The sequence below is a fragment of the Anguilla rostrata genome, chromosome 19 (genome assembly GCF_018555375.3).
Source record: "Anguilla rostrata isolate EN2019 chromosome 19, ASM1855537v3, whole genome shotgun sequence".
In the NCBI taxonomy this organism is placed as follows: domain Eukaryota; kingdom Metazoa; phylum Chordata; class Actinopteri; order Anguilliformes; family Anguillidae; genus Anguilla; species Anguilla rostrata.
In genome coordinates, this window is record NC_057951.1 from 11769631 (window position 1) to 11913809 (window position 144179).

At 45.0% G+C, this 144179-nt stretch overlaps 3 protein-coding genes and 2 long non-coding RNA genes across 7 annotated transcripts in view; 3 read left to right on the forward strand and 2 right to left on the reverse strand.

Annotated features, from left to right (window-relative positions):
• LOC135245635 (peroxisome proliferator-activated receptor alpha-like) overlaps positions 1–6038 on the reverse strand; it is a 28841-nt gene extending 22803 nt beyond the window's left edge. The window contains exon 1 of one of the 2 annotated variants that reach the window (XM_064318810.1): positions 5808–6038. The gene's annotated coding sequence lies outside the window, so the exon portion shown is untranslated. Of the gene's footprint in view, positions 816–5807 lie in introns of those variants that run through there. The other variant, XM_064318809.1, reaches the window with a different exon arrangement.
• An 18646-nt stretch (positions 6039–24684) lies between these two features.
• Positions 24685–32821, forward strand: LOC135245639 (uncharacterized). The gene is made up of 2 exons (XR_010327318.1): positions 24685–25588; positions 32597–32821. It is a non-coding gene; the product is annotated as an uncharacterized LOC135245639 (long non-coding RNA).
• A 14894-nt stretch (positions 32822–47715) lies between these two features.
• Positions 47716–55974, forward strand: LOC135245638 (uncharacterized). The gene is made up of 2 exons (XR_010327317.1): positions 47716–47859; positions 55025–55974. It is a non-coding gene; the product is annotated as an uncharacterized LOC135245638 (long non-coding RNA).
• Positions 55975–65689: 9715 nt separating this feature from the next.
• LOC135245636 (protein Wnt-7b) lies at positions 65690–96428 on the forward strand. Of its 2 annotated transcripts, none has more exons than XM_064318814.1 (4): positions 65690–66273; positions 75765–75991; positions 88135–88406; positions 94172–96428. In XM_064318814.1, exons 1-4 carry the CDS (start codon positions 66203–66205, stop codon positions 94649–94651), a joined length of 1050 nt encoding a protein of 349 aa, XP_064174884.1. In that variant the 5' UTR covers positions 65690–66202; the 3' UTR covers positions 94652–96428. The 2 variants fall into 2 exon arrangements, with proteins under 2 accessions (XP_064174884.1, XP_064174883.1); XM_064318813.1 differs by lacking the exon at positions 65690–66273 and adding an exon at positions 66310–68705.
• An 18050-nt stretch (positions 96429–114478) lies between these two features.
• The window catches only part of atxn10 (ataxin 10), a 35977-nt gene continuing 6276 nt past the window's right edge, over positions 114479–144179 (reverse strand). The window contains exons 4-13 of the mRNA XM_064319544.1: positions 142797–142893; positions 141710–141719; positions 140367–140521; positions 137203–137283; positions 136419–136581; positions 135575–135683; positions 134804–134979; positions 129732–129795; positions 117862–118121; positions 114479–114782 (exon numbers count right to left, since the gene is read on the reverse strand). Coding sequence (XP_064175614.1) covers positions 117937–118121; positions 129732–129795; positions 134804–134979; positions 135575–135683; positions 136419–136581; positions 137203–137283; positions 140367–140521; positions 141710–141719; positions 142797–142893 — 1040 coding nt within the window. The 3' untranslated portion in view covers positions 114479–114782; positions 117862–117936. The remainder of the gene's footprint in view (positions 114783–117861; positions 118122–129731; positions 129796–134803; positions 134980–135574; positions 135684–136418; positions 136582–137202; positions 137284–140366; positions 140522–141709; positions 141720–142796; positions 142894–144179) is intronic.

Genomic DNA, 144179 nt, shown 5'->3' on the forward strand with positions numbered 1-144179 from the left:
AAGAAGAAGCATGTTATGAGGATGGATTCCGATGCCGCCACACAGTTTATGCCACAAACTCTTCCGTTTAACAAGTCTGAATTAGACAAAAAAAAAAAAAGGCATTTTTGGGAACACTACGCCCAAATTTGAGTTAAGTGCATTGACAAGAAATTAACCACATTGGTGGGTATGATATTTTTCTGTTATATACAGGCGCATCTATGTATTTATAATAAATATGAAAAATCAGTAATTTCTTTATACATATGTTGGTGGAGGTACCAGATTCATTCGATGAAATAATGTGTGTGCAGTAGCAGATGAACATCTGCTTTTGATAAAACCAGTCTGATCTGGATGGGTTCATTAGATGTCTGGTCAGAGCTTGTGTTAATACTTGCTCTGTGACGAATCTGTGAGGAAATAGAGAATCAATAAGAGCAAATCCCTGCTTTGCTAATCATTTTGCAACAGTCATCATTCTAAACTGCCATTTTGCAACTTGCATAAACGTGTTTAAAAACAGATCTATCATTATTGTTCCGTTTCTGCAACCTACTCACATGTAGCTGTTGCATATCTGAAAAGATTTACAACATTGCAAGATGCCTGGGATTACAAAACAAAGAGAGGAAAAAAGTAATGTATTGGGTTTCATACGAGATAGGCTGATGCATACTGTTTTGTACTGGGCTCAAAACGTCCACACCAGGGCCCGAGTGGTCAGCCATTGCATCAGTACAGTACCGCTTCCTTTAATTCCCACAGGTCCCCCCCCGCAGGGTGCACCCAGGGCTCAAGTGCTTTAGCTTTGGTCCTGAGCCTGGTATGGGACCCCCCCCAGGGCCCGGGCCAGCATATCACTCAATGCACCCCGTGATGGGGGCAAGGAAACCCCCCCCCCCCAGCTCCCAGCCTTCCCTGGACCCCCCTCCAAACTCAGTCGCAATAGCAGCACTGCGCAGTTTCGTAGGTCACAGAAAATAAAACGGCAAAGATGTAAAAAGTTGAGTTGCACAATGTTCCCAGGAGGGGGGAAAAAAAAGACTCCCTCTAATGAAGCCTCATCCAGGAATCATTTCACAATCTGCTGGACACTCAATATTTTACTTCAACTCCTCTAAAAATAAGCACTTAAACTCTGCTCATAATGAAGTAAGTGATGTGATTATACCAGAGGGGCTGCATGACTTTCCTACACATGCAATGCTGCTAACCATACAATTTTCAACAAGTGAATTAGACAACTAGGAATAAATAAGCAAATAAATAAAAACAACAAAAAAAAACAAGTCAGTCATCACTGTTCTACTCTAGAATTATGATGACTCACCTACGGGGATAATCCAGTCTGATCTCCGATTACAGCTTGAGCATAGCGGAGCGGAGCAGACCGAACGCACAGCTCAACACTACGACTCGCGCATTTAGCCGATGCTTCCATCCAGATCGACAGGCAAACTTACAATGAGACACAAGACCTGCAAAACGCACGTCCCTGTAAAATTCCAAATGAGGCTTTGCCCAGTCAGCTCGGTCAGAAACTACCCAGATAACTAAAAAAAAAAAAAAATGTTCTTATGCTACTTGAATGTTTTGTCACTGTTATAGCATTGGAACTACATTGCAGCAGCATTGTGAGAATGCTGTGTGTCAGCTGGGTAGGTCAGACCTTCCGAAACTGAACACTGGCTGGGTCCAAGCAGACCAAACGGTCTGAGTGACAGGTGAGCTCGTTTGACAAATGGAACACTGCATGCTGTTCAATAGAGGCTCCATACGGAACTTATATACACCACACAAAAATGAAATGAAAAAACCATAGCCTTCAGTTATTAAAGCTGTATACTAAAAATGTAGGTGTTTACAACTACAGTATAAAAATCTGCATCTTTACTCAGCTGCCATGTATGTAGCCTAATACATTCACTTGAGCATTAAACTAAATTTCTGCTATTCTTACAAAAGCATTCAAACGGATATCCAAAACTATTTAAATACATTTTGGTATTAATTGGTAAAACATCCTCTAGCTCCACCTGCTGATGAAAAGCAGGTGGACACGTTTCTCACACGAGATGTTAGGGTCTGATTCAATCTACTGGATAACGCAATCAGTGTCTTAAGCCACAAGCAATGCCCAAAGGAATTCCATTCACACTTAAGCATCCTAAGACTTTCCCTTGAAGCCACATTTAAACCCACTCTGACATAACCCCTGCAACTCATACTGGCTTAATTTGAACAATGAGTCTCTTATGTGGTTATGAAGTCCATAATACCCTAAGTCTGGTCTGAGTCAACCACCTCTGAGTCAACAATTTTGTAACTTCCTCAAAGAAGTCCAGGATGTTTCCTGAAAAAAAAAAAAAAAAAACAGGCACACGCACACAGAAGCTATATCACATAAGATACTGTTTTTCTCCCTGATGACATTCAAAAGTTTAATTAAAATCAAATTTAACAGACTGAAGTGTATCATAAGGGAATTGCAGGGTTCAGTCTGCCATTTCTACAGTTTTGAGATATTGAGCTTTAAAGTTCTTGGCAGTTCTTCGGTTTTAGCACTTAGAACTTCCTAGAAATGGAATTAAACCCAATTAGAAACTTTTCATTTCAATTTTTTGTAAAATCACATGCATGTAAAAGAATGATAAATACAAAATCCGTATTTTTCTTATTTTATTTACAAAAATGTCACTTAGAACCCTGTAATTCACTCCCATCGCAAGATAGCGAACCCTAAATTACAGTATTTTTAAACCGCAATTCCTCACAGAAGAAACCCCAGACACAGATTCTTCCCTCCGTATACACATGTAGTCTTTCAATATATGGTTGATGAAGACTTTAACACTGTCTGAAAGGACTCAATTCTTTAATTAAAAATATGAATTTTAATCATATTAAATCTAACCTATGCCATTTTATCTAACACCATTCATACATTTTTATCATTTCAGTTCATTGGACAATTTTCTCGGTGTACTTTAATAAAATCCACTAGGTGGCGATCAAACCTCCTTTATGAATTCAAATAATCTTGCTTATTGTACCGGAAAAAGTTTCTCAATCACAGCTAAAATCAGACTTTAAAAGTGAGTTTTGTGAGGTCCAAACGGTAATACTGTTTTAAGTGGAGATGCCGGTTTATCGTAAAGCAGTTAACACTCCTGTGTTCACTGTGTTCAGAGACGAAGAGGCCAAATCAGGGTGTCACTGTGCTGTGTGTGACGCAGTGAGTCTGCAGTGTGTTTCGTGTAAGTGCGTGCGAGGGCGTGCGTTTCGCGCCGGTATAGTTTTACAGCTAGCCTCTCTCGTCTCCGGGACACGCTCTGGCAAAACAAAACAAAACAAAGACAACGAAAAAAGAACATATTTTAATAAGTAAACAAAGCCCTCATTGTCTTGTGACCCCTCCCCCTCAGACAGAGGGTGAAGTCTGTGTCTCGCGGACGGCTTGGATCTCTCCGCACACTGGCGAATTGTTTCATCTCCATTAATATTCAGCTCGCCCGCTCCCCTCTCCAAAGCCAAGACCTGCCGGCTCAATATGCTGACTGGCAGGGACTCGTCAGGGCCAGCAGCCACGCTGTTCGGCCCCAGTTCAGACGTAGCCTTCCAGAAGGAACCACGGATTCTGTTCCTTAAGACTCCACATAATCTATTCTACGCTGTTTCGCAAGCCTTGTCCAACTCCGTATATAAACTCCAGTCATATTAAAGAGGCACTTTTGGGGGGGTTCATCGCAGGGTACTTCATTTGGTACCCAGTGGGAAAGGAAAGGCCGCCGATCCCATCAACATTAAGATTCAGAGAGCGGACGGGGGGACGGGGGGACGGGGGGACGGGGGGTATCCCTGAACGAGGAGCAGAGGTGTGACTTGGAGCCGAAGGCCGGGCCTGTGACGCTGGCGTGAGGAGAATGCGGCTGGCAGGGCCGCTGGCTTCAGTCAGGTACAGGCACGGCACGGCCATTCACACAGGGAGAGGGGCGGTCACGCTCAGAGGGAACGTTCCCCCCCCAAACCCGCCCCCCCCCACGTTGGCTGGGCATATGAAGAGACCAGGAGGGAAATCCACATCCGTGAAACTGACCTGAATCGGGGAGCGTCCAGTGCTCCCTATTTAAACTGGACTCCCTTTGTCTGACAGAGTGTGGCGCAGAGACGATGCCCGGGTAAACGCGCGCACACACACACACACACACACACACAAAAGCACAAAGACACACACGCCCACAGACACACACACACACACACACGCGCACACGCACACATCCACACAGACAGACATCCACACACAGGCACCCAAACACACACACACAGACACAGGCACACAGACACACACACACACACCCCAGACTCCATTGAGCTGTAAGAGCCTCCTCCAGCCAGTCTCCAGACTCCATGCACTGCCCCATGTGCCACTCTGTGTGCCAGCCAACGGTCATAAATATTGCAGCAGTGGAAAAGGAGCCTGTGAAAGCTGCCCTGGCCGCTGGCTCTCCCCAGCAGCCGTGTAGCAGGGAAGTGAACATTGCTTAATGGCCGTTTGAAGTGATGCGCATGTTTTATTTACGCTACACTTTATCTGCACCAGGCCGGCTGTGATGCCTTGCACCTTAGCTCCACAGACGCCAATAAAAAACATTATAAAAGAACATATAAAACACACACACACACACGCAAACGCACGCACACACAAACGCACACACACAGACAGACACACACACACGCACTCAAATCTACACAGACACCAAAGACACAGAGCTATACACACAAGCACACAAAAACAAGTAAAACAAACAGAACAGCAAACACAAACAGCGGAAATCCGGTTTTGTACTGCTTCGTATTCCTATTAGAGAGATAAGTTAAAACACACCAGTGAAGACAAATGGAAATAAGCAGACAACACCAATGAAACACATTTATATTTTTATTGATCTAAAATTTCCACTGCTAATAATACTAAAACATTCACAGAGGTACTTCCAAAAGCGCACCAAAGCAAGACAACGCACGCAGCGGACGGAACGCAAGACGGGCGAACAGACCGGCGCTTAGCTCCTCCCATAACCCCTGGGAAGAGGCAGGAAGAACGCGCGCGTGACGGCCACGGCGAACGAAGCCCCCGATGAGAAGCTCTTCTTTTTGTGTGTGAAAATGCGGCCCCCTCCCCCTTCAGGAACGCGAGTGCGATCCCGGGGATCTCCTGCTGTACTGCTGCCCTTCAGGGAAGGCAGTAGATTGTATAGTTATCTCCTGATGGGGCAAAATCACTACCCTGAAACCACACAACCTACTACCTCAGCCTGTGTGAACATCAACAGAGGGAGGAGGAGGAGGAGGAGGAGGAGGAGGGGGGGGCTTAACGGGACTCTTCAGAGGACGATACGACTCCGAAACCCACCGGCCCCCATTTTGTCCCAACGTGACCGATATGACCGAAGAAAACAGAGAGAAGAGACGCAGAATTAGAGCTTGGATTTCACATTTGCCGCCAGCGTGGGCAGGCAGCGCTAAGCTACGAGCCGTTAGCGCTGAGCAGCGGAGGCCTCTCCAGGTCTTCCCCGGCGAAGACGTTACAGCCACTTCAGGAAAGACAGTAAGTTGTATAGTTATCTGACAGGAAGGGCGTGACCCTAAAACTATACAACCTACTACCTCACCCCAAAGGACAGTCTTTTTCCATTCCGCTGCTCCACTGCCGGTCGTCAGCCGCGGGTTCTGGTGCTGGCGGGAGGGGGAGGAAAAAAAAGAATCGCACACAAACAAACACACGAGACACAGACAGCCTGAGAGAGACTTATCCAGCTCACGCAGCCTCCGCCATCTCCTGGGGGACGGGACCCTCACACGACCTTCATGGAAGGTCGCGAACCAGTCCACCGCCAGCCACTGCCGCTGCCAAGGTGCGGGGCCCAGAGGAAAGGCCAGGGTCCGATTCCACCTCCTTACCGCTCTTACACCTCTACACCGTGACTGCACACAGGTAAGGGCCAGCAGCCCTCTGGCTGTCACCTCACAGGTGAGCTCCATCTGAAAGAAGGACAGGGAGCAACAAACATGAGCATAAGGGGGAACTGCCAGACAAACAGACACCACAGCACATATTACTGAATGCTCAGACAGGTGTCAGGTGATTTTTTTTTTCCCCCAAGGGCGCTAAAAATCGAACAGATTGTCGTGGGCTATCCCTGCAGAGGCTGGGCGGAGATGCCAGGCCCCTTTTTTGCAGGACCCAGTTCTGACTGGGAGAGAGCTGCAGTTCGGGGCACCGTGGTCACCCCCTGCACCCCCCCTGGCAGCGAGGAGAGCTGGGAGAGGGACCCCCTCCGTTCAGCTGGCACGACTCTGCGCTGAAACATCCATCACAGCTGGTTAGCGCTGCGGATGGCGGGCGGCGAGGGGGGGGGGGCCCATTGTCACCGCCCGACTCCCCCGATTCCCTCCATACATTATTCACGGGGTCCCCCCCCCCTCCCCGTTTACAGCATGGCTGGCCAGACAACATGGGGATCAGATGCCACCCCTTGGGTCTCTCTGCCCTGCTTGCCCAAGTTCACACAGAGCACCTCAGCACACACCCATTACTAGTGCAATCCCAGTCACCTTCAGCAGAGAACAGCCAGTGAAAACCCTATTTTCCTCTCTAGGAAGGCCATTAGAAAACCTTTCAATAATAGCTCTTTTTAAAATGCACAGAATAGAGAATAACCTTGAACTAAGACGCCAACAGCAGTTTCTGTGGCTAATGCAGCTCCCGTCAGAAAAAACCTCAGACAAGAAAATCAGCACTTAAGAGCAGAAAAGACATCAATCCACTCTGATATTTACTTTGCCAACAGAACTATTAATTGGAAGAAACAAGTATAATTAACTGCTTTGTGCCAAGAGCAGTAGGGTGTGTGTAAAATGCTATGGACGCGTTCGTCACACAGATGAGTGAGAAAGAAATTACATACAAAGAAATTCTCTCACACACACACACACGAGCCAGCTCACGCTGTGGTTTTGAGTGAGGGGCTGTGGTCAGGACTGACTGACTCCTTTGTGGGGGGGCTGGACTGTGGTTTACCTCAGGCTGGGGGGGGGGGGGGGGGGCTCCCACAAAGGTGACTAATACAATGCTGTCTTCAAAAGAAAGCACGGCTCTCCCAAGACATCCAATGCAGCCAACTGTGATTCCAACACACACGAACGTGCGACATTAAGATACACTGCACGTAAACATATGTCAGCACTACTTGCATCCCAAACGTACATTTTTGAACCTGTATGCAGAATATCTTCCAGATTTTTCACATCTTATTCAAGCAATGCAGCCTTGGCTGTGGCACTTAGCACTCCGCACAAATATTTACAAAGTATTTAGCATCAGTGAGCAGTAACTACCATCAGCAGTGCATTACATTGCTGCATGCTGGTGTTGCTCCCACTTGTCCCTCTGTGGTCAGCAGGACGTGCAGCAGTGAGATGGACTCGGTCACTGGGGGTTTGAGTGACAGCACAATAATCTACAGTAGCTGTCCCGTAACTCAGGGCCACGTTCTGCATACAGACGGACGGTTCCTCTAATCTCAGGCCAGCGTGACGCTCATTTCATGAGCTCCCCTGTTCCTACACCTGCCACTCTATACAGGAGGTATGACTTCCCACAAGTGCACGAGACAGAGAGAATGAGAGAGCGAGAGACTGAGAGAAAGAGAGAGAGAGACAAAGTGAGAAAAAGAGAGAGAGAGTCAATCCCCAGAGCTGATGCATTAGGTAACACCCTAAATTAACACAAAATGAGCCCTGTTAAACAGCAGATAAACACATAGGCTAAAGTTGCGTAATTGGTGCTAGCTTTTGGAAATTACCCCCCCCCCACCCCTCCTGCTGTTACTCCACCCACATGTCCTGAGTCACCTCTTGCTCACCTCAAATACAGTGGAGAGAAGCTGTGTGTGATTTGAGTCATTTGTTCATTTCCTCTGATCCTGAGGGGGTTCCAATCCAAACATCCGCACATCTCCAGGGGGGTGCGGTGGGGTGGGGGCAGAGAAGGAAATAAATCAACAGTGTTAAAGTCAATGGCATCTCTCTTGCAATTACAATAAGACACAGACAGTTATCATCAGCAAAAAATAAAAAATGACATCAATTTAGTTTCTGCATTGGCCTATTTACCTGTGCTCCAAATGCACATACAGTAATTACAGTTACGGTAGTGACCGATCTGATCTCGGTTACAGCAGCACTGTTAATGAGGATGTGACCCAGTGCACAAAGCTGAAGGCTGGGTACCTTTGGTAACGTGGAGGCTGCTGTTGGGGGGGGGGTATGGGGTTCAGCTCTCTCCCCCCACAGGGCCCATGTGACAGGCCCCTCCACCCATCTACCCAGCCCCAATCCTGCCCTCAGCACCGGCCACACAGCCCAGCGCGCACTGGAGGAACACAGACAGACTCGCGCTTTAAAAAGGGAAACGGAGTCTGCAGCCCCAGGTTAACGGAGCACAGGCATGGACAGCTATTTATACAGGGGGCTGCAGATAAGGTCCTGCAGACTGCAGGTCAGAGGTATTCTGGGAGCAGGCAGACAGGCTAACCTCCCAGTAACCTAAGTGCATAGTGTGAGAAGCATTCCACTGTTCTCATGCGCTGCACAGCCACGCTAACATGCACAAGCACACACACACACACGCACACGCACTCACCCACAATCTCTCACATATACATGCACACACACCAACACTAACAAGCGCACAAGAACCTACATACACACACACACAAAACATACACCCACCAACATTCTCTCTCTCCCTTCTTGCTCCCCCTCTCTCTAACACACACATAGAGGTGGGCTGGTACCATGAGTGCCAGGTAGCACTGAGGTGCAGGTCAGGGGAAAAGTGCCTTTAAGACACTTGAAGTAGTGCAGTGGAGAGCCGCTGCATCTGTGAGCTCCATGATCTGAACTCTTCTCACAAAGGAGGAGGCCAAAACATTTTGATGGTTCAACTGCCATTCGCTGGCTCAATAGGCCAGTGCCTGCTCTCGCTAAAATAAACACGTCAGACTGAATTGGGTCTGAGGACAGATTTTAAAGCAACATCACGCAGGAACACAAAACAGAATCCGTCCCAGAAGTGCTGGTTAATTTTGAAATGCATTCCAGTGAACGCCTGCAAACAAGACGAGGCTTATTTTCCACCAGTGACAGCACACGACTGCAGCCTGCTTATGAGTTTGGCTAATTAAAACCTTTCAGAGATTACAAAGAAATCTAAATGCGTTTGAATCCAACACAGATCTTTCCGAAGCCCATCATCACGGCCTGAATACTGGGGAAAACTGTAGCGACTGAAAATGTTCAGGTGAGTGGAGCCTGACGGAGTTATAATGTACCTGGAGAAACCTCAAGGCCTCGCCAGCTTTTAGCTGCACTTGGAATAGGAGCACCTATAGCTCTAACACTGCTGTATGGAAGTCACTCTAGCTGCTGTTCATAAGAATGCCAATAAAAAGAAACTGTCCTAGGACCCGCCCTCTCTGTGACATCGACATGACCATTCAACCACAGATACTCTAAAAACAGAATATTAAGGAAACTGACCAAGGGCTTTGGCAGGAAACGCACCACGACTTCTCTCTGTTCCCCGATGCAGCTCTATGGTTAAATATCTTGCACGCATCCATCTTGAAATGGGCATCCCATCCATGACAAACCCTCTATGGCTGGAGTAAGGAACATCCTGACTATTGCAGGCTGCCACCAAAGATCCATCCTGACTGCATAGCTACCACAAACACATACAGCCCACAAGCCTGAGAGCGTTTGGACTTGAGCATAACCATGGGCTCAAATAAAGGACGCACTCTCCAATTTTTCTATGATCTACCCCCTGGCGGGGGTCGGAGTCAGTCAGGGGACCAGCCTAATTTAGGTAACAGAGTTGCTGTCCTGGAGGGAACTCGGGACAGAACAGGAGCCCGTGCCTGTTCCCTGTCCTGTCAGGACCTGCCCCTGTGCTCCCCCCCCCAGCCCTACTGCTCATGCAGGCATGTGCCCCGCACGCTCAAGGCCAGAGACACGCCGTGGGGCCAAACGCTGACCCCCCAGCGACCGAGCCGCTTCCACCGAGCGCGCGCGCGTGATTAAATAAAGAGCTGAGGCCTTGGGCCGCGCGCTCACCGGTCCTGACCTGCTGCAGAGCCGGATTCTGTGGGACAAACGGCCTCTCTGCAAGAGGGAGGAGTCTGTCTTCAGCAGGAGGGGAAAGCACTGCAACAGAGCTGGGAAACCTTAAAAAAAAAAACAAAAAAAAAAAACTATTCGTTATTTAAAAAGAAGCAAAAAAAAAAAATGAACACATTGTCTTCTCTGCTAAACAACAGTTAAGAAAAGGAGTGTTTTGATCCAGGCCCTTGTTATACTTCACCCAAACTGTGTGTGTGCGTGAGAGCGAGCGAAGTGCGTCTGAGTGTGTGTGCGTGTGTGTGTGTGTGTGCACTGCCGTGTGCCAGTGTGTCTGTGTGAGAGACATATTACCCTGCTGTGCTGCCATCTGTTCTGTATAATCACAAGCGGAGGCAGGCCTGAGGGACGGCCATGCCGCGCTCTGAAGAAGGCCGTTACATTAGTCTCCGGGCGGACGACACGGGAACCAGAGTGCAACCGGCCCGGTTATACGGCGCGGCGGACGATTCACCGAGCGGGCGCAATATGGCCGGGCGCGGAGCGGCGGGGACGGCCTGGCAGAGCGGCGGGAGGGAGGCAGACGGCGGGGTTGAAGAGGAAGAGCGCCCGGAGCAGAACGCGGCCGAGGAGAGAGCAGCTCTCGCGTCCCAGAGGCGCCGCCGCCGCGGGCCTGGCAGCCTGGCGACCCAGCGCCATATGCCTGCGAAACCCAGCGCCTGGCGAGGCCGCGCCCGCGCTTAAGGAGCGCCAAGCGGCTGGCCTACCGGGCTCTCCCGCGCCAAAACCCGCGTACGCCCCCGGGCGGGGGGGAATGGGGGGGGATGTGGCCCCTTGGGCAGCCGCGGAGCCTGCCAGGACGGTTTTTTTTTGGTGAGCCAATGGAAAAGGAGCGTTTGTGGCGTCGGACCAAGGTCAGCTCTCTGAGAAAGAGGATGTGGAAATGTTCCAGGGGGCCGCAGACCTGCTTGTTTGTATGCAGTCAGTCGGCAACAATTAAGCCTGTAAATAAGAAAGGGCAGATTCAGTATTCCAATCACCATCCATTACCCCCCCCCCTCCAGTAAAGCCCCTCTTCTCCTCCTCCTGCACTTCCATCTCCTCCCCTCTCTCTCCTCCTGCTACCTGCCAGCTCTGGCAAAGGCAAACAAAATGGACGCAGGGGGAACGGAGAAGCAGGGAGCGGAAGCCATTTTGTAAAAGGCTCCCAGAGGGGGAGATAGCTGCGGCCGGCAGGAGGAACAAGGCCGGCTTTTGATTGGAGGAGCTGCCGATTCCGGAGACCGCGTTTCGCCAGCTTCTGTGCAACGTGCGTTTGCCTGTGCGGACGTGTGTGTGAGTGTGCGTGAGTGTGCTTGGGTGTGCGTAATGTCTTGTTGCTACAAGGCCCCACCATTTAACATCACCAATGAGCTAAAATGCAGGAACATTAACTGGAGGCTCTCAGAGGAAGGCTAGCAGCGCTCTTGCCGCCCTCATTACATTCACCCAAATGAACACCAGCGGGAATTAACAACTTTTAAAATGAAAAATCATGCCCGGCAACTGGAGCCAAAAGCAATTTGTCAAAGTATGACCTCACACCGAAACCTTCGCATTCATAAGAGATTGCCTGTCAAATAGAAGTACTCAGACACACTGAAATGACAGTAATAAGTATATAAGCACTAAGCCTGGCAAGGTTTCTCCCCGTCGCCGTTCCGTCTCTGATCCGCCCGCCGTGACACACAGCTTTGAGTGTCAGTACACAGACGCCCGAGGTTACCTTGCTGAGAGAGAAGCAGAACATACGCCCATGGGTTTCTACGCCACCTCGCTTATTAATAACTCCAGCTAGAAAAGTCTTAGATGGAGGGAGTAACACACTAGACCCACAGCAAGTCCCACTCCTGTGCAAGTATGTGTGTGTGTGCGTGCGCTTCTATATATTTGTGGTTTTCAGTTCACACAGTGTGTGTAACGTGCATCAGTGAAGGACTACGAGTGTATAGTTAATCGTTAAAACATGCTTTGATTGTATGGGAAATTATACTCTTGTTACATTAGGGGACCTGAAGTACTCCCCTCTTGTTATGGATTGGAGTACAAATTAACATCTTCCACTTAGCCAGGGACATGAAGGGCGTTCATTTCACAGAAGGATGCTAATAGTTGTCAAGACTGTGCCCTTGTGGCCCTGGTTCTTTTATATATGGTTTTCGACATTGGCATTTTAATCACAGTACTGCAATCTAAGCACACAAGAGTTTGTACAGGCTAGGAGCAACTCTTAGAGAACAGCAAAGCGAACAACCAAATTCAAAAAGTCTGCGCAGTACGGGTTCTTGGACAAAGAATACATATAAACATTTGCAACAATAAAACAGCAGCCTATTGTTATTGTTCTATGGTGGAAAAAAATGCTTCCTTGAATATAGACTGATGCCAGAATTAGTCAATCAGCACATGACGTTGCACAAGGCGTGGTACTCCTCTAATGGCAGCTAGTGTACTGCACGGAAAGCCGTCTCTTCAAAAGTTTAGCCCTTTGAAGAGTAGTTTTTTTTAACCCAAAACTGTGTCAGTGTTCTAGAACTCCATTGCGTTCAGTTAAGAACGTTCTAATCGCATGTGTGTCATCTTACACCTTAAAGGGTTAAGGGGAGGAGACACAGGTGAACATACAACAGTGAGTGCACCCTGTCAAGGCTCTTGCTTCAAAGCAAAACATTGCAAAGGTCTGCTTTATGATTTGCAGCACACACACCTCCCCCGCACAGTTAAGAACAACAAAAAGTCCTGTGCAAGAAAGGCTGACACTAGTCAGAACTGGTCAGAGAGAAATGGAACTGGATATTGAGTGGACAACTGAGCCAGTAGGTGGCGCTCTTCCTTTGGAAAGACACATTGCTCACCCCTCTGGCGTTTGGATTGGTGACAAAGGCTCTGCTGTGAAGAGGGTACAAATCACAGAGTCCCAGTGTCTCACTCCACACTGTGTTCACTTCACATGAATCCTTGGAGGTGTAAGATCACGTGTGATTAGAACGTAACAATCACTACATCGCAGGTAAATCAAAGCAACAGAGTTCCAGAATATTGACTTAGAATTTGGTAAAGACATTCCAAAAAACCTATTCTTCACAGGGTTAAAGGTGTGCCATTTGTTTCCCATCTATTCTCTTTTCTTCGCATTCATACTCAAAGCCCAACAATGACCGACAGACTTGCATGGACTCATCTGTCCTCAACTCTCACCTGAACTTCATGTAAAGATTAGTGTTCACACAACAGTCAAAGTAATTTGACCAGTGATGGCCAGTCATGGATGAACCGCTTAATCAAATCTACAGTAAAAACGTTTTCTCACCCAGAGACAAACCCAGTGGAACTGGTCTGAGATGCTTCGAACTTCTGTCGGTTAAGTATTTAAGTTCTTAATTTTTTAAAATAATTCGGCAAGGAAGACACCAGGCCTAAACCACAATATCTACAAAGGTCTTCTTGGCATTCCAAGTCAGATGCACATCTGAGGGAATTCCCATTACAGACAACAACAAATGAAGCCCCACTGAAAATGTCACAGAACAGTTTCAGATTGCAGTGTTGAAGGGGAACGGTTAAATACGTGATCTTATGTCGGCCAATTTACTGCATAGCTCTGCCCACCGGAATCTTGTGCCAATTTTCAAATTTTAAATTTAACGGAAGGTCAACCGTTCAGGTTAAACAGATCTGCACGCAGCAAGATGTCCCCCAAATCACTCCCCTCCAAACCAAAACTACCTGTTAACACTGAAATGCTAAAAGCAGTACTGAAAGAAATTAACAGTGAAAGGTTTTTGGAAAATCAGGGAATATTGGTCATAAATGACCAAGAGAATCACACTTTTTTAAAAATTCATCCAGTCTAATGGAGCTTTTTAATGTTAATATAATTTCCTGAAGAGATGGGCAAATAAGGAGCATAATACACTGTCAAATGAATCACAAATATACATTTACATTCTGTTAAAATGCATGCACTGCACACCTTATTTTGTAGTCATTTATATCGTTTTATATTTGTGAAGGAGTGATACGTAGTAAATGTACAGGTACTGCAACATATATAGTTTTCCAAAACTAAAAAGGCTTTCTGGCAAAATGACACCATTGTGCCAACCAAAATGTTTTCCTTAAACTATAAAAATGTGGTAAACTTGTGAACGATAAATGTACAAACAATAAAACTTCAGTTTGAGTGAAAATAGCTTCACTGTTCAACACAGCCAATCATTTGCTCCTTGCAAACGTTTGCGTCTTTGAAAACACCAAACACGATTCTTTCCCGGCAGAGCTGAATTTAAACTCTCCATCCATTAGCCCTGCCACAGTCCAGATGGGTAAAGCGTTATCGCCTTGTGTCAATGAAACCCAAACCAAAACCAAATTACAGCCAAAGAATGCAGCGTCATGGAAACCAGTATTATGGCAAGCGCTAATAAAGCACTGGCTCGTGTTAGCTTGCTTGCTTGTTAATGCGTTTGTGCTATTTATCGAGGGCTTGCCGTCTGCCTTCCAGTAAACGAATGCATAAAACATAACTACAATGGCAAACAAACAGGCCGCAGCTCTGGAAATAATAAAATTTACAAAGCCCGATATCTACTCAATGTGTGCTTGTTAGCCTAAGGTTCTGCACACACAAATGTTTAGAGAGATATTGGACTGCCAAGGGAAAAGAAATTGGGGAAATTTGAAGGAAAAGGATTTGAAATTGAGAATAAGAACACAGCTATCATATGAATAGTGATACTATATGCTATGCACAAGCCAACCCTACTAGTTTCCTTAATAAACACAAAAGTAACAAAATTAACAGTGAAACCACTGGGAACTTTAAATAAAATCTTGTGTTGGTGTCCAGCACCATAGTCTAGTTGGGTCCGGCATCTTACAGGCCTTTTTCTAAATCAGTCGTGATATAAACACTCAGACTGTTAACAACCAAAAACCTAGGGAATTATGGGAATTATTCTCAACCACTACAACCTGTACTGATGACACCTTCACTGCAATTTACCTGCTGCATTAACGTAATCTGAGACTTCACAGCACACATGCACACGATTGCAATGCGCACACACACACACGCATACACAAACGCGCGCACAGACACACAAACGCGTTACGGCATGGATCTGAAATAACGGCATTGTCACTCAGATCCAAATGTCATCTGTACACTTCTCCCCAAATCTATTCCCAATAAAAATGCCGCTGTACCTGGATTAATGCCCAGCCTCTGCTCACATGGCCAAAACACACCTGAAAGACAAAATCAGACAGAGAGCATATCAGAGGAGGAGAGCAGCAGCAGCAGGAACAGCGGTAACACACTGCGGCCTTTCCAACTCTGAGACCGCTCCCACATTTATTTAACTCGGTACAGTACAGCATTGAGAAGCTGCTCGCAGTGCGCAGGATAGAACTGCAATGTACTGTGACAGCATGTGGTCAGCACCCTGCAGAGCGGTAATAAAGTTTTATCCCACACGTAATGGTCTGTCAATCATAAATCGCACAAAGAAACACGACACCACAAGCACGGACGCAGGTGCTCACACACACACAGACAGACGCACACACACACACACACACACACACACACACACACACACACAGACAGAAGACGCACGCGCACACACACACACACACAACAGACACTCACACACACACACACAGACAGACACTCACGCACACAGACACAGACTCACGCACACACCACACAGACTCACACACACACACAGACAGACAGACGCACGCACACACACACACACACACACACACAGAGACGCACGCACACACACACACACACACACACAGACAGACGCACGCACACACACACACAGACAGACACTCACGCACACACACACAGAGACACACACACAGACAGACACACACTCACGCACACACACACACAGACAGACACTCACACACACACACAGACACACAGGCCCTATTCTCCTCCCATTCCAATCGCTTCAACATGGATTCCAGTCCTGCTGCACTCCGCTCGTCTGCTGTGTGTGCTTTTAATGCATGCAAAATGAACTGAGCTGGATATCAGAACTGACCCCCTCAGCCCACTGCTCACCACTGCAGAGCAGCCTCATGCACGGTGCTGTTGCGATGTTAAAACTGCAAGAGACCTTCTGAAACTAACTCATTTGCCAAGCCGATATAATTTGTCAAAAATTTGAAACAAAATTTTTTTACAAGCGGTCATCTAAGTTTCCATAATGCACTAAAAGAAATAAGGGAGGGGGGCAAAAACATACTACATTTACATTTTAACCTATGTACGTTAATTTCTCTCGGACTCTGATGCATCTATATTTAACTATATTGTTCCATCTCTTCTGGAAGGAATATGCACACGCGCACACAGAATGCATGCCAGAAAATTGCATTTGGTTGTCATATCAATAGATCCTTTAAAGACTGACTTAATCAAATGATTAGATTATTTATATTGTATAAAATACATTTTACATAATACACTATACAACTCCGCAGATATTGATACATTTTGGGGGGAAAGGGTGGAAAAAAAACCCTCATCCTCAGTTCTGCTGCACCCTTAGAAACGGCTGTTTTGGCCTAAATCCTTATTTTCCATCGATAACTACAGTTAATTTACAAGCAAGGAAGGAAGGGACTTGTGACAATTAATTTACTACAATTCAGCGCACTCTTAAAACAGATGTGTTAAAAACAACACAATTTAACACACCATGTCTAGTTCAGGACAACACATTTTGTGTTACTTTCATCACAGTCTGTTTTTAGTCTCTCTTTGCAATACATAAATTGTATATTTATGAGACAAAAATATCGTAACTTTGACACTTATGTGGAAAGTAACACAAAAGTAGTAACAGAAAAAGTGCGTTGGATATTAATACATCGTTTATGAGAATGTAATGCATCCTATCAATAAGCAGAGTCATTTAAACATTTTAAAAAATACAACAGGACAGCCAAACATATGCCGCAAAAATGCAAAAGGACTCATGATGCAGATACTTTTAAAAGAGCAACAGGTAACACCATGACAAACAAACGGACAGCAAAAAGCCAATAAAGTGGGCAACATACCTAAATAAATGGACGATTCTTTAACCCTCTCAAAGTCTGCTGCGCTTGAATTGAAAAATTATATATTCGTTAAGATTAAATTAAGATGTAGCACTGCTGTCGGAACACAAATGCAAAAACGCCACAATATTTACACTGGGATTGCAAGCTGCCAAAAAGTATGGGGTCAGTTTAGATTAAATTAAAACACATGGCACCATGACTAACTTTTAACTTCGGTTCAAAGATGTATTTTCATGACTGAATAACAGATGGTATTTAGAAAGTTCAGTGGAAAAAAACAAAAAAATTTTGTTATAATATATAAATTGCAATTGTTTTTACAATTAACAAAAAGTTCACTTTGGCTAAACTTTCCAAAGCAAAATATTTTCTCAGTAACTGCTAAAAAAAAAATACAAATTGAACTGTCATTAATTTTATTAACCATTATTTTTGTGAAATGTAATTTCACAAATAAGAAGCAATTTAATGAAGCAAAAATGCAAAAATGAGCTTTCAAATAATATACAGAATCATTAAAATTTGATTTAGCAAACTCAATTACAAAATAGCCCTGGAAAACAGCACAGGTATGCAACATCACACACTGTGCTTTCCACATTAACAAACCTGCTGGACACACACACACACACACTCACACACATACATGCTACATTCAATACGAAAATGTTTTTTGCATTTATAAAAGAAAACAAAAAAACACAATATAGAAATTGTGTAAATACACGGATGTCATTTTCATCATCTCATAATTTGCTATAATTTAATATTTTACATTTAAATTCACAAAAAGATCATTAAGTTCAAGTTCAAATTTTGGTTAAATTGCACCTGAATTATTATTGAATTAAGTTAATTCATTCAGAATCAATAACTATTAATAACTAACAAATTATATTCTGTAAATTGACACTACATTATTGAACCTTCATTTTACAGGATAATAAAATAGAAGCATGGAATTTAAAATGTAATCTTTCAATATCTGAATGTGTGCTCATCGACATCAACGAATCAGACCATTCCTGCATGCACAAACCTTAACAGGAAAGTGAAGTGTTTGCGCACACATTTACATCCGAGTATCTATCAGATAAATGCTGTTGAATTTATAAACACACACACACACACACACACACACACACACACATATGTACATGAATTATTTGCTCCTTTCATTACTGGAAAATATTTAATAGACAACATTCATTAATAAGTCCATTCCAGGGTTTTATGAGTGCTAAACATTAATAGTAAACTAAGTGATGTTAATTAAGGAGAAAATAAGTATGCACTAGGAAGGGTGATGGTGGGTTATATTTGCTCAGTCCAACCCTGTGGCCTAACTCCACAGCTCGGCTGTGCCCCTTTCAGTAACGTCTCGTCTTCAGGACTCCCGGAGTAAACAAACGCCGTGGCATTTTCCCACAAGCCCAGACAGGGCTTTTGTTTCAGCCCCTCATTCAGATGGAGTCCGCAGCACAAAGCAGAGTCGCGGGGCTGGGACGGGACAGACAGGGCGGCACACACCCACTCTGGGTCTGCAGCGGGATGTTACGCACAATGCACCCCTGCACCCCCCCCGTCCTCCCTCCCCCGCACCCCCCCAGCACCACACAGCATCCCTTTGCACCATAAATTAGCTACTCCATCCGAGCTTCACAACCATTTATGAAAAACAAAATAAAATGAGAAATTCCAGGTCAGATATTTTTTAAAAACCAGGTATTTTTACTGTATTATTTTAAACGCCAATTTGCACAAATGGAAATGTCTTCTAATGCTAATGTTTTCGTCTAGCCCCTTCCTAAGAGATGGGCTGTTACACCATACACAGCACACTGAAAAACTTTGCTGTGATTTTGTGGAGAACACAGAGACCAAAATCACTGTGGTCCGAATGTGGCTAGACAGCCGTTATCCTTTCACCATGAAATACCCGGGTATTCACCTCTGAAACCCACAAACTGGGCCTGTGCTAGGATTTCATTTCATACACTATCAACAGTGCTGATAATGCTGCACAAAAACCCCGCTGGGTGCTGATCAGCAGAATTAAATCATGAAACAAAGACTAAATAAATTCAATTAAAGTTGAATCGGAATTCAGAGAAATCAATTTAAAGAAATTCTAATTTTTTTCTGCTGACCTTTATAATTTTAACATGAATTTCAATACTTCAAGTTTAGTGTTATACTACTACACAATGTTAAAATACTTAAATATCAGACTGTCGATTACTGAGGCATTCATTAGTTTGGATTTAGCCAGAAATTAAAAGGTTAAGAAATTGAAGAAAAAAAAAATCCGATCAGACAGCTGAGGTTAATGCTGAAACGCGGTCATCAGTAAACATGGGGGATTGCTCAGAAACAAAGCTGGATCTCCCTTAGTTTAATGTGTGTCTCAGTTTTTTTTTTTTTTCATTTGAGGTGGGGGGAGGGGGTGGAAGAGGCGTGGGAACGCCACTCAGGGCAGGCCCCCCCCTCCCTTGTTGACTGCAGAACACATGGCAGCGACTGTCTGTACTTGTTCATACGTGACACCCTGCGACTTTGAATGTGCTCTTGTGTGTAGTATGCTGAGGTACAGACCTGTGCGTGAGTTTGCACGGGCGTGTGTGTGTGTGTGTGTGTGTGTGTGTGTGTGTGAGTGAAGGAGAGAGTGTGTTTGAACCTTACACTGGCATTAGTACTGCATGTGTACAACACAGCCATTGGCCAGATGGGCAAATGGTTCAGGTCATCTTTGCAAACAAGAAACTGCTCTTAATGGACCACCCCATTAAAATAAGCTTTAAATAAAAAATAAATAAATAGAATAAGAAACGCTACAGTGGTAGACTGCACTTCACGGCTGCCTCCCCAATTCCACTCTGCATCACATCACCTCCGTATACGTAGGAAAGATGGCGCCTGCTTCTGTGACCGTGCCAACCCAGGGTGGAGCACACACGTGCACACAAACCAACAACCTTAACGTCCCCCCTGCTGGACGTCCGGAACTGGGAGCCTAACCTGCTCTGCTGCATGAGATTTCAAAAAAGGCCAAAGTTGTAAATCAATTTAAAAATGGCCCAGAATACACGTACATGCATACAAACTACCCTTCATATTCCTCATTAAAGATTAGAATTTCAAAAAAACAACAAAAAAAAATCGCCGCAAGTTGTTTTTTTTATTGCCAGTGCATTCCAAAAATTAATACTAACCATAGGCACAGACTTTAAAAAATAGTATAATTGGTAGGTGCAAACCTAAAGATATCATTTTTTTGCAATAAGAAAATAACGCAAACCACAAGTGCATGCCAAAAGACAAAAGTCAGACAAAAATAATACAATTTCTGGTCCTTTCAAAGCCAATTCAGTTTACGCCACCCAGTATCCAGGTATCAATATATACACAGTAGAATCACTCACAATAAATGAAAACTACCCTCTTAAAAAAACTAAGTCATTCCACCCATTATAAGAGTGTTACTTTTTCTAAAAATAAAAATACCAGTGAAACAAACCTGACTGGCAAATCTCTGCACACTAATCAGAAAAACCCATTATGTGACCGTTACCTGTAGGTTCTTATAGGTTTAGTAAAAATTTATCACAAAAACTACAAAGACATTTTATAAGGTCGTCGGTCACAGCAGCATTCAAAGGTGAAAGCGTTACGAAAGCAGAAAATAACAGAAGTACTTGCGTATAAAATGTGGTTAAAAAGACAGAAGTGTCTTCTAAGATTGTATTTACAGTTGCTTTAAGCTACAAATACGCTTATGGTAATATCTGAAAAAGGAGGAACATGTATAAGTACATTTTACATTTAAAAATACATACGTAATTTTATCCAATATAGGTTCATTAAATTAAACTTGAAAGCAGGCAAACAGTTTCAGAAAAAAAAGCGATCATATCCTGCTCTTAGTTTTCGTTGATACCACCCTAAACTTTTTTCTTTTTCTTTTTACTTCTTTCTAAAAATGTTTTTAAAAGACAGGTGGGGAAAAAAAAATGCGCCAAAATGAATTAACTCACAAAATTACATGCAGTCTGATAAAATATAACTGAAGAAATAGTAGCATTATTATAAAGCGGTTATCATAATTATTTTGTAAAAAGTGACACTTGCTTAACGGTGGAACACAGAACAATAAACATTAATTCTAGGGGAGACTGCACACACAAGCATGAAGAAGGTCAGTCGCCTGGGACAAGCTATGCAATGGGGAAAGCCAGAGCTAATACATGCCTAATACACAAGCACTATTATTATTATTATGTGCAAACTTTTAAAATTGCATGAATAGCGCTGGCAGGGGCACTGTAAATGCCATCTTCGGGCAGCTGTATAAAAGTGCATTTTAGCGGCTGAATTTGCCCCTGTGTGTTCCATTTGGCTCTCTTCCCAATGCTACGCTCAGCCACTCGAACGTCCCTCCAAAACTGTCCCTTTCAATAATCACTAACTGTGGCCAGGGAAGCCCTTTAGTTACTATTAAATAAGTAGGGCAATAGAAAACTAAATTAAAACGGGTAATGTGTTTATGACTATCAGAGGCTGAAGTAATGTGCGCATTGGCCATATTGACAAGCTTTCTTGAGTCTTTGGGTGGTATGCGCAAGGAATGTGCAATTCTGGTCGATTTACCAAACCAAACATTCATTTTTCTTTTTAACTGAAAGAGAACTTCATAGTTTCATATAAAACTGCTCTGAAATCCTGGTTTTAATAGTGACGTATTTTGCATATTTTTGTAGGTAGTATCTTTTTTTTTTTAAAAGCAAAAGAATTTATAACCAAATATTAATTTTCACATTGTTGCACTCAATGCAGTTAAGATATACACAATTACAGATGCAAGATGAAAGATACGTACAAATTACCACATAGAAGTATTGATCGCAAACACACAAAAACACACACACACGGACGAACGGTGGCGACACTTACACACATCCCCAAAAATGGAGAAGCCGCAGGTGCTGCGGCGAGCGTCCAGGAGAGCGGGCGAGAGGAGCGCTTCTTCCCCAAACTTCGCGGGATCGGCAGCTCTGGCGAAGAGGACAGACGGCCGTCAGAGGTGGCGTCGCAGAGGAAGAGGAGGAGGAGGAGGCGGAGTGTGGCGAAGGTGCCGCGCGCCCGCGCGGGGGAGAGGCGGCGCCCTACCTAGCAACCGAGCCCGGGCCCCGGAGCCGCGCGCCCCGACCGCCATCTCCCGGCGGAGCCCGGGCGGCGCCCGCCGCGGTGCCAGGCCTGCGGGCTGGCAGGAGGACGCGTGTTGAAGCTCATCTGCTAGTTAACAAGTCTTTGAGCGAAAGAATGTTAGCAAACAGACAAACGGCATGTCTGCTGCATGCTAATGCCGTCGCCCCGTCCGCCGTCAAACGCTGGCCGGGCCCCATGAATTATTCAGCAGTCTGGAAAAGGAACCCCCCCCCCCCCTACCCTCCCCTCCCCTTTCCCCAACTCAAATGCCTACACTACAGGAACAGCAAAGTAGAGAAAACCCCCCTCTCTCTCTCCCTCTCACCCACTCTGCACCGGAATCATTTTCAAAACTATACACAGACATGCAGAAAAATGCCAAGACCCGCGATGCCGCGATCGCTGAACGCCACACGTATTACACAACTCTGAGCAAACGGTTTTCTTCCTCCTCATACACAAATTAAATCAACGTTTTTTTCGTTTAATTTTATAAAAATCATTGGCTTTTTAAGTCTTTTGTTTGGAATTGGCACCTGTCCCAGAAAGAGCTCCACTACAGCTCATTGCTCAGGAGAAAGAGCCAGGGAGAAAGAGAGAGAGAGAGAGGGGGATCGGAGAGAGAGGGAGAGAAAGAGGGGGAGCGAGAGGGAGACGGGTGCAGCCCTTGCGAGCGAGCCCCGTGTCTTTCACGCGTAGATGTGCAACGTGCTCGGAGGACACAGCCATTTTTGCCTTTGGCAGCGAAAAACAAACAGAACAACAAGCATGACAACAAAAACGAGTTACCAGGCGAGATTCCCGGGAAAGCCTGTAGAGCAGCGTGGAGAGGCCAATCCGCCACGCCGCACCATCGCGGAACACGCAAAAGTCAGGAGGCGAGAGACATTTTAAAATAACCCCAATTTAAAAATCGCTTTGCGGGTTTGGGGGGGGGGGGGGTGGAGTGGGTGAGGGGGAATAAAAAAATGCCAGGCTGCAGAAAATAACGTCCGCTGAAAATACAACGGAAGAGCAACGACAATATCGGAAAAAAGGGAGCAAAAAAAAGCGCAACAAAACGCGGAGAAACGCCCCAAAAAAGCAACTTGTTGCAGGAAATTTTAGTGCTGAGTGCAGATAGTTGGAGGCAGAGGGTTAAAATCCAGTTAGTAGTAAAAAAAAAAAAGCCCTCCTCCTATGGCGGTCTGAAGGGGAGGCCCTTGCTGTAGAAATAGCAGCAGACTTTTTTTCTTTTCTCCCTGCAGAGCGCCAGCCTCTCTCTTGCAAGTACGGAGAGAGAGAGAGAGGGGAAGAGAGAGAGAGAGAGAGAGAGGGGAGGAGAGAGTGTGAGAGGGGAGGAGAGAGAGAGGGGAGGAGAGAGAGAGAGAGCTAGCGTGGTGTGCTGGGGAGAGAAGCCCAGCTGATGATGAAATGCGAAGCACGGCGGAGTGCGTGAGCGAGCTGCTTTTTTTCATCACGCGTCCAACACAGTGAGGAGAGAGAGTGAGAGAGAATGAGAGGGAGAGAGAGTGAAGAGAGAGATCAGGAGGGAGGGTGAGAGAGCGACTGCGAGAGAGAGAGAGAGAGAGGGAGGGAGGGAGGGAGGAAAGCAGTTGGGGAGGGAAGGAGGGGCAGCAGAGAGAGAGAGAGAGAGAGAGAAGAGTGACACAGAATCCGCTCCTCCCTGCGCACGCAGACGCAGAGCGAGCTCACGCCATTCTAACACTCTACACCTTGGTCGCCCACCAAAGAAAAGAGAGAAGAAAAAGCAGAAAAGAAGCCGCTTTTGGAGAGGGGCTGCCGTAGGAAGCTTCAGATATGCTAAACAGCCCAAAGCTGATTGAATAATCAACTTCGTTTTCAGGCTCTGTGCAAGGTGAGATTCAGGGAAAGAGAGAAAGAGGGGAAAAAAAGAAAGGAAAAATAAAAGCGTTCTCTTCCAGGATCTGCAGATTCCCTTGTCTCCCTAGAGATAAAAAGGCAGAACGTCTGAATAATTTTTGTAAAAACTAAAAAAAATAAAAATATCCCCAAAAATACGACTGTGGAGGCACAAAAGCCGCGAGAACAACTTGCCGATCCATTAATATGGCTTTCTCCGTGCAGCAAATCCGACAACTCCTGCACCTCAACCGTGGCTCGGACCGCCTAACTCTGCTGGCAGGGAGTCAAGCCTGATAAGCGTTTGAGTGAGAGCTTCAGCCGCGCGCTGGAGGTGAAGCAGCTGCCATGACTGCAGTCTGACTGAGAAACGCAGTGCTGTCCCGCCAACCCCGCGCAGTGGGCAAACGCCGAGAAGCTAAACCGCCAAAAACCGCGCCCCCCCCCACCGAGGCTGCCACCCGAGAATAGCCCACAGTCCGGCGCGTCTGTCTGTCTGACAGGGGTCAAATCTGAAATCCTCCAGGAAAGGCAGCTATCGGTATGCTTGGGCTGAGAAATACCCACAATGCACCACGGCTGGCTTCAAACCCCCCGCCCCCAACTCCCCCACTCCCCACCCCCCCCCCGTTCCTAACCCTCCCATATCGCACCACTTGCCCTCATTTGTGTTTCACAGATTCGAGTCAGAAGTCAGTTTGCTGCATACCAAGTGTTTCTGCAGCTTCTGTCTCTCACTCCGCTCGTACGCACACAGCTCCTGCAGTCTGCACACACGCACAGGATCGCCCGGCAGCACAAAGACCTTCTCACTTATTCAACTGATTTGTTTTGCCAGAATAACCCCTGTCACCCCCTTAAACCCCGCCCCCTGAAAAAAAAAAAAACCTTTTTCTGCTGCTATCCACTCTACAGAGACTAACATTTGGCTTTTTCCTTTTGCGGCAGATTACTGTAACGCTATTGTAAAACAACTTCCTGCCTCTCCTGGCTGTAGCTGCACTTATCCACCAAGACAGCCGCCCCCCCTCCCCCCCCCTCCCCTCCCCTCCACCGCAGCAACAGGAGTACAAAACGGAAAACTCTTTATCTGAAACTCTTATCGTGGAATATGTTAAGAAAGCCTAATCTATCCATCTGTCCCACCTAACAAGCTGAGAGAGAGGAGAGAGAGAGGGAGAGAAAGAACGAGAGAGAGACGTGGGGCACTGCATGCAATAACAAGGTGGGGATTCTTTTATATATATATTTTTTTTTTGCTACTAAAGCAGTGTGTGCGCTGTTGATGCGAGATGCTGTGCGATTAATAATGTCTGCAGGGCTGGCACACGAGTGGCACTCGCCCGCTGCCTGCGTGAGCGCTGTGCCCGCGCTGCTTATTAGGAGGGACGCCGTGCCCTCAAACCCCCCCGACCCCACCCCATTTCTGCCCAAAAATGGCTGAACCTCTGGCTGCCCCGCTCCCCTTTCCTCTCACACCCCCGCTCGCCCTCGCAGTCCAGAAAGCATCGCCCGAAAAAGACGAGAAAACTAGTTACGCCCACTGGGGTAAGAAGTGTTTGTTGCTTTTTCCCCCATTCTCGTTTTCTCTTTTTGTGACAAACGCCGTTTTGGTCAGTATTTCAGGGTACGCCTGCTTTGGCGCGAACCGGAACCCCCTTTTTTGTGCGAAGAAGTCCCCTACGTCACATCTCGCCACGTCTTTTAGCCAATCGAACAGAACTCCAACGTATGGCACATGGCACATATCGGCGTACAGCAGCGAACGCAGATTTAAGATGCAGGTCAGAATAACTGAAAAACGACAGCACACCATGTTCCACCAGGCTCCTCTCTTTTAGACAGGCTGAGGATAGGAGCTGAACTTTCTTGTTGTTACGTCTCTAATCTGTGGCTGGGACCTATTGCCCTGGCTTGCCAAAGTTGTGCGTATTGCCAAAAGTTCATCTGAGGACACGCTTTCTGTTTTGGGTCTGCTGCCAGCTTTCGACAGTACGCGCTTCTGTATTACCTCACCCTTTTTGCATTCGCATGACTCAATCAAAAACATTTCTCACATTTTAATTAACGCAGCTGCACCGGCGACTCTTAACCTTCTCGCCGCCGTTTTCAGCGATCGATCAGTTACGTGGTCAACTACCGTTTTTTTTATTTACATACATTAGAGAAGTGTTTCGAGCACGTCCCTCACGCACACACACAGCAAACACACACTCAGATCTATCGGGGGCTGAGATCCGTGAGATAAACTCACTCAGACAATGAAAAAAGGACAGACTTGAGAAACAGGTTTTAAACTCTATTCCTGGAATCAAGCGCCTCCTGATGAGAACCTGTATGTCATTCACCAAAGCAATAGAGCAACTAAATGAAAAGGGGGGGGAAAAAAATCATAGAAAGCATGTGTTCATGTCATAAACACACCCAATATGCTCTCCCCTGCAATCTTTCAGACCAAAAATGTGGCTCTAGCACAGGTATAGTGCCAGGGAGATGGGTTAATATTAAACCTGATTATAATTAAACCTGAACTCTGTAATTCAGGATTAAATACGGAAAACAGACCAATATCAAAACAATGCAGGGGAAGCCATTTTGTCTGCCCATGCAGCAGCAAGCACACCTCACTCAGTCTCAATATGAAGCATTAAAAAAGTGCATGAAAACATTAATGTGTGACTTTATCAATAAAATAAAATAAAATAATAACTTGTGCTTTTAAAATATTCACACAGAGATGGTGCTTTGATACAGAAAACAAACAAGATTTTAACCCGAAGCATTAAATCTATTTTCTCTGGCAAAAGTTTAAAATAGCCTGATGCAAATCCCCTGGTTTTCACTGCCATAGTGCTAAATAATTTGTAGCCAGATATGAAAGAAAATAAAATGCATTACTTAACTGTTAACAAATTCTCAAAACACTCAATTAGATACTCACAGCTAACAATGCATTAATATTAAAGTTTCAATATTTTATGACATAATATATCAAGACAAGAATTCAAAGTTTAAATATTACTCTTCTCCAGCATGCAATCACTATGGACCATACGAGTTTGTGTCAAAGTACAGCTCAAATTTAAGAAGTTAATTATGTGAAATTATACAGGTCACTTCATGGGGAATTTTGTACAGGGAGTGAATATTTTTATGAAAGGACATTTTATTGAAATCGTTCAATAACAGAAAAGGCTTTTGCTATCCAGCAAATAAATCAGCACCACGCAACAAACTCCCTCTCTCTACTTACCACTAAATAACTGCAGAATAAGAGGGAACTAAAATAATGTCTTACTTTAGAGCCTTAAAAAGGGGAAATATAACTGGCATCATGCTGAAGAAGGAAAGGAGTAATGTCAGCAATAAAGTCCCGTACTACTACATAACATATAAAGCTTCTGTTAATTAACATTATTAATTTGTTGCAATATCTTGCATATAAAATGGCACAATACTTTGTTCTGCATTGTGTGCAGAATGCGTAAAAGCATGTTCTGAGCATGCAAAATGTGTATACTGTACTACACATAGTATGCTTTACTATAATATTTAAATGTAAAATTCAAAACGGCTTTGTTTCATTCCATAAAGCACAGCACTAACGCCTTTGCTTGCTACAGGAAAAATGTGTCGGTCACGACTTACGGAATTATTGTTTTTCTTCTTGAGTTTGAATTTCTGAGCTCTAACCAGCGTAGGTTTTATCAGGACAGAACAGCAAGCGTGCTGGACGAGGGCCTCTGTCTCTCCGGGCAGAGAGCGGGCGCTCGCAGTTAGGAGAGAGCGAGGGAAGGAGAGAGGACATTAGAGGGGGACGGGACGGTCGCGTCGGGGGGAGGACGAGGACGTGGCCGTGGCCTTGTGCCGCAGACTCACAGCCGCTTGACGGAGATACGTGCTAGGCCCTGTCCGTCACACCGCACGCGGTCAGAGCAACAGCAACGTGCCACCACACCTCAAAACCCTCCAATCAATAATTAAGAAAATAAAAGGGGGGGGAGGTCACTTCACGGCTTGGCGTTTCCCTCTCGCTGCGCAGGAGCGAGGGCAGGGTCGTACCCGGCGAACTGAGACCCCCGGCACGTGCCTAAAGGACTCCTCCATTCCAGGCGTGACCCCAGAGGGCAAGGCCCCCACGGAGCGGGGAACAAAGGGCGTGACCCCGGGGTCACTGGGAGCGCAGGCGGCCCCCTTTGAAAGGCCGGTGGCGTCGCTTCGCTCCGAGCGGGGCGGAGAGCGCCCATACACTGACTAATAGGGATTAAGGGGTTATCTCCCGCGGGACCTCACTTAAGTGTGTCCGACATCACTTCCTTATTAGCGCCCGGGACCCCGCCACTTAACCTCGCGCCCCAGAGGCACCGGCGGCACCGCCGACCCCCTGCCCCAGCGCCTTACGGCACGCTCACGCCGCGTTCACCGCGTTCATCCCACAGAGAAAGCAAAGCTACGCGCAGCTTAACGACAGAACACCATCACGCCTTCCCACGGCATCAAGAAAAACTATTCATTCGTGACTCATGTTCACAGTATAAGCACTTGTTTGCAAATAAATTAGAAGTGGCACAGAAGGATGCTAATGAAATGTGTGCATGTGAGGAAAAAGTAAAATTACTGAAAGCCTCATGACTGCAATTTTGATTGACCACCAATAACAGAAAAGAAAATATCTAATTGCAGCAATAATACAAATTCCAAAAACTCTTCACCTCCTAATAAAACTAAGTGATATATTCAGTTCCATAAGAACAGCAGTGCATAGAATGTAACTAATTGAATTGATCACAGAAGTAATGTAGTTTCTTAAAAAGAGAAAAAAAAAAAAACTCCCCTGATTTACTGATATACTTCAATAAATAACCACATCACCTCACATAAAATGGCGGATATGAATGATTAAAATCACAAAATGGCGGATATGAATGATTAAAAATCACAAAATGGCGGCCAGAGAGAGAGAAGTTCAACGTGGCAGGCACTCATAATTTTATTTTTAAAAGCACACGTGTCAATGACAGCAAAGTGTACTTTCCCAGGAAGGCAAACCCGTGACTTTTTATTTTTTGTTTGTTTTGACAGGCTGTTGTTCTATTTTATTTGTGAGACTGATGATATAAGCTTTGAGTAAACAAAAGGATTTAAGGTTTCTGAGAGAAAAAGACCCAGCATGAATGCTTTTTCGGTCTTCCTGGGGAGACATGGGATTAACCCTTTGCCCTCTGATAAAACTTAAACAATATCTGCAAAAACCAGTCAAAATCATGACAGCATTTTCACTTTATGGTGTCAATACAAGAGCTTTCAGCACCAAAAGCTGTTTAAAAGGGATAAACTGCATTTATATGGACAAATGGGGTGTGTTAATTCAATACTAATGGTCTAAGTACTATGTTAAATTCAGTGATGAAGACAGGGTTTATAATTAAATTATCAAACAAAACACAGAACGTGTGTAAAACTGAAATGAATTAATTTAAAATACAATTAATTAAGTAAAACTGTAAATATTAAAACATATAAAGTTCTGTTTTGAAGGTATTCCAAAACATTATTCTAAAGGTATACTGCTTGTCATTTAAGCAAATAAACATATTTTGACAAGGTATTAAATCTGAAGAAATCCATGTATCAAAACAAAATTTGAATAATATCCTGACAATAAAACATAAAACGAACATGACTACTGACTATTAAGGTGACTATTAAAAATAAATCATTGTAAAATAATCACGTTGCCAAAATGTTTCTCCTTTTCTGTTTTCTTATGACAAAGATCAATGCGGAACTGGTAAAAGTATAGTAATGCATAAGTTTGTTTGTGTGTGTGTGTGTGTGCATGTGTGGTGTTTGTGTATTAATTAATTTACCTTTCATTTTCCATTATATTTTCATTTATAAAACAATTTTAATATTGAAGGAAACAAAACAATCAAAGTGAAATCCTGGAACTCACATTCTGATTGTGAATATATATTGTAGGCTATACAGTTTGCTCACAGTGTAGTTTAACATCAATATTGGATATCTTTTTATATACAAGTTTAAATTGTGTTAAAAGCATTTCTGAATTACAAATAAACAATGTTAAATTTATTAAAAAATCTAAATATATTTAATTAAATTATAATTTCTCGGTTTATGAATGAACAACATAGTAAAAAGACCAGTGTGTCCAACATGGAAACTGGCTTCCAAAATATAAAATATTTTTAACTTCTCTAACTGAATAAAGATTTCAATAAATTACCAGCAATATATTTGCATTTCTTCATTAGAGCACATATTTATCAAAACTTGATTTTTCATTTAATTGGCTAAAAAATGGGTACCCATTACATCTACTGAAATGTAACACTATTGCAGATTTGTACCAATTTATAATTTATGTGCTTGTATCATTATTGTGATCCTATGAATAAATGTTATTAAATTCTCAAATGCTCCAATTTCTTTTAAATGTGGTTTACACCCACAGAACACTTGCACACTGCAAAGCCAAATTTAGACTTTCAGAAAATACAATTCCTACATTACAGTTTCAAGGAAATTACAAATCAACAGTTAGCATTACATAGTTTTAAGAAAATAAATTGTGTGTTTTTTTGGCAAGTCATGCAGACACGTAAAAGTCGGACAAACAGATAAATCCACTGTGGTGGGAAGAAAAATCTATTTCTGATTCAGTTATATAACAGCATTATGGGATGTACTGGAGCAAACCATTTATGTACGGTGGTAGAAATACTAATGCTAATACATTACAGTCCCCATGTCATGGTTATAGGTATGAGTAAAGCATTATTTGAACAAAGGGTTTGCACCGTAAAACATCACCTTTGTGCTAGAAAGCTGCTGAATAACATGTTTTTGCTTGGCTAAGTCTGTTTTTGATGTTAAGGCAAATCCTGCACTAAAAAAAGTTTGAACATTTTCCATCTATTTTAGTTAAATCAATATCATTCCCTGGTTGAATAGTAGTTCTGACATGTCGGAATTATCCCGTACAGATGCCCACAGTGTTAAAACAAATCCACTGTTTTTCTGAAGCCTTTTTATTCCTCAGGAGAGCAATGCTACAGAGAACCATTCGGTGTCTTGTTCTTATTGTGCCTTTTCATATGCGTAAAATTGTTCTGTACCTTATTTATGCATTTTTACCTGGAATGCACATCACTGAATTTATTATTCAATTTACTAGATCATAATTTAAATAAATGTGCCACCTACATCAGAATATTTAAAAAAACTTGAGTATCAACCTTTTCAAGAAACTGAACAGACTAAAGTACTTTTTGCTGAAAATTGATTAGAATATTATTAATATTTAATAAAACCCAGTGTAGCTTAAAAGATGGTAGTCATGAGGTGGACAATAACAGAGGTGTTAAGGACATAACTGTCTGTTCAAAAAAAATGTTTTATTAAAAAGTAATAAATGAGTTTTAAAAATTTCTAAATTCAATCAATTTCATGAAAAGCGCATATTACTCAAACTTCTACTAGACAATTTTTGAAAAGTGATCAAACAATAGTATTGGGCAGAAGACTAGTAATAAAAAGGTACAATATTTATCACTGATTTCTGCGTATTAAATTGAACTTCAGCTGCAAAATCAATTCTAATACAAAACTGTACATTTCTTTATTTTCTATATTTGTGAAGTCTGCATGTTAGACTAATTATGTCAGAATAATTTTTATCGACTTGTGAACCATAGGAAAACCTTTCAGTATGTGCTCTTTTGAAAGCTGTATTAATTTTTTTTTCTTGGTAGAAAACAACGAGAATACACACAGACTGCATTAAGGATCTATCTTTTTGTGGATCTTCATTTGCTATACCTCTCAACATTACTATTTTAATGCATACAGGGGAGCTTTATAAATTTGGATCAACTCAGTCCTTTGGTATTTGGTTTATGACATTTATACAAGATTACCTGGAGAAGCTTTATAAATAATGGTAACACATTTATAGAACAAGTTTAATGAAAGCTGAAAACTTTAATAATGAAATAATATCCTCTTTTATAAGTGCAAGTATTTTCAGTAACCAAAAGTATATTTTCCCCAGACATCTATTATTCGATAAATTCCTGTGGGGATGTAAAAATCAGGTAAGTAACACACACAATGAAGCACAGTTACTCTTAATGGCATGTCTTTAATTAGGCAAAAGCCTAAATAACTAAAAACAACAGGGGAATAACTCACCTCGTTGCTTCGGCAGGGCTTCTGCTGGGAAGCGGTGAACAGGAGGCTGGCTGGAGGAGCGGACTTACCCCCGTCCAAATAACTTCGGCCCAGTGCAGGCAGTGACGAAGAGCCCAGATGCACCCGAGCCCAGGCAGACGCATCGTTCTCCTCCTGCGAACACACCAAAAGCCTTAGCAAAACACAGAGACCTGTCTGGCAAGATAACGGCTCTTACTTCTTAAAATAAAAAAAATAAAAATCTATATTTTGTGTCTCATTCATTTGGGACTACAGAGAAAATGTAATATTTGAAAAGCTTATCGAATGATTTACACTCTCCGCCTCCCAGAGAGCATGTTTTAACTGATTGCTGATAAGACAACGTGGTGGAGAGTGTGAAAATCTGATCCCAGCCATATTCGGGCTCTGATAGGTATCAAATGGAGTGAACACGAGCGAAACGTTCTTACACTTTGGAAGTGATGTCCCGTAAATCATTGTTCAAACGGCAATGATTTTTCAAGGAATCTACAAGATAAAAGCAGTACAATGCCAAAAGACCAATAAAGCTTCTTAAAAAAAAAAAAAAAAAAAAAGGCATGAGGGAAAACATTCCCGTTTTGTAAAGCATTTGAACAAAATTTGAACCGTTAAACAAAAAGAGTGAGAGAGGGAGTGAGTGAGTAAAAGTGTGGGAGGGTGAGAGACAGATTAAGGGTGAGAGTGCACAGGCAACATTATGGGAGTGTGAGAATAGCAGCCCAGGTGGTCACCTACAGTTTTGGCGTGCGCCACGTCACGGTCACAAGCTGGATAGGGACACGGACTCGCTGGTCCAGACCCAATCGCCCAGCTCCCAGCATCCGTCACGCCCACAATGATTCAGTGAGAAGCAGAACCAGCACCTCCACCTTCCCCTTCAGGCTCTCCACCACCCAACCAGCCATTAATCACGTCCCTCCTACATGGCTTACTGTAGTTTAGCGCCTCACGACACCGCCGGCGCGGACCGCTTAACGAGGCACACGCGTGGTCATGTGACACCTGAAAACCTTCTGCAGCCCGGGCTGGGTGGCCACTGTATGCGAACGCTGGCACAGCGAACGCACAGGAACACCGCCCAGCCCAGTCGGCGGGAATGTACCACACCCGGCAGGACGATTGTGAATTAAGACATGCACACCTTATTTCGGCTGCCCTGGAAAATCTTAACGATTAAACCGATTTATATTTTTGTTCTCTAAAAAGCTCGCCATTTTTATACCACCTTCCAGATCAGCTCAGAAATGAAATAAAAATGAATTAATAATTACACTCGTGTGGGTCAATCACTCTCAATGAGAGAATAATACAGAACTAACAGTCCAATCCAACCGCTAAAAGGTTTTGATATCGGGGTGGTTGGTGGTGGGGGAGGATCTTTCAGAGGAAAGCCAGACGTTATTTCACCATTTCCACAACCGGTCAAGCTCAGCCTTGGAGAGAGAAATGCGTAGTTAGGAGTCAGGAGACTGAGCAAAATCACCACTGGGAATCCTTGAGCAGAAATTCTCAGTGCAGAGTCTGAAATGAAATCCTGACAGTTACAGCGCCAACTGTGGTCATCAGCCCTGGCAAGGGGGCACGTGATTGGCCGAAGCCTCGCCCAGGGAGGGAGGGACAGTCAGCCTTCCCTCACTCAACACTAACGAACGACTCCCTGTTTTTTTGGGGGGTGCCATGAATCACCTCGATGCTGCAGCGATACGATGACCCTTCAGATTTAGAGCCTGTGTCCTAAACTGGCAGAAAAAGCCCCCAAAAAAGGGGAACTGTGATGAAGTAAAAAAGAATTCTGTGATATTTCTCTACTTTAATTAAAGTTTCCTTACTTAAAATGTTTTAGACTACTACTGTATAACTGTCCTGGCGCTTTGGACGCATCGTTAAAATTTTGATTCAGGAGAATTCTGCAGTATTATCAGTCATGATGATGAACACTGCCAAAGAGACGATCCCATCAGAATAAAAACATACACAGGCACGGACACGTTTTTCTCTTACTCAGCAAATGATCACTTTATAAAGTCACTGCAAGCTGTGTGGGTCGAAAGCAAACTTTAGACAAGCCCAAAATGTCCTGTGACTAGCAGTAGAACTCGGCATAACCGGATTACATCGAACCGCGCAGCGTATCTCCAGCGTGTCGGCCCGACCGGGGCGCAGTAACGCCCGCTGGCGCAAGCCGGATTGTGACACAGGCGTCCGTGCAAGCGGCGGAGGAGATAAACCGTCTTCTTTTCACAATCAATCCGTTGCCCCTACTCTCAGAGGTCAGGGCACAGAGAACGCACTGCCGCCACACCTCACTTCCTGTCTGTGCAGGAAATAAACCAGTAGCACCGTTCTCCACCATCCACACCCACACAGAAGACGTGCAACGCTCCTATACGTCCACATCGTCAGAGCAGAACGGGTGACTGACTGCCGACCGCATCACTGCGCAGCGAGAGACAGACGCGGGCGCTCCATCTCCACACCGTGTGGCCAGAGCAGGTACCTCCTGTCTGCTGACGTGTCGTTCCCTGCTCAGCTAAAGTGGTTATTGTTTTTCCCTAATTGGCTTGATGTCTGCGCTCCCTTCAAGGAAAAGCTGAGGACAGCAGTACACAGACCTCAATGTCTGATAGCGTGTTACCACGCCCTCCACGAAATATCTGCCAAGACACAGTGCCACCCAGCCATGGATTTAGGAATGAACAGGATAATTCCACACTCGCCTCTGCCCAGAGAGAGATCTATTCTCTGCATTCATGTCTGCGTTTCGATCGTCAGAGAAAAAAAAAGAGGGGTTTAGGCAGGGAATAGGGTGGTGGTGTGGTGTGGGGGGGGGTGGGGGTGCCGTTTTTTGTCGTGTTGGTGAAGGAGTGGATGAGCATTAATGGTTAGGAGGGGGTCCACCTGACCACTTCCCTCCTATGTGGCTCTGAGCAAGCATGGGGGGGGACCGCCAACCATACCCACGGACATCCCCCCCCCCCCCGCCCCTCCTATTGGGTGAGAAACTGGCACTGTGCCAAGCTCTGCCCAAGCAAGTCAAATATCTGTCAAGGGCAAATTTAGAGGGGAGAGAGGGGGGGGGGGAACATGGAGACATATTAGCGGAGACAAACAGAGATGGAGAGAACTGGAGAATCATGGCGCAAGAATAAAAAGCATATTCTCTGACATATACGTTAACTTTTTTTTTGTGAAAACACACAGATTGTGTTTTATCACTAAAAATATATGTGTGTGTGTGTGCGCACTCGATGTTGTAACGATGTAAATAAATCAATTAATAATAAAGTTTTGGTTTCTTCGGGAGGCCATGCTGGGGGGCGGGGCCGTCCCGGGGACCGCGGTGTGAACGGTCATGAGCGCGCCGGCCGCAACAAAAGCCCCTTTTATCTGAGCGCATGCAGATAAGCAGCCTCCTTTGTGCGCTGATTTTCACACGTCGCAGACACAGCTCCCAGGGCCGAGCGGGGCAAGGAGAGAGAGAGAGAGAGGGGCAGGGAGAGAGCACTAACTCCCGAGTGATCCTGTCCCACTGACGCAAAGCTAAACACTCCCACAGAGACACACGTCCGGCTCCTGCACTGAGTCACACTGTCAAACATCAGGCGAGCCCCTAAATCAAACACACGCACACACTCACAGGACAGGTGCACTTCCTAGAGTTTCTGCACTACTGTCCATTATTCAGCTTAAACTAAAAAATGATGACTGTTCACAAAGCATCTAGATATCAGTAACCATTGAAAACATTGCCACATTTATAAATCTCAACGAGCCAATCTCTGCAACTCTGACAAACTTGTTTCTGTTCACTGCACTGATGCACTGACATCATGCGCCACCGCCTCAAAAAACGTTACTAACATAATTAATATTCCAGACTCGGGAAATTAAAAGCCTTGCTGGAGTTATCAGACTGTCACACAGTACCCCTGTGCATCTGCGCATCCAACTATACGTAGTGGCGTACTGCGCCACACCCACACACACACCCCGACACTTTGGGCAAATGCATTCATACGCATCCAGTAAAATGCTCTCGACCCTCTTGCCCATTTGCTCAATTACTCAAGCCTAGGGTTGGGAATTAAAATGATTATGATCGTTTTGGTACGCTACCCTGGTTTGCCGCAGGGCGAGTTGCTGCTACACCCCCCCCCCCCCCCGACACTGCCTTACAGTCTATCCAAAGTGTTCAATGTAATGGACACTTGGCACAAACCACTCCATCTTATCTCCAGCTGCCACGCCAAAATACCAACAAAGGTATTCCAGCCCCTTACCACCATATATTCACTACCAGGAGACAGCAAAGAAAGAGAGCGCGAGAGAGAGAGAGAAAGAAAAAAGAAGAGTCGCGCATAATGAGGTGCCTGACAACCATAGAAGATGAAGAAGGGGGGGGGAAGAAGAGAGAGAAAAGTTCCTTGGCATTTAAGATTCTTTTTTTTTCAGCCCGCCTCAATTGACCTGTAAACCTTCGCGACTGGAAGAAATGCAAATAGCGCTGACTTGCTCACACGAAATACTAAAGGCTATTCAAATGAGCCGCTGCCAACAATGCGCCAATATACAGTCTGGGCTTGAATGGCGCAATGTCTGCGAGCCAACCCAGGCCCAGGTCCTACCAGTCTGGCACAGAGACGCATTCCACTATCGCTTACTCCTGCCTGTGGCTTTAACCCTTTGAAGTGCAGGTTGAAGCACTGAGTTGTTCGTCAGTTAAAAAAATTCAAAGTCAGCCTTCTAGAACTCCGTTGCTTTCAAACTGCCAGCGGTGACTGTTACATCAGCATTGTAGAATGTTCGGTTGAGAACAATCAAATCACATGCTTGTGATCTTGCACTTTAAAGGGTTAATTAAACTTGTCAACTTGGGGTTGCATTCTCTGTCTTGCCTCCATAGTTCACAGACAAATGGATGTAATGAATGAATGTAATGGCTAGCGTTCCGGCTACCACTTCTCCTAAATAGTCCTTTGTTTTGAAATCACAGACTTTGGGAAAAAAAACTTTGCTGATGCTTTTGATGTGGAAGCACAAAGGCATTTTTCCCCATAGACTTATCTTGCACATATTTTGTCCTCTTAACCTTTAAAAAAGGGGCTTAAATTTTACTCCTATAGAATTTTTGTTCTCAGTTATTATAGTTGCCCATTTGCAACACATGCATGCATATAACAACCATTCAAAAAGAAGTTCAATTTACCAAAACTGCAATCTCTCATACAGGATTTCCTTCTCGCATTTCCACAGCAATGCAGTCTGGGAAAATGTGGGGGAAACAAGCACTCAATTTTATCACAAAAATAATAAAATGTCTTTAAATCACAGTAAAAATAAAAATTCATAAGTTCAATCAAGCTCTTACAAAGGGACTTCTGTGAAAATGTGGATTTGTTCAATGTTTTACTCTAATGATATCATCTAGGAAACCAAATCAATGTCAGTGGACCTGTGTGTGTTAATACCTCTTTAAGATTCCTTCAAGCACATTACTCTGGGACACATGGCTCTCTTTGGTTTCTTTTCATTTTTTCCTTTCTGGAGCGTATCTTATTTCAACACTACTTTCAACGGTACCAACGGACTTTATTTTCAAAAGTCCAAACGTTTCTCAGAGCAGCTCCACAAGCGAGCAGGCACTCTGTCTGCCAGCCAATTCTACCCAGAATCCCCGTGGAAGACCTGGCTTTGTTCCTCGAGTCGACCGTGACGATGTAGACTCAACACAAGATGGAACCCTTCATCGCTCTTTCAGGCAGTGCTAGGGCCACCTATCCAGGCAGTCAGACTGCAAGGACCCCCACAGCACAGAGGCAGGGAAATATCCAGGGTTTCAGTGCACACACACACACACAGCTGCCCTTTTGAATCTAGGGGAGAAACCATCTGTAGAGGGCTATAAAAGAAAAAAAAAAAAAAACTTTTGCTCAAGATTTTGTTCCGTCTCAGAAACTGATGTGACACAGTGATATTAAATGCACGAGAAAATAAAATCTGCAACAAAAACAATTTTTCTTTACTAGACTTGCTAATGCATTTATACAGTTATGGCATGATTATGAATTTTATTATTAAAATAATACATCAATATAAAACCAGATTCCATTTTCTGTTGCTGCTTTCATGCAGCATCTTTAATTATGACAATTATGATGCATTATCGGAAGCCAAAATACGTGGTACGATTTGTAATTAGCTGTAATTAACGATTTCAAAAATCGTCTTTCACTGGAACACATACTGTAGTTAGCGGTGAAATGCATCTAAATGGAGCTCTGCATGAGGCTATCAGCCGCCTATGAGTCAAAGCAAGAGTAACAGGCTAGGGAAAGTAGCCAGGAGAGAAAGCCAGACTGCAATGGAGGCTCAAAGCAGTCATTCAAATTATAAACTGACAAGATATCACACCCCAAGGATCTCGCAAAAAGATCAAAACAACAAATACTTAACAGCACTGCGTAATGCAGTATGAAATTGTTAGATTTACTCGCTCTTGAAATTCTCTCACTGAATGACCTTTTTTGAGCAGGTGAGGTGGGTAAAGTGCTCTGTTACCCACCTCAGTAGAACAGAAAAAAATGATCTTGATGCAGTCAACGTGTGACTGAATTTAACCAACGATGTAAATAAAAAGATTACACAAGATTTACTTTGAGCACTGACTTAATTACCTGTTATTCTGACTCATTAATACCGTTATAAGAAAATGAGCCCTTCAACATATATAGCCCTGTGTTTGATTACCTAGTTATACAACGTTTGCTGCTTCGCTGCAATGCATGGATGAATCACAAATCCATTGAACATTCCCTCATTTCAATTAATCCCCCCACACCCCCAGCCTACAATGTGAAGAGAATTTGGAGTGGGAAGAAGAAATGCTAACTGTGATAGCGACGAGACACTTTTATAAATCAATGTAAGTGGGGACCAGATCACCAAAATAAGGTGCCAAACTGCTACAGGCATGTCATGCTCCAGACCATAATCCACTTTATTCACATTTTACCCCCCCCTCACCACCACCACCACCACCAAATCCTGCTGCAGGAAAACGCTCCCCAATGTGCCCAAGGGTTTCTTTTCACTCCGAACGCTGAGATTAATCCCAAATGTGTCACATGGGAAGGAGCGGCAACATCTGGAAAACACCTGCCGAGTCACATGACCCGAGACTGTCCACACAAACTCAGCAAGGGCAGGATGACATCACAGATGGTCACATGACTCAAGCCCATCCACACAGAGCGCAGCAAGGCCGGGCTGACATCACAGATGGGTCACATGACCTGAGTGTGTCCACCTGGAGCTCAGACTGAGAGCTAACCTATCAGGAAGCAGGAGCCTGTTCATGGCACCAAAACTCAAAACTGGCTCCTATCTGCAGCACAGTCAGGAGTCCCACTCAAAACGTGGACAGCAAACATTTAGCACTTTGTGATTAATTCTGCAATAAATCACACATTCCTTTCCAACTCATATTTTCAAATATTAATTCTCTCTTCTCAGTTCTAATTTAACAGGGAAGAGAAAAAAATCTATCTATTGTCCTCTGAACAACGATGGTTCAAAAAGCAACTTACTTGCAGTGGAAACTGAAGCTTGTGCAAATCAAGGAAACAGTAAGAAGAATAGTTTTCTAGAGTTCACTTTTTATACGGAAGGCAAGAGGCAGTGAACGGGGGGGATACCTGAAGTCTGGAGAAGCAGTCGGTGCGGCGCGGTTGAACAATAGCTCTCTTTGAACAGAATGACCCCGCGGTGGCAGGGCTGTACGCGAGCTGATCACCGCAGCCCAGCGAGCGGACCCATCCAGAAGCTCAATGAGTCCGGGATTCTCCCCCATCCATCAGCCCCACATTCAGCCATCAGGGAAATGCACAGGGTTCACGTACAAGGCCAGAGAGCTACACTACAGGAACAGCCCTCCACACTTTACACATAATTAAAAAGGATATTTACTGCACTGGCATGCACTGCCAGCTCTCTCAGGGTGATTTTAGTATAAAACACCATATCTGAAAACCCAAGAGGTGGACTTATGCCAGAGCTGGAATCCCATGATGCTTAGCAATCTCCAAAAGGTGAAAAGATTTTGGAATTCTAGGTCCAAAAACGAAAGAACACAGACGAGCGCTCAAGTAAACCCAAAACTCAGTGCAATTTCATGCCTCTGAAATAAAGCGAATGACCAATATCCATATGAACTGATTATTTTCTAAGACATATCCTACACTGCACACGTTCCCAGCACCCGCTGCAGTTTCAGTTACTTCAGAGTCAAGAGGACAATGTACAGACACCGATAAAAAGGAAGTGGACAGAGTGGACAAACTGCATCATGAGATCATAACAGCAGAGTAAAAATACTAAACTGTAAAAAATGGACTAAACTGTAACTAAAAACCAAACATGTGTTCAATAGCTCTGATAGTTGTCCTGTTTCCACATGTCTTCTACCTCCAACCCATTTCTTGTTTACTTTTCGCCCTCTCTGTCACTTTAATAACATGTTTTTTTTTTTTTTTAAATGCCGGGAAACATAGGACGAGGTGATCCCGAGTTCAATTTCACTTTAAATTTATTGTGTCTCGTTTGACACCAGGAAACATCTGCAATACATCCCGGACGACAATACGGAACACATTTCCTTTTAAAATAATTAACAATAACCAGGCAGATATGGACGCACCGGGACAAAGAAGGAAAACACAGGAGACTGATCTCAGTGAAATGAATGCTAAAGAGGGGCGTTACTGTGAACCTTTCATTTGAAAACGAGCAGCTCTGACTGGAAGCTCGCTCCTGAAAGAACTGAATATAAACCGCAGAAACAGCCCTCAGTGAAATGCACCTGTATGATTTATTTACTTTTGTTTCACTCTTCTTCAAGAGCACCGGTAAAAACTCCTCGAAGCGAGTTTTTGGATGTAAGCGCTGAAGCAGAGCACCTCCAGGCTGTACGCAAAGCCTGTATCCTGTGCCTGAGCACTAACGATCCGCCTCGCCTCCCCCCCCCCCCCCCCATCTGTCTGACCGTTCCCCCTTCAGTTGCTATGATACAACACAGCTGAAACCATGGTTTTGAAAAACGCACCACCCCTGGGAAAACTAATCCAAACACGCTGTGCATGACGGGCCAAATACATGCTGCACTTTGTTTAAAAATTTATTATTTTTTTTTTTTAAATCACACCTTGTTTTAAAACAATAACTAGCTTTTATTTTTTTTCTAAGAACTAGAAGATGGAGACCTTTTCAGAGAAGTTCACTCGATATTTATTCAATGTTCCCTTCAGTGAGCTTTGCTGATCTAACATCCTCCTGCAATTTAACGGCTCCCACAGAAATTATGCAAGCGTGCGTTTTAAACATTAAAATCTGCTGTCATTAACGCCGCTCTTTAAAAGCTGAGGACTCCCAGCCTCGGTAAAGAAAACTTACTGACGCAGAAATGAACTCGTACGACACAGCAGGCCGACTGCAGGATGACCAAGTGGCAGCAAAATCATACATACCCAAAAGCATCAAACGGTGGGGAGTCAACAATAAATAACACAACGAAACAAAGTAAGAAATATAAACGTTTTCAAGAGCTTAGAAGTATGGAATTCATTATGTGCTCAAACAATCAATCTGTTGGACGTCACAATTTTTTTAGCACATTTCAAACAATAGTGAGCATCATAGAATACTGAATCTCAGCTTTTAAGGGTCTAGCATCTCACAAATCAGCACAACCTGAAGTTGGATCTTTTCCTTGCGTTTTTTCCTTGAAAGAAAAGTACACTGCACAGTATGAACCACAAACGGCGCTTACTGCACTTACAGTAACCCAACTACCTGCCCAAACATCACAAGACATTAACATAGAGAGACTTTGTGCAACTTGTGTCAGGTGGTATTAGGTGTTCCCTTAGTGACTCTGGCCTAAGAGTAATTTTACAATCACTAATTACATTAACTACCTATATCTGTGCTACCAGTCAGAGTTACTCAAAATGCAGTACATGGGAGGAATTCTCACAAAGCAAACCGAGCAAACCTTTGGCCAGACTAGCCTACAGCAGGAATGTATTGAAGAGGGATAATGGGATAATACCAGCCCAGAGCTCAACCGATTTTTATAACATCACAGAATAAAACGGCATCGACAATATATATCATTAGTATCATATATAATTAAAGTAGAATTATTATAAGCATTGAAACCACACCCACAATCTATACTGTGATTATCAAAAAAAGTGCCGCCTCAGAATTCTGATGTAGCCATTTTGGAATGCAAAAATGCCATAAATATCATGCTTCACTCATAGACCTGTCAGACAAGCATTTTGGACGTCAAGTTCGACGTCAAGCTCCCATTACACAGACGCTCCAGGTTGTCTTTCAGTCATCATAAAAAAATAAACCGACTATGATGCTTTCAAAAGAGTGGGACTGAAACGAAGGAAAAGCAACTGGGCCTACTACTTTCACACAGAGGCCTAAAACATTTACGGAGCGCTCTTAAAACTACTCACGGTCACAAAAATGTGTTTATGAATGCAGAAATAAACTGCTCAGACCCCTCTGGAATTTAAAACTGGACAGGAAGGAATGGCACAAAGTCTGCAGAGATCTGTTTTATTTGCTCACGGGATGCGGGTTCACTCAAGAACTGGCTTTACTCGCTGTATCTTTAAAGGGCCTGAAGTTTTCTTGGCATAAAAGGGAAGAACTGCAAGTTCAGCCAAAGCAGACAATAAGGCTGTATGAGGGAACACGCCAAAATGCAGGGAGATTCAGAGCACAGGCCCATTTTTCCTATATGATTCACGCTGGAAAGAAAAGCATTTCCCTGTCCTCAGATGAACTTTGTGTGCTTTCCGTCAAATCCTGCAAGGAAATATTCAGTGGAAAAAAAAGCTTCCCCACAGAAGAAAGCCTTCACGGCAGATTCTTTGCTCGCAGCAAATTAGGTCATGCACACATACTGTAAAATCCCCACAGACACAGAGACAAGATATAAATACACACGCATGCATGCAAGCATGCCCTACACTTGGAATATTTTAAATAGTCTTTGGGAAAGGAAAAAAAAGAGAAAAGAAAACCACACACACACACGAAAGGGCAGGGGAAGAGAACAGCCTGAGAGTACATGAATAGCTTCCCAACTGGGTCCATGATTCATTCATTACTCTGCACTGCACAATACTGCGCAACCCAAATGGAGACGACATGCAAAAGCCTCCCTGTAGCTCAGTAGTTCCCAAACTTTTTCAGTCAGGCTCCTCTTTGGCTATAGGACCCATCCCCCCACCCCACTCCCAAGCACACACACGCACACACCTCTTCCCATCAACCCCCCCCCCCCCAATGATTAGGGTGTTCCCCCATAAATACCCAACCTGGCTCTCTCATCCTACCACCGATTCATCCTGATTTATTTGGCTAAAAAGTAGTTCTCTCACTCTCCAATTCAGCTGATGAGTTTGATTGTTCTGGTGCAAAATGGCTGTCGTGGGTGCTACACATTGCTGGTGGTTGAAGTGAGTTTCCCCTTCACCACTGTAAAGCACGGTCAGCATCTGGCAAAGTGCTATAGTACATACGTTTCATTCATTCATTCACTCCACAGGCCACTACAGTTGGTGGGGCAGGGACCACCAGAGACCATAGGCAGGTAGACTGCAGAACCTCACTAGACCACAGGAGGCCGCTGTTGGGCGATGAGACACGGTCAGCCTGCCAACCGAAACCCTCCCTCCCTGAGCAATGAGCCAATCACACGCTAGTAACACCACACTACTGGGTTACCGGCTATAGCTGGAACTGACACAAAACTGAGGGGCTCACCCACATACTGGAATTACATCTTAACATGATGTGCCTCCAAACCGCCCATGTCCACTCACAAATAGAGACGGCTGACACCACATGCTGTCAAAAAGGTACAACCATAAATATAACACTGACAGTACTAACCATGCGGCCACAATCAATGCAGAAATAAACACGGACTCAAAATCCACAGGAAAACTTCATCGAACAGTTAAATGAAGCACCATCAGACTGAGGAGCAGGTAAGTCATTGTCACTGTTCTTGATGGCCCCCGAGAACAAAAGATGTCCAATTATTCTGACCCGCTCAGGTCATCGAAATATATCTTGGATTGCATTTGTTTTTTGTTTTTTTTTAAGTCAGATTTATTCACAAACTGCGCACCACTACCCCTCATAAAGAACTTCCTCGCCCAAGACAATGTGAGAATTAAAGGTAGTTTCCAGCCAGAGGCTGACCTGGGCTTTCCTGCAACCTGTTTACAGCAGGGCAACCTCTGCTCCATTGTTTCAGGACACATGCGTTCGACACGTGTGATTTAAAAAAAACAATGCTGTCCCCACTGACCCCGGACAGGAGATCACCACGTAAGTATTCATATATCTTCCAAACAAGTGATGTTTATGCAGCCAATAGAGCCAGGTTGTGACAGAGAAATCACTAAGTTGAGCTTCCTTCCCTTTCAGGCTTGAAGCCTGCCAAACTCAACAGCACATCAGCGTCTCTCCCAGTCAGAAATATTTGGGAAAAGGTGGCAACAGCGCACACAAAATATTAAGCCGCTGGAAACGAAACGTGGCTTTAATACTCCAAATGAAAAAGGCGAACAGTGAATGCGACTGGTTTGCATGATCGGTAATTAAAGTGCACTGGCCATTCTCTTTATCTGTTTGAAATAGATGACTGACTGTGTGAGACTGTGTTCTGAAGCACAGTCCATCTCCAGCTGTGCTCTGAAACTATGGGCTGTGCACTTGCTGCTTAGTGGGTCTTTATTTAATGCTCCTGACCAGCAGTCTGAAGCTGCTGGAGGACTGGGCAGACCCCTGCACGGACTTGTTTTGGCCGAAGAGGTAGGCCACCCCTACCCCAAAAAAAAAAAAAAAAAAAAAAAAAACATTTCAACAGACTGGTAGTAAAATTAGAACAGAATTCAGGCCATTAATTCATCATAAACAAAAGTGGGATGGAGGGAAGCGTTAATATGCCGACGGACAGCCGGAGATCCACAGAATGGCACTACTGCAGATACAGCAGGCAACTGCCGCAAATCAATAACAGGATTTAAAAAAGAAAATACCTATGGATAAAAGCCTGATTCTTCAACATTCAAAGAGAGTCAATGTGAGAAAGACTGAGTCTGCACGATACTGAAAGATAATTAGCCTCCAAAAAAAAAAAAATAATAATAGTAATAATAATAATAAAGACCAAAGCACTGCCAAACCATCATGTAAATATTCAGCAGTTGGTTCAACTACAATCCTCATTGTTGTAACATTGCTGTAATTATTTTATTTAATGCAAGAAAAATACTAACTTCACATGTACTTTCAACAATTGCATGCCAGTAACCGACCCTCTCAGAACCAACCAACCTTTTTTTTTTTAGGTGATTAACAGGCCAATTAACCTTAAAACATATAAAACACAAATGTAATGCATTTCACACTATACATCTGTGCTTTTTTATTTTTTAATATATTTTTACAATTGTCTATATATATATATATAAATATTTCTGGATCCCAATATTATACATCACACACATACAATTTAAACAGCCATAATAAGCTTATATTTAAAATAATGGCATATTATTGTTTTGTATGGTGGTCAGCCATACAGTGCAGCCAACATACCTGTCCAGAAGAGTAGTAGTTCTGTAAAATTTGAATCTCATACAGTTTGACTGTCCTGCAGTGATTTTATTCTCCTTTAAGCAGGTTGGTCTGAAACACATACGCACAGGTAATAGATACACCTGTAAATAAGCAGCAGAAATTTGTGTTTTTATACATTCAGTGATAAATGCTCTGAAAAGTGGGGACTGCAGATTTTAAAATGCAAACCTTGACTTCCAGAAGCATAATGAACCTGTGGTTTACATCAGTCATGAAAAACAAGATCTTATATTATGTCTTTAATACATAATTCCTTTGCTCCCTTTCTAAATCCTGCTGCAAAGTCATGAGTATGCTATTGAAGATTAGAATACATTGTAAAATAATATTTAAAAAAAGTCAACATAATGGACTAAGTTAGTGTTATATATATAAAATAGACAGCTGACTACTGCATGAGACATTTCTTTAATATTCAAAGACATATGGGCAATAATAGCGAAATTAGAACAAAAAATTAAACCCAGTTTTATGGTATCCTCTACTGCCTGCAGATTAGAATATTTATGCAATTTTGTTTCATACACAAATGTGTAAAAACAGACTTAAATATGTACACTATAGCAGAAATTCTCATTTTTAAAGTAAACTATCCACTATTTTTTTTCCGGATTGAAAAGTGTGTGAAATCAAGTGCTCAATCTACACAGTATCATTCTTCAAGTATTTTTATTTTTAAAGAATGTGGACATTATTTTGGGGGTCATCAATTAATGTGCCACAAATTTGCCACAGTTCGGAAGGAAATGGCAGGATTGTTATTATTATTCAATAATAATATTTATTATTATATGATGCTGTTGTTGTTGCAATGTAACTATTAGAATGCTACCTTCTTGGCGCTTTAGATTTTCTTGTAGGCCTGACAACTTTTCGGGGGGCAGCCTTATTTATTTTTTAATTGGAAAGTTAAAAGTTACACTCAGTTGTAGCTTAATACTGAACTATCAATCGGTAAAAGAGCCGAAGCAGAGCACATTCCCTTACCCAAAATATAGTCTGCAAGACAGTGCTCTCGAACATGAATACGCTATAGTTTAAGGCACGCATAAGATACTAAAAATGTAGGCTATAAGCATATGATCCGAATATTTTACAGGCCTATATGCTATATAGTGGTGGATGGCATCCATTTTTAATTTTAAGCAATATTAGAAACTTACGTTGAATGCCATATCCGCTTTGCCTCAAACACCAGAAAGCATTCTCGTCTCCTTTCCTCTTCTGTTTTCAAATAAACACGGATAGTCTATTAGACGACGGATAAAAAAATGCAAGAATGTGAATTCCACGATTTCAAAATCATGCCGTTATCAACCAGTGAAAAACGTATTATTCACTCAATTTCTGCACCTCCGTTACTTTCGTTAGAGCAGAACAGCTCAGCGTCAAGGAAGCAACGAAGGAAATCTGCCATTTGTAGCCTACCGTCCGCTCTCTGTGCGGAGTGAACCGAACAACCCCAGGCGTGAACCAGAAAATGTGAAGCACGGAAAACTTATTTCACTCGTTCTGGAGGTAGGATTCATTTTGCTCAGTATTATATTAAAACAGAAATAAGATTTTAATCCATAGTCACATCAGTGAACTTTTCTGCCCGCTGCTTTACGGAATGCATATCTCTGAGTCGTCTACAGATTACTAAAGTTCATTTAAGGTGAACTGCAATTCACCACAAGACTAGGCTAAACATGAGTCAGTTTGCAGTGGGACTACTGCATGCTCCGCGTTAATTTATATTTTAAAAATCAGCTCTCATACCTTGAGCTTGCATATTAGCTCACAATTTTCGTCACAACAGCACACAAGATGTAACAAAACTCAAATAGCCGACATTTAATCTGTAACAGCCGTGCAATTTTGCAAATGGGTTCGCAATTGACGGGAGTTCCGCTTATTCTGTAACCTAATGGTAATAAAACGTCAGCACTTCAAAGCAAGTCTACCTGCTTTGCATTCGACATTGTATTTCGCCAATCAGCAATATGCTTCAGTGGCTATACTGTTTAGATATGCGTTTTAATTTCACTACAAAATAAACATGTCGCCACAACAGGCAACTGCTCCGCGACAAGCTGGGTCGACTTATTCGCTTTTATATTTATAGGAAAGTAAAGTTAGACATTCACAAACTAGTTTAACACATTTAACAAGTGTAACAACAGTTCATCCGGGTCGGGATAAGCAGCCTGAATTCGTCCGCAAGATTAGCTAAGAGGAGTACTTTCTGTCGGAAAGACACGTCGCCTAGGAAAACAACTTAATCTCTCTACCTTTTAACATTCTACAGTTATTGCAGTATGAAAACAAGCGATTTGCCACACGTGACATAAGTGCGCATATCAACATACGTCCAGCGAGGCCGTCCGGGTCCTGTATCTTCTATATCAGACTGGACATCTCGCACCTGTTGTTCACCTGCGTGTTTTCTGCCCGGCAATGCGTGCACACCGCAGCACGTGTCCACTCTGGTCATTAATTGCTGATCAGCTAAGGACCATAAAGCGCATCTGATGATATGGTCAAAAAGTTCCGTGGAGCTCCTTCCTTGCTTAGCTCGTTTTCACACGTGCGATTAATTGCTAAATTGATTCATTCCAATGACACTGCAGCCCGAGATCTGTCTACGAATTATTACCGCCTGGGTTCTTTCCTTTCGGCAAATAATTAAAAAAACTTGTTGGTTATCTGGTCAATACATTTTAATTTTAAGGACTGTCGATATGAAACTGTTTAATTCAGATGCTGTAAGTGTACACAAAATAGAATTATCACAAGCAAAAATCCATTCTAAAATTAGCCAGAACCTAAGTGCAATTAATAAGAACATATTACATCAAATATTAGTAGGCCTAGTTCATGTTCATTCAAAAGTTTATTTAATAATGATAATATAGCCTAAAGAATGGAAGCTCACAAAAAACATTTAAGGTAAGCATATTTTAAAAATCTTCAAATGTAAATGTTTGAATTAAGGCGAATGTAAATAGTTGTTTAAAAAATTGTTTACACACATACACGCACACACACAAAAAGCACTTAAGGCAAAATAATATTTCATACTTTTTCAATGCAGACATATTTCCATCAAACAATAAGTATCAGTATATTTGTCAATGTTCAACTTTTGCTGCAAAAGATTAGTGTAATATCAAATTACAATAGTTGCTGATCTGGCCACATAAGTAAAACAAAATCTACAAGACTGATTTTGTATTCTTAGGGCCTATAAAATTGTCTTACACTGTGCCTCGTGATGTAAAACGGTCAGTTTTCTAAAACAGATCAATTCAGTGCTACTTGTGAACATTGCAGTCCAGCTACATTGAGACATTTTGTGCTCAAAATGTAATAGAGAAAAGCCTGAATTAACATGTTATTATAACAGTAAAAATAAAATTCAAATCATCTTTGTTGCAGAGGACACATTTGCAAATTGTTAGGCTTCGCGAATAAGGGGAATGTAACAATGTTAAATAAACTGTATTTACCTCATACGTAACTCGGTGAGATTCCTGTTCTCTCTCTCCATGTGAAAACATTTTTAGTTGAAAATTAATTGCTTCTTTAACTAAATGCCGACAGACAACATTACAGTTTTTGAGAGAAGTAAAAAAAAAAAATCATAATTATAAAGGAGAAAATTGGTTCCAATAAAATAAAATTTGGGTTTAAAAAGTTCAGTCTCAAGGTTTTAAAAAGATCAATGTCAATGAGATCAGTTATTGCATCCTGTAAATATGAACAGGCAACAAGTCTGTTTTATTTACAACTTGATGGGTTTGTGATTTGCTAGTAGAATGTATTCACAAACAGCTCATTTATGAGCTCTCATGCTTTTTTAGTAAATGTAGGGCAGGTTTTCTGAATGTACATTTTTGATTAAACAAAGCAGCTTGTGAACTTGATGAATATTGAAAAGAATTTTAGCGGCAAGAAAAACATTTGTTGAAGATTTAACTGGGAAACTCAATTTAACTGGTCTCTCAAATTTTTGACTTTGTAATCTATCAAAACAACCTGGTCAATCAGTTTTATTTGATTTTGAAAATGTTTATTTGGATGTGCCTAATATTAAGTATGATAATGGTATGAGTTCATTATAAATCTATTACTCAGCAATGTTTAAAAATAACACAAACATGCACAGACACCCAAAAAAACAACAACAAATAGACAGAGACAGACAAGCAAAAACACACACACACACAGACAGAAAGACACAGACACACACATGCACGCACACACACACAGAAAGACACAGACACACACACAAACAGACACACACAGGAAGACAGACAGACACACACAAACACACACACACAAACACACAGAGCACTGGACCTATACCACTGGCCATGCTGCGGCAGAGAGAGTCATTGACTTCGCTGTATCTGTTATGGATTTCCCAGAAGTGTGGGCCTGCGGTCAGGACAGATATCCCCACTGACCCCGGGCCCTGCAGACTATAGGACTGATGTGTGGCCCGCCAGTGACGTCTCTTCCCCAGCGTGTGATTGGACGCCACGCCGCAGGGCGGTCATGTGGCAAGGCCAGTGAGGTCAGAATCTAGAGGGATTAGCAGGGAGGTGATTGGGTTCATGTGACCAATCATCCAGGTCTTCTTGTGCGGCAAAACAACTCAGGGGGAAAAAAAACAACAAAAACAAAACAAGTACATCGGTCTTTGAATACATGCTGCATGCAACACCGATAAGCTTTTTCTGATCCAATACAAAATGGAACTGAAGTTAATGTTGCTTAAACCCTGACTGTAGGTAAGGAAGTGGTAAAAATAATTTTAAATCAAGTTTGGCTGCCCAACAAATTAATTAGTAATGTGTAAAACTTGGTAACACTCAGTTAAGGACAAATTGCCTTAGTTTGTCACTAAACGGATCAGCCCTATAGCGGAGAAAAAATTATATATTTTCCCTATTATATACATTTCCATATTTCATTCACACACACATGGAAAATGAATAAAAACCACAGTATGTTACTTGATATCCACCTATGGCAAGTCTGTAAAACTGGCTGACTGCCAGGTCTGTACAGACCTCAGCAATCTTACTGTGCTTGTGGCAATACCAATCCAGTCTGACAGCTTTGCATAACATTGTGGAAACCACTTAAGATAATTTTTTTTTAAATGAAACACTTGTATAGGGGCTGCAGTTATACTGGTGCGTGACATTTACACGGCTGTTTTTGATTTAATCCGACTGCTGGGTCCTCTGCTGTGGACAGCGGAAGTGATTGGGCTCTCAAGTCGCCTGTCAGAGATTCATGTGGTCTCCCGCTTCCCGCCCCTCAGCCTAAGCTTTCCCCGGGAACAGCTGTGGGAGAGACGGTGTGGATTTACACTGTGCTGACTCAGCCAAAAATAAGAGCGCCCCCCCCCACCCCACCCCAGTAAGTTAGCAGCAATAATGCTAAATAATAATGTAGTACATTTCCCCTCACGATCCCAAATGTGCTGTACAATGAAGGGGAGAAGCTCACCAATTTGAACAGCGGCCATTTTTGTAGCAGAATGTTGGTCACACAAATGGGTGGAGGAGAGATTATTATAAGCTGATGACCTTTAACCCCTTCATCACCTTTTGCTCTCCGTGTTCTGACAGGGTGGGACTTAGGCAAGCAGGTGCCTCTGTACCTTTAAGAAAGGTAGTTCACCTTCACAGAAAGGTAGTTTAGCTTTGCTGATTATGGAGATGTGCAGGGTGCCATGTTAAAATGTAGTGTGTAAGCGTTATGAATCATAAGGGAAAGAGAGATGCAAAGCAAAAACTTATGCAAAATGAAACTATAAAACTACTGCTATTGAGAAATTAATCTTTTTTCCTCAGCAACATGAATTCCAATACAAAAATAAGCTGAGGGAAACTTAACTAAATAAATAAATCAGAAACTCGTGTTAATGGATGAGATGGCTTGTCAAATTGTAGCAGCTGTGACAGACACCACAGCATAATCTTCAATTAATTCAACTGATGGCAGCGGATCTGCCTCTACCTATCCATTGTCTTAGAGACAGCCATTCTGATTGGTCGAGGCGCAGATGGTTGCTGGCTGGCTGGCCCAGAGCTCAGTGCAGTTTGCCCAGGCTCACTCTATTGTTGGACTACAAATAAGTGGCTAGCTGCTTACCCGAGTGCACTGACGTGCTTGGCCTCAAAAACAGCACAACTGGGACAGAATTTTTCCTCCTTATTTATGTCGACATTTTGCCAATGGAAAGAGGGAAAAAAAAAAAAGGGTTTGAAAATGTTGTGCCATTTAAGAATACTACCCTCTCTGTAAAATGATTAATTTATCAGCCATTTGTATCGGTTTACATTTTCTGTGTAAAACCACATTTTTTAATTGCTGGACACGGTACAGCAACATTTTTGGCTCTTTTCCCTTTAAAGGTTACATCGTTCATACACCAGATTAATTTTCCAGGTCTCGGAATCATCAAGAATCCTTTAAACTTCCCCACGTTAATAATCAGTCTTTCATGAAGGTTCTCGGGTTCCAAGACCATTCTGCGCTTAGAGGAAGTTGTTTTTTTGGACTGAATATGCTGCCCTGTTTGCACAGGAACATGATATTTCATAAGACTGCTTTCCAGAACTCTGTTTGCCTTCGCCAGGGCAGGAGATGTTTGGAAGTGGGTCAGATCTGATGAGTCTCAAAAGCTCTAACGCTAATGGGTACTGTTACTGCGGAGGGAAAAAAATCCTAGTTTCTGTTGCTGCTTGAACATTCTTTGGGTTTTACCTGAAAAATATCCACGTGGAATCACAGCTCGCCCAACCACACCCCTCCCTCCCCCCTCATCCCCCCTCAACCAGTCTCAGAAAAAAAAAAAAGAAACTAATCAAACTTTGAAGCCTACACTGTTTGTTATGCTCTTTAACTTCAGATCAAATGTTATTTTTCATGGAAAAGGGCCAAAGGCAGTCAGCTTTGAAGCTGATAAACAGGACCGTTGTAAAAAAGAAAAAGAAAAAAAGGCCGAGTTTCAAAGTGCAGGAGGAGCCCGTACTGTACTTCTGCACAGAGGCCTTTTTCAGCCCTGAGCAGACGGGAGTCCTCCGGCTCGGTGCAGACCCCTGCGATGGAGGCCCAGCCAGCGTTACTGTACTGGAACGGTCTGAACGGAAGCTTGGACTGCAGCTTTCAGGCTTTTGAGTGGTGACAGTGACGTATGAAGGCCGTACACTCTGGGGGAAAAAGTTTGGAACTAGCAGGTTGCAGCCGCAAATCGTAACCGAAGCCATTTCTCCAGAGCAACACCAGTAAACTAGTCATATAAATTTAAAAAGTAAGCTATATAATACAGAGGAGTCTCCTGTAAAAATAAAATACAGTATACATGTAGCAGAGGTTCAGACGTGGCAGTTAACATCCACTACAGAATGTGACATCACCGCTGGATGAGCGAAAAGTTTGATTGGATCTCCTGGCCGGAGACTTTGCTCATAAGAGGGTGTTTAACACCCTCAGAGTGACGATTAACGACGGCTGCCGTGAACGCCCGTGCCGGGTTACGGCTACACGTTTCTACGGTTACACGCGCACAACTCCTCTCCGCGGCTACAGGCTTGTTGGTAAATTATTAATCGGGGATAGGGTGTCCTCACGCTCGGGGTCACTGGCGCTGAAGTGAGAGAGGTCACACACGGCGCGAGTGAAAGGAGCCGCACGCTACGCTACAAGGATATGGCACACACGGCTTACATGGGCGTGAAGCTGTCCTATAAAGGCAACTTAATGATTTAACAGTTTAAGTCTGTCTCTGTGTAGCAAAGAGTCACAGAGAAAGCCATCTCAAAACATCGCAACGTCAGATTGTCTGTGCAAAAGGAGACACTGGTCAATTCTCCACACGGTAAAATGTTCATTCAACTCTTAACAGTGCGGGTGTACCCTGGGGACCGTATGTACTCTAAGAGCTGATTTAAAACTGAACATTGTACTGTGAATCAAAACAATGATTAAGCAGAGCTGTGTGAGAGAGCTATCAACACATTCTGATTTACTAAGCTCTGACAATGAGTAAATCTTTACTCTTTACCCCCCCCCCCGGGACATTATAAAATTCCTTAAAATTAGCCAAAGCCAGGCGTCTGGGATCCAGAATTATGAAGCACAATTCGCTTCTGCGTATCCAGTTTGCGTTACATTAAATCTACCCTTATTAATTAGAAATCTTTCAATCCTTCAATATGCTCAAAAATAACTAATAGTCTGAGTGCGCGCCTTTTAAATGTGCACATACACACACGCAGGCACCCAAGGTTAAGGTTCCCCCTTTATCTGCCCACCCCTCCTTCCTGTCCCCCATCCATCCCTACCTCCTTCACTCCTCCTCCTCTCCTCTCCCGCACAGATAAAAGCCCCGTCCATCCACTGTCCTCCTCCATGCTCTCACTGCCCCCTGCCTGATGATGTCATCACACATCTGTCACAGCAACAGGACGCCAGACACACGGTGTGAGGAGGGGGGGGGGGTGGAGGGAGAGACAGAGAGGGAGAGGGACAGAGAGGGATCAAGAGAGATGTAGGAGGGAGAGAGAGAGAGAGAGAGAGAGAGAGAGAGAGAGAGGGAGAAGCCTCACTGCATTGTCCTGTTTCACAGATTCAGAACATATGCTAACATTAACTGCTTGTTCTGTCCTTTTTCTCCCAGAAGACGTACGGAAAGAGAAACGTCTGTGCTGTCTGCTGTATTCATCACCAGGACTTTTTGTTTTTATTTGGGAAGAAAGAATCTGGCAGAAAAACGATGGTTGACCCCCCAGGAAGTTTCTGTATAACTTATGGACAGCAACAAATGTTTTTTCAGTTCATAAATTGCCTTCATTCTGATTTTAGCTGGTACCAGGTATATTCATCTACCAGATACAATTTGATGAAAAAGAAAAAAAAAAAATTTTCATGAGGTAAATAAGTCTAAATACGCCCCCCCCCAAGCCAACATTAGATGGAACTCAGCCTTCAGTAGCAAAAAGAGTGAGACGAGATTTAGCATGAAATGAAGGTTCTGTCACAGCGATTTATGACTTTACGATATCTAAAATAGTTTTTATGGTCATGCTCACTAAACACAGTCTCAGATGGGTGAGGTTGCTTCTGTGATGAAATATTGTGAAGCCCTGTCCCAACTCCCATTCTCTCCAAAGGAAAAGCACTGCTGGAGCATTACAGTTCAGGAAGTCATTCCAAACCGTGCCAGGAGTGTGTCCAATGGGGTGGCACTGGCCACCTCTGAAATTTGACTGACCACCCCAGATGCCACCCCTATTTTTCCAACTAAAATATCGCATTATCATTGGCTAATTTTGGTGATAGTGCGACCCCCCCCCTTTACAGAGTGTGACCCCCATGAAGAAAATCCTGGTAACCCCATGAACCCTGCAAATGACTAAGTAGCTAAAATAAATAAATGTGCCCAAAGCATTTATTCATAAAGCTGCTTATAAGCCTATTCTGTACATTTCAGCGTCGTTACTACATTTTGACTTTGATGGCTGAATTGGCATCAGTTTTTGCATAGTACATGTTATGACATATTGTGACATGTTATAACATGTTGTGTATGATGAACACCCTCTTTATAAATGCTTTATGTAGTAGTTATGTCATGCATATCTATGTATACTTTGTATAGTTACACAACTACATCTCCTCAAAGTTTGGGGAAGATTACAGTACATTCTGTATTTGCATATGTTTGATCAGTGGGATTTTGGCCGGTTTGGGATGACTGGGTTTGGGACACCATGCTAAAAAAACCTTTATGAAAACTCCCCATCATTCAGAGAGGAAATGATTGGACCAGGCATATTCTGGACCCTAAGGAATGTGTGCAATCAAGAAAACTTCCCTCATTCTCCTTTTTTTCCCCAAAACCAATGCACCCCCAGCCCTGCCTATTCCAGCTCCCTTCAAAGTCCGGAACCACTAATGAAGTTATTAAGTGTCTGCATGTGTGCTGTGTGTGTGAGAGCATCTAGCAGCTCAGTGAGAGCTTCGGTTATAATTAACACACAATGCTGGAAATTACAGCAACACGCGGGGCGAGCTGTGGAAACAAAGCTGTCCAGCACCCACTGCACGACAGGAATGACAATGAACAAACGTCCCTGGGCAGAGACCAAGGGCACTTCCTGTCACATGACCAGTGGTGGGGAGCAGGGGGAGGGGGGTTTGGGTTGACAGGGAAACGGTTGAGCCCAGGGATATTTCCTGCCACAGACATGTGGGTAGCGACCAATCAAAATCAAACAGCTGCCAGTCCCAGAACCAGAATCAGTGGCAGTGGCAACAGACCTACTGTACAGTAAGGAAGAGCAAGCAGCAGAGTCCCAGGCTTCAGCACAGTACAGCCTCCTGGACCTCAGTGCAGACAGCAACCAGCAGCTCAGAACCATGCCATTACACACACACTCACACCATTAGGGGAACCCTTCAATTTCTCTGTAGCTTCAGTAGATTAGTACCTGCTCAGCAGATGCTCTTTACAGTACCCAGGAAGACACACGCAGCTCACAGTTTCCACAGTATTGCATAAATTGTTCATTTAGTGCCGGCAGCTGAGGTGAATTACCGAGCGCAAGGACACGGAAGCAGCGCTTCTCTCCGGATGAAAAGCTCTTGATTGTTCAGCTGTGGTTTTTGAAAATCGTGATACTTTTAGATACTCCTGAGGCCCCTCTAATTCTACCGGTGCTCCTTACTGCAAGGAGCACGGAATTGTGAATGTAAAACATTGAGTCTATTAATTTTCTTTCCAAAGCCATTTCTCCTCAAGTGTAAAGTCTTGCTCTAAAAGCCTCACCGTCACTTAATATGGAAAAGGATGATGTGAATAAATGCAAACACTTGCAGTTACATAATGTAATTACTTCAGCCGATAATATTATTTTATAATATAAATTTAAATTATGAAGCATATAGTATACAGCTACGTGATATTTAATTTGCAGTGACAAAAAGTGAAACAACGTACTATTGGTTGAAAGGCACGGCATGTCACTCAACATGCAAAATGTAATTCCTGTATAAACAAAACAAAAATGACAAGCATTTATAGACATCGTGGATTAAATGTTTATACACCGGTACAGTTTTTTTTCGGTTGGATCATGATTTATTGATGAGGGTGGGCTTAATAAAAAAGGACAGATTTTATCCACTGAGATTCAGTAATGGCGATACTTGCCAAAGCGGTAACAATTAAGATGGCGGAATGAGTAGAGGACACCAAGGACTACTGCTAGACCTCTCTGCGTTTGTGAGGGTAAAGGTACTGTGAAACTTCCCTCTGCTGTTCACCAAGTCATGATGTACAGAGCCCCCTTGTGGATCTTTTGGGCCAGTGCACTGACCTTGAAACGGCAGAAGTAGAAGCTTGTTATAAATATGCTAATCCTTATCTACTGAGCTCCTGGCATTTTATTTTATTTTTTTAACGCGTGTGGAAACGCATACGTGGGACACGTCCCTGTTCATCTGAACAAGATGTGACAGGGCATAAGTGCAAAGAACCAAATGCATCGCGCTGAACGGGTACATTCCTGTACGAGCCAATAGGAATACCTGTAGCTTTAAACGTGGAAACCAGGCTTCCACAAAAATGTGAAACATGAACGTAGCCGTGGGAACACTGTCTGAGAACCAAGTGGATCAGTAAATCAGCATTTCTGTGTTGTACAGTAGGAAATGCTCCAGATGAGGAGTTCATGGCAGTCTCTGTCAAAAGTGCTGCTGCCCAGGACACAGACAGTCATAGCTCTCATAGCTACAGTCTGACATGATCACTCTCGCACGACTACTCCAGCCACCGCCCTTTCAACAGTGTCACACCATCTTCGCTCCCCAGTGCTACAAGCACGGAATACTGTGTGTACACGGAGGCAGTCTTTGGAGCGGAGTTTTTAACTGAAAGAAATGGCAACAAAAGGAGACCTTCAGAGCTGTGTCTTCCCAGGAGGTGGGGGGGGGGGAATCGAGCAGAGGAGGGGAGGGAGTAAAAAGGACTCCAAATAAGAGAGTCAAGGAGGGTTAACTTATCCGAAAAATCACCCAAACACACAGTAACAGAGGGACCTGCGCAGTGCAGGCTGCAGCTGCACCCCTCGGCGGCACTGAGGAAACGATCGAGGGAAAAGCGATCGAGGAGGCAGGAGGCTAAAAGGGAAACGGTTTTCTCTAAAAGCATCAGTGCCCACTGTGTGGGCATTTGACTAATTTCGCAGAGAAAGCCGCGCAGACCGCATTTCCGTCCCCGTGAAAGCGAACGTGCCGCGGCGGGCAGCCATGGCAAGGACAACGCTCTAGAGCGCCCTCTAGTGTCGTACGTGTCTGAGCAGTGCCCAGAGTTTAGAGCTGGACAGTATCAATTACTCTGTCTCCATCTACTGGGATATCTGGTATACTACTTGTATGTACTTAAGCATATTTTGGTTTCAAACTATACATGCATAAAAGCATATATTACACTAGATTTTTCACAATTCATTGGGGAAGAGTGATAATGATGGAAATAGTATTTGTCCACATATTTTCTGGGAAAATTCTGCCACATCATCTAAGCTTGGGGTCCCTATTTAGCCCATGAGCAGAGCAAATTCCATAAAATTTTGGAAAATTTTATTTAATTTTTAGTTTTCCTCTGACAAAGAGGAAAATGCATAAAGACAATATTACACCTGCTAGAAACTGCCGGTCAACAGAGAAGAACCGAAATCCAGTTTCATCCAGCTGCCTCCCAGATTAAATTATGTATATACAGGGGGGAAAATGTCCGGAGAATCAGAAGACGCGAGCGACAGGGCTGGAAATGAACCCGCCCGTTTCCTCTTTCCCTCGCTCTGAGGCCTCGCTCTCTGCTGCCATTACTGAATAACTCAGCAGTTTCTGATTGGGAATGTGCGATGGACGCGTCTGATCCCTTCACCGTACACATCTGTAAAGCATCCGGGGGGGGGGGGGGGGGGGTGCCGGAAGCCACGCCCGGGGCCACCGCCACTCAGAACATCGCTAACCCTTAAAAATTTATTCCACCGCTTTGTCAACCAGATGAGCCTGTCGCTACTGTCCAACGTGGAGGACATCGACGCCACCGCGACACAGTCCGCTACAGCGCCCCCCCCTGGCTTCACCGAGCCGCGGCGGGGTCAGTTAATGATGACTGGGAGCCGTACGGCGTCTGGGGGTGCGTGCTACAGCGTGCCCCCTGTTTACCAGCTGTGAGCCAATCGCGGGGCACGATTGATGTTCGCTGACCTATCAGCGAACCCCTAGCAGGAGTCCACGCGCCGCGCGGCGCTTCACGGAGGGCTCGGCCTGATTGGTCCCACGGCGATAAACATTAAGCCCTCTCGTGAGGTCGCCAAGAAATTTTTTTTTTACTGAACTCGCGTCGAGCTGTAAAATGAAACCAAACCCTTTTAAATGCTGGAAAGCACCGGGCTCATAATGCTAGACTACACCATGACTGAGAATTCCATCGCGGAGGCATCTGAGGTAACGTCTTCAGCGCTTCCTTGATCATCGTTTTTGTTTTTTTTTTTCTATTTCAAAGCAAAACAGAAGAGCGTGTCCTTCGCTAACTGTGAGAACAGAGACGGAACCCGTAAGTGGCCTTTTCTCATCGTCTAACCACAGCCCATAGTGAACTCTCAGAATAAAGGACATGCCTTCAGCATGGTCTCCTCTTCTACATACAGACAGAAAGGCAGACAGTCTGGGAGTATAAGCCAAAAAGCAGCTGCTATTTTGAACCCTGTGGAGATGTTCCAAAATTACACAGCCATTCATCGATTTGCAAATATTACTATTGAACTGGTAGTGAGTACTTTAAGGGGAACAAATAGCATGAGTATCTGCAAAACTCTTTTACACATTGGTGAGCCATGAGGCGAACAATACAATGTTACGAACAGCAGGATATATGAGCATTAAAAAAGCACTACCTTCCACAAGTCAGCGTGCCAACCTCAATATTGATGAAACTGGATGAGGAAGTTCTAATCTGTTCATTTGTACAGTCAAATCTCTCATATCTTGCTTAGTGGATTTTTTAGTAGAACTTCACAAACGTATGACAGGTGGGTATTGCGGTTACCTCTAGAGTAAGTTCCTGTCCTGAGGGACCCGCGTTAGCTGGAGTATGGGGTATAGAAGAGGACGCAGCGCTGGCTCAACATATCAAAGCGAGCGGCTTTGTGCGCGAGGCCCAGGAAAGGGAATCTCTCGCTGACACCACAAAGGCCACTTGTGCTTTGAGCAGGCAGCTCCGCTGCCAAACGCCGGGACTCGGCACGAACGGGAATGCTACTAACCGCTCCGGGGAGGAACCGCTCCGATGAAACGGGTAACGATACACGCAGCTCTCATGTGATGGAGAGGGTCAGGAAACCCGCCGCTGTCACACTGTTATCCAGCACAAAACAAAGGCTCAAATCGCAGGAAGTGTGACTGTTCCACAGTGGATTCCATCATGGGCTCCAGACAAGAGCCACCATATGAACATATTGAGTGAAACAAACCCTGGAATAACAGAACTAGACTTGCATTCAGCCCACACACAACTGCACACATGTGCAGTCAGGACAAACCAGGGAACTAGGGTATGGTAAAGATAACAAAGGGAAACTTCATTCAGGGGAAACGGGAAGTCCTTGGGTTCTAGTCAGTACATATTCTGTCAGTCTACAGGGGAAATCTTAAGACTGGCATCCTGAAATGACAGCCACTACTTTGCAACAACTTCACTGACGGCAGTCATGAGGAAGCACCTGCTGAGCGTCTTACACAAACCTCAGTCCTACCCGGGAAAAGCACACACCTGTGCAGTACACCCTACACCTGCTCATGAAACTATCATTCATAAACATATGAATACAAAAAAATGAACATTATAACAACATTGACTTCCGGGACACACGCACTCTCGGTCTCTCTCTCCGTCTTTCCCTCTCCTTCCCTCTCTCCCTCCCTCTCATTTATTTTCTTTCCTTTGCTCAAGCCTCTTTTTCTTCCGCAGTACAGAAGAAAGGGATTGAAAGTGCCTCAGAGAGAAAGGGAGAGCTTGTTTGTTCTGAGCTGAGGCTAAACACAGGTACTGTGCTGGGGCGTTGAGTGGGGGGGGGGGGGGGAGGCCCAAAAAACTGAACGCCAACATGCATGGCAAACGGCTCCGAGCACGGCACTTCTGACCCGCACTGCAGTCAGCTGCAAACACAGGGCTGGTCCTTCAGCAAATGAACTCTGTTAGCTTTCACATGTACACACACCACCCCACTAACTCCAGGTGGGGGAAAAAAAGTGAATGCCACTACACCTTTGAAGTACAGAATACAAAAATGAATAGCCTATTGAGTCATATGCAGGGGGCATTTATTGTTATGAGGGTCCCCAACAATCTTCTGTTATTTTTTTTTTTGAAAATACATGCCAATCAAAAAAATGTAAGAATAACAAATCGCAATGTTTTACCAAGTGCGTGCTGTGGCTAAGTCACTCAACTTGAAGGGGGTTAATCAATTCAGCTGCAAAGCCGTTCGATTTGTCCTGTCAGTTACATGTTAAATAAAAGGTACCTCATTTGTTCAGTTTTGAAGAATTTCTCAATCTTCTTGGGTTGATTTCTATTTCTCATAAGACCCAAATTTTCTTACTTGACAAAGAAAAAGAATGCTGGCCTTTACTGATAAGTCATGTGGCTGACAGTTTATAAGAAATGCACACATTCTTAGGCACCACTCACAGCCCATAAAAGCAGGCCTAGCATGTTTTATGTTGTGGTAAGATGCGTTGTTTGTTGGGAAACTAATTCACAAAAGAATACATTTAACTGGCTCAGTCATCGTTTGCTTCTTTAAGCCAACGGTATTCCATCTGTAGTCATACAAATTAAAAATTAACTGAATCTGCGGCCCATCGCTCACATGCCACACATTCCAAAAATTCACGACTCACGCACTTCAAAATGGCCGATTCTTCCCCTCTGTTTACCATCACTCATTCAATTCTTCAATATTCCTGAGAGGATGGAAAAAATTCTGTACAATATAGTACACTGACACAAGTGTAAGACTCCAGACTGAGATCCATACTACGTGGATGTGAATTTATCATCACTTAATGGCACCCATTTTGCTTATTTCACTGCATCTCGTTTTAACATCTGCCTGGTTACAAATGAAAACAGACAATTAATACATCTCTTGAAAGTATTTTTAAATGAACACTGGTTAAATAATTGGGCCTTAGTACAAGCCGCTCTGCTGAACGTTTCCCCTGTGATACCTTGGATCCGCTGCTTTTAAATAATGTGCGGCCACAGCTGGAGCAGAACCCGTCCCACATGAGAGGCGAGGGGCCTTTTGGGAGGAGGGGGGGGGGGGACATGGCCAAAGAAACCCTCATCGTAGCGTATCTGGGATTCCCGCTTAGAATCTGGGAGTGGAGCACCGCATATTCATTAAAAAATGAGAAGAGGGAACAGAAGCATAGAAAATGAACTTGCAGGAGGTCAGGCACAGGTACCCCCTACCTGCATCGCACAGAGGAGCCACCCTGTGCCGAATCGCGCCGTGCAGATGCACAGGCACCCCCCAACCCGCCCCCCTTGACTCAATTCATCACTTGCCCGTATTGTCACGTCACTCACCATGTGACTTCCATCTTGCCCTGCTTGGCAGCATTTCATCCGGGAGGCCAGACTTAGCCAGAGAAAAGTTTAACTTTTATTTATTTTATTTTATTTTTTTTAAATACTGAGAAAGAAGCTGAGCCCTTATAGTCGGAGGGGCCATCAGGGGAACCGTACCCCAAATAAGAAGCCATCCCGGTACCTGGGGCCCTGGGTACAGATGTGGCAGGCCCAGACTCTCACTCTCGGGTTTGGCTTCCTGCATTAATCCATTTTCTCTGCACAACTGCGGGCCGCTTCCAGCTGAACCAGCTCCCATACAAACATCAAACTGCTCTGGGGCTTCTCTCATTTAGTTGTCGGTCAAAACTACTTAATAATATTTTTAAAAGACAGTAAGGCATATCATCTAGCCGGTGCCAAAACGGTCCTCTTTCCCCTTTTTCTCTTTCCTGCTTCAAAAAAAAAGAAAATGAAAAGAAACAGACACAATTGCGTAACCTTTGAAGCAGTTTGTTCACCACTAAATTGCAGCCCTGGCTTTTAAGAGGAGCAGGCCGGTCAAGAAACATCAGGTTCCGCAATGAGTTTTTTTGTTTTTAAAACACAAGAAAGGGGTCTGGCTCCAGCTGCTGTTTGGCAAAACTGTTTTCTGTTGTCGGTGACCTGGTTATCTTCTCATACAAGAGACAAGATCTTTGATTGGGGGCCCATCAAATTCAAAACTTTACTCCAGCTTTCTGTGAAATAACAACCCAAATGCCATGTTTACATCAATCATCCATTTGAGCTTACAGCTGAGAGAGGCCACAGCATGAATGGACTTCTTTTTTTAATTAGTGGCTTGGTTTAAGTTTCTTTCTCCTTTTTCCCTGAGCCAAAAGCACACAAACTACCAAAATCAAATGTTCAAAAAGGACCTCTCCACATTGCGGCAGCATCATTTTTTATTTATCAGATTCAAGACGCTCTAAATCAAAAAATTCCCCGGGTCAAAAACCGTCTCAGTGTCTTTTGATTTCCACTCAAATTCAACACCATCAGTTCCCTTCACCCACGCCTGCAGTGTGGGGGGGGGAGGGGGGGGACATAGCCTCTTTCGTTGCTATGGGAACATATGATTGATATAAACACGGCATCAAGAGGCCAGTGAGTGTGCTTGCATGAACTTGCACCACATCAGAAATAACCTGGTCAGTTATCATAAGGAGGGAGTCTATAATCCACATGCACCTGGCAGGACATACAGGAAGAATCCATTGCACAAGCTGTTGGTTTATATTTTAAAGACTTTTTCAGCAATACATCTCCTCCGAGCCACAGACAATCTCATCACCTCCTAAGGGCCTTCTTCTCAATGCATTAAATGCAAAAACAGAATGGTAAGATTTTCCACACATCGCTTAAGTAAAACAGGAGCGTGCGACAGGCTCACACCCCTCTGGGACAACAGCAGGAGCCGAATAACATTGACACGCATCGACTTCGTTCTGTGTGGAGCAGGATTCATAAAGCTAGCTGTCCTTTGAACATTTAATTGAACTAAACGAGACCATTCCCGCCCAACGTCCCCCTAGAGTCTGCCGTTATAATCTCCAGAAAACAAGCTGTTATTTTGCAAGGAAAATTCTTTTAAAGGAAGATGTTATACATGGAACTCTTTATTCCATCCCCTTGGAATTTATATCAAATTTCATTCATTCTAAAGTCCATCTGGGATTTTTGATGTGCGTGTTTTGAAGCCGAGTCTTTAAATTTATAAATGAAGAGATTTGAGCAAGAACAAAAGGTTCTGTGGTTGTCTCTGGTTTTTTGCCGGTCTATAACAATGCTAATTGTACATAATATATGGTTTGTGTTTACGATGGGAATTTGTGTGACCAGTAAATGTATTTACAATGTATAAACAATTAAATGTATGTACGCACTCCACTTCTAGGTGGCAAGGTCATCATTTTGACGTTTTTGGATTACATGCACAAGTTGCTTCTACAGATAATACAATAATTCTCAAATCCGGCCACACGAGGGAGTCACGATGCGGTTTAACATCAAAGGAGCTCGCTGAATAACTAGGGAAGAAATTTGATCCCCAGGTATATTTTTCTCGTCTGTCATGAAGCCAAGTGATATTTCTGAGTGATATTTCTTGTTTGCCCACCATAATCAAGCTTATTTTGTGACAAAGACAATTAGCGGGTAAATAACATTGTACCAATGTAATGGCGGATGATCAAAGAAATGGCCTAGGAATGTTGAAACTGAACTCGTCTGAAAGATTAACAGCACTATAATGTCAAGCCCCCTTAAGATTTTACCGCGATTGCTACTGCCCACTTGTTATAGACCAGCTGTCAGTTCTACAAAGAGCACAGGTACCTGTAATTGCGTAATACCTACCCGCGTACACGTCATAGCCTATTGCAGGGTTAATGCAACATGTAAGGTTTTTTAAAAAGTCTTGTCTTACAGGTACAGTAACATGAAACACTACATTTCCCTACGAAACACCTGACCGAAATAACGCCATATTTAAGCCAGCAAAATGCATTTAGTGAATGATTCTAAATCAATGTTTCAAAGCAAATTACGCATGAAGCGCCTATGGAAGATAAAGCCAGGTTCTCCTGTTTTCAGACAAGCGCACGTGTTTACCGCAGACTGTGAGCCCGCCCCCATCGCCCTGTACATCCACGGAGATTCAAAAAGGAGGCGTGGATATGGCTTTTTGTTACCTGTGAGGCTTGTGTCGGAATACCTGCAGCTACATGGAAAGAATTTAAGATGTCGTCAAAGAATCGGGACCGCGGCACATGTCTGAGATAATGCACGGCACGTTTTCCACCACAAATAAGCAGACAGCGCAGGGGACAGTTTTACCTGAGGAACGGAGAACAAGTAAAGACATATTACTTTGCTGTACTTTGGGGGGAAAAGAGATGAGACAAAAGAAAACCTAACTGGTGATCTCATCTTACTCCGCGCCCTCCTTTCGGTTTGAATTCTAGACTCTCGGATCATCACAGTTTGTTTTCCACCTGAGAGACCATGATGGATTTGAAAGCACTTCATATTTCCCACGGTGATGATATGCAAAAAAGAAGTGACTTATGCACCTGGAATGGTTGCGGGGATTCGTACATATGAAGCAAAGCGCGGCCAGGTTGATTTCGTGAATGGCTCGTCCTCGAAGCTTTTAAGATCATGCACAATCCCTTTGGACAGTGGATTTCCTACGTGCTTTTGTGTTTTGGCATCATCTACTTAAGACTGGGGTGAGTGTTGAGGGTTCATACGCCGGAAACCCTGTCCCAACTCTTCGAAAATGTTTGAAAGAAAAAGAAAAACCAACACAGCCACGCCGGTTATCAAATACACTGGTGGCACCTTCACTACAATCCAATCTGATTCACGCTGTACTGCTGTTTATTGACTTCATATTTACATGCCGGTTGCGCGCGCGTAAATATGAAACATACCTAAAGCATATTTAACAGAAAGGCCCACGGAGCTCCGCGGCCTGTAACCTATTCTGTGTGGTGATATCCGTCAACTAGCTTTGTCGAAATGAACTTGACACCGTTCTGCCTGCGGGCGGTTTAAGACCGCATGCGCGTCTTTTATTTAAAGGTTTTTGATAAGGTTGTGCTTAAGTACTTAACGCCAAATTGTACTTTTCAATATCGATTTACGTCGATTACATACTTCCCCTCCACTCTATTCACAACCTGGCTTGCGCCGCATTATAATTCTACCTGCTGTCTGTTCCCCGTTCCAGCTCACCTCTGCATAGCCTTACTAATAGCGGTAGGCTGAGTTGTATTTCCACATTCCTTCACCTAGACAGAGTTCTTACCTGTTTTGCTACTTCATAGTGATTCTTAAATGGCTCAAGAGATTCTCTTTCTGCACAAGTATACAATGACTCTGGAAACATATAACAACAAAATGTAATAGCCAAATTACTTCCAGAAAACGAGTCTCAAAAACGGTGCTTAAAAACGGTGCTTAATATGAATACGGGCAATGGGATTAGGATATTTATAAATACTCTAATTTCGTTGAAGTCACAAGCGATTCGAGCTCATTGCAGTTATGTCCTAACTAATAAATATCAGAAGCATTACTCCTGTTTCATGAAAAGGCCCAAAACGGACGTTGGAAAGAAAATGTTAACATGATTTTATTCTCCCTCCAATTAAATTTAGTATTTGTGTTCTATAAGCTTTGGGTACTTTCATTGACATCTTCAGAATTAATTTTAATACAAAATCATCGCGCATTTTATTTGCTGTTTTGTGGATAAAACACTTTGTTGCGATAGTTTTGTAATACATAAATATATATATTGCACAGACTTTAACCACTCATCAAGATTTTGCAAAGATCTAAGTACATGCGATGAGAATGGCCATGATAAATTGAACGGATTATTTCAAAAGCATAACAATAATGTATAACGTATGCATAATACTGGTATGTGCGCATGCATTTGCCATTCTACTGCATACCATGGCGTTCAGGTGATCTGTAATTTTCCTTCCACTTGTGTATTGGTGAACTGCAAACTGTCCGTGACCCACACGCCTGTGCAGGGAATTCGAGTCTGTGTCCACTAATATTCATATCATATCATTTCTGTTTATGCCAGCGCGGTATCATGCAGGAAGGGGATCAGACCGGTGAAGCAATGCCAAATATCTCGCGTTCTGATCAAGGCTAACCAGTCTTTTCACATTTGAACAATTCATCTGCTTTATGTTTAGAGTAAATCTTTCACGATACCCCGATTACTTCCAATAGAATGGGAGTGACGAATGACGCCACATCTGGGAATTTGAAATTGGTCATTTTGAAGTCTGGAGTATTTTGACCGTCGATTTAGGTATCCAATCGTGAAAGCTACAGCAAGGGAAGTGCGCAAACTGAGGCAAACTGTTACTCGCATGAGGTACTTCATCCTATTTTCTTCGTAGGAGCCCATGCCTTGAATTTCCATTGATTTGCTTATTGCATGCAATTTGGTGGGCAAATTATTACTCTTGTACCTGTGGTATAAGTGCATGTTTGCATACAGGGAACAAAAACGCGGGACAAAAGTACTGAATTAAAAGTTACTGCTTTTCATCACTGAAGACGAAAAAAATACTGGACCGGCTTGCATGTGTTTGTTTACTTGGGAGTTTGATCCGATGAATGAGAAGTTGTCCCAGGGGGGAGCAGATCGGTGTCGCCCCATTGTCCTGTTATGTTACAGAAGTGGGCGGATTGCGGTATCTCTCTGCCCAATGGCAGCCGCGACTCTCATGAGAGAAGAGAAAGGCACTTTTCTGCCATCCAAAATCCCTTAAACCATCATCATTCCGACTCGGGAACCGCACTCTGTAACAGCCCCTACCGCCGGGAGATGACAGACTCAATCTCCGCGCCCGCAGCACGTCCACGGCCCTGGGAGCTAGGAGCTGCGTAGCACGGACACTCAACGCCCGCAGATACATCACAGCGACCCGGGGAGATCGCGCTTTTGTTTCGTGCAAGGGGACTTAAAGCGCGACGGGAATAAGGAATTACTTTTTTTTTAAAAAAACACTCAGCCAGAAAGCAGCCGTTTGTTCAATGTCATCATGATCATCTTTTCGTCGCGCAGTGTACTGCTGTCAGTTTACTACCCACAGATTTTCCTCATCCTGACCAGTGGTAGCTACCTGTAAGTGTACCCAATTAACAACTTTCTTTGATATCATGTATGTCTGTCCGTTTCATATACATTGATGGCGATGTGTCTTTAAAAGTGATAGTGTGCTTGTTCGTTCATCTTGTACAAGTGTGAAAAAGTATAGAGTATGCAGTTTGGGAGGCTTCCTGAATGTATTAATGTATGAATGGGACGCACTGCGGATTTATTTTTGGATAGTTGTAAATACAAATAGTTGTATTTACACAAATACTTGCTGTAGGCCCATTCATAGAAATACACTTGCGAGTCAACAAGCGCGATTAGTTTGCTAAAAATAAGTAATACAGGTGTTTCTGCGCGACTGTCTCTGGGACAAGAGGACAAGAAGCGTGTTGAGCCCTTAAATATTCAAATCGAGTCATTATATATTCGGTGAGTGGAATACTAATAGTAATATTCTCTCGTTGAAATAAGTAGGAATTAACAGAGTAAAAGTGGCGAACGATAAAATACACAATTCCCTGCATTGGTTGTAAAAAAAAAAAAATTGTAAAAGAACATTTCTGATGCGTCTGTGGAACAGATCAATGTAAAAAAAAAAAAGAAAAAAAGAAACATTAATTTTTCTCGATTGACCGAGAAATTCTAGAGCACCGCAATAACAGATGGACACAATTTCCAGTGGCCACGGAGCGGCAGAGACGTTCAGGACAAACGGTTAAAATCAAAAGAATTCCTTTGCGGAAGGATGGCGCTGCATTTGCACTTTTTTACGCACGCGGGAAGCTACCTGTCAGAGTTTATGAATGAGGATTATGTTTTATGCATTACATCATACACACCATATACTTACACACTGCTTCCTAGAGATTATAATTTAAAGCCACATCTGGAAAAGTGGTAAACGAAACGCTGATCTCCGGCGTGCTGAGTTTGACTGACACAAGTCTTCATAATTACGTAGTTATAAATGAATTAAAACATCCCCAAGCTACAGGAGTAGTTTTCACTTTTTATAATTATTACTGAACCATACATTAAGTGTGTGTGCTTGGACCCCAGATTTAATGCTAAAATAGATGCGGTTTATGGTTACATTTAAGAAAGTGGGCATGACTATGTTTAGCATTGGTTTGTACATTAGAAGCGACATACCATTGTTTGTTTTTATAATTTCAGCCTGCTGTGTTCAGCTTTCAGCAAAAAAAAAAAAGATACATTTTGGAGAAGGGGTAGTTTCAAACGTGCAAGGAATATTTAAAAAAATGAGGATGTGGTTGCCCTTCCTCAAACGCGCCCTTAACTTTCCATTTATGTATCCATGAATGCTTTTGCAATTTCTACTTATAACGCACTCTGGTGAGCACGAGGAGCGGGTGATAGTTAGCCGCTAACACCAAGCTTTCACTGTTAAGGATGCAGTGAGCGCTCCAACGGGGAAAGTAGATCTAGTCATGCGTTTCAGATGACTGTTCAAAGAAGATGATGTTCTCTACTCTGCAACTTAATTATGGTATCTTTGTGGTGGTGCAGCAGTAAGAACGTTAATGCATTTAAACCAGTAGCAACACAAAATGGACAGAATATCAGGGTCTTGAAGTTTGGGTGCAATTTCAATATAACCGTAAGTGTGGTCCTAAATTTGGAATTACGCGGTCGCCGGAAAAGACATATCGTCTTAAATTAACATGTCTGAGCATTAAAAAAAAAAATTCCTCGCCCATGCCTGGGCATAGACACTGACTGTGTCCTGACTGGTCACGACAACATGCCATAGCCTTCGGAACCTGTATTTACTGTAGCTTGGACAGCTGTATTTTAACATGGACAGCTTGCATTTTTGGTGGCCACCTGGTCAACTCAATTCTGTCAACAGGACAACTTAGCTCAAATGTTTTAATAATAATAATCAGTTCCTATTATTATTAGCAGGTTGCAGACATCTGCATGCTGCAAGCCTGTCCTGATATTTCCCAATATTTAAAATGAACACCACATCAAACTCCTGGATTTTGCCAGAATTTGTGCAGACTGTTTTAATGAATTAATTTTGTTTGCTGAAAATTGTGCAGTATCAGTGTATATTTGAAGGAGTGAAGAGTCCTGAAGACTTGTTTTGCTGTGTAATTTTAAATTGCTAATCACAGAAATAAAAAATAAAAACCGTCTTGTATGAAGACATGCAGCTTTGGTTCCAACGCGCACAAAAAGCATGGTCATAAAACAGTGGGCTACGATGCAGTACTTTTTACAGGCAGATTACAGGACGTATGAAAAAGGACAAATTATATCTTCAATAGCCACTATTTAAAAGGGCACTGCAGAACAGTATATTAGCTTTGCCCTGCAGCACAGTCTAGAATCTTTTCATTATGACATCACCTCAGCTTCACCTCGGGAGATGTGCACACACTGGAGTGACACGCTCCGCTGCCACCCAGAACCATATTTAAGCCCCGCAAAGCCTCAATTCACGGCCATTGTGGATCCGCCCGAGACGAGAGGCCCCAGGCCCTCCGTCCAAAGGAGAATTCCTTGCCACCAGGGATGTCTAAGTGCCCGCTGCAGCCATAACGGCTCAAGCCGAGGACCTTTTATGCCATGATCCCCCTCCAGTAGGAAGCCCCTGATTCTCCTGTGAGAGAATGGAGGAGAGAGACGACCGTGCGGCTCCACCCAGGCCTGCCTGCAGTGGAGTTCTTAGACCCAGTTTCATCCCGTGGGAATGACAACAGACACCCCTGCTGCCAAACCCCCCCCCCCCCCCCCGCCACCAGACCCCCCCCCAAAGAATCCCACTCCCCTATCCATGCAACTGGAATCACTCTTCTGCCCGGTCAACCTTTTTCAACTTTTTCCCCCCTCCTACTTCAACACTAGAATTCCCAGCCTCATTCCACTGTCCGAGTCCCAAAATGGCCGCCAGCCCCTCCATCAACCTATCCCATCGTCACCCTGAGGCAGCCCGCAGTGGCAGGATCCGAAGAGGGCGGCAAATACGGGAAGTGATGGTACACACCGCGGGAACATTTATTTTATGCGTTTAATTAACGGGGGAACAGAGTTACGGCAGGAGGGGATTTGCGGCTGTTGACTTAAGCCTGGCAGCACACATACCATCAACCCGACTACTGTGAGATCAGCTTAGTGATGGGCGCTACGCTCGCCCTCAGACAGACGGATGCTCATTTTCCACTTCCGTGGCTCCGGCTGGACTTCATACACAAGCAAAGATCTGCGCGTTTCCACAGAAAAGTTTTACATTTTGTAAATTCTGTCACTTGCTGGGACAGAATTGTGATCAATATGCGCGCCCCAGTCATAATCATGATGAGAGTCAGGCGAGTGGAAGTTTCTGGATTTCATGGCAACTTTTGCTTTCAATTGATCAACCTCACTGTTTACTTGACCTGGCATTTGGAGCTACACTACACACTCTTGATAAGGTCACAGCCAGAACTGAGCCACAATGGATACGGAAGTATTGGTAAACAACAGCCACGAGTGTGCTAAGCAGCATAGACAATAAACCTGCAAACTTTCAGTGGCCAGCCCCATTTCCAGCAGCACAGAACACTGCCGTCTGTGGCACAGCTAAACTCCTGTTGTTTTCCCTTTTTCGAGTGCACCTGTAATATGTGCACCGGTGTGCACGTCCCTATGCCTGGTGTACTCAGTGACATATCACGCCTGTATCACGCCTGACTGCAGGTTCACCTGCCACTGACAGAGGAGAAACAAAGCTTTGCCAGCCGCTGGAGGAAAGTGAAAGGGGGATGTATGGATGAATGGAGGAAACGTCTCCGTTGGATAGAGGGATGAGAGGCGGATGAGAGCTCGCATCAGTGATCAGTCCCTGGCTACTGAGCAGGAAACTTCCCTGTAACTGGCTACCATTCCCTATCAGAAGACAAGATTTCAAGATTTCATGAGAAATTTCACAGGACTATTTATCTCTGGAACAAATCTCAGATGACTGTACTAGTCCAAAACAGATATCTGGCCAATCAGTTACTTTAAAAAAAAAAAACTCTCCCTCTACTTCTTATGAAGTTTGTATATGTACTGTTTGCTATGCAGTCACATTAGTCGTTAATGTGAGACTAAGTTCGGATGTAGGTGCTGACGCCATCTTACATCATGTGCAGACCTGGCAGTAATATTTACATACGCTCATTGTGCAGAACATTTAAACAGAGGCATTCATGGCCTTGATATCGAAAGAGACAGCAAGTGCTCAGTTAGGAAAACAAGCAGAACACAATATGTATATTAGGGACTTAAGCCCTAGAGTTTCTCCTACACACACAAAAATAAAAAAAAACCCGCTGTTGGGAAAATACAGGCTAACACACTGCGCTTAGATTGTACTTTGCAGCAGGGTACAGAGCCCCATCTAGTCAGAATAAAGTGGTGACACCCCCCTCTCTCACCCACCCATCCCCTGAGAACTATATATAGCCTTGTGTGAACCCCTCTCTGTACTCTCTGTCCTGGGCTTGTGTGGACACAGTACATACACTATATGACAAAAAGTATCTGGACACTCCTTGGTCTGGGGCCATTTTTCATGGTTTTGGCTAGGCCCCTTAGTTCCAGTGAATGCAAAACTTAATGCTACAGCATACAATCACATTCTAGACGAATCTGTGCTTCCCCAACAGTTTGGGGAAGGCCCTTTCCAGTTTCAGTATGACAATGCTCCCAGGCACACAGCGAGGTCCATATAGAAATGGTTTTTGTCAAGAACGGTGTGGAAGAACTTGTCTGGCCTGAGCAGAGCCCTGACCTCAACCCCATCCAACACCTTTGGGATCAACTGGAAGGCCAACTGCGAGCCAGGCCTAATCGCTCAGTGAGGTCACTAATGCTCTACTGGCTGAATGGAAGCAAATCCCTGCAGCAATACTCCAACAACAAGTACAAAGCCTTCCCAGAAGGGTGAAGGTTGTTATAGCAACAAAGGGTGGACTCCATTCCATATTAATGCCCATAATTTTGAATGAGATGTTGAACGTCAGCTGTCGACATAATGATAAAGATAATATATTTTGGGTTTTGACATCATTGGGAGTAATACTAATAGTATAGGAAGGGAAGCTTCATAAGAACACTGAAATGTAGCTGCGGATATAAATCTAGGCCTTTCACATAATTATTTTGGCTACATCAAAGGCTTAGAGAGGCGTGATCAATCACGTAGTATAACAACTCATAAACCACTAACGTTATAAATCAAATCCACGAAGACAGCAGTGTGGTTTGTTTGTTAAGGCATGGTAAAAGGCATATTGAGGTTCCAAACCTAAATTAGTATATTGACTCCACTCACAACTGCCATTCCAAGGATGAGTACCATCCAAAGTCAGCCATTGCTTCTTGACCAATCGAATGATGAAAAACACAGAGTCCGTATTTTAATTTGATTTTTGTCTTTGGTTGCATTTTGCAATTAGACACATTGTGTTTGATGGCTGTTAACTGGGGAAAAAGTAACAGATTTACAGTGTATTTACAGAGCTCTAGCAGTGAAGAAGTCTATACTGGTTGGTTTAAGACATCTGGCGTAAGGAGTTTGTTACTGTAGTGACCGCTTGAGCTCCTCAGTTAGCCTTTAGCATTATCAAGTCAAGTACTTATGGGGTCTTGCTATTTTAGTGCATTGTGCAAGATCCAGCAATCATCACATAGCTGATGTGTTGTGAAAAAAAATCGTATTAAACTTCACAAGCACATAATACATCCAAACACAGGTCAGGTTGCACATAGCATTAAAAGATTAGGAGCCCTTTGAATTGGTCTACGAGGAAATTCTCTGTCTCGTTTCACTATTTGTCTAGCAGTGAATATCTAGGGGACTATTTTTGGCATCAATTAATTTGGATGAGTGGTTTTACACATTTCAGGGCGTGTTCTTGCACCTTTGTAGAAACAGTTAACCCAAAAACAGCCAAGGTGCCTGCCTTTTTTTTTTTTCCCCCCCCAATGACTAGTCAACTTTTACTCCTTTTTCTCTTTAAGTAGAGTGCAGGAAACATGGTTTTAACTCCACGATCTTTGAGAATGGGAATCTGGTGGTTTAATTAATACATTTAATTTTTATTTTTATGTTTTGCTGACACGTGCCTGCCTGCATCGGACTGTGCCGTTTGCGGTCGAATCTCTCAGAGGGTCGACATCACTCCTCAAAGCTGGAAGCTGACCTGCTGTTTCATAACTGCTGGGCTTGGAAACCCCACTGGCCTTAGCGCAGTCTTGGTGTATGCCGATTGTTCTGAGAAGAAATAAAACCTTAATGTCATCCAAAAGCAAACAAGCGGAGGCGCTGGCTGGCCTTCTAGTAACAGGAGGTGAGGCACCTTCTTATCAGCGAATGGATGACAGCAAGGTTGGGGAAAAGCTCAGAAGAGCAGTCCCTTATGATGCCATCTTTAATACAGAGAAGAGGGGCTGGCACTAGAAAGTGCAAAATGGCAGCAGCAGTCTCACACAGCGGAGCTATGCAGAGGCAGCGTGTATTACACCACACGTATGCTATAAACACACAAATCTCAAATTATAAGGGATAACATTTTTCGGTGCAACTTTTTGGTTGAGCAGCGAACCGCGTCTAAATTTGAGAAGCAGAGTTACAAATTAGAAAGATTGCACGCGGGGCGGCGGGCGCGCACAGCTCCCCTTGCGCCTGGAAACAATTCCAGCGATGTTACCTAACCGTTAGCGCAAAAAAACCCAAAAAACCCGCGAGTCGTTTCAAAAACGCGTCAGCTGCCAAACCCAATGCGGAGAGAGGTATTGTCAAGTGAGCAAATAAACAAAATATCGTTTACGCTCTCGTGTGGAACCCCCCCAACCCTAACCATAACGCGCTTCTGAGGTGCTGCGTGACGGTAACAGTGTACTGCGCAGAACGGGGAACGGAAAAAATTTAAAAGATTCTGCTCGCGCAATTCGGCGAATCGCTTTGCGGCGCTCGCAGGTACGCGCTGCACCTGAGACGGACGCCATGCAGTGGAGGTGCTCGGCCTCCAGTGCAGCGCTCTTACTGATGTCTTCCCCTGTCTCTCCGGTCTCTCCCTCTCTGCACAGGGCCCTGTCCTCAGTGGTGGCCTTGGGCGCCAACATCATCTGCAACAAGATCCCCGGGCTGGCGCCGCGCCAGCGAGCCATCTGCCAGAGCCGGCCCGACGCCATCATCGTCATCGGCGAGGGCGCCCAGCTGGGCATCAACGAGTGCCAGTACCAGTTCCGCTATGGGCGCTGGAACTGCTCCGCCCTGGGCGAGCGCACCGTCTTCGGCCAGGAGCTTCGAGTAGGTCAGTGTGCGCCCCCCCACGGGTGCCGTTTGGGGTCGACGGGTGTCTTTTGGGGGTCCTGTTCTGTCTGCTTGTCTCGTCATTCTGTTCGGTTAGAGTAGGTCAGCGTGTTCCCCTGACGGGTGCCTTTTTGGGGTCCTGTTTTTTCTTCCCCCCCCGCTCATGTCATCATTCGGTTCAGTTCGGTTGCTATTGGGTTTGTGCCCCTCTCTCGTGGCTCGGGTGTGAACGAAGTTGCACGATGATGAGGACACTTTCTGCAGAGAAACGGGCAGCTGCAGGCTGCAGAGTCTGATGGTGCAGCAGCGAAAACCTCAAGAGGAAGATGGATTATACAGCAAAAAAAAAAAACACAGCCGAGCTCCCGTGCACGTTGGTTGTAGGACCGAGGCAGCGTTCGGTAATTGCCGAGTGTAGAGGTGCCCATCCTCAGTTCTTGGAAAGCCTCGTGGAATTCCCACAACTGTATGCCAAACCTCAGTTCCATGCAATTTCTTGAGTCAGTATTGGACCGGCTAAATAAATTAATCTCTGTTTGTGCTGGTTGCAGCCCTGCACGTTGGGGCAAGAGCCTTCGACTGCGCATCGCACTTTTGCAACAGAACTAAAAAAGAAGTCTTACACAATTAGAGCTTTTAATTGCATGTGGCTTTGGTCTTGGGGATCTGAGGTCCCCCGTTTGAGTCGACAGTTTTGAGTCTCAGCTGTTTTAATGCCCGTTTTGCGCCACTGCTATGCGATGGCAAAACAATAACACAAAAAAAAGTTCATTTAATTTAGGAAAAGGATGGTTGAAAAAGGATACTGCAAACGAGGGGCCAGCTAATGGTATTATTTCACAGAGAATGTTGTTGAGCAAAAATAGATGGAGACATCTGTTGTTAATCTAGTTATGTCCATGCTTGCTTGTGCCGCATGCGGGCAGTGAGCTGCAAGCAGTAATGAGTCTGAAAATTCGGCAAAGCAACACGGCAAGCTGCCTGCAAGAAGCATTGCTATTGTTTGGGTCCACATTGTGAATTTAGCCCCTACAGTATGCTTATAAAACAGAGACCGATTTTATATTGCCTGTTATTTAGAAATGTGTTACTGCTGTTAACGTGTGGTTTGACTATATGCTTAATCCTGCACCACTGGGGGAGGGGGGACAGAAGGCACTTCACTTTTTGGGACTGGCTGACTGCTCGCATTTTCCCCATTTCATTTTGCTGTGTTTTTGTAATAAATCTAATTTAATTCCCCGGTACATCCACATTATAATGCGTTTCTCTTAATGCATTTGTACTGAGGAAGGGTTGGAAGGGTTTAGTCTTGTACGTACTGTAGATAGGAAGCAGATGTGTCACTGCTGTGTAAATCACTCAAATTAATTTAAGAAGCATTCAATTGAAATGCCATTTTGGGGAAAGCAAATTTTCACCTGCACAGGTTTTGCAACCATATATTATCAGAGCAGCGCAACAGTAATAATTAAAGTTAAAAGTGCAGGGAACAGAGCAATTCAAGGTGCCGTGCAAGTGCACGGGTAGACCCCACGCTGGAACACGAGGTGGCCCTGTGCTTTGTTTGTTAAAAAAGCGTCACGGGAAGCGTCTTCCTCTGACTAATGTCCGTGTGAAGCTTGGCCTGTGGGCTGCGGTGTGAAAAGAAGCAGCTGGCAGCGCTGTGCGTTTCCGAGGAGCGCGAACGCGCTTGCCTACGCCTTGGTGTCTTGGGTCTCAACTAGGTGCTGATTTTAAGGTGAAAAAAAAAAAACCAGCAGACCCTGTAGCTCTCCTGGACCAGGGCTGGAGACCACTGCTATAGAGTAATAGGACGCTGCATGTTGATGTTAAACAGAAACATAACGCGACAAAGTCCATTTGCTTGGGTGAAGTACCAGAAACAGCCTTTTTGAGCTTGGTGACAGTGCTTTTTACTGACATGTTGCTATGCAACAAATGCTGCCATTTCACCTGGACTGACTGACAGAACGGCAACCATTTCAGACTACAAGCTTGAGACAGGCCACTGCAGAGATTTAAATATGGCAGTTTGTTGTCAGCTGGGTTGGAGGCGGACGACTTTCACATTTAAAAGCTGTGGAGAGACGGCAAGAGTGCCTTGTCTTTCCGGCCCTGTGAAAGGGATTTAAGAGGAAGCTTTAATTTAGTCCCTCTCCCTCAGAAGCCCATGATTGTCAGCTCAAACCATTACGGCAGGTGATGACAGTAGTGGAGCCTTTAGGAAGTTTCAAAATCGGTTCAGAAGTCTTAGGATTATCATGATTTTTTTTTTTTTTACATTTACTGTGAATATCATGATAGCAACTAGAGCTGTTAAACCAGCTACAGCCTGCCAGGATCTATTTTGTAATTGTTTCAGCACTTAAGGGTTTCAATTTAACTTTTTTTTTTTTTTTTTTTTGGAAAAAAGGATTAAGCCATGGCATTTTCGTTGTAATTCAGCATTGTGCAATAAAGTGTATGAAGTACTCTCCTGCAACAAATGCCCCCATTATTCTCAAAAACCTGAAATGCCAACGTATCAATCTCGCGGATAACACCTCTTCCCTACTTCTTCCCTTCCTCTTCATTCCAGCGTTTGCATACACAAACCTCTGCCTCTCGCTCAATGCTAGTTTCTGACTGGTGGAAAGACATTGAGAGTCGGTTAAGAGTTAAGAATCGCAGAACCACACGGCTAATGCTCCTCATTTCTGTATGACTGCTGTTCAGATGGAGTTGGTCAGTTTGGAAGAGCTCAGCGGAATTATGCTCGCTTTCCAAGAAGGCGCACATTAATAGCTGTGTTATTGAATATTACAGAACCCAACAAATCTGGATTCAAGGGAAATATTTTCTTTCTGAAATTACGGCAATATGATCTACGTCTTATTCATACTGTAAATTTATATATATATTTTTTTTTTTTAAGTGGGCACAACTGACTGTTTCTACTGAGGACATTCCTTGATACAAGCAGACTTGTTTGACGAGATAAGAGGGGACCCATTTTAATGGCACATTTGGGGTTTGTCCGTTATGAAAATCGTTGTGGGTCTGGGAAGGAATATTAAACTGACCATTAATAAAGCTGTAACTGCGTACTGTCAGGTGATAAGACCGGGCCGTCGTCTTTTTTTGGCAATTATGCAAGTAAATTTTACCAATGAATCATTTACAGTTTTATAAACCTTACGTATATGAAACTTCAGGATAAATAAATACAGTTTAATAACTGGAAAAGGGCAAACTAGGAAGAGGGCTGTCTTAACATTTTATCTGCGCAGTTAAAAAAAAAAAGACACGTTTATACTCACAGTGCAGACTGATAGAGAGAGAGGTGGTTTTGGCACTCTTATGTACTAGTAAGTCACTGCATGTGTAACTTTGTATTTAGCTTTTGACTGAAGTGACTGGTGGTCGTCATGTACAAGAGGTATTATAACTGAGGTTAAAGCTTGCAGAAGTTCAGCAGGTGCTGCCCTTGCACACAGCAAAGTGAGATACTGTATAGAGCAGGAGGGCCCAGCGAGACACACTCGACAGATACTGTGAAAAATCCAGTTTAAAACGGATATAACCGTTATGTTACACGCCAACAATACAGCACAGATCAGAGGAGTGACGGGTGAATATTCACTGAACAGTCAACAGCCAACTGTCTCCCCAGTACTGATATTCACTATTAACCAGAGAGTTCCCCAGCCCTGCCTTCAGCCGAGTCCCACAACGATACTTATTCCTTCACCCATCTGCAGTGCTTTTCCGCACCTACTGTACAAATCTCAAATCAGACGAGCAAGACAAGGCGGTGAAACCGATTTCATTCCACAAACGTGGGGGGGGGAGAGAGGGGGAGGGGAGGGAGCGCAGCAGGAGAACAGCCCGAGGACTCCGCACAAGTGGGAACTATAGCGTTTGCCGGCAGGCCGGCTGTGAGAAAAAGGAGGGAATGAGGGAGAAAAAAAAAACAGGAAAAAAAAAAACATGGCGGTATGGAATGTGGCGGCTCACACTCTCCCTGCCCCGGCAGTGCGCGTTAGCGGGTGATGAATGGCGGGTGCGAAGGCGATATCATCTCCCGTTAAAAAAGAGCTCGCTCCCCTCCCCTCCTGTCCCGCTCCGCCCGGGGCGGCCCAGCACTCTGGCTGCCGGGGGGGGGGCAGCGAGCGTCTAGCCAGATAAAAGATGCGTAAGTCAGCAGGTCCATTCAGAGCCGCTTGGGCGGAAAGGGCCCTGGACAGGCATGTACTTGATAGGGAGCGCGGGATGGAAATTTAGCAAAACAGCTTCCAAAAAAATAAAATAAATTTTTTTTAGAAACCGAGATATAGAGGTGGGACAGGTCACCGTGGAGCAATTCTCCAAATTGACGAGGGGGAAAAAAAACGTCTCGAATCCAATGCGCCTTTGTATTTACATTTTGGAAGGCACTGGTGTGAGTGCACTGATCCATAATGTAATTACATGCTGTACAGCCATCTGTCAATTCAGTCCTTCCCCTTCCTTTTCTGGTATCTTAAATGGCTGTGTTATGCAGAAAGTCAAGTTCTGATAATCAAAGGAAATAGTCAAAGCATATACAAAGTCAAAGTGCAAAATAACCGAAATTACTGATGTTTTCTTTGTATCATGTATACAAAAACCACTGGGAACACAAGGCTTTCTGCATTAAGTAGCAAGCAGCAACACAAATCTCACACAAAACACTGCTACATCAAACTCAGGATAGCTTGAGGATGATTATTTATCTGAAATTATGAATAAGATGATGGGATTTTGTAATAAAGCGCATTGGTATAAAAACCCGCAGCATGAACTGGTAAAATAGGCACTGATTTAGTTTTTTTTTTCTCCCACCTCCCCATAATGATTGTGGTGGAGAAGTAAGTGCATCTGAAATGTTACTCTGGCTAGTAAAGCCCATCCAGCCGGCCCAGGCCTCCATTACCCCATTGGCACTGGCTGCACCTATAACACAAGCTTAATTGTCTTTATGAAACAGGCCCATTTGTGGGAGCCTTGGATTGCTTCTGCGGTTCAGGTTGATTTTATTTTATTTATTTTTTATTTTTTGGTCCGCTCGTGTTGCAAAGGTCCATCTTGCCATTCGCGAAGCATGTAACGTCCTCCAAAGCAGGACGGCACAAAACCAGTCATTATCATTCCTGTACAGTATATTATGGTCTGACCGAGAGAAAATGCTTCGCTGGTCAGATTTACCAGCACGCGCTGCCTAGCTTGGCTTGGCGGTGTTTTTGGACGGCGAGCGGCACGGAGGAGATGCCGCAGAACGTTCGTGTTTACGGTACCTGCTCTCACTGCTACGGACAGATTCCAAAACAGATAAGAGCCGAATAAAGTTTTTTTCTCCCCACATTTATCTTCCCTCATACAGCCGGACATGCGAGACCCAAGCGCGAGTCTAACTTCTGCGAGGCCGTTTAGTAGTATGTTATTAATCCTGTGCGGAGTGCTTTTCTAACCAACAAAAGCCAGCACTTCGTTCTTTAATCTCGTCATGTTATAGTGAACCTCATTAACACGCTTTAACACGTTTTTAAAGGGCCAAATGACACAAATTTAGGGGAATGATGCAAAGTCTGGCCGATTTGTAGATCATGTTCATGTGAGCCAATATGAAACTAATTTCAATTTACGATCCTGAGTAATTCATCAGTAGATTTATTTTAATGTCGTGCTATATAAAAAAACGATGTGCTGTGGTGTAATTTATGCAATTTTATTTCCCTTGTGAACCGATCTGAACAGTGAAACACTCACTCTGTGCAGCTGCGTATCGTCACCCTTACCCCCCTAATCTTCCTCTCAATATTGTTTCCAACACAACAATAAATTAAAAACATTAATTAAAAATGAAAAAATACATAAATGTAAACCGTCAAAAAAAGGATGTGGCTCATTCGTTTGGAAAAAAGAAAAAAAGATAACCGAGATGTCTGTCTTTCTTTTCCCCCCTCTTCCCAAGCTGTGTGTCAGTTCAGTAAAAAAAAATAAATAAATAAGAGAAAAGAAAAACGGCTGATGAGCACTATAAATTAGGCCGTGTCAACGTGAGGAGTGTGAGAATGTGCAGGGAGGGTCGGCCGTGGCTCCCTCTCTCTGTTTATTGAAATCTCGCTCGCCTCCATATTTCTTATTTGAACTGGCAGAAGAATGAGACAAGCAGATGATGCTGAAGAATTAGAAGTCTTTTTTGAAGGAAGGAAGAATTTGGAGTAGCATTACCGGTGATTGCTCAAGCCTCTGGCACTGAATGCACTCCACACCTTAGCCATTATGCTGTCCTGTTTTATGTAAGCAGGGTTTGGGGTGGGGGGGGGGGGGTGGAACACAAATTGAGTGATTTCAGGAAAAGTGGATGCTTCCTCAGTCGTTTCTAGCTTCTCGCCGCTGCTTGTGCTGGGTGTGCAGTTGCGTATCATCTGCCCCGAGCCAAAAGTCAGGCGATTCTGTCCTGACACAACTCAGTACATTTGCCGATTCCCAGCGAAATTTGTTTTTCAGAAAGAATCAAGTACTGCCAACAAACTGCTTCAGCCCCAGACACAGAGAACCCACATAAATAAGAGGAGGAGGAGATCTGTATCTGCCACCGCGGTATCCGAGAGAGGCTGTGAATCAGACAGCGTTGGGCCTTATCGTGCTGGCCGCTTTTTAAAACTCTGCTGCCCACTCTCTTCGGCCGAGCCAGAGTAAACAGCAGCGATGCGCAGAACAAGTGGGATCCTCTGCGGCTTATCGGGTAGAGCCGCCCACCCGGGGAGTCTACGGAGCGCCGGACCACCGTCTTACACAGCCGGTCCCCAAAAGGGCCTCTCACGGTCAGACCGCGTGTGTGTGTGTGTCCCGACTGGCCACCCCGCCCCCGCTCTCGCACCCCGCCCCCCCCCGGCTCGGACCCCGGCCCGGCCGGACGTTATCGGCGGGATCAGAGTCTGCCTGCGTCCGCCCCGCTGGGCGCGGCGGGGGGACAGGATGTGAGGGGGATCAGCGCGTCTCAAAGCGCTCTTTTGTTGAACACAATCAGATCGCAAAAGCGGGATTGGACGCGCGGGCGAGGTTAGCTTTGAGCGTTTATAGGAAGCCCTGCAAGTGCACCGCCAGCGGTGATAACAAATTTAAAAAAAGATACAAGTGCGACGCTAAAATGGTGAAGGTCGTAACCCTGACCCCATCTCTAACCCTAACTCTGTGAATATTAAAATTCCTGAGTATTTGAATAGGATGAGAACACTCAGATCCCTCTGCAAGAAACAAAAAAATAGGCCAACCGATTAATTGGTACTGATCGATCATTTAAATTCACTGGCCTATCAATATCCGGTAAACGTTCATCGTTCATTATCGTCACAGAATAGGAAATGAATATGGAGCACAAGCATGTTCTTCCACTATGAACATGAATTCCCAACCAATGCCTTTAATCACTTCCACTATTAGTTTGTTACTGTGGTGCAACACAAGTGCGTCTTTCAAAGTCTGAAGAATCGGACTAGTCTGAACTGGCTTCTGTCAAACACAGATGCCTTTGCTGAATTTTGCCGTTGTTTTTTCCCCCAGCATCAGCATGTATTGAGATCAAGGTTGCCGATTTGCTTTGGGGTACGGAACATCCTGCTGGTGTCTGACTTTAAGCTGATTAGGCAAGAGGGATAATGATTTAATTGGACACATGTAATCACAGGTTTTATATTAAAGGTTCCAGCCATTTCAGTGCCAGATGACATATGCCAGCTTCCCATACACTGATTACTACCTGAGCACCTTCACATACTTCCAAAGCCTATTCCTGGTAGCCCTAAACCCCTGTCTGAATCACTACACTACATTACATTGCAGGCATTTAGCAGACACTCTTATCCAGAGCGACTTACACAACTTTTTACATAGCATTTACATTACATCCATTTATACCGCTGGATATATACTGAAGCAGTGCAGGTTAAGTGCCTTGCTCAATGGTACAACGGCATTCCCTACCTAGGAATCAAACCTGCGACCCTTAACACACTGGTGCCTGAATCACCTTTATGAAGTAGAGGAACGACCACTGAGTGTGCCACATACATATAGGCAGTGTGTACAGCTCTGGGCAAAATGACATCACTTTATTGACCAGGAATACAGCTGCACTAATTTCTCGTACTGCAAACCTCATGTACCACAGCTCTGTCTGTAATCTGTACTGAGTATATGTTCACAGAAACGGTAGATAAAACAGAAGGAAAAACACGAGTAGAGATCAGACAGGCCTGCCAGTGATACACAAAGCAGTTTCTATCCCCCAATGGGGCCCAGGGGAAAGAGCAATCCAGCAGCACAGTGCTGCTGTACAGCCTACGTCATTTAAAGTGAGGGACAGTACAGAGCCTTCCTGTGAGCGCAGGACACTAAGGATAATTATTGATTAGATACTATTGATAATAACTACTGATACACTGACAAGTACAGTTATACTGTGAAGTGATAGTGAAAGACAGCAGTAACAGTACGTGGCTCTGTCTTTAAAATCTCTCTTAATGTTACCGACTTTTAAAATCAGTAATGTTTGACTTGGAGTACTAATCGGTGATTTTTACTTCCCCATCAATTACTAAGCCACTCTTTCTTAACCGTGTTATCTAATTGCATGGCCAACACTAGCCAATCATTAATGCTCGCAACTGGACTGTTTCTCTGGACTCAGTTTAGCTGCAACCCCTCTGGCCAACCAGCAGGTGTCACATTTTTTTCTTTTACGTTGCAAAACCAACATGGAAAAAATAATTACTACTTTCTGACCTTCTCCTGTCAGAGTTTTATGAAGTACAAATTATGGCGTGTGTGTTTGGCTAGAATGAAAAACAAGTCCCTTCCGCTTGAGATAAGTAAACGATTAAAATTATTTATCTGTTTAATATTTGGAAAACCCTTTCTCCAATGATTTACAGAGAATTAGGAAAAATTAAATGCAAACATTTTTTAATAGCATGAAATGCAAGACTGAAAATCTCCTCCATTACTTTCATAATCTTGCGCACACACACACACACACTACATAGACTGGATATGCTACTGTTCACAGGCAAACTTGTAATACTGAAACATTACAAAGTGATATGGGAAAACAGGTTTTATTGACACTTAACTTAGAATACTGGTGTATTTTCTTTTATTAAAAAGCATGGGCGTCTCTAAAGATACTGCTTTTGAAGGACCACACAGTAAATTCTCCAGTGTTAACTCAACACTAACAGAGTACAAGAGTCCAATAGGGATCACATGTACTCTGCAAGACACTGAGCATTTTACCGTTTGCGATGCAGACTGGGCGCTGGGGAGAACGCGACTGGAATGCTGTTCACCATTCCCCAAGTTCTCGGTCTGCTGCTGCAATACCAACGTAGCATAAAAGCAAATTCATAATTCATAATAAGGGTGGGTTGTAGCGGACCGTACTCTCAAACTGTAAATCGGGTTCGCTGTGTCGTGTGAAATATGCTTCTTGGTCCGTGTCCTTTTATTTATTTTTTCTCCCCCAGCGCACATTGTCATAGTCGCCACCACCGCGTTCAGAAACGTTTGGGCCGCTCTCTAGGGGAAACATGGCAGACACAAAAAGGAAAAGCCAAACGGCAGTTGGTTGGGGAGGCGAAGGCCGTGCTCGCACACCCAAAGCGGCTCCTCCCGAGGAGGACGAGGACGCGAGAGACAAGACGACTCTCCCTCTGTGCGCAGAGCTTCAGTTTCCATCTTGGACACTGTCACAGACACTTGCCACTAAACTCCATTAGACATCTGGTTTAATATTCCCCCATTCTTCTCTCCAAACCTCTCCAAGTTCGTTGAGGTTTTTTCGGTCAGTCCAATTTTCCACTGGCAGCTTGTAAGGATATCCCAGGGTGGTTCCGCTGGCTTCCAGTCAGGGTTCTGGGCTGGCCTGCTCAGGTTTTTTTTTTGTTCATTTTTTCCCCCCTTCAGAGTTGCAGGAACCACACGCCTGTGCAGAGAGTAGAAGCCCCCCAAGGGTTCCTCCTGCACATTCGTCCTTCACAGATACTCAAATAGGCAAAGCTTCCCCTTGCATACGTCCTTCACAGATACTCAACCCTGTACAAGTTACCCAGCGCACCCTTCCTTCTCAGATACTCAGAGGCTGTGGTTCCCCACATCTATGTCAAATCAGGCCCACCAGTCCACAGGCCGTCCATGGACAGCCAAAGACGCTGTAGTTCTTCATTGCACACAGCCATAGTACTCCAGTCACTCAGAATAAGAGCTTCCTGTAAGCAAACGGTTCCAAAATGAAAGGCCATTGCTTTCAATTGTCCAAAAGAAAGGGAATTCCTCTGAAGTTTGGGCTGCCGGTCTTCAGCGGATGACCAGGGAGACGGAGGAGTAAACATGGCTGCCCGGGTTCATCACTTCCTACTACAACAATGAGCCATGATTCAACACAGATTGCACTGCAGTGTGTACTTATTAAACCGGCTCTTTTGTTTGCACTGAATTGGATGAGTGTGACGTGACGTAACATGGAGGTTGTGTGTCCGCCGAATGATTACCAGGGGTCTCTGGGTCCTTCCAGCCATTACACCTTTTTTTAAAAAGAAAACACCATGGCAACCAGAGTGACGACGGGCAGTTATGAGTCATTGGACAGCAGACGGTGGAGAAGGCATTAACCACGGCAGTCAAACACGGCCCGAGTGGCAGTTGGGACAGCCGGCGGTGACTGTCACTGACCACAGTGCCGGGCGCAGCCGAAAAGGGAAACGCATTACACAGGAAGCCGTTAAAATTGGAAGCGCGGTTCGCCGGTTCTTAATTTACCAGCTTCCACGCTCTGCTTTCGGGTTTTCCGGTTCAGTTTTTGTGTGTCGCTTTTGTGACACCCCCTGCGGTACAGTGTGTGCCCACTGCCTCTATGATTCCCTGTCACAGTCTCACAACATGAGAAGCAATTTCAGTAGGAATACAGCCTCCCGCACAGCCGATGCCACATATTTTAGAGTACAAAAGATACCCTTCATTTTCCTTTCACAGTCTTATTGATATTTCTAATATTGTGGTATTGCAGCCAATTACCTAGTGACCCCTGAAAAGGTATAATTGCATCCACTGGTATCCGTGCTGCACAGAGTTCACTCCTAACAGCCCAGAAGTCAGTTAAATTTCAAAAATAATTAAATTTCAGGTACAACTGCTACACACACACACACAATCACAGGAGAAAGCTGCCCAATTCAGACATAACAGACAGGGAAATCTTCATTATGGTAAACAGCTAAACTTTGACGGGAAATACTTTTGCAGGTGACACAGACTATCATTATATTACCAACATTAAGCCAAACATTATTTATGAATGAATGTATTTTGCGGAGTACCTACTAAATTCAAACTGTTTCAAGTTTAAGATCCTGACTTGTAGGCCTTTCTATTGTAATAATGTGGCTACTGTAATATGCAAGGTGCTTGAAGGAATTCAGCACTTTGGACAGCACCTGCAACAGTGCTGCCACAAGTAAATCTTCAGCACATGTGCAAGTTGTTCAGGAATACATTGTGTAAAATGCAGTAACACTACAGGTCAATAAGGGGCTGGAGAGTATTGAAGAAAATGTGATTTGATCTGGAATGTCTAAACTAAAGGAATTATTTAGAGTCATAGATTAGGAATCTGTATTCCTTCCACATATAAAAAAAGTCTGACTAGAATACAACCTTTATTTGCCTGAGAAGATACAACCTTGAGAAACCCTCAAGGCTGCAACATGGTCTAACCTCCTATAATCTTAAAACCAGGAAATTGGGATAACTTTCGGAGAATAATTTAATTTTGAAATACTTGTAACTGTAATTCGGATATTCTGTGTAGCCAAAGCATCAGTTATGCAAACGCAGAACTGGCGACGTCGCAGCTCGCAATGAGACATGCGGACGGTGCTCTACAGGCTACGCCACAAGAAACCCCCTGCCCCACTCCACCCACCCCCCTCCCCCCGCCTTAAACCCTGCTCCCCACTACCGCCCCCCCATACCGACCCGCACCCAGCCCCACCCTGCACCCAGCCCCTCGCGCCCCCCCCCAGTCCCCCCCCCCCGTCCCGACCCGCAGGTTTGACGCCCCCCCCCCTCTCTCTCTCCCCCCAGGCAGCAGGGAGGCGGCGTTCACCTACGCCATCACAGCGGCGGGCGTTGCCCACGCCGTCACTGCCGCGTGCAGCCAGGGCAACCTCAGCAACTGCGGCTGCGACCGCGAGAAGCAGGGCTACTACAACCAAGAGGAGGGCTGGAAGTGGGGCGGCTGCTCGGCCGACGTCAAGTACGGCGTCGAGTTCTCCCGAAGGTTCGTAGACGCCCGCGAGATCAAAAAAAACGCAAGGCGGCTGATGAACCTGCATAACAATGAGGCAGGAAGAAAGGTAACCGCAACAAATAACATCACATTACATTACAGGCTCTTATCCAGGGCGACGTACAGCAGAGTGTATATAACCGTAACCAGGAGCAAGTGTGTTGAAAACCCCAGAGGGAAGTACAGTTCCCAGTGCAGGGAACGACCGCGTAGTTTGACTTGGACCCTGTAGGTTAATCTGATTAACGCAAACAAAAACAGCAACAAAGCAGTCTATGCAAATAATACAAGCGATAGTTATTGCACTCGTGCATACTCAACTAAGTCAACTGAGACAAACAGCTTACCTAGCTACAAACCTAAGATTACATAGTCAATTAGAGACTACAGGGAGGTAGGGAGGGATGGTGCAGCCTGAAGAGGTGAGTCTTCAGTCATCGCTTGATAAGAACTAATAAGAACTGTAAATGCGCACCATTTCATATTGCAGAGAAACACATTTACTCATTTAAAAAAATGCCTTTCATTATGATTATTATTTTTTAAATCAAGCATAGAAAAAGAAAATTAAGATCATGTTTTCACCAATGCTATGTGTTAGATGCGCTGTGCTTGCTTGAGATGCATCTGAAATTGTACATTTCACAAGTTAATCCTCAAAGTGCCCCCCATAGCATGTGTGGGAGATGGGTGGATGAACAAACAAGGAAATTTGATTGAAAATTGCCTATTTTCTGCAAATCAAATACAGCCACTGCCAGCCAAACTAAACAATCAAACCACTGAAATATCAATGCAAATGTATGCAAATTAGACTACACCGGTCACAGTTAGTAAAGAAACATCCAACTCCTGAGAAAAGTTCCCCAAAGTACCGCGTGCTGCGAAAGTTCAGATACTTTTGAATTCGTCATTCAGTTGTCACACGCAGAAGATCGCTTGAGGGGTGTGGCCACTGTCAGAGCAGCGGGACATTGGCCGATCCAGTCAGAGCTGATTATGGGAGCTGATCGTGTAGAAATGGCTCTCACTCGCTCTTTTTCTTTTAGTTTTTCAGCCAGAAAAAAAAGCTCATCTGTTGCCCAGAATGTGCTCCTCCTGTGGTCTGAATTGTTGATGTTGTCTTTGTCTTGCCGCAATTATATCTGTCGCAGTGAAAGCAGTAACTCCACATTGCATTGGGTTCATACCATACGCAGCCGGCCAGCAGTTCCAAAACTGCGGTATGTGATGTGTGTTCGGAGGTTGTACTTAAACGAGCTCTATAAAAGCAGATTCTATTTACTGGCTTTTTTTTTTTATTTATTTTTTTACGGCACACAGTACATCCACTCTCCATATAGCATTACGTTGTAAAGGTTCACTGTTACCGTTTCAAGGTAAATGCAGTCACTCAATGTCACTAGTGGAGCGAGGCAAAGTGGCAGGATGTAAGGACAGTAAAAAAGGCAAATGGTAACCAAGAGCACCAGCATGCAGGCACTTAGACTTGGACAAAGTAAAGTCTAAGTCCATATGTAAGCACTGACCCTAGACATGAATTTAAGGCTCCTTAGAATGTTTAGGAGGGTACAAAGCTCATTAAGAACGTTCGTAAGAATGAACTGAACTTCTGCCTAATTACAAACAGCTTTTTGGAGTTCTTGTTTTTTTTGGTTAAATGCTCGACATAATTAGTTTTATGAGGGACGTTGCAAATTGTAGGGAATTTTGGGGGGGAAATCCCAGAAATCTCAACACAGACAGATGACGACAAACGCAACAACTACCTAAGCACACAGTGGTGAACCGCGGGTTTAACCGTTTACTTTCAGCGCTGCGTTATTGGGCGTTTGCAGCAGTTTTTCAGTCAAAAAGCGAAGTCCTTTGGTGGATGTACCCCTGGAGTACATCCCCGTTTAAGAATGGGAACCAAAAATCAGTAATGCTCAGGACTTTTCCATGGCTTTTAAAAGAAAAAAATAAATAAAAAATCTAAATGACTTTTTCTAAAATAATTCTTTCAGCATGTCCCTTTGGCTGTGTTTGTTTATCAGCCCATCAGTCATTTCGCAGCGCAAAACGACACAAAGCCATCGCCCTCCGCATCAAGAGGGCCCTGCGCTCTGGTGGCAAATGGATCCAATTAATAAGTGAGGTTTCATCATGTGCGACGGGGAAGCGGAGAGCAGGGGAACGGCTGCCAGATGGAGCTCAGCCAGCCCCCTCTGGCCCCTCTTCATGAAGTGTAAAGTCAGGAACAGGATATTATTGCAAGTCCCTCTCCCATACCAAAACTGCACGGCCACGTCCCCGTGCCCGGTGAACTTCTGCAGCGAGCCGACACACACACGCACACACACGCACGCACATACAGATTACCAGAGGCAAATTAAGTTGAGTTCACACACATCCAAGAGACATGTACACACACATATCCACATCACACCACACACACACACACACACACACACACACACACACATATATCCACATCACCACACACACACACACACCCACATCTCACACACATGCACGTACACACACACACATCTACATCGCATCACACACACGCACACACATGCACATGCCACAACACACACGCACACACATCCACATCGCATCACACACACACTGTACCACCATTAATTACTACGAAACCCACATTGTGCCCCACTTCCCCCCTTTCCCCTCTACCCCAGCAAAGGGACACCACATCAAGGGGCGTGTGGGGCAGCATTACGTGATAAACTTGCTCCATCTTGCGCATATGCAAATAAAACACTCCCACAAGCAGCAGACCAAAGGGAACACTGAATCTAACCCAATACGCTTTGTCCTTAAGGACGAGTAATGCATTTAAACAGGCATTTTTCTTTAACCCACTATCAATGATATGTTTGAATACTCCATGGTAAGGGTGGGGAAGAGCTAACAATCATCCACACACATTGTGGGCGCGTCTTTAAGGCCCTGGCTATTGTTTTGAGCTGCCAATTGCAGGCTTGTTTTCACAAATGCCACATGAATGCTTAAGAACACATGAAATTGATTTTGCTTCCTCTGGACCCAGTAATGTTTAATACAATCTGGGTGATCTCAATTAGAAATCTCTGCTCATATTTGGCTAATTGGTAGCAGATGACGGACTGATGGACACACTGGAGGGAAACGTTTCCAACGATTCATCAATCAGTTTGCGTTCTGTACCAGACGAAAACTGTGGTCTGTACCAAGCATTTTTTGGGAGTCTTCAATTTTAAGACTACACCCAAAGTGGGATTGCAAATTCAGCTGTCGATATTTTTCTGGTCTCACCCCATTCAGTTTCATTCAATGCCCAGACATGTTTGAGGATCGAAAGAATTCCTTCATAGAAAAGCGCTTTTTGGCATGGATGCAATTTATCAAATGCTTGAGATGAGTTAATTACTTTGTTTTCTTAGAAATAGAACCATGTCTAGCACTGATGGGTTAGATACTGTATATGAAATATTGGCTCCCAGAAACATTAAAGAATCTGTGAACTTTTTTTTTTTCGCGGACATTTGTACAAGCAAGAATAAAACGGAATAGAATAGACTAGATCTCACTAGCGAACTGTAAGAACCTCTAACAGTGCTTTTATACTCTGGGACATGTTTTTCAATATAAAAATGGATCAAGGCTCTAGGTTAGGTTGTCTGCTCAGTGTTCTCTACATCCCAGTCCGCTACAAGGAATAAAAAAATGACACATACCAGGGAGTAGTACAGCCTCGAGTGGCACTGCCCTGCATGCAACTGTTGTGATTGACAGGTCAAATACCTCCCCCTGCTCCGGTAGCTCCATGTTGTGGACACTTGACACAATTTTCACCAGACGTCCTGAAACAAGAGAGCATGGACGCCATCATTAAACACACTGCACTGCTCCCCACGGGCCTCTGAAACCAATGCTTGAGACGAGAGAGGCAAAATAAAGCTATGGTGTTCATTACTGTACATCTGCCATCTAAATCAATAACCATCTACTACTCGGTTCAACATTCTAAAACGGTTGAAATTTTAACCACGTGTTCTCATTGGTTCTCTTTTATTCGAGAAACTCGTTTTTCACTCAGTAAACCATCTGCAGATCCACGGAAGAGTGATCCACATGTAAAGGGTTAACAGGCATCTGTTGAGTAGGTCTGAACAACAAATCTGTAAATAATCAAACAAATGAACGCTCCAAATTTTACTCAAACGTAATGGAGTACATGCATGATTGTACTGTATGAATTTGATACTTATTTTCCTGTCCATTGATGTGGTCTTCTGGGAGGTAGAATGTGACCAGTGAATGCACCCCCCCCCCCTCTGTATGTGACATGTCACTGCCATCAGTGCCCATCTCAGGATTTGAAAATTGGTATGGGTCCACCTAAGTCATATCTAATCACTCCAATTGCACAATGCTCAATTTTACACCAACTTCTTATATATGCAAATTATTTTCTGCTGAATTTTGTTATTGATAAATATATACATAACCAACGGAAAGGGAATGTGCCATTCTCCTTCTTAATTTGAATCATATACTGTACATTTCTAAACGTTATAGCTCTACAAATTGTTTGCGATCAATACTGAAGACCTCTATAAATACACGCTTGGCAGACTATCCACAATGCAAGTTAAATTTACCAAAATACTTTCATATACTCCAAGTGACTGGAGTCAAATAAAAATAAGCAGAATGTACATGAACAGGCTTATGGTAATCATAAGGAGGGGATGTATACATGTAACCCTGCTGCAAAAACAAACTAAATATTGCCATTTCTTAACAAGAAATAAACTTGTCCTTGATGTCCTTGATCCATGATGTAGCTTTTTCTGTGGTAAGAGATGGATACAAAACTGCTGCAGATGCAAAACAAAATGGTACCATTTCAGATCTCAACCTGATGTTTCTGCACACGTGACAATTTTACTGCACTATAGTCACATTTTTTCAGATCTGTGTAAAAGGCTTCACTGCAGCCTATTAAACCCTCGTCCAAATCTATCCGGCACTAAAAAGCAACTGGGTTAACTTTCAGCCAATCTACGCAATTACTTTAAGTCAACCAATAAAAATGTACCAGTACTTTTTTTGAAAAGAAACACAGTTAAAGATGCCAGACCCAATTATGAATGGTTTCGCAAGTGAACTGCACGTTGCCTTTTTACGGTGGGAAGAGACACATTGATTTGGGGGCCATTGGAACAACAATGCTTTGGGAGGCGAGCGGGCCTTGCCAGAGGTCTTAGAGAGTCAGGCCAAGAGAGGTTATTAGCTGGCTTGCATGCTGACGAAACACAACTGTTAGACAAGGTGCACTAGTTCTGACTCCTCCTTCCATTACCCTCAGTCTAAAGGCTGCAAACTTACGTCGACTTGTCTTTTTCAGCGTCCTGAGAATTTGAAGAGTATCCAATATAATGTAAATATAAAAGCACACCTTTGCCAGACGTAAAAAAAGAAAATTCAAACCCCAACATAGAGATTTAACTTGTGTGAACTGTGTGAATACACTGTGATAGCATTTAAGTTCACATGTTGATTTCCTCAAATGAAAATACTGTCCTGGCTTGCTTTAGATTTGCCTTATAATAAAAATAATTATTTATTTTTTGTTCTCAACATGTTGAACTTGCAACAGAAGCAGAAGGTGTGGGGATTTCTGGGGGAGGGGGGGGGGATTCGATGTATAATGTGACCATTACAACAGTGTCTGACAAGCTAACCTATGCAGCAAACTAATTTTTTCTTCTTTTTCTGAATGGTGGTGGAGCATCAGCGTCCGTCTAACGCGTCCCGTTTGTTTTGTGTGTTTTTTTGGGTCAGGTCCTGGAAGACAGGATGAAGCTGGAGTGCAAGTGTCACGGCGTCTCGGGATCCTGTACCACCAAGACGTGCTGGAACACCCTGCCCAAGTTCCGGGAGATCGGCTACATCCTGAAGGACAAGTACAACGAGGCGGTGCACGTGGAGGTGGTGCGGGCCAGCCGGCTCAGGCAGCCCACCTTCCTCAAGGTGAAGAAGACGCAGAGCTACCGCAAGCCCATGGACACGGACCTGGTGTACATCGAGCGCTCGCCCAACTACTGCGAGGAGGACACGTCCACGGGCAGCGTGGGCACGCAGGGCAGGCTGTGCAACCGCACGTCCCCGCACACGGACGGCTGTGACCTCATGTGCTGCGGGCGGGGCTACAACACCCACCAGTACACTAAAGTGTGGCAGTGCAACTGCAAGTTCCAGTGGTGCTGCTTCGTCAAGTGCAACACGTGCAGCGAGAGGACGGAGGTTTTTACCTGCAAATAGGGCACGAGGAGACCGACGTCGGAAACTGGGGGGGGCGGGGCCAAGGGGCCAGGCGGGGGAAAAAATGGGTGGAGCAAGAAAGAAGATTTTGGGGAAACGGTAAAAGATAATATAACGAATGGAATTTACAATACCAGTTCTTCACGGCATCGTTTTGCACATCAGAATCTATTTGCTTTAAACAAATTTAGGTTAAATATTGATAATTATCTAAATGATAGATAAAAGCCCACTTCTTTTCTTTTTGAAAAAAGAATGATGTGTTCTTATGCACTGATGTGTCCAGACTGAGACTGAAAGTTGTGACTTGTAGGATACAAATAGTGCCCCAGATGGGACTGTGCTGTTCACTCTGGGATTTGTAGTTCTTTATTGTCATGGGAAGGTTGTAAAGGAAAGAGTGACTCCAACTCCAAGAATGTCCACATGATGCAGAATGATGGCATCAAAAAGACAACGAAAGGATTTTCTATAGGAAAAAAAACTAAGCAAGAGTTAAAGAATCCTTAGTATACTGACTGATCTTCTAGTCTAACAAACTCTTGAGGTGTTTTGGGGGAGAACACAAGTGACTAAGAGAAAAAAAAAAATCTACAAACTGAAACCCCTCTTCAAGCTGTGTTGAAAGGAAGAGCGCTTCATTGGCTTGGTGCCTTTGGGTGTTTATTGAACATTGAATTCATCTGCATGGGGAGTCCCTACAGTAAGCCCTCTTCTGCCAACTGGAAAATGGTGGAGTATGTTAGCTGTCCAGTCACACTGGAACTGTTTGTTTGAACACTGAAAATAAATTGTTTATTTATGTTATAGTATCTTTAAACAAAGCACTAACGGGTAGAAATGTCTTATTTTGTACTAAGTGTAAAAAAAACTTCTTAGAAACTCGACAGAAGGTGCGTATCTCTTAGAACATGCCCATCCTCTCTCTCCTTACAGTTTCATTGCTACTGGTGTGTTGACTTCAGAAACTCATAAGAGTATAGGTTCACAGCAGGTACACAGTTTAGTTCGCAGTGGCATAGAGTGTTTTGCAGTCACATAAACAGTATGACTTCCTTTGGTTTATTTTGCCTTTACAACCGTAGTAGTCAGTAGCAAGGAAACTGGTTCCTTTTTCTGCCGACAAAAAAAAATCCTTCCTCAATCCATTAAACGTGAAATCAATATGTTGCTGGATGTTGTTGTCGAGTGCTGCACTGATATATTTTTTATTTCTATTCAGATACAGCTCAATTGAAAATTAAATAAATATCATTTTGACTGAATTTTGAGACTTCATTTAAAGAGAACAAGATTAAGTACTTCAGTTCATACGGACACAATCTCTGGCCCAAATGTTCTTAAATGAACCCTCCCCACTTTCATTATTGGACAACTGTTTCTCTGTGGACTTCGTGAGGATTTTGTTTTGCATTAAGAAAAGTGCAAGCTGTGGGTAAGGCCAGTGAGGTAAATATACTTTGTATTCCTAATAATATTGGAGATTTAATTGTCATATATTGGCTATAATCTTTGAGTTATAAAATGTTTATTTCTTAAAACCATTTAATGTTATTCCAACAGTAAGGGCATAACTCATTTAATTAACCTTTCAAGGAGCATATCTGAAGCTAAATGTGACCATGAGTAAAGCCCACAGCCAATGCACAGCAAGCCTTTAGCATGTAAGGCCAAAATGTGGGATTGGAATGATCTTAACTGAACATTCCAATGCTGATGCAAAAATCACTACTGGTTATTGAAAGCAATGGAGTTCTAGAACACTGACTTAGTATTTTCAAGAAGAAAAAAAAAAAAAAAAAACCTACTGTTCAAAGGGTTAAGGCAGTAATATTGGGTGTGCTGAATTTTATTACACGTTTAGAAGAACATAAATCAAGTACCCTACCCTACATACTATCTAAATACAACAAACAACTTTTCCATTCTGAATGCAAATACAATAGTCAGTCTCAGCACTGACAAAGTCTTAGACTTGGAGTCAATTATGTAGGTTGGAAGAAAAGGGGCCATGTTTAGAAGTCTTCTCTATGGCTTTTATGCCTCAAAATACACTAGGTGGACAAAGCTGGGAGAGCTGAGGTCTGTTAATTCCAGTGTTATCGTCCCATTATCAGTCTCTCGTCTCCACAGAAATGCCCTAGTTAACATTCACAGGAACCCGCAGTCCTGCAATGCTGAATTCTGGGGTTGGATGTGTCTGAATATAAAATTCTATTGTCTGGTACGGAATTAAAATATCTTCACCACCAAGTTGGAATCCGTCATTTGAAGCCAAAAATGATACAGCAGACTAGCCCGCCCTGGACAGGGCTATGGGAACCGTCTCCTCTCCTCCCCCCCCACCCCCCAGCAGAGGCCCAAATCTAAGTGCCTAGTCTGGCTCCTGGCCCGGTTGAAATGGACTCTGAATGTGCTGAAAAGAAAAGTCTCAGGCCAGCTTTTGTTTTCTTGATCAGAAAAACAAGTGTCAAGTTTTTGTTGTTTAAAAAAAAAAAAACATTCTGGATGGAGTGAGCATGTGCAAGAAAGGCAGAGGAAGTGCAAAGGAAGGCCTTTGATAGAGACGAGCAGAGCTGGTGTTGGGAACGCTAGGAACACCGATGGCAGAATTCCGTAGACTGCATCATGGATGACTGAAAAGGATCCATACCCTTATTCACATATTTTGATTAGCAGTTGTTTCCATAAGCAAAGAAACATTTGTTTTGTCAACTGTTCCTTAAAAACACAGCTTTTAATTATGATTTTAATATACGATTATTGTTTACATAAAATTTGGGGAGAAAAAGTGACAGACTAAATTATACTAGTCTATTTTAACGTTAAGGACTTGCCTGCGATAGAAAACCTTCATTAAATCAGATGGTAATTTTTTCAGACTTAAATATCAAATTTCACTGTGGCATCAAAATAGTGGCAATAAAGCCCAACTCATTAAGCCAATCTATTACCACATGCCACTGGGAAATTCACTACATCTGTGGAAGAAAACAGCTTCCGTCAAAGTTGCACTAAGGTTTATCACTTGACAATGTTAAATTTAACCGTGATTTATCCGTGGAGTTTATCCTTTTTAATTGCATAAACTGACTAACACAGGTGCATTTTAAACCGAGCGTTTTTTTTGGTGCGGCCTTGCCACAGACGGTGAATGGAGGGCCGCGCTACTTTATTCAGTTGGTTTATGCTTTCAGTCCCTTTTCCTGTATCTGAAAAGCATAACAGGCAGCCAGCAGAGCAGAAGTAAGATGTGTTTTGTTAGTCGTCTGAAAGCCTGGGGTCCGGAACCGCATAAGCTCCCCAAACTATACCCCGGATTGAGAAAAATAAATCCATTTGTTTCCGACAAACATTTTGTCATTAAAAAATATGAGAGAGAGAAAACAGACTTTGCTGTGTGTGTGCCCTCTTGCAAAGCGGGGCATTGTTGAGGTGTCAGAGTCATTATCTCAACGGGATACACTCTGCAAGCTAATGCTTCTGGGCCGGCTCGCCCTGGGACCGACGGCGGGGCTGCTTTTTCACATCCACCCCCAGACTGGGAGGGAAAAGTAACACAGCCAAGGGCGTAATTTATAGGGGGAACAGGGGGGTTCCAACCACCCCCCCCCCCCACCCCAATATTACGAAACAGGCCAAATAACCCACCAATAATATAGCGTGATCATGAGAAAAATAAATTTCATATAATAAAGATGCTGTGATTAAGATATACCGATCAATAGTCTGAAGTATTTCCTCTTGAAATTCACCAGAAATTGTCATTTCACAGCTGTTCTTTCTGAAAACCTATTTCCAGGGGTGGAGACCCCCCTAGAGGGCTGCACTTCTCAGGGTCTATGTATCTCTCCCCCCCCCCCCCCAATACTCAAGCTAAACTTGCGCCCTTAAACACAGCCATTGAAATGAAGGGGGTGGGGTGGGGGTCCAGGGGGGGGTTAATGATTGGAGTGCATTGTATCCGTTTGATTGTATCTTTTTGATCTATTTGATTGCCATTGTACACTTCAAGAGTTCAAGAGGGGCAGGTGGGGAGAAGGGAAAATGGCCGCCAGCCTAACGATCTGGCGAGAAAAAAAAGCTGTTCGACTATGAGAAACGCTGTATGTAACAAATTAAAAAGGCACAAAAAAAACCTGACAGTTCTCTATAAATTACTACGGGAAGAAAAAAGGACACAAAATATCCTCCCTTTTAAACCCTTGCTCCAAGACTCCACTATTATAAGCGCGTTCGCCAAGCCGTACATTGGGACTGCTATCACACTACGTTATGCTGTTTGTGCTTTTCTTCGCTTGACAGAATCTCGTCGTGTCAGGCTTCTGTACATCATGTTACAGTACTAGCCTTCCCCATGTTGGACAACTGACCTACACCAATAAATATGGAGGAGGACTGTTTACAGACTGATTATGGAACTTGTTTGAAACAGTTGGGGAAGGACTCTATTCTCCACTTGACAGGTTGAGACTGGTCTTGAAGCTATGACCAGGAGACAACACAGCACAACAGACAAAATTGGAAGGTTTTAAGTTTCCCAATGTTCCCCCCATATGAAGAGATATGCCAGATGCTAGCTCTTCTGTAGTACTGTGTGACCTGCAGAGGAAAACCACCTGACTGTGTTGTGTACAAGGCCACTGGAGTTACACTCCACATTGCTGACTGAAGAAGCAGGACTGCAGATTTTATATTGGGGAGGGGAAAAAAAGGCAAACGTTTATCACCCCAAAAAAGGGAAGACTTATCAAATACTTTTAAAAATGAAGCCTGGTAGCTAGCAGAAAACTCATTTTGTTCACGAAAGGGAGCTAAGCATTTCTAATTGTGGTTAATATAGCCTATACCTTTATTGAATCAATTTTAAGAGTGACTAACTTATTCAGTATACCCACAATATAAAAATTATGCCCCCGAAGGGAAGAATTCTGAACAGGAAAACTCAGAGCCCTCCAGCTTAGACATGGCAGGAGTGAGTCTGGGCTGTGTCATCTGCTGTCTATGAATTGGAGTGAACAGTAGGAGGATACGGTTAGCTTTTTTTCCCCACCAGGTGTAGGGTGGGTGTAAGTCAGCCAGGGTCTTTAGGTTACTGCTGCATAAACTCCCCTCAGCAGCTCGGCAGACAACTATAGGCTACCAGCTGTTGCCATAGGGACACATGCCCCTCCTCCCAATGGCACTAGTTCTCTTAGTACAGTGTGGAATGTGCGTTCCCACAAGCCTATATGTGCTCGGCTGTGCGTTGTTCAAGTAACACACTGAACTTGAGTCATAGCTGCCAATTCCAAATCAGGAATCATCATAACATAAAATAAATAATCATTGACTAAAACGGACAGTTCAACTTAGTGTTAGCAAATGATTATATTCCAAGCTTTTAGAAACCTATGAATTGGTTAGCCAACCAATAGGTAGTCTTGCTCTACGCAAATCAAACTTCAGGCCAGTTACAATGACTAACATCCATGACTACAATACCATCAGTGCTCCAACCACCCAAGTCAAAAAGCAGGTAATTATAAGCATTATGCTGCAGTGTCTCCTCAGACAAGTTCCCAGATTAAATGGATTCTGGAAGCAGCGCCAGACAATTCAATATCAGTGGACTCAAGTCAAGCAGCCAGAGTGCTGTATTAACTCAACATTTATTGTGACAAACCCAGAGAGGATCCCATAAACTTGGCCCAGTGGCTGAGCCCACCTCCCAGCAGCCTATAAGTTAAATGGAAGAAGATATGGAACTGGCAGACAAGATGGCCGCCCATCTCGGGAGAAGACGCAGCTGTGAAGGCAGGCTGAAAAGGGCGGTGACAAAATAATAATTTATGAAAACGGGGAGAAAATACAAATCTTCAGGCCCGGTATCTACGTCTAATGATGTGATATTTCCCAGAGACAAGCGGGAGAAGAATGTGGCGTGTTCTTCCAGATACAGTACATTAATTACCCCGGAGCACATACGTGTGTGAAGCATGTAGAGGCGAACGCCGCATACGTTCTCTCATACTGAGCACCGGTCTCATGATTTAGCACGTTCCTGTGAGCAATTCTGGATGCTAAGGGCATGTGATGTATGGAGAAGTCAAACTGGTGTCAGACGGTGAAACATTACCACGCCGAAGTTTTTTTTTTTGAGTCTACAGGCTAAGGTTTCAGAACAGCCAGTGGCGATGTAAAAAACCAATACATGCCAGGGTTAAAATGCTGGTCTATCAAAATTCTGGCACAAATTTTGGGATGAGGGTTAGATGGTCCTCTTATTTTCCTCGTACGCCTCTCCTCTAGGCAACTCTTCAGAAAACCAAAACCCACCACAGCAAAGGGAAAGGTCTTTCTGAATTTATTCGTAGCAAAGGGTGGTTTGTTTTACTCTAAAAATTTCTGACAGATCAGGTGTTCAGTGGTGCACAAGCTGAAAAAAATTATGCAGTACGAAGATAAGGCAAGCCACAATAATTAAAATCAGTATGAACAATGCAGTCAAGCTTTGTTAGAAACAATTAAGCCTCAATTAAAAGCCTTCTAAATTATTTTTTATAAACCCAAAGCAAAATCTATGCCATAATTGCAAAACCTGCAACATGCCCAAATTTAAAAATAAACGTGGGATCTGTATCTAATGTTAGGTTAGAGTGGCGTTTCTCATCATTTATTTTACGTTGTTTTGACTGCTTGTCTTATTGAAAGGCCGCCATTTTGAGGTTTCGCATCATCTGTTTGATATTAGTGGTGAGAAGCACACGGCTATTCAAAGGCAAAGGCTTGAGTGACATCACGGACTGCAGGATTAAGCTACAGTTAATTGGTCAATCCCAGTTTGATGGTCGGAAATACCGACTAGCCGGACTGGCCATTGCATTGTTAATTTCATCATTAACTGGTTCACTAAGAGCCCATCTAAATGGTGACTCCAACCTCAGAGCTATTTCACAAAACCTTATTTCTACCTTGCACTGTTCCTGACAACCCACATTTAGACCTGACGGCAACCTGTCTTAACTTATGAAACCGGCTAAGGTCATTCTTAAGGCCATAAGCCTGAGCTTCATAAAAACCAATAAACTGAGCAAAACTTCACATGCCACTATTGCGCAATATTCACATTTACAAGCAATGATTTATTCCAGCTTGCATTCTCACGACATGCACTGGACAATGTAAGGCAACTGCAAATGAAAGATGAAACTGAACTGCGCATTAATTGTGTGTTAAAGTAAGATATCCATAAAGCCATATGAGCACGGTGGGTAATTTCGTCTGGTTTGGACTGCGCACCTGTTTACTCTGGGGCGGTAGGAAAAGTGGTCCCAGTCGGAACGGTGATGGGGGTAAACGCTTGTCTGGAGGTCCCCCTTCGGCTCGCAGTTTTTTCCGGATCAGGGTTATTCTCTCACTCCAGCAGCGTGTCTGTGTGCAATCGAGACGGCAAGCCCAGAGGAAGTGGGTTTCACAGGGCAGTGTCAGCCGGGAGGGTTTCGAGGACAGCCCACACGCGTCTGTGTATACACCTTCGAGTCCGGCGGTCCACCAGGCCGCGGCTTCTCCTTGAGGCTATTTTCTTTCTTTTTTTGTTTTTGTTTTGAGGAGAGGAAAACGTGAGACTGGGGATGCTGAAAGTGGACTCCACCTCAGAGGGCTCTAGAGCCAGGTCATCTTTTATAAGAAAGAGCATTTCCACAGGGTCCTGTCTAACTGCAGAGCTCCACTGTCTTTTTGGCACAAGGGAGGGGAACAATAGTCCTGTTATTACGTGACCTGAGAGGTGAAAGTCACAATCCAAGCAGTCACGCGATATGAAAGGGAAATAACACAGCGTCTGGAAACCCCAGCAGGGCATTACAACCTGGCCACTCCGTCAAAACCCAAGAATGAGAGAGCTGGTCTCTGTGCTCCCAAGAGCGAGGGATGGGAAGCAGGGGGGGGGGGGGGGGGGGAAGAAAAGATGGTCTCCTGGACTGCACATAAACACTATGAGAGGACTGCAGGGAGACCTTCATTCATTAAATTAACGGAACGCTAATTACAAATATGCTGCTTTAAAGATCGACACTTGATAATGCTGCAGCTTTACCGCACCCCTATACTGATGTATACCTATACACACTGTCCTCTACATGCAGGACTATTTTCCACAATTTTTTATGGCACACTCAGAGACACTGCAACAGTCAACTGCGTATAACTAATTTTATATCGTTTTATAAAATGTCTATATATTTTTTTAAATGCAAAGTTTTCTGCACCTCTAGACATAAAAACGGAGGGAAATTAAGGCTTCTCTGTGTTACAGCCATGAAGGAGCACATGAACCGCAGAGCTATGTCCAATCTGGTGTGCGTGCTAACTGAGTCTGCACAGCCAGGCCTGGACGGGCCGTCATTACGCCGTTCAGACAGTCCAACGCGTCCACGTCTGTGTGTGCAAACACTGCACGCGCCAAAGTATCAGACCCAGCTGCTGGAGCGAGTTCTGAGTTGGAGAAAATAGCGTGTTACAGAGATTCTTATCATTAACAAAAGTCATAACATAACTCCTCAGAAACTTCCACACTCGCGAATGGAAGTTCCAAGGATAAACAGAAAAATAAATTCTCCCTTTTCCTCTCTTTGAGCGGTGGCCACAGCTCCTGACCATAAGGCGTAAGGAAGCAATTTTTGCGAAGACACCTCTCAAGCTTTGACTGCAGTGGAAATAAAGAAAACACCTAAGATGTGTTACTTGAAGGCAGATTCCACGTCCAGATTCATTTCTGGGAGAATGTGTTCCGGAGGGGCAGTCATATAGGGTCGCAGAAAATCTGTGTGAACAAAAATTCGGACTTCAGTCAGCTATGAATTTTTCTCCATCGATACCAATGCCCTGGGGGCAAATAAAACAAATATCTGCAATACAATACAGAATAGTCCAGTGGTTCCCAACCCTGTTTCTCTAGATCTACTGTATCGTCCTGTAGGTTTTCAAACCTAATTTGACACACCCCAATTCTACCAATTAGCAGCTCAACGAGATCTCTAGCAGTTAATTGAAGAGTGCTTTGTTTGGCTTAGAGTGAAAACCTACAGGACTGCAGATCTCCAGGAACAGGGAAAAGAACCACTGGTATGGTCTGCCCCATTCAGGTCCTTAGAGAATGAATAAAGTGTTCATTCTGCTAGGCACACACTACTGGAAGTCCATCTTTCAGTACTAGCAATTCAGTGCTTCCCCAGGGAGCCATTACAAATCAGAACACGTTACTACAGAACTTCTGCATATGCATGGACATCTGAGCTACAGGGAAGTACTTAATCCTTTAAGGCGCGGGATCACAAATATGAGATTAGAATGTTTTTAACTGAACATTCTTATTCTGATGTAACAATCACTACTGGTAACTGGAAAAAAAAAAAAAGTAGTTCGAGAACAATGACTTAATTTTTAAAAACATTCCAAAAAACCTGCTCTTCAAAGAGTTAAGAGATAAAACATTCCATTGCACATAAAAAATGCTATGAAATCTGAGAAAGGCAAACATTGTGTGACTAGGAATTTCAAGTTCAAGGTGCGACAAAAGGTATAAAATGTAATTTATTCACATTTTAAGAATGCCGGGGCGCAACTAGATTGTAGCAGCGATACAACAGCAGTATGTTTCACTAAATTTAGTGCTGTTGTGACAACAGTTGAACAGATGTTCAGAACAGCAAGAGATACACATTTGCTTCCATTTTAAATTTTAGAGTTGTTTGCAGTGATATTTAACTGTACGTGACTAACCTATCCAAAGTAAACCATAGCCCTTACATTTCTGCATTTTATTGAGCAGGGTTATAATAAAATGTAATACAGCAATAGATGAATACATTAAACATCACTGGGGGAAGTGGTGCAGGTCCCCCAAACAGCAGTAAAATCCATTTTTAACTCAAGCCCAACTCCTGAGATGGAGATCCACACCTCCTATGCCTCAAGCAATAAAAACCTGGTCTGTGATCCTAAGAGTAGTGCAGTGCTTCCCAAAATGGGGGTGGAGGGGCACGAAGAAAAGTTATGGGGGTGTGGTGGTATGTCGTGTGGTTGTGTGTGTGTGTGTGTGTGTGCACGCGCACGCGCACGCATGTGGGGGAGGGGATTGGGCCTTTAAAAAATATTTCCTATTACCAAAGGGGGACCTGACCCAAAACGGTGTTGGTAACCACCGGAGTGGCGTAACCACGCCGACGCCCCTCCTGCTGTCCTGTCTCAGGGGGGAAGCGCTCACACTTTCCGATGAGTCCAGGTTTCTGCGAAAGCCGTCAGACGGCGGGCCGCGCGCAGGGTGTGGCCCCCGACCGGCCCTCCGGCCGCACGGGACCCCTCCCTCAGCCACGCGACCAGACACCACCCAAATCCCTCACACACCCCGTCTGCGGGGCGAGGGCTGCGGTTACGGTCACCCGGACAACCACACCGGTGTCGGTCGGCGAAGATGCGCTTTGGCTTGCTTCACCCTTCAAAAGAATGTCGGACGTCTGCATTTATTTACGTTTGTCCCCGTGACGATGGACACCTCTCTGTGGAATTCATTAATTGCTTAAGACAGCTCCCTGGATGGAAATTGCTTATGCAGTGAAGTTAAACTAAGATTTGGACCCTGTAGCCTTGGTGACTTCAGTCTGCATGTTATAAATACATGAGACCAAGGCCAGGATCCAACCAACATTTGTTTTAACTGCAAGCACTAAATTAGCTTTTTTCACAGGCTCAATTGGCGGAGTACATTTTGGTGTCGGTAAAATTGACCAAACTGCTTGTGAAGAAAAAAAAAAAAAAAAAAGGCCTTCAACAGTTTCAAATGAACTTCAGTTTACAACACATTAAATTCACAAGACCTGATCAGCAGCATCATATGCAACATCAATAAAGCCTTAATGCAAATTAACGACGTTAACCTCAAACCAAAACACAAACACCGAATAGCTACAGGTCACAATATGCATGAATGTATTGGGCTCAGCGCACAAAGCGAACATGTAGCCGTGGAGGAAAAGAGGCTAACTACTGCGGACTACGGTATGTGCAGACGAGGTGTTTTGAGACCAACCTCTTCCTCAGCCAGGACATGCCAAACAATGTAATTAAAAATGTTAAAAATCTCTAAATTAATGGTCTTTACAGGACCATCATATTAGCTTTTATGAATCTGGGTTATTCACATTCTCTCGTCTCTTCAAAGCAATATATTCACATAGTGGGTGTTTGGTACAAGTGATGACTGTCACCATGGAAACCCACTTGTGTTTTGTGCTGTACTCTCGCAGTACATACCAGCAACTGCCGTTATGCTGATATGTGGGGGCAATTACATTTTTATATACGTGGCCACTTATATATTAGATATCTTGTTAATTACAGGGGGTAGCAAGGGGCATAAATCCCTAAAATTACAAGCTGGATACGGAACCAAAACAAACTTTGTCATGCAGCTAACCAGCATGAACCCAGATACTTCTTGCACTGGAAACCAGACCGTGGCAGAAGGTAAGACCCCTTGTCAGGGGCGGAGGAGAAGACTTAATCCCGCTGAAACACATGCTAACGGTTTCCCCTCACTGCCAGATGGAAAATGTGCGAGCCTGCAAACGGTTAGAGCGAGCGCTGGAGCGCCCGTTTCCAGCAGGACCCGGCCAGCTTCGGCACGGCCGCGCAGACGCAGGAGGCGAAAGTTACGCAGATCTGTGGATCTTCATGATGGCGCCGTGTGTCAGCGGCCGCACGATGTGACCAACGGATGATCTGACAGGTAATCAGTTACATAAGCTGCTTCCTATCCGATTATCCGATTCCCATGGAGACAGAACGGTGCACGATGGCCACGGGAGACTCCAGCCTGTGGACGTTCAATTAACTTTTACAACATGTTTTCCTTTTGAAAAAAATACCAAACAGCAGCTCTCTTGTTATCTTTACAGTTTGAACGTTTTGCCAATATAAATAGTAGTCTATAACTCTGCCTGTCTCAAGTGAAACAGCAGGGCCGTTTTACAATGAAAACAAAGGCCTGACGAAAGTTATGATAATCATAACAACAACAAAAAAAGCAGCGATTTAATAGTTTAACAACTGCGCAGTGACCCAAAGAAATTGTAGTGCGACCTGGTCAGACACCCTGAGAAGAGCAGAGGGCCAAATATCACTGTGCTCACAGTGGCAAAGACTAACGGGCCTTACCGAACGGACTCAGGAGCAGAGGAGGAATAAAATAAACCTGAATGAGGCACAAGTAAACACAAACATTCCTGCGGACAGAGAACTGGGGGGGGGGGGGTGATAGCTGATAGAGGGGGTGGGGGGTCAGGGGGCTGAAAAGCGTGGTCTGAGACAGGCCTAAACGCCGAAGCATTTCCACACAATGAGCAGTAAGAGGCTTCCCTCCCCGTCAGACCACAGTCCATTCACCGGTCCTGTCGGGTCCTGAATGGACCGGGGATGCCATGTGGAGCCTTGGCTTCGGGGCTCTGTGTCATCTTATTTTTCTTTCCCATGATCCCCCCCTTCTCCACCCCCCCTCCCTCCCCCCCCCAACCCCAAAGCCAGCTGTTGCATTGTTGTGCTTCATCTATATTTGGTCACTTTTTACAGCACTTGGGGAGGCGCGGCGGACCAGCGGACCGCGGCAGGCGTGGATGACAGGAGCCATATTTCATTCAGGGAGGGGGTTGAGAGGGGGCAAGGGGGGGGTCCTGATCCTACGGACATCGGTACGCAACCGAAAACAGCAGGGTCCGCGATAAATCACCGACAGGTCACTGACCAACACCAGAGCGCAGGTTCTTCTGCGCCATCGCTGGGGTCAGCGCATCTCCAGCCAGGCTTTACAGTGATTCAGTCGACCAGCAGCAAAAAGCACCTTTTTATATACGTCTTTATAACCCATTTGTTCATTCACTCCCAATATGGAGTACTTGTGTTGCACTTGCCCCAGAATCCCCCATCACTGCAGGATAGCACAAGCTCCCAGATTAGTAATTATAATTGGAGGATTGCCTGATGTACGTACCTGATGCAGGGAGGCCGCAGGTGTCCCACAGGTCAGTGGAGTTGCTCTGACACTCTGACGTGGGGGCCACCCTCGCTACAGAAACCCTTGTTCCCAGGGCAACGCCACGTGCAGAATCCTTCTTTGTTGTCTTCCTATCAAGTAGCAAAAAGAGCGTGCAAGGTCAACAAGAAGAATAATCAACTCCATGTCACGCAGACTGAGATAATGCATAGAAACTGAGGGTTCTCAAAGACTGCAAGACAAGGTATTTTCCACTGAAGAGCAAGTTATATGAACAGAAACAATTTGTAAAGCAAAAGGCCCTGAATTGACGCCAATAATATTCAATTAAAATCATGTGTGGAGTCAAAACACCATTCAAATGGTTGGCAGTGGTGTTGTGTCTTCCATGTATGCATGTGCCAATCCAATAATGACTGTTGGTCTGATTCTATGAGCTTGCCAAATAGCATATACTGTTTATATGAGGGTTTAATTTCTGCTCCAGGGACCCCCACTTAAGCTCAAAGGTATCCAGGGGGCCCCCAGCATAAGTTAAAGGGCTTTATTAAAGAAAAAAAGGTAGGATACCATTTGTTGCAAAAAATAATTAAATAATATAACTCATGTAAACTAAAAACAGCTGATAAATATTTTATGCGCTAGATTCATGCTTTCAATTAAAAAAATTAAACAAGGTCAGTCAAAAATACTCGGTACATTTCTTTTCATAAAGATGAAATTCATATAAATTGTTAGTTCAGGCTAATTCTGTTCAGATTTTTAGCACTGTTGTCTCTCCATTTCTAAAGAAAGGTTACCGATTGGATGTGACTGTGGCATAAAGCCGTCCTGCCTACCACCCACAGTCTTCACTAACCATGTCACTGTTAGTCACAGGTTGTGACAGCAATTCTAAAAGTATGGTCACCACGGTCCGGTAGCTAATCACTGAATATACTCCTTGTGTGAATAGTGTAAAGACAAGGCGGGGGGGGGGGGGGGGCGATGGAGACCCCAGGCCATTTGGCATTTGAAAGGAATTCTTTCCTGGACATTCCAAAGGCAGAGTGCAGCTCAGAGTTTACCCAGCAGAAGTAAAATAGATTTGATTGTGTTTCACAGTGTGGCTGCTGCACATACGGGGGGGTGGGGGGGGGAAACAGGCACACTGAACGCAGAGCATATGCGCAGTTAATTTTGATTCGGGGTGCCAAGCCGGTTATGCGTGCGCACACAAGCTGACAGGGAACGGGAATGAGCGCGATGATGTTTGTGCGGAATTCTCACTGGAATTCCACGAAACCGCCAGAGGGGACCGGAGTTTGGGTTAGGGGAGGGGGACGCGCTAATTCCCGGATACGGGCCGTATGAAACACATGGAATTTTAAGCTGTCACCGCGTGGTCACGGTCTTTTTTAAAAAAAAACGGTTCTGATTTGCATCACGAGGCCAGGCCTCTCCCTTCAGAGTTCCCGCCAATCACCCATGGTTACAAATAACCAGCTCTGACAGGCTGATAGCCATGAGAATCATCCTTGGCTTCCCAACAAAGCCACGTGTCATTGGGTAATCTTCATCTACAATGGTCTGGAATGCTGTTTATCCCGTCATCCCCTTCAGCACGGCCCTCAAAACAAATCCAGCCATCCACAAACCATGCAAACGCTACCTTTTCTTACCTAGGGGTGGATATACATATTTTTTCACATTGGAGAAACTGGGGAATAATAATGTATCCCTCCCCCAAAAGCCCCAATTAATATTCCTTTTACAGAATTTCATGGGGGATTCTAGTTCTGCTTTCTGCTCCACTCCAGAAGCTGCAATCCTAGCAGACTGTCTTTAAACACGGCTGGATTATTCTTCACGGAAAACATCAGAAATGGCCGTTTGATTAAACAAAGCCAATCAAACAGACACAGAATAGCAGCTAATAAACAGAATAGCAAAAATTATCATAGTGTTTCCAAGGAAATACTTTCCAAGCAGACCTGAATATTGCAGCTAGGACAAAACTGAAAATGACAATGATGACCACACACCCTGTGTGATGGGGTGACCAACGACCCACCCCCCCCCCCCCCATTTCCGTGATCGTTTCAGAATATTAGACAAGCAGGGCTGCACGCTCAACTGCACTCAACCGGTTTTTAAAAGGCTACCAGACCTTCTCTTTTTTTCAGAAGAGTGCAAAATATATTTTTAATTCCAATATGCTTTGGATAAATGCATGCCATATTGGAAAAACATTCATACCGCAGCATTGGTTTGTGGCTGCCTATTGTACCCAGACTGGTATTTTACTTATGAAGTGATTCCATTACAGCTGTCCCCCAATCCCCCTCCGACACACACACACACACACAAGCATAACCATACACACACACACCCCAATCATACGAACACACACATACAGGGATATGTACTTAATGTGCACACACACATGCATGAACATGTACATTAGCACACAAAGACACACAGCATTTCTCCTTGAGAAATCAGTTAAAATGCCAAGTTCCACATCTTCAGAGAAATGCATGCACGTGCATGCACACACACACACACACACACACTCCTATAAACACTCACAGAGCTACGCACTTCTACACACACACACATACAGGGATACACACCTATACACACGCACATGCATGAACATGTACATTAGCACACAAAAATATGCAGCGCTTCTCCTCCTCAGTTGAAGGAGTTACTTGAGAAATGAGTTCAAATGCCAAGCTGCACATCTGCAGGGAAGTGCTGCCAGCCTCCCGAATGTAATGCGATCTGTCCGATGCCGGTTTGCATGGTTTCCAATGAATGACATCCTTACAGTTCTGTCTGTTGAATAATGCATTTCACTCAAGCCCATACATAGCGGGGCTTTCTAGTGGGCAAATCTTGACTTTATTACTGCATTTACTTTCTTTGGCCGCATGCAGAACTGGTACGAGACGCAGCCGGGCCGGTGTTTATTGCTCACGGTTTCAATCTGAACTAACGCGCCGCTGAAGGCCGCCATTTTGTCCTTGCTCGAGCGGACGGCGACTCGAGTCCCGCGGCGCCTCTGCTCAAGGCCACGACACTGAACAAAAACACAGCTCTGCCTGCATGTCTCTGAGTCTAAGGACAAAGGAAAATGTCAAAACGAAGCACAAATCAATGACTGTCAATCCAAAATCCAGATCCGCATTGGACACTAAAATATGGAAAATAAAGTTTCAGGAAGACAGAACAACTGTATTACCAACTGACACTAAAGCAGCTTGCATTTTGCTTGTAGGGTGCAGAACTTGCACATATTTACATTAGGAAATTAGCAGTGTGTCACACTTACATGAACACACTTGTGACACTGAAATACTGGCGCATGTGCACAATCACTGACCAGAAATCATTTTCACCCACTGTCTTGCACTGGCGTTCACATAATTCATAATGGAGTTGTAAGGCTACAAAAGTTAACCCGACCAGCATTTTAATTTTGCTAATTTTTCCTCCGTTGAGCAAACTCTCTCTCCAAACTCCACAGTAGTGCCTGGGGTTAACCTGCTTTGAAATTGTGAAACCGCAAGGTTTCTCACCACACTGAATCACTGGCCACTCTAACATGCATCTGCCCAGACCTAGATATAGCTGCACCGCTTCTAAATCACTTAAGAGCCTCCTCGGATTGCGGCTAGGGTGGTGTGTTCAGGGTAGTTTTTTTTTTTCTTATTCTTTTTTCTTCACATCCTGAGAAAAGATTTTTGTCCACCTGAGCCCTACTGGGATTATCTGGGTCATGAGAAGGGCGTTTATCCTGTGGAGACCCGGGGGAAAAAAGTTGTATATAAAAAAAAATTAAAAATAATAATAGCGGGGAATTAGGAGGATATAAAATTGCATTTCTGACAACCTGGTTGAGAGTAGTCAACCTCTGGGCTGCTCCTTTAATACCTATCGTGCACGATTTGAATATGAAGGAGCTACCGGGCTTGCCGCGCTGTAATCCCGTGGCAACTCTAATAATTGCGCAGTTTAGTAAATTAGGCTACCTTTGCCTATGGTTATGTGCAAGGTAAAAATGTGCTACAACGTTCATATGTCCAACAATACTTACGTATACAACGATAAAAATACAAACACCGTGCAATTTCTTGTTGAGAAAACAAGTCGAAAGGAAAAACACGCACCTGACGTTATCGGGCGTACAAATGGGCAGGTCTTTTAATTTTTACTGAATTTAGGTGACTAGCTAGTAAGCATCGCACCGTCATTTTCTACATGAAACTTCATGTTCACAAATCATACTTTTTCAGCGGAATAAGCAAGCCTTACCTGGTCTTGTTTTCAGAATTCATCTATTCGTTTTCTCTTCTGTTTGAACTGCCAGTGCAGCAGGTGCTAATCAGCCCCTAGCCTATGCAAATTTGCGCAGGTGAAATTCATTTTAATGTAATTAACGCATGCGATTACTACGAGCCTCCTTATTGGGCTTGGCAGAATCGTTTTTATATAAAAATTGATTATATTTATATTAAATAATATTGTTTGATATCAGTGACGTTTAAAAGCAGTGTTTGGACACCAGTGTTTACGAAAATAAAACCACAGTCATTTGTATATTGTATTTCCGTGACACTAACCTTTATCGCAGTCAATGTATACGTTCAACAGTTAGATAACTTGCCTTTTAAAAGACAGCCGTCCAAAAAAAACCAGACGATCGTGGCATGTAGTATTTGCATTTTCTGCAATAAAAGAACAAAATCAATGGCCGTCTACTTTCAATTGCACATACGGGCTGTTGAGTGGCCTATTGTGCCTTACTGGTTTTCTATGTATTTACTGACCCGCCCCAAGTTTACCTACTAATGCTTTTAAGTTTCTGTGCCCCTGACATAATGTACTTATGTGTATCTATGTCCTGCAAAGACATAAGCTGTTCTTTTGAGGGGAACATCTACCTGTATTTATAAATAGTTTGGTGGGAGTTTGGTGAAAACAGTGTGTACCATTGTTTAAACCCTACAAGCCTAATTGTGAAGGAATTAAAATCATTATTTTAATTAGTATAATGTCTTTCCAGTGTTTCCTATACCAGAATATTGCAAATCTCACTGGGTAGGACTGATCAGACAGGGAAAAGGTGTATAGAAATTGAAAATAGGATATAGAAAATCAGGTGTTAAAATGACAAACTTGAATACTGATATTAAATTCAAATTCAAACACCATAGATAAAATGAGAGCATTCTATATTGTACCCCTTCAGGACTGGCATTACTTTTTGAGTTGTGCCAACTGTTTGCCATTCTAAAAAATAAAATAAAATGAAATCGAGGCTACGTCAGGAATGAGGAATTCCAGTCCTGGAGCGCTATGGTTTTAAGAATTCGTAATTTGCCGATTTTCACCACTGCTGCACAGAAACGTGTGCCCAGTTTAAGCACTGTGTGTGTGTGTGTGTGTGTGAGAGAGAGAGAGAGAGAGAGAGGCTTCAGGGTGATGTCTGGTTCTCGTGTGCTTGCGGGGACAGGCTGTGCGTGAGGCAGCACAGCAGACCGGGCCGCTATGGCTTCCCCCCCGGCCCAGATGCAGTGGCGGGCGCTGTGGCGGGGCGGTACAGCTTCCTGCAGCGAGCGCCGCTCTTTCCTGCGGTGTGGCCGGCACCCAGCCGGCCACAGGAAGTGTGTCCCACCGCTCCCCTCCCTGGGTGGAAACTATTAACAGGGCAGGGTTCCACGGAACTGTGCGAGGTTATCGTTTGGACAGCTCTCTCGCACAAAAACACCGCCGTTGGCCTGGCGCTATATTTTTATTTTATTTTATTTATTTATTTATTTTTTTTTAAACTTCCGTGCCACAGACTAACGATTTTTCCTGATACGTGCGCGGTGAAAACACGTAAGAGCTGAACCCTCTATGTGTCACTGACAGGGCTGAGGAGGAAAAACAAGCATAAACGCTGCAGCGCCGCCTGTGTGCTCAGCGTAATGCTGTGTGGGCCCTGTGCTCCTTTCACATTGCAGGGAGAGAGGTGAGGTAGCATTACAGTACCTAGCAGAACTGTAGATAAAGCACTTGATAAAGCCTCCTCTGATCTGTGTGTGTGTGTGTGTGATTATGTGTGTGTATAAGAGGAGTGTGTGTGTGTGCGTATGAGTATGCATAAGAGGTTTGTGCGTGTGTGTATATGCACGGAAAGGCTGAGGTTCGCAGGCCAAACTGATGCTCGACGGAAGACAGGAACTTTGCTTGGGAGGGACAGCATGGTACTGTACTGTACCTGCCCAAGCCCGCTGTGGCTGGATTAATCCCTCCTTTTTCCCCCCCTGTTCCCAGGCCGTCTGAAAAGTTGTCATTGATAAAAATGCCGGGGGCGGGAGGGGGGGCGAAGGCAACCGGACCTCAGCCGGTCAGGGTTTCGGGTGGCCACCACAGTAAAAGGCTGTTAACAAACCCCAACAACGGCCAGACTGGAGAGCTTATAATGCTGACCCCCCCACCCCGGGCCCCACCCACCCTTCTCAAGCAGGATATTAAAGGGGCTTTATTTCCTAATATTGCCACACACTTTTCAGCCTCTCCTAGATCAGCCCGTTCCCTGAATTGAGCATCGTCAATAACTCGCAGTGCTGGCTTGCTACTCCTGCTATTCGGAATATTTTTGTGCTATTAATTTTAATCGCTGTATACGGATATTTAATATCACCAAATTGAATTCATTAAAACATTATACCAGTTCCCTAATTTAGACGAGGAAATGGCGCTGTAACTGATCTTCTGTGGGCTGTATGTCAGGTGTTCGTCAGACCCACAGTCGCAGAATTGGCCCATGTAAATACTGCCACTTTTAATTGGTTGAAATACAGGAAACTGGACCACAAATCATCCTTTCAGGTGGATTCAATTTCAGTTAATCTTCCTGTATTCCCCCATGCTTAAAAGAGTGAAGTTCTGAGCATGTCCTGTAGAAGAGGAGGTTTCCAGCAGAGCTCTGTCCATCCCCCAGCATCAACGAGTCGCCAGGGAAACATCGATATCAGCCAATCATCACTCGAACCAATCCTCTGAAGACGACGCCACACTCGATAAGAGCGTGTGTGAGGGAAACGCGTCGCGTTCTTTTGCATTCCGCTTTAAAAACACAAAGCAGAGAAGAATCAATAAAGAATCAATCAACAGGTTTAACACATTTTTTTATTTGAAACCCATGAAATTATTTAAATAAAAGAATTTAAACACAGAAAACATAAGGAGCTTTTCCATCTAATTGAAACTCACTTTTTCTAGTGTGTGTGTGTGTGTGTGTGTGTGTGTGTGTGTGTGTGTGTGTGTGCGTGTGTGTTGTGTGTGTGTGTGCGTGTGTGCTCGAGGACTAAAGGGAACGGGGGCCTGTAATACTGTTTACTGGCACTCTTTTGATAGGGCCACACTCAGGCCTCAGCTAGGCCACTCTTTTTGTGTGCACTGAGTAGTGCCACTCATTCAGAGTCATCACTGAGAGAATAGCTCCCCGGGCCTCCCCCCCTTGCCCCCTCGCCCCCTCCCCACCCCCCCGTCCCCCCCGTCCATCTATAAAATCCCCCCACTTTTAATTGCTTTTTCCGTGCGAGGAAGAAGAAGATGACGAAGGAGCAGAAGAAGAAGGAGAAAGAAAAAACGCAAAGGGATAAATGTATAGTGGGGGAGGGCTTCATTCACCTACTCCCACGCATTGTTTAGAAACAACAAACTGTGAACCTCGAGCTTTCTGCGAACAGAGAGGCGCAGTGGTCAAAAGCGGTGAAGGACTGGCTCCGCCATTCTCCCGATTCAACAGGGCCTGGCTTTTTTTAATGACTGATCAGGTTCAGAATTAATCCCCCACCCTGGCCGGTAATAGAATTCTCTTTGGGGGGCTGAATCGCCATTGGTGGAGGACAGGGGTGCCGTTGTGTTCGCGGGGATTAAACCTCACAGGGGAATCAAAAGCCACTTTTCAATACAGTAATCAGCGTGTTTTCCCTCTGAAAAGCCCTGCGTTTTCCCATTTAGAAAACACAGAGCATTACCCCCTTTTCGGCCTTCCACAAAACCCATTCATTTGCCGTTTTTATTATATGGATTATGCCTGTGTGTTTTGTGTACCCCCACTGCTTGGCAGGCGAGGGCGGAGGTGAAGAAGTGTCTACTCCAAAGTGGAAAAAAGGAGAGAAGGGGACACCCACCGCTTTCCTCCTCCGCTCTCTCTCTCTCTCTCTCCCTCTCTCCCTCTCTCTCTACAACCGCTGAGGAATTTCCATTCTGAGCCGGGTTTCGGGATTTTAACCCCCCGAATCCCGGCCCGGGCCGGCCCAGCGGCAAAGGGGAGCGCACAAGTGTTCCACAACTTTCCACATCCACATAAGACTACAAAAAAGCCAGAAGGATGGAGTTCTTTTTTTCTTTTCTTTTTTGTAGTAGTAGTTTTTGTCATCGCCATTTTGCAGAACCATCATGACAGCTAAGGAACAAAGGTACTCGTTTGGTACAGAAACGAAGGGCCTTAAACTGTAGGTCACATTTCCCTCTCCTGTTCTCCCGATAAAACACAGCGCACAAAATGTATTCAGATGGGTGGGTGGGTGAGGAACGCTGCAGAACATTCAAAGACCGTTTCCTGTATATTTCTGTGCTTAATTACACATTATAATAGGAGGGTTTACTGCTTGGAGTTTCGGGCTCCTGTTGGATTTCTAAGTTTTGAACGAGATGAAGAAACTTTAGCCAGATAGAAGTCCTGATTCCACTTCAGTCTGACTCCAGACAGTTGAGACCAGGCCAAAACATCTCCTGCGGTAGAAAATTAATTGGGATAAAAAGTTTCCTGCTCAGGCAACAAGGAATAAAAACAACAAAAAAACTGTTTTTTACGGAAATATGGAAATATGAGTAGCTGAAGGATGACAGGAATTGCATGCGATGTGAGACAAGTAACATTCGGGAGATGGAAGATCCCAGACAGCAAGTGCTTTGTGTCGGGGATTATACTGGCTGTGCCCATAACATTAGAAGAATAATATTGTAGATATTATGCGCAAAAATCACAATAAACAGGTTTTCAGGATGCACTGTACTGTGACAGAATGGGGGAGGGGTATCATTTCATTTCTGTGCAATGGCTATTATTGGATATTGTGCATAAATAGCACATTACATTACAGGAATAGGGGTCATGTTTCAGAAGTTACCGATGAATGGTAAAATGAAGTATGAATGCGTGCAGGTTTGCACTGGGCAAAAACAGCCTGGCGGAATATTGTTGTTTTCTCTTTCAAACGGACGAAATCATCTTACTGTTACGCTAGTCCATTCTGAACTGAAGTAGCTTAGAATGAATTCATAATCATTTATGATGTGAATAATTTCCTTTCCCATCATAAATGATGTGTTTTTTTTCCTGATGGAAACCTGCAAGTGCTGAGAGAACAGTGGGATGCATCGCCACAATCAAACGACAAGGTGATTAAGATGAGACGAGAGTCCAGGCTAAATCCGAACTTTGACCTCCTTGCAAATACAGAATAACAAACTCAAACTCAAACCGAACTGCCGTTCCATCGAGGGGTTTGTTTGACGTCCTGTGAGACAGGTGAACAGGTCGTAATCTGTCAAAGATACATTACTATGAAAGGTACCATCCCCTTTCTCAGAAAAATAAATGCGAAAAACTTTTTTAAAAAAGAAAAAAAACACGATGTACAAGCACTAGTCCTATTCCTATGTCAGCTCCAACACGGAAACGCCAATCATCGCCCCTAACAACCCGCCGTTATGCGTTACACTTACGCATGTATTACAGGGCATTACGATAACCTACATTTGCATTATATAACAAGGTACTTATGCCCTGACCCCAGTACCTTCCAGGAGGATGTTAATCTATCTCTGCTGAACTCCTGGTGCTACCAATATACACCATCGCCTGCATAGGGTTTGTCATTTTAAATCAGGTGAGTCACATCTGTGTCCAACACCAACGCATAGTGCAAAACTGCCTTTTTTTCTTTTTTCTTTTAAACCCTTTAAACGTGTAAGGTCGCAAACATGTGATCAGAAAGTTCTCAAGTGAACGTCCCAATGCTGATGTAACTGTCACTACTGGTTCTAGAACACCGACATACAATTACGAAAGGAAAAAAAAAAAACCCAAAACATCATCTTCAAAGGGTTTTAAATACAAGCTGTGATCCACCTGCCACTGGTGCTGCCGTGGGCCCACACAGGGGTTGCGGTGGCGGGGCGGATGGGGGGGGAGCGGGGGGGGTGGTCAGTGGTCCCTGCGGAGGGGCTTCAGCAGGAGCGTCCCGTCCCTCTCCTCCAGCCGAAAGCCCATGTCCCTCAGGGAGGAGTCGTCCGCCACGCCCCGCCGCTCCAGGGCCCGCACCATTTCCTGGTTCTCCCGGTTGTGCTCCAGCAGGATCCGGATGGCGAAGACGGCCCATTGGCTGATGACTGGGGGCAGGCGCCGCGGGTTAAGGACATGATACAAGTTCTACTTCCTGGATGAAGAGTTGGGCTAATTAGCAAATACAGGTGACTGGAACAAAAAAACTTTTACTTTCTAAAAGTCCGATCTTATCTGTGAAGGGCCGCTGTGCGTGCAGGCATTCGCTTTATCCCAGCACCAACACACCTGATTCTACCTGTCCATGTACTGACTGAGGGCCATGATTAGTTAAATAGCTCAAATCGGGTGCTGTAGCGCACCCACACCGGCCCTTTTCCAGATCAGACTGGGCAGCCCTGCTGTAAACTGCCTTACAGCCCAGAAATAGCACGTTGGACCTCGGGCTATGCGACTGAGTTCCATTGATTCAGCTTCAACAAAAACAGTCTAAAAACTCCAGGATAAATGTTCTCGTTCACCGGTCATCTCATCGTGGTCACAGTGCCGTCCTGTACGTCCCAATAAATAATCTAAAAGTCACAGAATAAAATAATAAAAAAACCGTAAAGACAAACATTACATTATCAGGGATTACCAGCTGACACACATGAATAAGCATTCATAACAAGCCAGACTACAGCCAAAGCACCGCAGTCAACCTCAAGCTTTAAGTCACTGGGTTTAAATCATTTTATCCTTCTTCATTTTCTCCCACAGCTACATAAGCTAACAATGCCAATGAAAATGGAATTAGTCTTCAGAATTATCTCTATCTCTAAACAAGGACAGTCAGAATATTTAGTGGGACATAATTTTTCCAGCACAGGGATCCTCTTAGGCAAACTTTCAAAATTTTGACAAACTCCCCTGCATTCCAGAAAAAAAACAAACTCAGTTTTCCCCTTTTTCTGGAAAAGCACAGTCTGTGTGAGCATCAGCCTTTAACCTCAGCCATTACTCCCCCTCCACCCCCTGGAACGCACACACACACACACACACACACACACACACACACACACACACGCACACAAACACACACACACACGCACACAAACACATACGCATGAACGCGCACACATACGCACGCACACGCACACATACGCACGCACGCGCACACATATGCACACACACGCATGCGCACACACACACAAACACAAACGCATACATGCACACAAGCGCGCGCACACACACACGCACCAGGTAGATTCTCATGCCACTGAATCAGTGCTTGATCATCCTCCTCCTTTCTCCGTCTGGGTGCGTAACACCTAAATGTGCGAGTGTGCGTGTGAGTGTGTGTGTGCGGTGGGGGGCGGATTTCACAGGTTCTCCTGAGGGGGGCGGGGAGACAGAGAAAGAGATGGAGAGGACAGAGAAGGGAGAGGGAAGAGAGAATTTTAGGTAACTTTGGCAGCCTTCCACCTAAACCATTAAATGCAATCCTGGATCGCTGCAAAGCCTCCCTCCCCTGCTCAACTCTGCACTGCCTGCTGGACCACTGCAACATGACAGCCCCACCACATCACTCACCCCCCCACTGCCATATACTGCACAGCTGGGGGTGGTGGGGGGGGGGGGGGGCTGCTGTTTAATTTTCTTTTACAACGTCAACCCAACGCTGATGCCAAATCAACCGTGAAAGTCTCCAAACAGCACTCTCAGCCTCATCTTGGGTGGGATGTGGAAGTCATGGCATCTTTTTTTCTCCATTAAAGATAAACTGATAAACTTTTTTTTTCTGACACCAGCTGTGTCCTGCTTTGAAAGCAGTGAATGAATATTACATTAAACACCCTGGTTGTTGTTCAAGGCCCTGATATCCCCCACACCAAACCCACCAAATCTGAAGTGCAACAAGAGATTAAATTGAAAGTGAGCTAATATTCCCATTGCCCCCTTGTTCCACCGCCCAAAGAGGTGAAATTAAACATGCTCTAAAGTCCCTAATCCTGGCAACACTTTAAGCACTTTTATTGTATACTAAGCCTCCCTTGGATAGGCCTCCGATGTTTCCATAGTTACTGCAAGAATACCACAGCCCGATTTTGTTGCAAATCTACTTAAAGGACAAACACGTTCAGACATTCTGACACAAGCAGGGGGGGAATTCTGGTCAAATATCGCAGAATTTATAATCAAGTAATTGTTAGCATTTACTGATTTTTTTTTACTTTGACTGGAGGCAGACTTCCTGCATAAAGGACATTAATTTATTCAACGGAGAGCCTTCATTTTTTTCATACATTGAAACCATCTTCATTGAAAATAAAGCCTTGTAAATTGAAGGGCCGAAATAATGAGCTTTCATCAACGAGTTCCTGGGAAACCAGGCTCAGTGCCAAGCAGCAACGCACAGCCTTTTAGATTCAAAACTGGCAGAGATCCTCCTTTACAAAGACCGAGACAATCAGTTTCTAAATGTTATTAAATCACTAAAACACTCCAAACCAACCTCACATTGGTTTTTACAAAAGCGTGACATTTGCTGAATAAACTTTAATGCTTCGGGCCAAGGAGCTTATAGTTCCTGGTCCTTACCACTTCATAGTACCCTCTCATTCACTGTTATCACATGTATGAGAAATGTGTTTCCTTTCTATTTAAAGCTAGGCTGCAGTTTGATACTGCCAACAGAAGGTTCAAAACCAAATGCTGAGCTAACAAGTCACCCATGTACTTCTGCAAAACTAATTCTGTCAACACTTCAATAAAAATTCCACAATGAATAAAAACTACACACACGTCCTTACATTTAGGTAATTTCCAAGATAAATTGCCCCATTGCCATTCAGATCAAGGATCGAAATTTTATTTGTTTAATGGGTTTAATCAAAACTAGAAAGTCAAGGTAAGCGGAGACAGCACTTCACTTTTCATTTTCAGATCTGTGCTGATCTGTGACTATGGCCATTGGTGCCTATACCCTGCTTGAGTAGTTCTGAGCATCTATAAGCGCACATTTCCCTGGACATTCTTCAGGCTCTCTGTAAACCACACCATCGTAAAATAGTCTTGGGAGAAGTTAGTTTTAAAAAAAAAAAAGAAATGTTGGCCCAGGGTGAAGTCCTGACTGAACTTTCCATACACCCAACCAGAAAAACCCAAATAAAAACAGCCAAGTCCCTCCCTGCAGTGCGGAGAGGCGTACGGTCAGCCCACGACAAACGAAGGCCCCTGCGAGCCAGTACGCATGACGGAAACCACCGCCAAACCAACAAAACGTCCCTCTCAGAGCGTGCCCTGCCAGGGTCAAAGGTCACACTCGGCATTATGGGCCACTGTCGGGCTGCCAGCCACAGTGCTCACTGTAACAGTGCTTTAACGGGGCAGTTCACCCAAATCACCCAAACGGTCCCCTGGTGTTTGACATTTCAGTACCGACAGTCTTCACTGGGAAAAGGAAGGAGAAGCTTTTTGAACTTCACGGCTCAGAAAACCTGGAGAACTCGGTGATCAGGAAGAACATTTTTCTCAAGACCGTATCAAAATTCACACGGCGAAGGAGAGACCGGACCCAACCTTCGTTACGGGCGGGAAGGGCCCGTCCCGAAAAATCAGGAGGCAGGGGGGAGGGAGATAAAAACAGAAAACAAAATTACATGCGAAGCTCGTGGAATGTACCGCAGACATGACACGAAGATTCATTCCCGAAGCCTCGTAAAAGCGCACATGACACGAAGCAGCGCAGTGAGAGCGCACATAAATACACGTGTCATTCAAACGGGCTCCTCTCCCACCGCTCTCCACGCTGCGAAAAAAAACCCAACAGAAAAACAGCCAAAGGGCCCGGAGCGACGGCCAAAAACAACAGGAGCCAAGCGCGGCGATACCTTTCACAGAACGCACCGCACTGTGCTGAACCTCCCCTTTTCCCTTCACACAGGGAGATAAAAAAACCGTTTGTTTTTCCCTTCACGCTGAAATGCTCGCCGTACGCTACCAAAAATAAGCGGGGCGATAAAACTCTGGAGGAGAGAAGCCGCTGAGGACGCGGAGTCACAACCCAAAAACGCTCCGTCCTCAAGGCCGGTTCACACTGCGGGGCGCGGCGACCGCACTGGGGGCGCACCGATGCAGCCGCCCCCAAAAAAAATAAGACCCCGCTCATGCAGGATGTAATACCCCCTGGAGGCTCACCCCGCTTTCGCTAAGCTACCCAGTGTATGCAGAACGTCCGTTTCTACGGTTTATCGCCTTCAGACAAGTTCAATGCTGAAGGGCAGGGGTGCCTTTTTAAAAATGACAGGTAAAGGGCTACACTTCACTCCGGAGGTTTTTCTTTTTTGCCCTGTAATGAGGTGGGAGTGCAGGACTGCAGGCGGGCCGATGTTGTGAGTACAGCGCTCACGCCGCGGGGGTTTAGAACAGTCATGGCAGAGGGCTGCTGGGAAGTCTGCTTTCTGTTTTGTCCCGTTTCCCAGCACAACGTCACCGGGGCCTTATCTCCGCCGAGTCAGAGCGCTTCCCGGATTCCTCACCAAACCCCCGCGGTAGCGGAACACAGAGTTTTGGGGTGTAGCCGGGCGGACATAAAGGCCACGGAACCGCCCCGTCGCCCGGTGACCCAGGCGGTTAAGAGCTGGAGAGCCCTCGAGCTTCTCATTCTGCCTTTTTTATATAAAAACCGTGTTTTGACGGCCGGTTCTCGCGCTCTGTTTGCGCAGCCGCAGAGCGCTGTTCCTACGCGGTGTCAGCTGCGAGGCCTGAGCAGCCGAATGCCAGAGAGAGAGAGAGAGCGTCGCTGAGCGGGGGAGCCCCCCGGAGAAATGGGGGGGAGCTGTATCATAGCAACAGAGAGGAGATAAATCTCAGGGGGAAGTGAGTGCAGCCCGAGAGAACAGCACCTCCTCAAAAAAAAAAAAAAACGAAAACCTCACAGACACCCTCTCCTCTCCTCTGCACTCCAGAGGCCGAGGCTAAGCCAGGATTTACACCAACGCCATTTCCTGCTCTTTGGCGCCCCCGCCAGCCTGCCGTCGGCAGCGTAGGATTAAACTCAACCCCCACTGGGTTTCCCTTCCTCCCGGTGCAGTACCCTCATTCAGCCACACGGAAGACCAGCATTCTCAGGAATGCTTCTAAATATTTCTTAAACAGGATTTCCCTTTTATATAACACTGGGTAACGTGCTGAGCTCTAGGCCTTCATCTTCAGAATCAACCTGTTTCCACGGATATGTTAATATATTTGGGGGAGCGAGGGACAGAGGAAGAGTGAGAATGAGTCAGACTAGACAATCAGACTAGCACACACTCAATGGCCTTGTTAAAATGACAGGATGCGATGTGGGCCGAAGACCCTCCTGTCAGTGGGCCCCACGGGTCCCTGGTGTGCAGGTCACAGGCCGGGACGTCAGGAGCAGCAGCAGTGCAGAGCACACTACCACACCCGTACCACCCGGGCCCATCTCTACACCTCCATACTAACAACAGCTCCGCCCACTCCTGGCTAACTATTACCCAAGACTAACCACAGGTTTCATTTTAACTTCAATCTCCAATGTGCTGGAGATTAAACATTATTAGGGTCAAAAAAATTATTATTTTTTTAAAAACAGGCAACCATGGCAACCATGTGCCAAGGCGGCGGGGGCACAGTGGGGGCACGGCGGGGGCAGGGCGGGGGCAGGGGCCGAGGGATTTTGATTAAGTAGACAGCGGGTATTGATCTGGGCAGATTAGAAACAGGATGTTACAACAGAGGGGCTTGTTCTCGGCCCGCCGGTTTGAAGGCATGCACGTCCGCCGCGGTGGCAGCCGGCCAGCCAGCCGAGCGCGCTGACGGAACGGGAGAGGACAGCCCAGCCCCGTCACAGCTGCCCGAAAACAAACGTCCCCGCGGAGAGGAGGAAGAGCGGCCGGTGACATCACCTCTGCATCGCTCATCATCCTGGCCGCCGGGCCTTACAGTACGGTCTCTACTGTATGGCGGGGGCCGCATCGCACAGGAAACGCACGCTTCGTCAAAGCTTACGGTTTCTTTGGTAACAGGAAAATACCCAAAAAAAAACAAAAAAAAAACAGGCATATGGTCCTTGATATGCGTTGGCACATTTTATATTACATTCTCCTTTCAGTGGTACCACATGTTTATATTGTACATACATACACATCCATACATTTATTTATATATAAATACATTTCCAAACACACACTCCCACACACGCTCACGCACACTTTCCCAGCGTTAAACGATAAGCCGCAGAGAGAGCGCGCTCACAAACGGGGAAAAGTGAGTCAAAGGTAGCGGCGCCGAATTCAGCGGGTTAGTCACGAGCCCTTAAAAGGCCTGAGTGCGCGAAACCGTGGGCAACCGTGAGCGCTGGAAATGTGGGAGGCCGAGATGGCGACCGCTGCATCTGACCATCTGAAGCTAGTCACGGACTCAGGGCCAGATTTTTATATCCGAAAAACCCAAAATGGAACAATTGAGAAGAGAGAGCAAAGCATTTAATCAGCGCAGGATTTTGAAAAAATCAAAAAAACATTTGATCTCTCTGTCGAACACACTCATGTAAACACACACACGCACACACACACACACACACACACACACACACACACACACACACACACACACACACACACACACACACACACACACACATATTCACACACACACGCAAACCTATTAAACAACCACAGCACTATCAGATGGCGGAGTGCTCTTACATATGCAAATGCGGTTAGCTGGTTAATTGCTCTGGGGGATCAGGAATGCCTGGAGGCAGATGTGTGCGGAAAACCAGCCCTCCTTTCTCCAAAGAGAGACCCCCCCCAAATGTGCCGTCCGGCGCAGGCCAGAATGAACCAGACCGCCACCGTCAGAGAAAAAGCACACCGTCACTCCGTCTAGACCTCTCCGCACCACTGACTCAAAGGCCAACGAGACAGGGAGGGAGAAAGGGAGAGGGAGAGGGGGAAAGAGAGGAGAGAGAGGAGAATGAGGAGAGGGGGAGATAGAGGAGAGAGAGGAGAGAGAGAGAGAGAGAGAGGTAGAGAGAGAGAGAGAGGGAGCAGAGAGGAGAGAGAGAGAGGGAGCGATAGAGAGGGGAGTTAGAGAGAGAGAGAGTGAGAGAGAGAGAGAGAGAGGGAGCGATAGAGAGGGGAGTTAGAGAGAGAGAGAGAGAGAGAGAGAGAGGGAGCGATAGAGAGGGGAGTCAGAGAGAGAGACAGTGAGTGTGGGGGGGTGCAGGGCAGACGAAGCAGACAGGGGGGGTCAGACGTGTGCTCCGGGCTGACTCGAGGCACAGAGCCCAGCGCCAGGCGGGTGGATTCCTCACATTCTACAGGCACACCCCCCGCCCCCTGCGAAACGATCCCCCGCAGCCCGGACCGGGTAGAGCACGGCGCGGAGCGGCGGGTTTCGGGCGCGCCATCGGGTTCTGGCGCTGACCCGCTCACGCGGAGCCCGAGAAGGACCGGCGGCAGGTGTCTGAGTCACGATACGGACCCCAGGGGTCCATTTGATTTCCGAAGGCTGGGTATGGGCAGCAAACGAGGAACGAGATATGGGTCAGATCCCACCTGAGTATCAATCTCCCGTGTACCACAGGAGAAGCCTGTATAGGTTGTGGATGTTGGGACATTCCCATTGCATCCATGGGAAAACACGCAGTTGGGAAAAGCACAGGGAAAGCCCCCCAGCCAGAACCAGGGCTGGCCGAGTTATTTTTTAAAAAGGAAAAAAAGAAACCGTCTCTTTCAGACGTTACACGACACAACAGGTTAGGGTCCTGTACTGATACTATGAATGAGCACCTTAACCCATACACTGTCGTACAAAGAGGAAATGACTGGGCACAGTCTTGTGAACTACAGCGACACCTAGTGTAGAATCGTACAGCTAAACAACCAGGTAACCAGGAGGCTTGTCGTGCACCTTGTGACATCACCAAACCCCTAACGGCAGGTACTGCACAAAATGTTTCAGATTCCACTAACTGCCCGTTAGAACTCCTCACCAATCTTTCAGCATCGTTTCAAATTTCTGCAGATAATTAAACTGTCAAATCCAAACTGGTCTCAAACCCATACGGCATTTATTATTAAAATGGAGGTTTAATAATTCCTTCTAAAAAAGGGTCTATGTGTCATCTTATGGACAGTGCTCTTACCAGAAGAGCTTAGCCACCCCCCCATCTAAGATGAACAATCATTGTATTACATGACTCGGGGGTGAGAGCGAGACAGTTTTTATTTAAAAACAAATATATATATATATACAGATGACTTGTTCTAGACACGCTTCCCTCCCCTTTCCAAATACTGTCTCATCACCTGCAGCAGCCAGGCCGCCGGTCGTGCCGAGACATATTGCGGTATGCGGCTCGCCGGGGTTTTACACGGACGGCTTTACTCGCGTGTCTCATGGGGAAAGAATGACGGACGATCCCGCTTCGTCGGCGCAGACGGACGCCCCTCTCCCGTTTCCCCTGCTCTGATTGGGCGAGGTCTGAAACGGCTCCAGCCCATTGGCTCCCCCCCCCTCCTTGTCCCGCTGTCCCCCCGGGGAACTGTTTTCTCTTGTTTTTCGCGTGTTTGCTCTAGTAGCCATGGTGGTCTCTGATCAAAAACTTAATGAGGCACAACCTGAGAGCAGGGCAGCCGCATTCCTCTCTGGTTTGTGGGGCCGCGGCGGGACGTCCGGATGCAAGCGGGGCTGTTGTCAGTGCCGGAAAACACGCCGCTCCGCACGCGCACCCCTTTTTGGGAATCGCCAGGGCAGAGTTCGCCCCTCGAAAATGCTACAGTATAATTGGCCACTTCAAAGGTCAAAGGTCAAATGGCAGGAAGACACTGGCATATCAGGTGCAAAAAATAAATAAAAGTTTTTTTTCTGTAACAGTAAACTGAAACGCAGAGGTTCGAGGCGGGGCGGGGCAGGGCGGCCGTGGCACGGGACGGATTTTAAAAAAAGAAGAAGCAGGGAGTCCCCGTTGCGTAATGCGGGGCCGGCAGACGCTGCAGCAGCAGGCTGATCTGTCTGAGGTCTGGGGCGGCCCTGCGCCGGCCCGCCGGCCGTGAGTCACGCTGTCTGGCTCCCTCTGAGGCTCCGCCAGCACAGGCGGGACTCTTCCCCAAACGGGACGGGGGATCGAGCCAGCGCCACTCTGCGCTCTGCGTCCGCCGGTCAGCGCCCCGCCACACCTTCCCTGCGGTGTGAGCGGCTTTCCACACAGCCGGGGGACGAGACGGGACCCATCAGCACCCCAATCCCACCCCCCCCCACTCCCCCCCCCCCCCACCACAGGCCAGTCTCTACAGCCACTCTCACTTAAATAAACATCCCTCTGTCCCTGCCCTTCAGTTATAAACTTAACCCGTTTTACCATGCAACTGCAGACAGGAAAAAGAGAAGCTTCTCACCCCTTATGCACATATGCATCGCTCTATAAAGAATAAAGCATCCAGATTCTGGATGTTGGCTGAACGGTTTATGCATCGATTTCACCCCACATATGAACACAAACGAGCGAATCTCTGTGGAGTGATCTCAACACGCCAAGGCGACGGCGTGAGAAACCCAGCGAAGGAAACGCTACACAGCGATGATCAGCGGTGCGGCGTGTCAGCACCACACCACTGAATCCAGCACACTACCATTAGTGTGAGGGCTTCGCTGGCAGCAGAGTCCAGCCTGGCACAGAAACGCAGCTGAACACAGGCCATCAAACACAGGCCATAATCTGGGACAGCAGGAGTCCCAACACCCCCGACCGAGACGGAGACTCCACGACGATCCGTCTCTGCGATCACTTCTTAAAAGATTAAAATACACACACACACACACACTCACACTCACACACACACCACACCACACCACACACACACTCACACCACACACACACCACACCACACCACACACCACACACACACACACTCTCTCCTCACACACACACACACACACACACACACACACACACACATATACAGTATATATACTGTAAAATCAACTGGTAAGAAAGATGGACACCATGCTAAACATCAATGAGAGAAAGAGAGAGAAAAAGAGAGAAAGAAAGAGAAATATGAAGAGAGGGGAAGGGACTCCATTTTAGAGTTTTAGAGTGACAAACAAATGAACCCCTAGCAGTCTGCCAGTTCGGGCTTGGCAGGCGCGCATGTGACCCACGTGAACGAGTTCAGCGATAACCAATGATGACAACTTCCTCGAGCGGGCAGGAAGCCCCATCAGACGGGAGCGCAGCGAGATTACCGGCTCATCTCCCAGTGAAAGGGGCCGGCGCCGTGCCCCCGCTGCTCTTAAATTTAAAACAGCGGCGCTCTCCGGAGAACGGGACCGCTTGGACTGCACGTGCACTGCATCAGCCACCCACATTCGCCAGGGGGACTTGTCTGAACATTACATCCTGCAGCGGCACAGTCGAAAGACCCAGGCAGAGTGCGCCTGAAACAGGAAACAGTGAGGGGTGGGCGAGGGGAGTGGGGGCTCGATCACAACGATGATACAACCAATCAAGACAGCACTGAGGAATAAAAGCAACAAAGAGAGGGTAAAGGCATTGGGCACAGATGGCTAATGCCACACAGAGAATCCCACAGCATCAATACGTATGAGGAAGAACTGGCCCAGGCAGAGCTGAAGGGTGTGATCCCAGCTAACAGGGAACGTTCTCATATTAAAGGAATGTTTTGTCAACGTTGTAATGTTTTTTTTGTTTTGTTTTGTTTTTTTACAACCAGACCAGTTCTCTATTGCACTGTACAAACAGCTGGCGTAAAAAAGGCAAGGTGAGAGGCAGTCGACCCCTGACCCCTGACCCCTGAAACTTCCGGAACGGAGGCGAGGTCAGGCACACCTGCGGAAATTCGACACGAAACGGAAAGGTGCAGGCTGAGGATCAGCACTGACGGGACGGCGCACGGGGCCAGAGAGCCCGCAGGAACACAGCACAAGCTGTGTGGTCGAATCCCGAAGACCAGACCGTCCAAAAGCTCAGGGCTGAGTGCGACCACACAGCAGAGTAATGACAAGGCCTGAAAACCCCCACCTTATTAGAATAAACAAAACACACTATGAACACTCAATAGCCATTAAACTCACACAATCCACAATACGCCCGTCGGTTTCAATGGAGTCATTCATAAAACCGAGGGGGTGGGGGGTGGGGGGGTGATCCGGAAAGTGAGCGAGGAGTGCCAGCACCGTAAGTAAACACTAAATATACGCAAAATGGCCGTCTGAGGTAAGGGGCTGCTAAGCTGAGCATGCAGGGAAACCAAACAGGAGACAGCAGCCATGGGAGAGGAACTCGACCGAGCAAAAGAAGTGCAAACACACTGGACACCCTTTCGGGGGTGTCGAGGTTAAACCTCAGACGCAGCGTCCAAGAGCAGAACAGGCCACTGGGAGGCCATGCTGAAGCAGCCCGGGCCACACAGAAGCGCAGCGGCTACATATGACTCATCGTTATTATTTCTATTAGTATTATTATTCTTATTATGATCTATAAGGCACTGGACCAGTCCCTTTAGCTGAATGCACAACCCAAATTATGAAATATGTAACACACATATGTAAGACACATACTCTGAAATCAGAGGAATTTTGTGCAGCACAAAATAAAACCGGGAGGTTCTTCATTGATGATTACTGACATCCACACCACACAATCACAGGAAGAGGATTGGTCCAGCCAAGGTTAAGGATACAGGGGTTGTTGCTGTCGATGTTGCAGTTATCTAGAATGAGAGCGAGGCCATCCATCTCTCTCACCTGTGAAAGAAAGAGACGCAAATAAATGTGTTAAAATGTCACTGCAAGGTAAGACAATGTGGAACGGCATACTGGGCATTCCATTATAATCCACCCCCAACCAGAAATGCAACATTCAAAGATCAAAAATGTTGAGAGCCGATTCATTTGAGGATATCATGCCAACTTGTGCTCTTTGTATTTTTAGTTGGTTAATCGTATCTGGTGACAATTTTTGTTTTAAGCATCGGTTACAGCTATAGACCGTGGTTGCATCCTTATGGTTTTATTAAAGTCCAATATTGGAGTCAACCAGCAGTGATGTGTACAGCCATTTTGGAAAAAAAAACAAACGCACCAAACACAAAAAAAGACGAAGGTATTAAAATTCCACCGCGGTAAGAATAGGCATAAAAGCAACATCGAGGCGGGGGGGTCCAATTATCAGAACGCCACCCAGATTTCCAAAAAAGCCTCCTGCCTGATCAGATAAGGTCTAATTACCAGAGACAAGCTGGGAACTGAGCATCAGATGTGATTAGAGGGGAAACTGTGGGGAGTCTGGGTCACTCCAGCCCTGCCCCACACCGCCCAGGTCAAAGCCGCGGTCTGAGGACCCCGAGCTCATTAGCTGAGCTTCACCATCGTCTTCCTCAGCCACCCCGTGAGCCGGTGACACACCCAACAGCAGCAGCAGCAGCGGCAGCGTCTCAACAACAGCGAAACATACAGCCCTACTTTTTCATATAATTTAGAAGTACATAAAGTATAGCCTACATAGTACATTAGTACATGAGGAGTGGTGTACACTATAGACCGTTTTCAGAAAAACTCCTACGCTTTAAATTTTTTTTCGGTTCGGTGCTGCTGCTGCAATGCTGCATATATGATAATAATCAAAAACATAACATGACTTCTCATAACTGCTCTTACACAATGCTCTTGAGAAATACAGCCTGAATCCTCCTATGTGCCATCACTGACTAAAAGCCAGCACAAATACGCTGAGCATGGACGGGAGGCTGACAGATTTACATCTCTCTTCCGCTTGCTACACAAATGAAAACCTTAACGGTTATCCTGATTTTATATTCCAGGCGCCCTAAGAAGCCGTAAACACTACGGGTTTCTACAGCCTTTTTTTGGGGTCGTCTTCACACGATTAATATCAGCTTCCAGACCGTGTGATTTTACGACTCCAACTGACCCAGCTCTACTGTGAATAATAACCACTGCGTTTTAAAACTAAAGAGTCCAGGGCTTCCTTTCTTACACTGGGGCTTCACTTTATTTTGTTTGCTTTCTTTACTCTGTAGATTTGAGGAGTCCGAGCAGTTTCGCAGGAGCACCATGCCAAAAGTGCTGTGTCACCGATCAAGTCATTGATTAGATTTTATTGTTTTCATAACGTGTCATTAACAGTAGTACTCGAATGCAAATAGAATGCAACAGCACGGTGAAATGCGAGTCTCTGCTCATTAAATGTGATTGCTCATTGCACGATTGCAGAAGCGTTGCAGAAATCTGCAGCTAATCTTTGGGAGGTTTATTTTACGCATGACGTGCAGTCATATGAGGCACCAAGGACTTAAAAAAACAACAAACACAGAAGGCAGGAAAATAAACAGAGCCTAATTACACGTTAGGAACGAGCTTGACGTTGACATACTGTACATCCGCCTTGCTGGCAGCTGTGTGCAACATTGCAGCCAGTCGCTCCAAAACGGAAACGCAAAGTAAATAAAACAACCAAACGGGCTTTAAATTAATAGCAGGTTCAGTCCAGCGCTTCAGAAATGGCTTCACTCTCCTGCCAGCACATTTTTGTGTAAATTTAATTTGACTGTTGGTGTCACCCACAAAAAAAAATAAAAATGAAAAATAATGTAGGCCCAGCACAACTTGGTTTCAAATACAGCCAAAAAAACACAATATGGGACATTTCAAAAAAAGTGAATGAAGGTTCCCGATGCGCTGCGAGAGCCCCTCTCCCACGCTGTCCCCCGTTCCTAAAAGGGCAGGACCCCGTCCTCACAGGACCCATCAGCGGTCGCCATGGACGCGAGACCTGGGCCACGGGCTTCGCCCCTGACGGGGATTCCGCTCGCTCACGCGCGTAACGTAGCCACGAGGAATTACTATTTTTAAAAAGACGTCGTTGGTGTTCGGCTAACACCAAGGACCATTTCCTGCTCAGAGAGTTCTAAGCCCTGCCAGGCACAGGCGGGCGGTACATGTGGTCGCACGGTCGAGCCAAAATGGCAGCACTGGGCGCGCGATGCTTTGCTTCCTACGGGTTAAACAATCCAGTGCATTGCGTAACAATCCTCTGCTCTGTAACCACAAACTTTACTGAAAATCCCATCCTTATACCACCCCCCCCAACCCTGCCCCCCTCCCAAAAACTCCAGGGGAGCACAGAGCACCGCAAGAAAGAATGAGACGGTGAAGAGGGGAAGAGGGGAAGAGGGAAGGGCGGAGGAGAGCAGAGCCCTGCACCAGAAACGCATCCCGTCACTCCGGCTCCAGCCTGGTTTGTGTCTCAGGCTGTTTCCTGGGAAAAGACGCTGAAGCGAGCCTGCAGTCTACTTAGCAAAAAAAAAAAAACCCAAAAAATGATAAAGGAAACTTTTTATAGTGCACATGCACAACAAAAGGATAGAGGCGGAACAGAAAGAGATGAACTGTTGGCGGGCCGAGGCTCTGCCGACGGGCTGCGCTGCAGAACTGTGCAATGCCGCCGCCGGGCCGCCTTCGTGCCGCTCGGTTTTTCGGGGAGGGAGCTCAGGGCCGTTCGCTGGAAGTGGCCGCTGGCCAGATCTTTTTTTTTTTTTTGTTTTTTTCCTCGCGTTCCCCCCCCCCCTTCATTATCTGTGTTTTGTGCCCCCGGCGATGGCTGCATGCTAATATTGAATAGGCGACTCTTTTCCATTAAAATAATACCCTCATCAGGGGGGGGGGCCCGATGCCAGCGTGGCACAGGCAGCGCCAGGGAGGGTCATTCACATCCCCGACAGCCCGCGGAACGCCAGCCAAACGTGTGGAATTTTAATTGTTTCTCCGTATCAACTAGTCAGGCATTTCAATTGGCCGGCTCGAGATAGGACACTGGAGAAAAACGGGGGAAATCGGGGTGGGGGACTGGGGGAGGTGAAGAGGAGGGGTGCTGTAAATTTTGTTAATTAATCCTCGAAAAAAGTACAGCTCCTGAAAAAAAAAAAAACTAAAGAACACTGCCCCCCCCACACAGAGACCCCCCCCCAGAAAGAGGACACACAGGAGTGACAGGTTGAGTGAACGTCCTCGGGGGCGAATCCCAGGGAGATTACGCAGTTTAGCGGACACAACACCTTATTAGCCTCTCCGCGACCTCTCGGGATTGCCCTTCGACCTCCGACCCCGACACCGGCCATGCCCCCCCCCCCCCCATTGTGCCGCGCTGACGTGAGCCTTTTCAGGCCCATTAGCGCTGCGGCGACGCGACCAGAGGCTGGGAATCGCAGTGACTCCGAGACACGGCGGGGAAGCAGTGGGAGTTTAATTAGAGACACAGCAGCCCCAGTAATCCATGCTCAGGCCATTCATAAAAAGAACAAGGAGGAGGGGGGGGGAGGATGGGAGAGATGAGAAGTTTTTAACAAGAGGGGTCAGGGAGACTCTGGCCAGGAACACGGGCCTTCATCAAATCCGCTGGTAAATCCCCCAGATTAGCCCGCTCCATTGTTTCCAGCGGAACGCGGCTCCCACCATCCAGAAAGACAGGAGGTGGATTTGGGCCACTTTCACACCGAGGTCCGTTTTCTGCTACGGTACCCAAGACAGATCTCAGAGGTGAAAGTCTGCTGTGGTTCCTTTCTCTCTCTATCTCTCTCTCTTTTCAAAACAGCAAAACTATAAAATATAATAAATCGTAGACGCTTGTGAAATTGGAGAAAATGTGTGGATGTCCTTCTTTTTGAAGCGGTCCTTCTATAAAATTTAAAAAAGAAAAGCAGCGCAGGCCCACAGTGACTCGGTTCATCCGGCACCGTGAGGAACAGTAACGAGTGTCCGAGTAAATGGTAAATGGACTGCATTTATATAGCGCTTTTATCCAAATTGATGCCTCTCATTCGCCAGAGCAGTTAGGGGTTAGGGGTTAGGTGTCTTGCTCAAGGACACTCCGACACACCCAGGCTGGGGTTTGAACCAGCAACCCTCCGACTGCCAGACAATCGCTCTTACCTCCTGAGCCATGTCGCCCCAAGTACAGCGCACGCCAGTCAGCCTCAGGCTGTTAAACAGGCGAGTTTCCAGCTCTCTGGGCCTGAGGACTGAGTACTCTACGGGACTACAGCGCAGCCTCCAAATGAGGGAAGGCCGAGGTGCTGCAAATCACACGCAGAGCGCAGACCGGAACATTCCAACGGCCGCCCTCGCGCTCGGCCCGCTACGCCAGCAGCGGGATGGGACGCGTTTAAGCCTGACCCCTCCACGCATAATATATATTTTGGATAACACTGGCATCCGTTGAGGTCTTATTAAAATGAGGCCTTATTTTATTTATTTGGCCTAAAGGATTTTTATTCGTAAAAAAAATATATAAATAAATAAATCGAATTTAGAGGAAATAACCTATCATTATCCTTGAAAAGTGACAAGACTCTCAGCAGTTCCTAACACCAGTGTCAAGATGATTCATGCTTGGGACAAATCTCGATCCCACTGTGTTGTACTGGGACTGTTGCTCAACCTCCCTGCGATGTGCAGCCTACACGAAACGCTCCACGCAGCCAAAGAGGTCTGGCGCAGCTGCTATTTTCATGCGTTCTCAGATCAGCACATTCATGTCCCATTCATTCTGTTTTTCAGCGAGAACGTTCTCTCTCAGGACACGAGGCTGCTTTCCAGGGGATTGTGGGTACTGAACTGAGGACTCGGACGGTGTTGGGACATCGCTAACGATTAGGCACCAGCGTGCCCCGCCCCCCCCACCCCTTCCTCCGCCCGACGGTTCCTGTAGCCCGGCTGCACCGCCTCTCCGGTTCACCTTGTTCTGGTTGTCGGTGTGGGCGTGGCAGAGGTTGCCAATCAGGCGCACCAGGTGGGCCTTGAAGCTGACGGCGGGGTGGGAGGCGGGGCCGGCGCCGCCCGCGGAGAAGTCCTGCACCACGGTGAAGACGTTGCGGCTCGCCTTGCCCACGGCGTGCACCTCCCTCAGGAGCTCTGCAATGCATGATGGGGGAAAGGGGCGGGAGGGAGGGGGGATGATTTATTACAGGCTTTCAGCAGAGACACCTGCGCCGGGCCCACGGGGGCTTCAGGTGCGCCCGACACAGGTGAGAGACGAGAGCGGGGTGCGGAGAGACGAGGGGGCTGGCGCTCATTTTTAGGAGAGCGCCTGCTGCAGAGGGGCGTGTGCTGCAGGTGAAGCCAGCTCCAGTGTTCCAGTAAGAGGGGTGAGGGGAGTGTACTTGGGATATCTGGGGAGGGGTGTGGGGGGGGGGCTGAAGCAGAGTCTACTGGGGGAGACCGTCTGTTTCATAAACACTTCACCTCTCCCTCACACATGCAGGCTGCGGTTAGACCCCCCTCCCCTCCCCTCCCCTCACCACCAACGTTCTCCTTCACTGATCATCTTGATAAGGACATGGAAAAACATCCAGAGAGAAATGTTTCCCACCGATTCAGAGGTGGGGGGGGGGATAAAAAAAATGCTGAACACCTATTCTATTGCCATTTAAAGTAACGTAAAAGTTTAACGTGTGTAACAGACTTTATGAATTGACTCATGATGACTTCATAATTGCCCTTCGCTCACCGACGGTGGTTTCCAGAAGATCTGGGTGATCCTGCAGGAACATTAATTTCTTGTGGTCGGAGGTCATCTCACAGAGAAGGTCCAAGAGCCGCATCACCGTCAGGGCCTCCTGGAAAGGTCAGGCAGGGGTCACGCCTGCCCCCATCATTTCTCCCCTCCCTAGATCTCTCATGTCATTGGCTACAGGTTCAGATACTTCAGCTGAACAACACAAAAATCAATCATCATTAATTACAATATACTAGGTACCATTATTTATAAGCGCTGTTAACACACTGACACATTTCAGCCAGTGGAAACATCTAGATAAATGGGGTTTTTTTTCTTTGAAAAACGAGATCTCTATCTCTAAATTGCTGACATTTTTAAGGCATCAATTTTGTTATCGTTAAAAAAATGTTTTTTTTTCAGAGCCTTAACGAAGTTCTCGCTGCGTGACTGACGGTAGTTTACTGTAAGTAGGTGCACAGCTGAACCGTACGACGTTCAGCAGTTTGTTAAGCAAAAAGTCATCAGTCATCATTGAGCTTCCTTCCTCCTCTCATTACTGTTCTCCACTATGAAAGACAAGACACCGACAGACGCGAGAAGCACAAGCCAAATAAATGCCAGCAATCTGATCACAAGAGCCTTTTGGAATCAGCATTAGCTTGTCAGTAAACACTGGTGTGTACCAGACTGCTCTGTATCCTGGCCCTGGCGTTGCTGACCCTGCCAGGGTGAACAGCGCAGGTTATTCCCATTACGCTTGAAAATGAAACGCAGTTGGATACAGCGTGCGGCTCTAGCCCCACACAAAGCCACTCGCACCGGGCCGTCCCACACACCGGCGAGCGCTCCTCACCTCGTCGGGCGCGGACTGGGAGGCCAAGGACAGCACCACCTTGCAGCGCTCCTGGAAATGGGAGGCCAGGAAGCGAGCCAGCCTGGGGGGCACGCGGCACCCCTCCACCGCCCCCTCCTCCTCCTCGCCCAGCTGGGCCGTGATCAGCTCCAGCAGGGTCACTCTGCATCGGGGGGGGGGGGGGGACGACACCGTCACACGCAGCAGCATTAAGTGACAACATACAGTATAGGCGGGGGCCGACAGCAAACCAATTTTATGATGACACTTTTTTTTATCTCAAGTAGAAAATATTAGCTTGTCTTAATCTACTTTTTGTTTGATAAATTTTGAAATGAATTTTTTTTTTCTTTTTTGTTTTATGTAGCAAAAAAAAGTAGAAGAAAAAAGATTTAAAGTCGAAATAATAGACTAAAATACTTAAGACTGGCTACTTTTTTTTTTTTTTTTTTTGCAGGGTAGTTGTGAATAAATATAATAATATATATAATAAATGTTTCGAACCCTGACACTTTGGGCTAGCCTGGCTGTTTAGAAGCCCCTAATCCAAGTGTTCCCAGGGTGACTGTGCCAAGCTGAATTCTGCAGGCCCTCAAAACAGTTCCCAGTTGTGGCCATCCTGCAATGTTTACCAACTCATCTCAAGCCGCTGCACTTGTGAAAACATACATTTAAACTTTCGTTGCCAGGCACAGAAAACCACACATTTGTAATTTCCTCCTCTGTGCGAGCAGGACACTGCGTGGGGAGAACGCTGAGGCAAAACCACACTTCTGTGGATTACCTTTCCTGATGCTCCAGCCCCACAAACATCGTCTCCACCAGCGCCGAGGACTTCAGGAAGTGCTGTGTGACGATCAGAACCCTGCAGGAAAATCACACACAACACACACATAAGCACACGCACACAACACACAACACACATAAGCACACGCACACAACACACACACATAAGCACACGTACATGCACGCACACGCACACACACACACACACAACACACACACATAAGCACACGCACACAACACATCACACACACGCAGGCGCACACACACACGCACACAACACAACACACACATAAGCACACGCACACAACACAACACACACATAAGCACACGCACACAACACAACACACACAGCATGCGCACACACACACACGTACATGCACGTACGCGCACACACACACACAACACAATACACACATAAGCACACGCACACAACACAACACACACATAAGCACACGCACACAACACAACACATAAGCACACGCACACAACACAACACAACACACACATAAGCACACGCACACAACACAACACACACATAAGCACACGCACACAACACAACACACACATAAGCACACGCACACAACACAACACACACACGCATGCGCACACACACACACGTACATGCACGTACGCGCACACACACACACACACAATACACACATAAGCACACGCACACAACACAACACACACATAAGCACACGCACACAACACAACACATAAGCACACGCACACAACACAACACACACATAAGCACACGCACACAACACAACACACACATAAGCACACGCACACAACACAACACACACATAAGCACACGCACACAACACAACACACACACGCATGCGCACACACACACCTACATGCACGTACGCGCACACACACACACACACACATACACACATAAGCACACGCACACAACACAACACACACATAAGCACACGCACACAACACAACACACACACGCATGCGCACACACACACACGTACATGCACGTACGCGCACACACACACACACACAATACACACATAAGCACACGCACACAACACAACACACACATAAGCACACGCACACAACACAACACATAAGCACACGCACACAACACAACACAACACACACATAAGCACACGCACACAGGCACAAACACACACACGCACACGCACACACACAAACACACACACAACAGAACAACACGCACGCGCACACACACACGCACACAAACATATATACAAACATACACACACACAAACACAGGCACACACAACACAACACACACACAACAAAGGTAAAAAAAACATTAGACATTAGTAAAACAAGCCCCAGGTTTTGTTTGGTTCTGGCTGTGACGCTCCAATAACACCGCTGGGCTGTCTTTTTTGCGCCTGCTTGTCCGAGTCTATTTTTACAGGGAGGGGAGGAATGCAAAACACATCTTCCGCACGCCTCCCACATGCAGGCGCTGTGTTTTGTCTGCGTTTGGTCGTCTTCCCGGGTCGAGGTCCTCACAACCGCAGCGCTTCACCCACCCCGCTTATCTCCCGCGCCGTGACAGTCCTTTCCATCACCTTTACGCTTATGATATTACTGTCATTAAGCCACAGCAGAGACAGCCAAAGTGTTTCAGAATGTCTGAGGGCGCACGTAATGCATACGCGGTGCGTCCCAAGCCGCTGTCCATGGGTCTTACTTGCAATGAAATTAATAACGCCAGGGATAGCGGCCTAAATTTAATGCACTGCCAACAGAGCACAATCTCATCAGTTCTTTCAGAGGGAAGAATAAAAACAAATAATGCATTTAGACCCTTAATTGTAAGAGAAAAATTCAAAGGGAAAACGCTTAGAATGAGACAGTGGAGGAAAAAGCACATTTTCCCTTTTAAATTTTCACTCAGAATTTTGTGGCTGAATAAAATATTTGCTTTATATTACATAAATGCCACCCTGAGGAGCACTGGTATGGGAAGAATTCCTTAATTTACTAGTGTCTTAGCAGGACAACCCCTCACTGAATATTATTCTTCACAATAGGAGGTCACAATGCATTCAGCTGACCACAAACAAATGCATTTAAGCTCGCATACCACAGGCGTTATTTTCTTTTTCAATCCACAATCTTTTTTTTCTTTTTTTGTTCTTTGCATTTGAAAGCCAAAGAGTTGGGACAGTAATTCAAGAGCATGTGTGTCTACAGCAGTAAGCCCAAGGGTTTCATCATAAACCCCCGTCCCCCGTCCCCCCATCCCACCCCTGTGATGCGGATGCAGTCCAAACTCACAGATCAGATTGGAAACAGGCTGTCAGTAGAAGACTCCATCCCAGCTCGGACAGCCATGGGCTGGGGGACCAGAAAGGCAATATCCCTGACTGATAATTCGAACGGTTATAAGTCTGGTTTCTGCGGCCAGCCCTGATTGTTTGCTATGCTTACCCCAGAGTTTCTTCTCGAAGAGAAAAAAGTACAGTGACAGAATTTTCGGTCCGAGGCTCCTTCCTTTTTCTCCCTGAGTACGAGTTGCAGTCAGGGCTAAAGCAGTTCATTCATGCTAGGCTGTACAGTCTGTATTTTATCAAAAGCACAAAACCGTCATTCGTTCTGAAAGTGAAAGCTGAAAGAGAAGAGCCAGACTGGGCAATCAGCTCCTGATCAGAAATCACCGATGGACCAACGTCCTGAGTCTCCATTACCCAGACGAGGCTGCACCCACAGACTTCCCCCTTTCACTTCGGTTTGTTTCTTTTGACCTGCTTCCCGAGGTTCTGTGGTGGCACACTTTCAGCAGGAGACTAAACCTTCAGGGTATCATCACACAAATATCCGGCAAACATTTCACGGTTTCTCCAGCTCGACCTGGACGGCTGTGGCTATGCCACACAGTCATGGCAGCTTGCGCTTGCTCATGCAGAAGGCGCTGGCACACAGTGCAGGATGTACTGCCTCAAGGGTTACAGTGTCTATCCATTCCTTGGATTTCTCCACCGACACACATGCTCAACGATACGCACACACACAGAGAAACACACACACACACGCACACACACACACAGAGAAACACACACACGTACACACACACTCTCACACACTCTCACACGCACACACGTACACGCACGCACACACACGCACGCACACACACACACACACTGCAGTGTACTCTGAAACACCTACGCCCAGTCCAGCTCGGGCTGCCTCTGGCACAGGCTGATGACCCTCATGGCCAGCTCCTGATGCTCCCGGTTCTGCACACATGCTGCACTTGTGCCGTCCAGCAGTGTAGACACCATGGAGCTACGCGGCCGTCTTCGTCCGTGGTCAGCTGGTCTCTGAGAAGCCAGCACCCATCAGCAAAACTAAGGGGGTTGTCCTGCACCCCCCACCCTGGTTCATGTAGTCATGCCCTGTCAATTTATGAGAAAAGTGACTGGGATGTAAAAAATATATATATATCAGCTTCCAATCTTTTATGTAAATGTGTCATTTTTTTTTTTAGATCTAGAGCAGAGGTCCTCAACTATCCAGAAAGCGTGTGGGCAGCTTTGTTCCAGCAAGCGTTACACACCCTGATTCTATAATCAAGATCCTTGCAAGACTCAGTGGTTGATTATAGAATAGTGTGAACTGCTGGTTGGAACAAAACTACCACACGGCCCTTTCTGTAAATTGAGCTGATCTAGAGTATAAAATCAGGTGCGTAGGTCAAATGTGATCAACCAAGTGGAAAAATTTGTAAAAACCCACACACTGGTGCAAAATGGAAAAACTAATTGAAGAGGAGGCTACAGCAAAAACTTCATATGTTATAAAGTCCACAATGCTCAAGACAGCGAACACAAAACGTTTTGGTCTTAGACCTCGATTTGTTATGTTAAATAACCTCAGAGAGGGCTCCTCTCATTGACATAAATTGATGAGGACAACTTCTGATTTTCTGGGAAGTGATATTAATATTATGAGGTACCATGGCTATCATCGCAAAGATTTTGAGGTTTTCAGTTATCCTCAACTAATTTCCAAAATGGCTCTCCCAACCTGGCCATATTATCTTCCCCAGTCTAATTGGCTTAATAGCTCACTCCCTCCACACCAGCCGATGTGTGGCGAGCGCTCTACCACAAAATGGCCGCCGTGAATCGCTGTGGGTTTCGGGCTGAGGTGAGACGTCTCCCTTTACAGGGAAGTATTTTCAGAACCATGAAAAGAAAGGCGCTATATGAGAGCAATCTTACTATTATTATTATCATTACGAATCTATCTGTATGTACATTATTGTAGTTGGGTCTCTGAGAAAGTGCCCTGCTTTCCCTTCCAGAAAAGCCACACCACAGTCAAGCAGACTCAGCAAAGGTTTCTTTTTTGCCATATATGCAGTTAATTCCTTGGCCGCAGTCCATCTGGGTGTGAGGCCAAAAGGCCATCCAAGGTCCCGTGTAAGTGCAGAGAGAGAGAGCGTTCAGCAGAGCAGAACATCCACCTTTATGCTGCTGGGTTTATGCAACGCTATTCAATTTTACTTGCGTAGCGCTTTTCGCAGAGAGACACATTACGGAAACAGGATATGTGAAAAATGAGGCAAGACTGAGCCCTGAACTCCCAAAGGGACAAGGCACTTCACTGCACATGCAAGGATAAAAAATATATATATACATTCAGTGCTGTGCCTTTGCGGGTCTTTCACCTGAATTACAGACTGGATACCCTGTACTTCACAGCACATTGAATCCCAGCTCTCTCCACTGACCCAAATCCCATGTGTAATCAGCAATGCTGGGGATGACAGCACTTCTCATAGGAAAAATCGTTTTCCGCTGGGACAGGACTCTCAAAGATGCCAGTGGTGCAAAATGTTACTTGGCCTCTCGCATGGCTGTGGAATGTGTACCCATAATCCTTATTTAAAAAACGGGCCAATGCTGCACCAAATTAACTTCAAATTCCTATAGGAAATTGGATCATTGGCTAATTATAATAAGGCATTCTGCCCTATTATGATTATCCTTCATCTGTGTTTGTGACATCAGGATACTTTCATTATAATGTACATGAAGACATACGGAATGTCAACTTCTGGCTTTTAAGAATCGTATAAATAAATCCCGGTGCATTCAGAGGGTAGTAGCTGCAATGCAGTTGCAAAGTACTGCGTTATGATTTATGAAATGCACGAAGTACAGCTTACTTGGACATAATGTGTATAATCTACAACCATATTCTTTCTACCGCTGATTAAGTAACTTTGCAGACCCAAGAACAGTGCGGGTGAAATGCAGCGTTAAATTTTCCCAGCTACCGTTCAATGAAAATAAGTTCTTAAAACCTCTCGCAGGCCGAATGTTGGGCCGGTAGCAAAGCCGAAAGGGGAGAGCTGAAACAGACAACCCAGCGGTGTTCGGCCTAAATGTCAGCCTGCCTCTAAATTTAGATTATCGATTTGAAAAAGCTTTCAGGATTTATTTACACTACTCAAGGCCAAACTTCACAACGATGTCTCTGTGGCGGAAACGTGCGACTGCATTTCTTCTCAATGAGTCCTTTATTAAAAAACCTTAATAAAACATGACAAGATTAGACTTGCCAGTGGTCTCGAGTATAAACACTCACAAGAAGAGACGTGGAAAACAGTGCTTCCAGATGTCATCTTTGCAAACCTGGTTTCCTACGGCGAGGTTTCCAAGGAACTGGATCCCACAGCGCAGAGCTGGACCCGGTGGGGAGAGAGAGAGATGGAAAGAAGAAAGAAAGAAAAGAAAAAAACCACATGGAAACAACATGAGACTTGATGTGAGCGAGTGGGAGCCACAGCATTAATGTCAGTGAAGGGAGAGATAGCTGTGCTAGCACACATGCACAGTACAGGTGTATAAGAGGACTGAAGAAAGGAGGACAGGAGAGCACTACGGGTGAAGCCCAGCGCCCCGCTTCAGTGAGCACGAGACGGTGACCGTCCTGAGCTCGGCAGCCAGCAGTGTTTTTGGGAGTTAAGGGACGGAACCCTTGTCAGCGGGAAGAAGTGTACCCTGGGAGTTACGGGCTTGTGGCTACGGACACTCCGCAGGACGGGCGGAAGGGATTCATGGGAAATGTCACAAATCTCGCCGTCCCGTTTTCCGCGAGACGGAACACTGCGTCCAGAGTCCGGAGCGCTATTACAACGGAAACGTCCTTTACAGAAGAAAAAAAAAAAAAAGGCTGAGGTTAGGGATTATGATGCATTTTTAGGACTGCTTTACCCAGGAAATGGTTTGTTTGCACAGAGGAAGCTGTGGGTTACAGTTCCGTCTCTCTTTCTCTCTCTCTCTCTCACACTCTCCTCTGTTAAAAGACAGATGTGCACCGTGATGGGGCTTAGAGGGACTGCGTTGGGGGACGTCACCGTAGCGACAGGTCCCGCAACGCACCAGCAATGGAAGACGCCTGCCGGTCGCCCGCCCGTCCTGGGGGTCAAAGTTCAGACGAGCGGGCCAGGCTGAAACCCATAGCGTGCCAGGGACTTTTCCCAACACAAACACAACTCGGCAATAACAGCGCAAAAACTGAATTACGCTGGGCTGCAGCCAGCAGCAGACACAGCACAGACACAGACACAGACACAGCACAGACCGTGCGCAAAGCCATGTAAACACTAATTCATCCCGTTATTCTGGACTCCAGACAATAGCAGACAAACGGCCGTGATAAAATTTTGCGTTTAAGGCCAGGCGGCCATATCACCCGGGATTTCACCCTCCCTGATGGCTGAGACTAAGCAGGGTAGCGCTCGGATGGGAACCCTCCAGGGAAAACTATTTTGGGGCTGGACGTTGTGCTAGTGGGCCAGCAGAGGGGCAGTTCAAGGTAATAGTGTGAATATTTTCATATTTAATGAGTCAACGAGCCGTTTTCAAACATCTAAGGAATTTTCTTCTATTAACATCCTATTTAACCAATCAAACAGAGAATTTCAACTGTTAGTAACAGTCAGCTGTCTAGTCTTTTATATAATTT

Bases quoted from the DNA above. Each gene is read 5' to 3' on its own strand.
- LOC135245636 (XM_064318813.1), top strand. From the start codon at position 68,623: ATGATCATCTTTTCGTCGCGCAGTGTACTGCTGTCAGTTTACTACCCA. The intron at 75,992-88,134 runs GTCAGTGTGCGC...CTCTCCCCCCAG, and splicing joins CGGCCAGGAGCTTCGAGTAG to GCAGCAGGGAGGCGGCGTTC. The intron at 88,407-94,171 runs GTAACCGCAACA...TTTTTGGGTCAG, and splicing joins ACAATGAGGCAGGAAGAAAG to GTCCTGGAAGACAGGATGAA.